This window comes from Arvicanthis niloticus, chromosome 10 (assembly GCF_011762505.2).
Source record: "Arvicanthis niloticus isolate mArvNil1 chromosome 10, mArvNil1.pat.X, whole genome shotgun sequence".
In the NCBI taxonomy this organism is placed as follows: Eukaryota; Metazoa; Chordata; class Mammalia; order Rodentia; family Muridae; genus Arvicanthis; species Arvicanthis niloticus.
In genome coordinates, this window is record NC_047667.1 from 50,859,815 (window position 1) to 50,981,385 (window position 121,571).

The window sequence follows — 121,571 nt, forward strand, 5'->3', positions numbered from 1 at the left end:
GTTATTTTTCACCACCCCCCAGGTGTGGGAGTCAATCCCAGAGGACTTTTACCTTTGAAAATCTGGCAAATGGATGTGACTCATCTTGCTGAGTTTGGAACATTGAGATATGTTCATGTTTCGGTGGATACTTGCTCTGGCATTATTCATGCAACTCCTTTGAGTGGAGAAAAGGCACGCCATGTCATAAATCATTGCTTAGAGGCCTGGGCTGCGTGGGGGAAGCCACAGCAGCTTAAAACTGATAATGGCCCAGCATATACAGCTCAGCAATTTATGAGCTTCTGTAAACAGATGGATATATATCTTAAACATGGATTGCCCTATAATCCCCAAGGGCAAGGCATTGTGGAACGCGCACATCGCACCCTTAAAGAAAGTCTGCAAAAACAGAAAGGGGGAATTGGCTATGGCCGCACCCCAAAAGAAAGATTATCCCTTGCCTTATTTACTTTAAATTTTTTGCAACTAGATGTGGACGGCCGCTCGGCAGCGGAGCATCATGCCACCTGGAAGCCTGTAGCTCAAGGCCTTGTTAAATGGGAGGATGTGCTTACAGGCCTATGGTGTGGCCCGGATCCAGTGTTGGCCTGGTCCCGAGGCTCTGTTTGCATTTTTCCGAAGGACCGTGAAGATCCAGTGTAGGTACCAGAACGTTTGGTCTGCCGGTGCAATGTTGCTGATTCTCCTGCTTCTGCTGCCTCTGGTGAATCCTGTGATGACGGAATTGCGATGGGGGATCCCATCAGCATTCCCGATGCCGATGCCCATAAGGCATGATGCTCAAGTATTTATATTAATGTATAATCAAACAGCTGCCACATTAATAAGTAGATACCCTTTGGCAGTTGGCTCATTTGGGATGTGAATGGAAAATGACAGACCTTTGCATTATAATAATATGTCCAGAGATGCCAATTTATCTATACAATTATCTCAGTGATTGCTAGGAAATTGGTCAAGGAGGTTTGATTCCCTCATGCAGGAGTTTCGCGTGTCCATCACCATGGTGAATTCGACCAGAATGGATCTATCATTGGCAGATGGCTTGATCCTGCAAGCAGTTCAACATCTGAAAGAGTATGCGGAGATAGGAGTGTTAGCAGTTGCCCTAGTGGGTGTCTGTCTGCTCTGCTTGTTTTGTCTCTGTCGTATGGCTAGATCTCAAAGACGAGGGAGAGCCTTGGTGGTGCATGCCTTTCAAGCCATTGAGGCTGGTGTCTCACCTCAAGCTTGGCTGACGGCTTTGAAGCAGTAACTCTCTATAACCCCTTATATTCAGGATTGGACAGCCCTTGTACCCCTGGAGACTTGTGATCTCATTGCAATGGGATGGGTGTCCTACCTGTTTGTGTAGACCTCAGCTCTTGCACCTGGTGGGTTTGACCCATTGCACCCAGTAGAGTGAGTGTTCTAGTCTTAGCCTCTTGCTTTCGATCGTGAGCTCCTACGGAATGGAGCCTGCTTGATCAAGCAATGCTTGCTTTTGCAGTAAATAAAAAAGGGGGAGACGTGGAAAGCTTCTGCTGCACCCTAAAGATGGTGCCTACTGCCTTAGCCCTCTTGGGGGAAAAAGTCCTTATTTGGTGAGGTGGTTGCACTTGCCGGTAGCCTGATCTCTCGTCATGAGTGTGAACCTATGGTGGAGCAAAACGTAGTATGGGCTGATGGGCAGTCCACTGGAGGCTACTTAAGCTGCACTCACGGGAGGCACGGGGGGGGGGGCACACCCCTTGATCTTGTAACTGAAAGGCAATTCCTGAGTAAAACTGTCGCTGGAAGGAACTGGTGTGCTAGTCTTTCTTCCCTGCTGGTCAGGGTGGTCGGGGCGGCACACAAAATGACCCCCCAGTCCTCACTTCTATGTTGTATCTCTATGTCATTTATCATCTATATTAATATTTATATATCTATCCCTCTCTGGGTCCATTTGGGTGAATTGAATTGTAGTTGGGCAGGCATATATTCTCATATAAGAAAAGCAGGTGATAACTCATCAATAATAAAAGCAGATATAAAATGATGAATACTGTATAATTCCATTGGTAACAACATTTGGCAGTTTTCCTTTATGCTTTTTCTGTAATTTTTAACACTTTGCAATGATCATATACTATATTAACAAAAAGAGTAAAAAGAAAACATATATATATATTTTCTTTTTAACCATAACTTGACATTCTGTGGGAAGTTTTCCTATTAGCTAGCAAATCTAACCTTCCTGAGGAATTAACTCTCTCTAGTTTGATGGATAACAGACAGTGCATGTGAAAACGCAGGTTTAACATAAAATTGCCAAAGCTGGATCTACTTCTCCAGTTTGCTTTCCTGCCCCTAGAGCTACCATGTTTGTCTCTAGGCTTCCTCCAAGAGCCAGGTACCTCTAAGCCTTAATGGATGCAGATTGTTCTTGGCATCTGGATCTTAGCTCTGTGGCCATTGTCTCGAGGGAGTCTACTTCAGGTAGAGTTCCTGACACATCATTTCATTGGATTATGTCCTTTTTTCTCCTGCATCTATTGATGTAATTTTTGTTTGATGTCAATGTGTGTTCTCTTTCACAACAAAACTATCATCCATATGAAAATGTGCTCATTATGGCATCCCTAAAGATTGCACACCACCAAGAACCTCAAGAGTGACTTCATTATTTCTGGTATATCTGAATGGATCAGCATCCATGTGATTCAGAAAGAAAGACAAGAAGAAGTTCTTCATTGTGTCTATCTGGTATCACCAAGCTACAGAATGATTGCTAATATCTATTTGACCACTCCTAAATACTTGCGAAATCTGAAAGCTATTATAGAAAAGGGTCCCTGAGCTTTGGAAACATACTACAATTTGGAGAGATGAGAAAACAAAAGAAATATATAACAACATTAAGTTATATATAAATTATATCATTAGCTTAAACATAATTATTTCATGTTTTAAAATAATTATGTTTAGACCATAGTAATAATATTTTATCCTAAGTATATTATATTTCAAAGGTAATTAGATCATATTAATATGACAATATTAATTAACTTGTATTGGAACTTGAATTACATCATGCTTTAAACACAGTTTAAAACAACATAAATTATCTATGCATCATATCCACATAAGCAAATGATACAATCTCCTAACAATATTTTTTCTCATTCCTATTCTTTTTTGTCATTCCCTTCCTTTTTAAAATTAATTTATAGGCTGGCGAGATGGTTCAGTAATTAAGAGCAATCCAATCTTCCAGAGTTCCTGATTTCAATTTCCAGTAACCACATGGTGTCTCACAACCATCTGTAATAGGATCTGATGCCCTCTTCTGGTGTGTCTGAAGACAGGGATTGTGTGTTCACATACATAAAATAAATAAAACTTTTTTAAAAAGCAAGAACAAAACCAACTTATAAAAAAACAAATGTATTCATCTTTTAAACTTTATTTATACATACTTTACTTATACATTTTTTATTCTTGGAGGTCCTTTTTCTTTCCCAGGACCTCTACCTATCTCTCTCTCTCTCTCTCTCTCTCTCTCTCTCTCTCTCTCTCTCTCTCTCTCTCTGTGAGTGAGACTTTCTCACCTCTTCCTCCGTGATCCATAGAACCACAGATGTTAGGCACAGAGTAAGGGACTATGGAGGAGGGATGGATCTCCTTAAGAAGGGAAACAGAACAGATATTTATGGAAGGGCATAGGAGGGGCTGGAAAGGGAAGTTCAAGCAATGAGGGGGAGTAGAAAAAGGGAAGGAATACGAAGACAGACAGTCAAAACTATTGGCCATTTGGAGAGTTGTATGGAAACCTAATACAGCAGAAACTTTTATATATACATATATGAAGGTGATTTAAATGAAGTCATCAAATAACTGGAGAGACAGATTGTCAACTAGACATTTCTTGTCACCAACTAAAGCTTCCAGGATAGGGAATGCAATATATCTAATCAAGCTGTTGGCCAAGGAGGTCCTATGGGAATCCACAAACAACGCAGGCTATTGACAAGGCTATTGTCTTCACAAACTGACCCATTTGTTGAAGACAAAACCTACGCAGCCCATTGAACATGAAAAAGTTGAGCTGGTGTCTACTTAGAGCATTCACTCCTTTGGACTAGTTAGCGCTCGTGGTACTGGAAACTACCGTCTAGGAAATAGGTAAACAGCAACCCAGTTACAAGCCCTTTGATCTACAATGGTGATATGCCTGTAAGATGCACTTATGAAATACTGACACGAAGCTTGTGGGAGTAACCAATCAACGGGTGATTTAATTTAAGGCCCACTCAGTGAGATGGAACTATACCCGACATTGCTTGGGTGTCCAAGAACATGAGACTAGATAAGCCATGGCGTGTGTGTGTGTGTGTGTGTGTGTGTGTGTGTGTGTGTGTAGTAGCGTGGACTAAATGCTATTGTTCTGCTGAAGGAGCATAACAATAAAATGACTCCTGATGAGAATCTGTTATACTCTTGCTCGGCCATCAACAGAGAGACTTTCTCCTGCAGTAGATGGGAACATATACAAAGACCCACAGACAGACAATAGGCAGAGAGTGAAGAGACCACTCATCCCTGAGTGGGATATCTCCATCAAATCCCTTCCCTCAGGACTCAGGGAACTCTACAGAAGAGGAGGCTGAAAGAGTCTAAGGGCCAGAGGGGATGGAGGAAACCAAGGAAACAAGACCTTCTAAATACAGCATAACCCACAGACATATGAACTCACAGAGACTGGTAGCATGCACAGGGCCTGTACAGGTCTGCACTAGACGGGACCTAGAGCTGAGAAAAGATATGGACACATGCTCCACCCCTAACTCAAAAGCTCTCTCCACCTGATAACCACATGCAAATGAAAAAAAGTTTTCTTCAAAGGGGTCGGGGGTGGGGGGAATGAACCACTCTTAAGGGTAGTCTTGCTTAAGGATACTGCTTGTCCAGCAAAAAGATGCCCAACAAAAAGAACTAAAAGACTTCTTGGAAGGTTCTTTGCCTCATAATGTTGTGTCAGGACTTGTGTTTTTAAACCTTACAGATCCTTTGCATATACATTATGGCTTCAGTTTTTGTGTTTTTATGGGATTCCTGTGTGTGTGTATGTGTGTGTGTATGTGTGTGTGTGTCTATATGTGCTTCTTGTGCTTTTTCTTTGGCTCTTTTTCCTTCCACTTGTTTGGTTTTGCTTCATCTTATTTTATTTTATTATTATTCCTTAGCTTCCTATCTGCTTTCTGAGAAGAGACAGAAAGGGTACAGATCTGGATGGGAAGGGAAGGAGGGAGGAGCTGGGAGGAATCAGGGGAAGGGGAGGAGTCAGGCTGGGGAAGAGTCGAGCAGGGGGAGGAGTCAGAGCAGGGGGAGGAGACAGGAGTTGGGAGGCCAACCATAATTAGATTATATTTCATGACAATAATCTAATTTTCAACAAAAGAAAACATTTTTAAAAGAAAGCTGAGTCGCCAGGGGAGCAAGCCATTCAGCAGTAGTCATCAGTGGACTCTGCTTCAGTGTCTGCCTTGCTTTCCTTCTGTAGGAGCAGAAACCCCTCTAGGACAACAGTGAAATATAACAGTTATTAACTCTAGTTGCTATCTTATGCAGTAGATCTCTTCCGCTTCTTCTATACAGCTGGGGTTTCATATCCTTACACCAACATCTTCCTAACCCCTGCTCCAGTCCCCCAGTTGCCATTATTTTCCTCTCTGCTTCTATGAGTTCAACATTTTTTACGCCGTTTGCTTATTTGTCACAGGGTTGGGACTCAAACTCGGGGCCTTGTATACATTAGAGAATTCTCTACCATACAGCTGTAGTATGGATTATATCAATAAAATGTCATGTGTGCTTTGTGCTTGTTGAGTGCAGATGCCTGGAGCAAGGAGGCACGATCATCAAAGACTTGATTTTGTTTATTTCAACTGTCCTCCAAAACTCCCTGTGATTAGTCAGGCTGGCTCCTTGGCTCTGTTACAGAGAGGAAAAAAACACATAAATAACTAAGAACATTAAAAACATTGTGCTCTTGGGAACAATCCCCTTTGAAAAACCTCAGTTTTGTACATCCCATAACATTACAATGCTTTTAGTGGGAACAAGGGGACAGTGGAGACACCACTGTGCTTGGCCAGAATTCTGTTAAAATTTGTTTTACTATACTGGAGAGTATGCCCAGGACCTTACTTATGCTAGGCAAAACCCTGGTACTCAACTGTGTTCCCAGTTCCTATTTCATTATACGAGATTCATTTGTATGCTTTTATGCTTTCATGTATTTTCCTAATAACTGAGTTTGGTCTTTACCAACACACACACACACACACACAGAGGCATGCTCACACACATGCACACATGCACACAAAGGGAAAGGAAGGAGAAAGAGAGGGAGCGAGAAAGAATTTTGTGGGTTTTTTGTTTTTGCTTTTTTATTGTTTTTGTTTTATAATATTCTGCAGCTGGGCTTGAAGCACAATCTAAGCTCCTTTAAACTTCGGTTACAAAGGGCAGTGAATTCTGAATGAATTTCAGGTGCCTTCGTGTCGACAAAAGAGACTTGTAAGTAAATTTCTAATTTAAGGGCTCTGGTCTATGATCTGGTCTATAAATGAGTTTTCTTTAGCCTGAATGAACATTTATAGCATTCCAAGCTACCCAAAATACGAAAATGTTAACACAACTGGGCAGATCAGTCACTGGCCAAGGGACCAGCTTTGATCAGACATCTTAGGAAGGCAGGTTCATCCTGTGCCTTCCTAAAAGACACGAGGAATAATCATCTTATTAATGAGATATTGTCCCTTTTCTTTGCAGAACTTTCACCCTCTAGTACAGTTGCTACAGACCCACCATGAGTTTCTACTGGGGCTGCCTGCTTTCTTTCTGAGTACTGGCTCAGAAATCGTGTTTTCCCTTTCTTCTTTCTATTTTCTAAGCATGCCTTCCTTAACACATGGACTTCAAAAAAAATACACATGGACTTCACACTTTCTCTAACCCCACCATGTGGCTGCCTGTCTTCCATGTGGCTGCCCTACATGTCTGCCTAACTGGAGCAATATGCCTTCTCTCCCTCCACCTCTTCCTCCTCTTCTTCCTCTTCCTCCTCTTCCTCCTCTTCTTCATCCTCTTCCTTTCCCCTTTCTCCCCCTCTACCTTCCATTCACTCTCTCCCTTCAGGAAGCTACTGACTTATAATTTCCTGCCTTGGGGAGTTTTTCTTTTAAACTCTAAAGAAACTGTGACTGAGCTAAAAAACAAAACAAACAAAGCCGGTTACACATCCCTGCGCCCACAGGGATGAGGAGTGGGATCAGGGATGGAAGGATTGCTAGGGCCAGCTTCAGTGAAAATAGATGTCTTAAGGCGGTAGGGCAGAAAGTGATACGGCGGCTGCCCAACACCTTCCTTGGGCCCCTGCATACATAGGAACACACGCCAACGTGAACACATGTATGCGCGTGCATACATTCACACACACAAAGAAAAAGAACACTCTCTAATGGAGATGATTTAGTCAGTAAAGGGCTTGTTGTGCAAGCATCAGAAGCCAAGTTAGGCTTTTCCCATAACCACATAAAAAGGCAGCACAGAGCTATACCTGCAATCCTAGCACCAGAGTGGTAGAGACCGAAGGATCTGTAGAGTTTGTGGAGTTTGTGGCTAGTCTGTGTAGCTGACTGAGTGAGCTCCAGGTTCAGTGAGGCATGAGAGTTTCTGTCTCAAAAACTAGAGTGCATAAGCAATGGAACAAGACACCTGTGGCCCGAGCGATCACATCTTTCCTCAAATTTAAGAATTTCCTCAACTGTCCACTTTTCCAATAAGCTTCTGTTCCAGTCCATGACCTCCATGAGAAGCCAGACTGATGACGCTCATGTCTTGATGCTGTCCCGTGACTCTTTCTTCATTCCTTTACATTTATTTTTTTCTTTCCCTCTAACCTAGAAACTTAGTATCTTGGTACTCAGTCTGGCTCACAGGCCTGGCCCCAGAAGGACTGACACAGATCTCTACAGGTCAAGGTTCAAGAAGAAATCAGAGTCAAGGCCTAAAGCGCAGGCAGCCACAGACAGACCACAGCACCGGGTTCCAGGGCATGAAACTAAAGCTTTGCACAGGGGTCACTGTTGCTGTATTGGTGATGCTGTACCAGGTGTTAGTCTTCTGAAACAGCTGAGGAGCCCAAGGCTGGAGTGTTGTAAATAATGATTAATATAAATATATGCAGTAAACTAATACATCAGCTGTTTTTATTTATCCTAGCTAACTCCCCAGAGAGACCAAGATTTATTTCCAGCTTTAGTACAATGCCTGGGCATTTTTATCTACTGTAATCCTCTAGGTTAATCTGGCTACCTCATGGTCAAAATTCCCATAATGCTTGCATCTAGGGCCTTCCTTGCTCTCGCTGAACTCTCCTGATGTCTCCTCTCTTTCCCCACGGCTAAATTTGTCTTAGTTTTCTCTCTTTCCACCTCCTCTGACTGGCAGAAGTCCTGCTGTATTCTCTCTTGTGCCCAGCCATTGGGTGATCAGCTTTTATTGACAAGGCAGAGAATAAACAAACAGTAAGCATTATTTATACAAACTTGAGACAGGAGATTCTGGACATAAGCCTTACAATTCCATGTCCCATTGAAACAAGATATGAGGGCAGAGAAATCAGCATTTGAATGACACAAGGACAATATTTACACAGCACACAAAAACATTATGCCTACAGTGTGGGTATGTGCAGAGCTCACTGGTTTGGGGGTGTAGGCCATGGGATAGATCTCCTTGGCAGCTGATCTGCCCCCTAAAGCATGGATAGAGACAGAACAATCTGGATTCTGGATCCCAGGGTGTGAACTTATTTATTGTGTTTGGAGGTATTGGCGCAAGAGGACCAAACTCAGAGCTGGAGTCTAGAACAGAGACATGCACTCTTCTATGGTAGTCCTGGTGTCTAGGACATAGGCTAACTCCCTGTGTTAGGCTGCATTGGTGCCTAGAGCACTGGCTCTTGCAGAGCTATACGGGCTGTGTTCTGGATATAGGACATCTGTCTACAGTGATGGTTAGAGAATATGTCCTAGGCACACAAAGTTCCAGAGCATGTGTGTATGTGTAAAGGCACAGTGAGCCCAGGGATTGGGAACCAGCTATCTCTGTGTGGTGGTTTAACTGGTATCTTGAGAAGATACTATTAACAGACAGCTGGGCTGGGGCCTCAAAGTGAGAACTAGACTACAATGGCTCTGGCATCTGAGGTGAGGACACTTGCAGAGCAGCTTCAACATGGAGGTCCAGGCCACACAGGGCCTTGTGGGAAGTAGCAGCCTTGGTACCAGTCCAGGGATGGTGCAAGCATCTGTTCCTTGGAAGGGGTGTATAAAGCTGTGTCTTCTTTTCCAGAGCTTTGCAGAAGGAATCATGGTTACCTCAGTGGAAAACAACAATACCAATGTCTTTTTTAGACAATGGGGCCACCGAAAGGACAGTGAGGCCACCGGGGGCACAGAGACCCATGGCGGATGATGAACACCTCTGCCTTTCTTCTCATTTCCATGTGCCCCCCACCACCCCAGACATCATCTATCATTTCCTCTGTGTATGTAACCGCTGGTGTTTTGTTCCACTGTGATACTGAGGATTTTTACATGAGCCTTTGTGTCCTCCCAGGAGCTGGCATATTGGTGGATCGCTATCTGTACTGGGAGGATGATGTCACAATGCACAAAGACTAGAATTTTATGCTCCACCATCTTTCCTCTCTAGGAAATTTTCTGCATTTCTAATACTGCCATTTAATATTATCTACATTTTTCAGTAGAAAATGGCCACATTTGCAGTAGGAATCTATTGTTATACAAAGCATCCTCCCTCATGACTGAGATGAAGCAATGAGTGCAAGCTAGCACTGCCCACAACACATTCAGTGCTCTACAAGGTATTATTCTAACCACTGAGTGTTTATAATTGCCCTAACATTCCCATGCTTGGGGACTGTCATTCTTCTTCATTCACATGGCTGAGGAGACCAAGTTACAACCAAGTCAGTAACTTACTCACCTCATACAGTTGGCCATCAGGGAAGTAAGGTAGTCTGGCTTTAAGGTATGGACACTAAAGTGTGTCACACAACCTCAGAGCTCCCCATTCTTTCTTTCCGTCGGCTTCCCTTATTTCTCTGTGGCCATTCTTCATGACCACCTCTTTAGACAGCCTTTCTACCTTAACTGTATCTCTGGATCTTTGCCTTGGTTCTAAGTCCCAGGGTGGGAAAGCAGCTTCACCCATTCTGCAGGTTCACACATTTTTAATTTCTGTTTACCTTTTGAGTTTTTCCCAGATCCTATCATTTCTTCCAATTTTGAACCTATCCTTGAGATGTCTGTGCAGAGACATCCCAGAGAGAGTGGGAAAAAAAATTAATGGCCAACACTATTAACTAGAATTCTAGAAGGGTAAATTGTGAGGTGCTTTTCCTTTCCCAACTTGATACGAAACATTTAGCTTTTTTTATTTTACCCCGCCTGGAAAAGGGGCCATGATGAGTGATATTTTTGGAGCACCAACTCTGTATCTGCTATTATTTCAAGCCCCCTCCTTGAATCAATCTATGTAATTTCACAAAACTCTGTGAGGTAAGATCCATTAGTATCACCCTTATTAGAGGTTGAGAAAGTAGTGTAATGGAATAAGAATAGGTCTTGAGAAGTTTAGATGTAGGGACCAAATCCTAACTATTACACTAACAGAATGTCACATGCTCCATGAGAAGAGAAATACTAACTTTTCTCATTTCTATGAAGGCAGTGTTTGCTTATCTAGCCCGTTCTCGCCTAGAACTCAGAACCCTCCTCTATTCATCTCTTGACTTCTGGGATTATAGGCAGGTGCCACCATGCCTTTCAATTCTTCCTCTCTTGACATGAGAGACAGAGTTCTCAGATAGCCCACGCCTGTTCCATATGTCACTTCAAAACCATTTCCAGCAATAGTCCCCAAGTGTCAGAAACTCTCCCTGGATTTTCCCTTTCCTACCTGCTTAGGGTTTTTTTTTTTTTTTTTTTTTTTTTTTTGCTTCTATTTTTTGCTCTGTCCCCTCAGAAGTCTACTGGAATCTTAAACATTCTCTGGCATCTCCCATTAACTGGAATTTACACTGGAAATCTGTGCCTAGTACAAAGCAAGCCTTCCAAACCTTACGACCTTAGATTGGAACTCATGTCATAATCAAAGGAAACCTGACCCCTGGGTGCATGGGTCCTGTTCCTGCCTTGCTTAGTCTGGGATGTCCAGGCATGATTCACACCTGCGCCTGTCTCCAGACAGTCTCCTGTGGAAGGATTGACCTGCTGCCCCCCTGGCAACAACTCCCTTGAAGCTGCCAACTCTGCTTCTGCACTATCAACATTCTAACTTTAGGGGAAAAGCCGTGATAAATTTCTGGAAAGGGAATAGGAAGTTGTTTTGTGAGGCAGCCTGACACCAAGGGGAGGCAGCCTGACACCAAGGGGAAGCAGCCTGACACAAAGGGGAGGCAGCCTGACACCAAGGGGAGGCAGCCTGACACCAAGGGGAGGCAGCCTGACACCAAAGGGAAGCAGCCTGACACAAAGGGGAGGCAGCCTGACACCAAGGGGAGGCAGCCTGACACCAAGGGGAGGCAGCCTGACACCAAGGGGAGGCAGCCTGACACCAAGGGGAGGCAGCCTGAAAGTATAAGAAGTGTGGTTTGGCCAGAGGGAAGAAAGCCAGAGGAGTCAGAGGAGAGGACATGGTAAGTTCATTTTTCTCTGTATGAAGTAGAGGGGTTCAAGTGGCTTGTGGCTGAAACAGACAGAAGAAAGGTTTAGCAAGCAAGGAAGAGCAGTAGCTGTGGGGCATTCATTATGTTGAATAGCCTTGATAGAGTCTGAAGGCATTATTTTCTCTCGTTTTGAAATGGGGTCTTATTACCTTGACTCATTAAACTTATTATCCTCTTGCCTCAGCTTCCAGGGTAGCCAAGGCTTGTAGGTGCACACCATCATGCTCAGTTTGCAAGCATGTTTAAAAGCTGGCTGATCGTTTTGATTCTCCCAACATTCTTATAAATTTGGATAATTTCCATTTTACAAATAGAACCGTGTGGCTTACAGAGGGCAGGCGTGTGGGCAATGGCTACAGGCTCGCTAAGACTTGACGATGTTGAGTGCCATTCTCTGGCTACACCGCGGCTGCTTTTCTACTGGAACTTGCAGGAACTCCTTGGAGTAGCCTTGGCAAGAATGTAGCCTCTTTGCTAAGTCTGCCTTTCTCTCTGGGATAAACGGAAGGCTAAGAAAGAGCCTTGAGGCATGTCTACAATGGAACAGCTTCCGATTCTCAGTCTTCCTAACCCCTTCTCTGAATATTGGGAGTTTTCTAGGACCAATCTAGAATATCCACATGGTTCTGATCTGAATTTCTGTCTTTAGTGTTGCTAACCCAGTTTCCCATATGCAAATAGAATGTAGCAATAATATTCTTATACAACATCATAATAAAGATTAAGTAAGTTTGCACTGAAGAGCGTTTATACAGGAAGCTGGTGTGTAAATAATCAGCAAATTCTAGCTACTGTTTTAGAGAAAGAGAAAACTTCAGAGGTATAGTGAGGTTGAGGATTGTGGGCATATCCTAAAATAACCAGATATTTTGAACTTGGTACAGTGACTCTGAATGAAACATGCATAGGTGTGGGGGGGGGGCACTGCCATGCGTATTTTCAGTGTGCTAGGGGCGCCTCACATAGTCTCAGAATCCGAGATCTTCTTGTCTGCACTTAAGGAGGTAGCAGATCGGGATTCATTTTTAGACATCTTTGTACAACACTGAGGAAGAAAGCCATGTCTGCTTCATGATTTTACCCCCTCTCCCTCTCTACTGCAACACACCTTTCTAATACTTAAAGGGAAGAGATCACCCCACACCAGTGGTGTGTGTGTGTGTGTGTGTGTGTGTGTGTGTGTGTGGTAAAATAGAGACACAAGGATGACATTTGAGCCTGCACTATTTCAATCTCTATAGCAGAGAATGGGATTACTTGTGCCTTTTAGCGTGTCATTCTTCTAAATCGGTTGACGTTGACGTAAGTGAATGAGCCATCAATTTCTTCCTTCTATTCTTTTTGGCATTCTCTTCTGTTTCAATGGTGGCATGGATAGTGGCATTGTTCGGGGTTCTGATGAAAGCTACAATTCCTGTCCCTAGATGAAAATACAAATGTCCACATAAACTGACCTTTATAGACAATGATAAGAAGGTTACTGGACTTCCTGGTGGGTTCCAAAAGACACTTAAGATTTTCCCTTCTTTGTGTTATACTCAGGTGCTCCTCAGTTCTACCTTGAAAGTAGGTTGGGACTCTGCAATAAAGTCTTAAGGACCCAGTCCTGAGATTGATTGTAATAATTCATAGACAGAGTTCTTCCTCCCCAAGCACATTTGGCTCAGGGTTCACAAACCTCAGTCTGTCTGTGTGAGATCTGCTTCATATTTAGATAGTGGCTTCAAGTAGGACCCAAGAGAATAAAGTTATGGTGTATCTTGTGGGGCATTTTCAACCAGCCCACAGGGAATGGGTCCTGCTTAGGGATTTACAGTTACATTATGCTGAGGTCTGTCAAGGCTTTAGCAGGCCAAGGAGTAGCTAAGGATCACTTCATGTAAATTTTTAACCATGTAGGCTCCGCCTTCCAGTTTCTACTGTTCCTTCTATTTTATCAGCTCCATGTTCGAGGCTGGTAATCAGCTCTTAGAATATGCATCTTTAAAGTTCTGTACGGAGAAGAAAGTACAAGTCACCAAAAAACAAAACCAAACCAAAAAATCACACACACACACACAAACCCTTTTGACTTTTGACACAGGAAGCAGTGCTGAGCAAAGCCCCCGGGGAGGCTGATTTTATGATGACAGCACTACCTTATCTAATGCCTCTACTGGAAAAGCAAATCAGATGCTTTACAATGTCAAATGCAAAGAAAATTTAGGGTTGCAACTCAGCTAAGAACTTGTAGGGTTTTTTTTTTTTAATTAAGCATGTGTTTTATGTTAATGCTACTGTTCCTTTTAACATAATGGTATGACTAGTCTAACTTAAATATGTGCTTGGATTTCTGAGTGATCAGCTCGTGGGACTCATCTTATGTTTACTTGAAATCTACTTGACTTAGAGAAAAGCTGTTTTCTGTGTTATTTTTTGGAGTGACTGCTAGGATCTTGCCCCTCTACCACCACCATCCAGAAACTCCAGGGCACTAGAATTGGAACTGTTACAATGTTGCAATGCCTTGTGATATGTGCCTTGGCCAGATGACGGATCATCCCTGACAACGCTCTCATCTTCCTTCCCTTCTCCATTCTCATTGACTCCAGCACATCAGTTTTTCTTTGACTTTCATCAGGACCACGATTAACAAGCTCTGCCTTTTGTAGTCCAGGCTTCTTGTCCTTACTCAGCAACAACACTGCTAGGTGCATCTTTTCATTGGTCTGCTCTGCTCAAGGCCCTGAAGGTGGCTTCCTTGATGGCTGGCATTTGATACAAGACCTGTCCGAAAGCTACATTTTCAATTACTCTCTAGAGCCCTTTTTTCAGTGTCAGCCAGACCACATCATACTTCTTTTAAAGTTGCCCACTGACTTCTTCCCACACTTAGATCTCATTTCTTGCTTTGCCTCCAAGAGCCTTGCTTTATCTTTCCACTACTTTCCAGTCACAGTCATCTGCCCTTTACACCATCTGTTTCAGCTCATTTCTTTCTTTACGTTGTTTGGCACTTCACTTGTTCCTGTGTTAAAGGCTTCTGTGTTTTTCTCCCTGCTTCCCACTTGAAAGTTTTTCCTGGTCATTTTGCTGTTGGATTGTTGAAGGAAATGTCACCTTCCTGCAGAGGGCTGCACTGAAGTCCCTGTCTGACATAACTCACCCATCAGTCGTCAGCACTCCTGCCCTGCCTTTTCATATCTGTTCAGTGCTATGATACATGTCCATTCTATGGGGATAGAAACTGAGTCTAGTTTCTTGATTTTAACTCTTCTCCCTGGAAATGTGCCTGGGCTATTTTAGGTACTTAGTCATTGTTGAAATAACCAATGGGAAAGTCCCCAGAGAGAATAACTAGGGAGTGGTTGTTTGGTATGCAGAAGGAAGTGGCCTTGATAGCAAAGTTCCTTTGAGGAGAAAATTACGGACTCACGGAGTTGGGCTGACACACATGGGTACTCTTGGTGTAAAAACACAGGGAACATACAATGCACTTTGGAAATTATAACATCTCTTATTATAATTGCATTGTTATGTTGTCAAAAAGATGTGGGTAGCTGAGAAGTAGCAGGAGGAGAGAATCGTCAAGCAGGAGGGAGCCATGTTTTGCAGGGTCTTATGAGTACATCTCAAAGAGTTTGAATGTGTTGCTTAGAGACAAGGAACCTCCTGGCAGTGGTAGTGCAGGCCTTTAATCCCAGCACTTGGGAGGCAGAGGCAGGTGGATTTCTGTGTTCGAGGCCAGCCTGGTGTACAGAGTGAGACAAGGAACCATTGAAGGCTTTTAAGTAGTAGAGCAACATGACCTTATGTTATAAATTCCATTCTTAGCTGGGGATATATCTCACTAGCAGAACATTCGCTTAGCATTCACAAGGTCCTGTGTTTGATCCCAGCACCATAAGAAAGAAAGGAAAAAGAAAAAAAAGAGTAAAAGAATTGTTTTGATTGCATTTTAGAGAATTAGCAATAGGTAATCTTCAGGATAAGAGGCTAATCAGAAGCTGATTTCTCAGCTCCAGAAAAGAAATAATAACATTTAAGCCAGCCCTGTAACAATTCAAGTGAAAATTTGGAGAGTGTCCAGGTTTCTCACCAGACGGTAAAGCCATCAGGATGTGATGACAGGTTGTTGTAAAGCGTTCAGAGAAGGTAAAGATTCTTGGTCCCTCCTTCCTGCTCCTACTTGATGAAGGAGTTCAGGTCACCATGGTGATGTGGGTGAAGGGGCTCAGGTCAATGTTATTGTTTGATTACAAGAATTTACATTGGTTGTATGAACCTCCTTAAGTGCCAGAGCCTTTTGGAGTCACACAGAAACCAGAAAGTTACATTGAAATTTGCTTTTCTTTCAAAGAGTGGTTGCTATTTCATGTCCTCTAGAACTCTTGAGGCATACCACCTATGGAACATCCCTGCATGTACCCATGTCTCCCCTTATTCCTGCATCCCATCTGCAAGGAGTTAACGCATTTAACACATTTCCACCTTTCATGTAGGCATCATGTGGTCATTATTATTTCAGCACTCATCCATCTATTTGTTGATAGGATAGTTGTCAGTCAGTAAGTATTTGCTTCACCATGGCCAGTGATTCAGACTCACTGTGTACAGCTGTGTATAGCTCTTGCCCTTGAGCATCCACACTAGTGTGTCACCTTAAATGAAAATGAGGACATGCTGGCTCCAAGGTGTGGTTGAGGAGGAGGTTTCCTTTTATTTTTTTTTTTATGGTAGATATGTGGGAGAATACAGCCAGATGAATTTGAAAGGAACCAGATTGAACTAGGCCATGGGAGAAGAGGTTGGGGGATCAAGAGAAGAAAAGAAGAGAAGAGGAGAGGAGAGGAGAGGAGAGGAGAGGAGAGGAGAGGAGAGGAGAGGAGAGGGGAGGAGAGGGGAGGGGAGGGGGGAAGGGAGAGAAGAAAGCAAAGAGGACTAGAGCAAGCAAAGAAAGGAGGAGGAGGAGGAAGAGGAGAGAGAGAGAGAAAGAGAGAGAGAGAGAGAGAGAGAGAGAGAGAGAGAGAGAGAGAGAGAGAGAGAGAGAGAACACCAAGAACATAAAGCTGAAATGTCAGATTTGTGTAGAAACCAGAAGCTGGGGAAGAAGGTCTGATGAAAAGAGCTGAGAGGAGCCATAGGCACTTTGGAATGCTAACAGGCACCACAGTTAGCCATTTGTTTCAGATGTTGCCATAGTTTCTTTGGGATGAGACAATGTGCCTGGTCCTGTGTCTACTCAGTATTCGCACTGGGAGCCTTATGTTCTAGAGCAAGGCCAGGAATGGAGATGCTGATCGAGACCTTTGCAAACAGTTGGCCATAAGGTCTAGCAAAAGGAGAAAATAGAAGCATGGAAGCCAGAAGGCACCAAGGACAGAGTTGAGGGAGAGTCAAAGGAACACTCCGAAAAATTGCTCGAGACATTCGAGAAATAGCACACTGAACAAAAATGAATTGGTCTGCAGCAAATCCTGCTGTACAGAGTTCAAGCAAGATAAAGAGGGAAAGCTGTTGTTTAGTTGGGTGATTTGCAAGTTCACGATAAAATTCAAAAGAGCAGTTTGATAAGTAGGTGGAAACTGTGGGCTGGAAAACAAAGAGGGGGCAAGGGAGCTGAGAACCTTAGCTACAGAGGAAGCAGAGAAAGCCAAGAGGAACTGGACAGGCAGACAAAGGTCAAGAAGGCGCATCGCCTCTGCTCTGAACTACAGAGCTGTGGTCCCCTCTCTGTGGTCAGCTCTGAATGCCACCTGCAAGCCATGGTACTCCTACATGCTGATACCTCTTTCTATAAATAGGAGGCTAAAGGGCAAAGGTTCTCGTCTCTCTCTCTCTCTCTCTCTCTCTCTCTCTCTCTCTCTCTCTCTCTCTCTTTCTCTCTCTCTCTTTCTGCTCCCTCCTTTTACTCCACAGCCAGGGGCAGATATAAGATAGCCGGGTGCTTATACAAAATTGATGCAGTCACAAGATGTTATTCAAATGACCTGGTCTCAGACTCTTTTCCAGGCACTTCCAGTTTGAAGCAGGCTTCCAGACAGCATTAAAGATTAACAGCGTACATGGCTGCTTTTCCTGAGAGGCATTTCCTCTTGTTTCAACACTTGTTTAGTCAGATATATACAGAGTGCTTAACTCTTTATCAACCTAGATCCAATACTATCCCTAAAGCTGTGCTGTGGAGCACAGTCAGTTATAAAAGGCCACACCACCCAAAGGGCATGTTGAAAGAAAATTATTACTAAGTAAGACTTTAAAATACTATCACCCTTCATACCAATGTATAAAGTTATGTCACCTACCATTAAGTCAAGGGGCAACCTTACTGTTGGCACATAGGTTTGACTTTGAGGTCCAGTAAGGAGAAGATCCACCTGAGCATGGTGGTTTAATCCCAGCACTTGGGAGATGGAGACAGGAGGCTGAGGAACTGGTTATATAACAAATTTAAAGTTAGTCTATACTACCTGAGAACTACCACAAAAGAATGCATGGATCTATGAGCCTTTTGGAGTCTGATCATTCCAAATAAACAACTTCTTCACTGTTCCCAAAGTTCATGAGCCTTGTGAGACTAAGAATCGATGCATGGACCTGATATGCACTTGCCTAACCAACCTGGGCAAATCACTTAAACTCAATGATGGGAAGTGATGGCCATCGAATTGTTGACTAGACCATCCTCTGAGATGCCTGAGAAATACTGAATTGATTTGGTTGTAAACCTCGCTTCTCTGACAGGACTGTATTAGCCCAGGAAGATGAATCTTGGTATTCAGTGATTCTGAAGAACAGATGTATCGTGTTGAAACAGGGTGTACAGATATGCTCCTTTTTTTTTTTTTGGATGTTATGACTTGATTAGAGCACCTACCATTTTTTTTCAAACCATGCATTGCTTCAAACCAATCTTCTTCCCCACCCACCCTGCCACCCACACACACACACACACTGGTACAAAAGAGAATTAGCTAGGGAAATCTTAATTTAAACAAACTCTTGCTTAAAAGTTTATACAAATAAACAGACAACTCATAATAGGAAGTACCTCTATTGGGGATTGTGTTTAAACAAAAGCTTATTTAAAAGTTTAGGTAAGTTAATACAGAAAACAATGAATCGAGGTAAGCATGATGATAAAAAATACAATTAGAAGCTTCATTAACTCACTCTCTTCCTACCCTTTTTTAGGCACACCCCAGGGACCCCCAAATGCTTAGGAATGCCATTAGTGAGGCAAGCCGCTTTCCCAAGGGCACAGGTACAACTGCAATGGGTTGCAATTTTAAATCAAAACTGTCATGCTCCTCAGAGTGGAGACCCAGCCCAGTGTCAAAGCCAACGAGGGGTCTCTGCAACAGGCTACATTGCCGTGTTCATCAGTAACAAGGTTCCCCCACATCTCCAAATTTTTGGAAAACTGTGTAACTTCCCTTCCCCATTTAAGTGGTGAGATAAGGATTTTCTTCATAAATTTTAAAGTTATAATTGGATTTCCAGAATATTATAAACCTAACTCTTTAAAAAGCTGTTATGTTCTTTAAGTTGAACAAAGGTAACTAAATATTAGAGTGAGCTGGTAACACAAACCATAAGCAACGCTTAAGAACAAGAACATTTCTACTATTCATTTTCTTTCCTTAAATGCTGAGTCCATTCTATACTTCCTCTACAAAATTTTAACATCATATATATGTAAGTATATGCACATATATACATATACATGTACACACACCAATATACATATACACATATACATACATATTCATATACATATTGTTTTTCGAGACATAGTTTCTCTGCTGCCCTAGATCTTACTCTGTAGACTAGGCTGGCTTTGAACTCACAGAAATCCATCTGAGTGCTAGGATCAAAGGTGTACGCCATCACCACCTAGATAATCTAATGTGTTTTTAAACATAAGGTGGTCTTTCTTGCTTATTTATAAAAATAAATAATAAATACAAATAAAAATATCTTTAATTATCTGGAACCATAAATCTCTGCAGGTTAATTTTTTAAATGTCATCAGCATGACAATTAATGTTAGTACACAATTAAGCTATAAGAAATATACTACAGATTTTGGGTTGGAGAAATAATTATATAGAATTCAGTTGAGTAATGTTCTAGTTTGTGAGAACACTATATATACTTACATAAAAAAATCCAGAATTCAGAAACTCCAAAGTAGAAGGTTTCAACCTTTAAAAACCAACCACCACTGTCTAGAAGACTGGCTTTGATTTGAGTTGTGCATATCATGGTATCTGGTCAGGCTGTGGTCAGCAGTGTATGTCACTCTTCAGTGTACCATGCATCATCTGTTACAGAAGTGTGCTCTGTGGCAATTCAGAATTTCTATACAGTAATGGTTTTAGGTAGTTATTTCTCTGAAGGAGTAGAAACACTACATTTAAATACAAAGCCACTGTTTTTATCTTAGTGATAACATAAGAGTTGCTTTGGGCAGATATTAGAAGCCCAGCTCACCTTGGTATGCCTCACACTGCATCTTCAAATGCAATGCAGTATGAATTTGAAATCTTAGAGATTTTTGAAGGTAAAAATATCAAGTAGATAGCTTGTATGTCAAATTTTGCAGCTGTCATTTGTAAGATGTCATTTAGATGGTACAAGTTCTGTATTACTTTGTGCAATAAGAACTCAGACAAGATGATCGTTTCTAGAACTTACCTGTTGAGAGCACGTTTAAAGCCAATAGGTTTGCTAGGATCTTCACAGCCTTGTTAGGACAGGACTCAGGAGAGCCATGAGAAATCAGAAGGAAGTAGGTTTCTAACACCCTCCTGATGGGAATCAGAATTACCCCAATAATCATCATCAACCGAATTTCTACTGCTTCATTGGTTGTTTGTAGATATCAAAAGGAAGTTTTCTGTTTTTGTTTCAGGCCGCCTGCCCAAAAGGTTCTTGGAAGCCAAGACTCTGGAGTGTTGTCCTGGGAGTGGCTCAGCTCATCTGGTTCAGTGCTTTGATCTCTGGTAAATCCTAGGTTAACTTTCCACCTGATCCTGAGTAATTAGAGATCCCAGGGCCAAGTAGGAGAAATTCAGGGCAGCAGTGAGCCATGGGAAATTGTTCACACCCAGAGTCCTGAAAGAAAAACACCCCTGACACCATCATACTGCTCCACAAGGCTTCTGGAAACACAAGCTGATACATCCAGGATCAACATCATCACTAGGAAAGGCAGACATGGGCCTCCACATTCTCAGCGACTTGCGAGAAGATTTGTGTTTCTTTAAACATAATTTTGGAGGCCAGAAAGATGACTCAACCATTAAGAGCACTTGCTGGTTTTCCAGAAGACCCAGGTTTAGTTCCCAGCACCTATATCAAGTGGTTTACAACCTCTGGTAACTCCAGTTCTCAGGAACATGATATTCTCCTCCTTCAGCCAATATCTATACACAAGTAGTGCACATAAACACACATGGGCACATACCACACACACACACACACACACACACACACACACACACACTAAATCTCTTTGAAAAATAAAAGTAATATTTTTTAAAGTCAAAGTAAATGATTTGATATATGATATTAATAGATTCATCACAGGAAGCTTTTGGATAGCAAGCCTGAAACAAAAAAGAAAATTTTAGTAGATAAAACAATAATGCAATACTACCTATGTTAAAATAAATCTTTTTCTTCTTTCTTTCTTTCTTTCTTTCTTTCTTTCTTTCTTTCTTTCTTTCCTCCTTTCTTCTTTTCTTTTTAGATAGGTCCTACTATGTAGACCAGGCTGGTCTCAAACTTGTGACCTTTCTGCTTCAGCCTCCGAAGTACTAAGGTTACAGCTGTATACATTATACCTACTTGCCTCCAGAGGAAAGCCTCAAGGCAAAAACAATACCACAGAGGAGCTGGTGAGGAATGTGGAAATATGGCGAGTCCTCAAGGGGTCGCTGGAGGGGAGAGTCAAATAGAAACAGAACTCTGTAAACAGGAAAGGAGTTGTTTCCAAGCCTGATTGCTGGCATTCTCCATCTCTTCTAGAGAACTGGCCTCTCTGCCCTGGGACCTCCCTCTGGCTCCCATAACAACCTCTGTATCAGAGAGAACACATTTTATTTATCTCATTTGATATCAGAAGAAGACTCCATTTTAATGCCTGAATAAGTAGATTTGAAAGAGATGATTTATTGAGGAGAAACAGCTAAGAGATGTAAAGTGTGTGGCAGCAAATTGGGAGATGTTTTTCATCCTAGCCCTGCCAAAGCCCTCCAGCGTCTCACTAATTCGGCAGGCTGTTTGGGGTCAAACACTGTGATTCATGATGAGGGGTAAGGACCCACAGCTGGATTCAGAGTGGTGGCTATGGGTCACATCATAGAAACATTACACCACGGGGCAATAAGAAAGGTGGAAGCCTACAGGGAGAAAGGTAAAGTTTACCTGAAGCCAAAAAAGAAAAGCTGAAGAGGTGAAATTTACCAGGGTTGAAGGGGAGGATCACCAACATAGTAGAAAGGTCACAAAGGTAAGGCAAGGATGTTGCCAGGCATGGTGGTGCATGCTTGTGATTCCAGTACTTGAGAGGTGGAGGCAGAGTTCCAGGCCAGCCCCAGCTATGCTGTAAGATCCTGGTGAAACATATACACAAAGAAGTAGGTGTTCTATCAGGAAGAAAGGAAACGTGGTGAGCCCTGAGACCACAGGAGGCTCCAGAGCACAAGAAGGCATCTCATTTCCCATGGCCCATGGCAGGGCCTCCAGCACCCTTTTATGTGATGTTTTATTTGAGCTTTTAGACAAACAACTTTTGTATTTCCTTTGTTTTTTTTAAAATAGGAGTAAACTGGATGACCTCTAAGGTCCGCTCTGTTTCAGGGATGTTGGGATCCCAAATCTTTTAACATCCAGAATCTTTTTTTTTAAAGATTTATTTATTGTATGTGTATGAGTACACTATCACTGTCTTTAGACACAACAAAAGAAGGCATCAGACCCATTACAGAAGGCTGTGAGTCACCATGTGGTTGCTGGGAATTGAACTCAGGACCTCTGGAAGGGCAGTCAGTCCTCTTAACCGTTGAGCCATTTCTCCATCATCCAGAATCTTTTAGAAGAGAGTGCTTTCTTGTTCTGGCTTGGTATTCACTTTTAAGTGAAAAATAGAAAGCACCGAAAACACTCTTTTTCCCCTAAAATAAAACCAGGCAGAAAATGACCTTGTTCTTGGCATTTGTTCATCTTCTTTGCAGGAATAAGTTTAGGATCAGACTCCGCCCAGTGAGTGATACTAACCTAGTTCTCATTTCCATCCCCTAGAGCTTGTAAATCAAAAGGAAGTGGCCGCGTGGACCTACAACTACAGCACGAGGGCATACTCATGGAATAACTCACGGGCATTCTGCAGGAGGCACTTCACAGACTTAGTGGCCATCCAGAATAAGAATGAAATCACTCACCTCAATGATGTCATCCCATTCTTCAACTCTTACTACTGGATTGGTATCCGAAAGATCAACAATAAGTGGACCTGGGTGGGAACCAATAAGACTCTCACGGAGGAGGCTGAGAACTGGGCCGACAATGAGCCCAACAACAAGAGGAACAACCAGGACTGTGTGGAGATCTACATCAAGAGTGATTCGGCCCCTGGCAAGTGGAATGATGAACCCTGTTTTAAACGAAAGCGGGCCCTGTGCTACACAGGTAAGACCTCCCCTGAGCTGACACGGTCTCTTAAAAACATGCCTTTCCTGATTGAGGAGTGTAACCACTAAGTCAGAAACATGGGATCTCAAAGTCAGACACGAGAAAGTGCGAAACTACTCAGTCTTACTGAGCGCCTTGATCATCCTCCTTATTACTGATGGCACGGTGCTCAGGAAAGGTTACTTTCTTAAGGCCTTGAGACTTTCAAAAACTTACAAGATAGAAAATACATTGAAAATTACTGACATAGTGGTGCTATCTCTGTACCTGGCAACAAGAAACAATTTTCCAAAACGCTGGCATGATCCATCCCAATAAACCATAATTCTAGACAGTGACTGACATTTTGCACCTTAAGATTGTAAAGAAGTTTCCTGTGGGAAAGGCATGTCATGTAGAAAGGAATATTGAAACAAGATATCAAGCTTACTTGCTGACACCACCAAATATGTTTTCTAACCATCTTGGAATAAAAATTGCCATCAGGGCATGGATACTTTTGGTTAGAAAACTGTATCCCATTTTGCTATACATGGAAGAGTTCCTCTGTCCACACATCTATTTGTGACTGCATTTTTAGCTCTTTCTTCACACAGATGTGCCCTTGTTTGGAAACACTAAATATGTCATCCAACAGGAGCCTTAGAGCACTTTTATGATGATCTCAGGACTGGAATCCAGTCTTCTAAATTTTACGCTTAGAACTTTTCAGCACCATGATGCATTAACATAAGAAGGTACAAATTGAGAGGAAATTCATCACATGCCTAAGAGACACCATTGTAACAAATACCTACTAGTCCTGAATACCAGTTGCATCCAGGGTCACTTTATATAATTCCGTTTGTGTCTCTTGTTTATTTAGTGTTAGTCACACTATCAGCTGGGCCCTTCCATTGCTCTTATCCTTGTGATGCCCTCCACGGGACATAGGCTGACCTCTACATGGCTCCTGAGAGGTTGGCATCTGTGTCTCGTTTCCTGTGAACGCCTGTGATTCTGACCTTTCTATATCCATGCAGCCTCCTGCCAGGACATGTCCTGCAGCAACCAAGGAGACTGCATCGAGACCATTGGGAGCTACACCTGCTCCTGCTACCCCGGCTTCTATGGGCTGGAGTGTGAATACGGTGAGGCTGGAACTTGGGTGGTGTTACTCCAGAGTAATATTGGTCTTATGTGAGAGATGATGCCAGAAAGTAAATTGTGATGGACTCTCTCTAGCCAGTAAAGACAAAGGCCCCAATGCTGTCTGACAGCCCGTCCTGTACAACTGTCTCAAAACATTTGGGATAAAATCACTTTATTCTTGAAGAGAACATTCATGATACTTCAGGAGGTAAAAGAGAAACAGGAAGACAGGAAGCCTTAGGGCTGGAGAGATGGCTCAGCAGCTAAGAGCACTGGCTGCTCTTCCAGAGTACCCAGGTTCGATTCCCAGCACCCACATGGCAGCTCACGCCTGCCCATAAGGCCCGTTCCAGGAGACAGGACACCTTCACACAGACATATATGCAGGCAAAACACCAGTGAACACAAAATAAAAATAAACATTGAAAAAATTTTTAAATGAAAGCCTTAAAGTTAGATTTACCTATTCAAATACAGAACGTTGAGTGAATTGAACCATCAAAAAAAAAAGTGATGATTTTTCTAAGATGCTGACAATACAAAGGTACTAGATTACGATGGAGGGCTGGGGTTAGGAACCCAAAAAGAGAGTAAGGAGAGTCACGGCTCACTGTAAATATAGCGGAATGGGTCTACAATAAGATAAAGAACCAACACTTTGCTCTTTACAGTCAAGGAGTGTGGAAAATTCGACATCCCGCAGCATGTTCTCATGAACTGCAGCCATCCTCTGGGGGACTTCTCCTTCAACTCACAGTGCACCTTCAGCTGTGCTGAGGGCTATGAGCTGAGTGGACCCAGCGAGCTGCAATGTCTGGCTTCTGGAATCTGGACAAATAACCCCCCTCAGTGTAAAGGTACTTCGATTTTCCTTTGTCCATCCATACTAAATAACTAGAACCTGGGAGGTCATTAATGGAGAAGGTGGGCTTTCCATTAAAAACTTGAGAAATAGGGGCTGAAAAGATGCCTACATGGTTAAGAGCCCTGGTTGCTCTTCCAGAGGATCCAGGTTCAATTCCCAGCACCCACTTGGTGATTCACAGCCATTTGTAACTCCAGCTCCAGGGAATCCACTGCCCTCTTTTGTCCTCTGCATGTGTCACACAGTCATGTAGTATACTGACATTCATGTGGGCAAAACGCCCATAAGATCTTTTAAAATAAGTTAAAAATTAAACTTGAGAAATAATAAGGATGGAAATTAGATGGACATTCAAGTTTCCACGGTTATTAGTCAAGCAGATTAACCTGAATTTTTATTTTTACAATGCTTCTCCTACCTGCATAGAGTTGGTAGGGTTTTTTTTGTTTTTTGTTTTTGTTTTGTTTTTTTGTTTTTTTTGTTTTTTGTCTTTCTTTTTTTATCCCTTGGAGAAAACATTGCAAAGGAACTTCTTTCCTTTTGGTGCTTGTAAAGCATGGGCGTTTGGATCTCTGAACAGCCACTGGGTTCTACTTAACCAACTAAGAATAACCTTAACTGACACTTTGATAAAGTATAAATGCCACAGAATCCTAATGCATCCAAAGGCTGAATAAAACTTGTCCTAGAGTGAACATCACAGCTCTGTGCCTATTCTTGGCCTCCTCATGCTCATCCCTGAGCCGTCCTGAAGGAGGAAGCCTGGCTAGAAAACTGCCCTGCAGGAACATTCCAGCCCAGGTCCAGCTGTAGCTCTATTGTGAAGAGAGGAACTCCCTTAATTTGGCCAGAGATGGAACAACAGAATACCTGGGGTGGGAATAGTTCCAGCTCCAGAGTGTAAATGCAAGTGTGGGGACATTGGAATATATAAGATCCTCGCTCACCCCCAACTTAGATGTAGCATAGATGAAACTTGGCCATCTGGGAGAGAAGCCATACTGAATGATCAAATTTGACTTTTCCTTCCATCAGCTTCTGAGCTAGTGTGTATAGATCTGAAATGGTGAAATAGTACCAGACTGTGGAAAAGCAAAGAGCTTATTTTGCTAAAATCAAAAGAAAAATAATAATCAATAGAAATATAATCAATAGAAAAATCTACTCTTTCCCTATCTCCTCCTCCCCAGTTTCAGAATGGTGTCATTCATACATCTCATATAAGGGGACAAATACTTCAATCCACAGACCATCAGGGACAGACTTATAATACATCATTCAGATGTTTTATATAAGAAGGAAATGCTTCAGTGCATAGATACTAAATGACCTTCTGGGTCAGACTTGTAAGACGCGAAGCATAAAGAGTGTCAAGAGCTTGGAGGACTCTACAAGGCTCAGGTCACTCTGAGGTCTGGTAATCCGAGTCTGGATATCTTCCTAGCTCCATCTAATTTCCATAGGCGAGCCATGGTGTTCTCTGTCCAAGTGGCTTCTGTCCATCCGGATTGTTTTTACATTTCTTTCTCATTGGTTTTTCTGTTCAGTGGTGCAATGTCGGAGCCTGGAAGCCCCTCTTCATGGAAGCATGGACTGTATGCACCCATTTGCTGCCTTTGCCTATGACTCCAGCTGTAAATTTGAGTGCCAGCCTGGATATCGAGTGAGGGGCTCCAACGTACTCCATTGCAGTGGCTCTGGTCAGTGGAGTGAACCATTGCCAACCTGTGAGGGTAAGATTACTTTCCACAGCTTTCCATATAACCTAGGAGGAGTCCTGCCATGGTAGAATGATCAGGGATTCTTAATGTCAAGGCCACCGTCTCTAGGACTGAATTTGTTCAGCCTCTGGATGTCATTAGATTTCTCATCTGCAAAATGGGGCTAAGAATTGTCAGGTGCATTCAAGAATTAAGCACAGGAAATACACACAGTGAAATAGCAAGTATGCACAGGATGTGGTGTCACATGGATGTAATCTCAGCACTTGAGAGCCCAAGACAGTAGGATTTTGGCAAATTAAATGTCAGCCTGGATGATTGCACCATGAGTTGGAGGCTAGCTTGGGCTAAATAATGATACCCTGTCTAAAACATAAACTAAAATAAAGTAAAGAGAAGGAACAGCAAGTGTAAAACACAGAGGATAGACTTGGGCACTTGCTTATTTCAGGTTCTGCCTATTTCAGTCACATCCCTTTCCTGTCCCATTGGCTCTGCCTCTGCTTATATGTGAGAAGGAGTTAAAGCAGTTAAAGCAGTAGCTATAGTGATGATGGGAGATCTGGGGTCAAAAGCTCTTCAAAGGAATGAAAGAACCTGTGTTGGATAGCTGTGTGGCTGTCCCAGGTGATTGTATAATACATGGAGACTGTGTGGTAGAAGCTTAATCCCTTCATCTTATAGGGCAGGGATGAGGGACAAAGTAGAAATTGAAGCCTGGATTTGTAAACTCCCAGACCTGGATTTGCAAGCCAGGCTCAACTATCATTAGCCATGAGGCTTCTGGGAGAAGCTGGGGCAATGGTTCAGTGGGTAAAGTACTTGCTGTTCAAGAGTGAGTACCTGAGTTTGTGATTCAGAATCAGCATAAAAGCCAGGTGTGGTGGCATGTGTCTATAACCTCAGCATCTGAGCAGGCAAACTAGAGACAGGAAGACCCCGTGAATTCACTGGCCAGCCAGTCTAGCCGAAACAACAAACCCCATGCTCAATAAAAGACTCTATCTCAGAAACAAGGTGAAGGGTGATAAAGACTCCTGACATCAACCTGTAGCCTCTACACCAACACACACAGGCAGTTGAAAACACACACACACACACACACACACACACACACACAAGCACAGGCACATACACATGTCAACACATAGACTTTGGGAGATCATGTGAATTTCTGATTCTCATTTTTCTTGGCTATAAAGAAAAAGAAGAGACTAGAGGACATTTGACCCTTGTGTGCTCTGATCGTGGAAAAACTAGAGCTCAAAGTGGAAGGGTGGTATCTATCTATGCTCTGCAAATCCACAGACTTCTAGAGATGTAATGCCTGCACAGAAGGGTGCCAGGAAACTAGACTTGATCAGGTCATTCAGAGTATAGCTGTGTGCAGGAACTCACTTTGAGCTGCGCTAACTTGGCAAACAATGTCTAATTAGCATCCTGTATTCTAGGGACACAGCCCACATGGAATCAACACACAGCACTAGGTCATACATAGGTCACAGCATGTACAACAAGCCATGCCACTTCATCTGCTTCCTCATAAGCCCACTTTTTCTGTATCTGTTCTTTTAGAATCCAGTAAACATTTAATGAGCACCCAGAATGTGCCCAGAGCACTGGGCTCCAGGATACAGTTCTGAATGGCTACTCCAGCATCAAAGAGATTGTTGTAACAGGGAAGAATTGCATTAGTACATAAACAGCACAGTGTAGGGTCTGGGAGAGCCGACACAAGGAGTCACTACCCCTCAGTTAGGGTGGACAGAATGCCTTCTGAAGGAAAATAACGTCAAAACTGAGATCCGAAGAGAGGCAGACAAAGGGGGACACGGGAAGGATAGTTTTTCTTTTTTGACAAAGAAAGATTTGAGGTTTTGATTATGTGGGTGGTGTGAGCAAGAAAACAGTAGCATCTTCCAGGAAACCCTTTAAAAAAAAAAAAAAAAAGACTTAGTAGCTGCCATTTTCCCTTCAGCCATTGCATGTGAACCACCGAAGAGCCCCAGCCATGGGACAGTGGACTGCGTCCCATCTACAGGAGCCTTTGAGTACAACAGCAGCTGTAATTTTCACTGTACAGAGGGATTTGTGCTGAAGGGAAATGATGTCATTCAGTGTGCTGACTCGGGGCAGTGGACAGCCCCAGCCCCAGTCTGTGAAGGTACTGTGACACCGAATCATTCCTCCACCATTCCTCGGTGCCTCTCAGGCACTATGGGCACCTGACTCTACCATTCACGTATCTGTCAGACATTCATTCACAGTGACCCTGGGATATGCTAGGCTCTTTGTGCTTGGTGCCAAGGATCAAACAGTGGGCAAAGCAAGTTTCAAGTATAGTGTTCGAGACAACACAGTTAGGGTGAGAGAAGCTTTGGCTCATGTGTCAGGAGCAGGTTGAGGAGATTGTCGCTGAGGAAAAGGATGATGGATGTGGAACAGCATGAGATGGTAGAAGAGGAATGGACAAGGTGTACTTCTCTAGGGTTTTTGTCAACAAGCTTTTAGGCTCTCTGGGTTCTGTGACTTCTATTAAAATGAGACTCTAGTAAGAACTTTACCTACTGTGTCACCAATAGTTGAGCGTCAATGTATTTTAATGTCACTGACTCTGTCATCAACTCTATAAACATAAAGAAAGCCGTGGTAAAAGTTACTTTGTAAATCCTAAATCTGGGGTCTTATGTGACAACATGAACCTCTTTGTGCTTTCAGTGTTTTGCTCTAAAGTAGAAACCAAAGCACAAGGAGGCCGCTGGGATTGTCTTATTTTACAAAGGATAGCTGTTCAGAACCAAATTCCAGAAGTACGTGGCAGCATCTTCTGTCACCATTTACTGGTACTCTTTAACAACTGTGTGAATCCCTGAATCTTTGTGTACCCTCATTTTGAAATGAGCTGTTGGTTCTCCAGAGCTTTACAAGCACTTGAAGAGACATGTGTATATTCAGCTTCAGAGTAGCTTTATTCAAATAATAAAATGTGGAAGAAAGTGAACATCAGCAGATAGATGGATAAAGAAAATCTGGCATTCATGTATACTAGAGGACTATTCAACTTTTGAAAAGGAATTCCAGCCAGACAGTGGTGGCACACGCCTTTAATCCCAGCACCTGGGAGGCAGAGTCAGGCAGATTTCTGAGTTCGAGGCCAGCCTGGTCTTCAGAGTGAGTTCCAGAACAGCCAGGGCTATACAGAGAAACCCTGTCTCAAAAAAAAAAAAAAAAAAAAAAAAAGAAAGAAAGAAAGAAAGAAAGAAAGAAAGAAAGAAAGAAAAGGAATTCCGACATATGCTCCAATATAGATTGACTATAAAAATAATGATGATCCAAAAATCAAGTAATCTATGATTTTACCTACATATCTTTAAAGCATTAATTCATAACGTATAGTGGTAAAAGAGTGACAATGATTAAATGTGCTAGTGTGTATTGTCTAGAAGACAAGCTAAGCCCTGAGACATTCTTAAATGATCCAGAACAGATAGTTGGGTGTTTTCTTAAGCATCTGGAATCAAAGCCTCAATAACTCCTTTTATAGTCCTTACTAGTGTTTCTGTACCGAGAGCCAAGGTCTACAGCTGCTGCCCAGCCTTGAAGCAAGCTCTGCTGTCTGACAGTGCCTCTGAAGATGCTTCTGGGCTGGTAGCCAAAGTTTATTGAGCAGTTCCTGTAATCTCAGACAGTTTGATGCCAATATGTAGTGAAAGCTATTATTCATATTTTAAAGATGAAAAAAATATGAAATAAGTGTGTTTTCTCCATATAGGACTATCTTTTATTTAAGGATTATAAATATAGTGAGAAGGACCAGATAGGACAATGGGAATGAAAATGACCACTGTACAATGATATGTGGGTGTGTGTATATACGTGTGTGTATGTATACATAAAATATCATATATGTGGGTGTGTGTATATACGTGTGTGTGTATACATAAAATACCATATATGTGGGTGTGTGTATATACGTGTGTGTATGTATACACGTGTGTGTGTGTATACATAAAATATCATATATGTGGGTGTGTGTATATACGTGTGTGTGTGTATACACGTGTGTGTGTGTATACACGTGTGTGTGTGTATACACGTGTGTGTGTGTATATACGTGTGTGTGTATATACGTGTGTGTGTGTATACGTGTGTGTGTGTATATACGTGTGTGTGTATACACGTGTGTGTGTGTATACACGTGTGTGTGTGTATACACGTGTGTGTGTATACACGTGTGTGTGTATACACGTGTGTGTGTGTATACACGTGTGTGTGTATACACGTGTGTGTGTGTGTATATACGTGTGTGTATACACGTGTGTGTGTGTATACACGTGTGTGTGTGTATATACGTGTGTGTATACACGTGTGTGTGTGTATACACGTGTGTGTGTGTATACACGTGTGTGTGTGTATACACGTGTGTGTGTGTATACATAAAATATCATAACGAGACCCATCATTTTGTATGCTAACATTTGTTTTACAAAAAGAAACCACAGTTTGATCAGGATCATAATTTTTATTCTGCTTTTCCATTGAACATTATATAGAGACACATGTCCAAAATTTTTTGCAAATAAAATTTATAAAATTTAAGAACCATGACTATTCCTTTCATGAATCCATAATTTATTTTCAGCTCCATTTATGGTTGTTTTGCTCTTACAATGTCCTGACAAAAATCTCTGGGTTGATTTTTGTTACGTATCTCGATTTTATGCTTTTCAGGGATTCTTGAGTCTGAGGTATAATATAGCTTAAAATTTATTTGTGTACATTCCACACTGTTCTACCCTGGCTCAGCCAACACTGGGCCGAACATTTTTTCTTGCAAAACCCATCAAGTATCATTGACTTTAAATGTCAACTCATTTAACTTCCAAGTTAAACAAGCCCAAGTTGTGAATCTTTAAGGACAATAATTAGTGACTGAGTCATCCAAAAGATAAAGTAATCTATGATCCTATTTGATTCTATCTATGATGTTTTAAAATAAAGTCATTGAGACAGAGAGTTGAATGGAGGAGGAGAGGGAAAGAGGAATTAATGTTAGTGAGAATGGAATTCAGCCTGAGACCATGAAGAGTCCCAGTGATGAGGCCTAGTGAAGACTGTGTGAAGATACAGATGCAAAGGACTCTGAACTAGACACAAGCAGGGCTGAGGTCAAGGTCAACAACATGTGACTGTTTTCTAACTCCCTGCCTTCCTTACCCCTTAGCGTTGAAATGTCAAGAGTTTCCAGTGCCAAGTAAAGCCCAGATGAGCTGCTCGGACCCCTTCGGTAGCTTTAAGTACCAGTCAGTCTGCAACTTTTCCTGTGAGGAAGGCTCACTCTTGGTGGGAGCAAGTGTGCTAAGATGCCTGGCTACTGGACACTGGAGCGGGTCTCCTCCCGAATGTCGAGGTGAGAATGGATTCTCCCCTATTTTCCTAGCAGTAAGTTGGAGGCAGTATTCTTAAAGGCTGGATCTGAGGAGGTAACTAGGTAGGGTGTACCCTGAAGCTAGCTGAGAAATTAGTCAGTGCTGTCTGTCACTAACTCCTTCCTCCTCTACCCCAAGGACCCCAGATACAAATGTTATTAGAGAGTAAGCAAATACCGTGAATGTCAGAATATTTGGCAATGGTAACAAAGCGGTGATCTTTCCACTGTCTTAATCAGAGTCTACATCAGGACTGGCAGGCTCCTATCACAAGTGGTACTCACTATGCACAGTATCCAGAAAGAGGACAGGAAAGAAAAATTAACTCTGAGTGTTTGCTCCAAGACTGATCTGACACTTTTTTTCTTAGGGGCCATGGCATGTCCTAGAGGAAAGAGAAAGGTAGAATTACAGAATCTAGGAGTAAGCATTCTCTGTGGGACACTGGAGAAACATACTTAGCCTAGAGTGGGGAGCATTGGGGAGAATACATGCCATAAACTAGAGGATAAAGCATTCTCAGAAGAATGTAAAGCAAGGTGTAGCCTCATTAGGACAATCTATATCTGTGTTAGACTCAGTGTTAAGAAGCCACTGTGTGCTGTGAGCACCATAGCATCCTGTGTGAGGCAGAGCTGTTCTAGTTGCCTGACTTCAGTGTACCCAATTCTTTAATCAGATTTATGACAAACACTTTTAACAAAACAAGATTTTTATTTATGAAACCTACAGATAGATAAGAAAGCAGAGACATTAAAATATCCTCTTAAATATCAACCACCCAAAACAAATATTTCTAGCGTTCTAGGATGAAGTGTTTCTGATATGTTCTCATGCAATATTTTTGTAATAGTATTTTTATTGTATATATTCAATTTTAACAAAACACTTGATATGTGCAATGTGAAATATTTCTGTATTATTTAACTTTGTATAGGGCTTTCAAATATCTGAGTAAAAGCAAGCAGGTCATGTTTTTCATAAAGAGAAAACCACTTGCTATTACAGGTCACACAAGTGTATACACACACACACACATACACACACCCCATTGTAAAGCCAACAATACACGTATGAATTACTAATTAATTAATTAACAGCATAATAGGATATCCTTCTTGCCATGCATCAGAACCTAAGTCAAGTTCTGGAATTGGGGTTGGGAATGAAGAACTGGGTCTGGATAGAAGAAGGTGGGGCTTTGGGCTTGTCCCTTGCTCTTATCCTCACTACACTGAAGTCTATACAGCTTTGAAGAAGAGCTCTGAATTCCTTAGCAGGGTTATCAGAGGGATCAGACCCTTCCAGGAAGGCTACTCATTGCCCCACAGTCCTGCCTGTGGGTGTTCACAGCCAGAGGGTTGCCACTCACCCCAGCTTCCTGTGACCTCCCAGTTCCCTTCTGCTTTTAGCCTTTTGTTTACTCTGAGGGAACTTTCTCCTCTTCTTACTGGGTGTGCATCAAGTGAAATACCCACATGTGGTTGAGGCAGGAAGGTACCAGGAGGCCTGAAATCCACAAGCTATTGTGACACTTCCGAGGGAGAGAGCGTTATCAGATAATTTCTCTTGTCACTGTCCCCACAGCCCTCTACACTCATCCTTGCAAAGTCACAAGAGAGCTGGAAATGATTCCACCATGACTTCACTAAACCAAAGACCCACACCCTTTCCCCTTTGCATTTCCAGCTTACAGCCCTCCCCATCACACACACACACACACACACACTGAACACAGGAAGACTTTGCAAGTGGCAGACAGTATCTCAGTCTCTGTATAAGTTGATTAGAATGAGAGGTGTATTGCCAGTGAGGGCATGAAGTGAAGGGACAAGAAAGCACCTTAAAACATCAAGCTGTTGAGTTAGCTGACCTAGGACTGCTGTCCCACTTTCTCTGATTTAAAGCCGTATACTGCATAACCAAGACAAGGAGCAGAACCCCGCGACCTTGTTTACATTAGTCCTCCCCTTCCAATTCATCTGGGCTTCATTGCTCTGTGAATCGAGAGAGGTCCATCATGACAGCTACTGACATTGGCACTGAGAATCTGTCTACTTCTTATCTGACTAAGTCATTTTAAGATATCGACATTGAGAGAGGTTAAGTGACTTGCCCAAAGTCTCTAAGCATCGGCACCAATCCAAGCCAGTCTCCAAACACCTCACACTTGTGCATACATATGCTGCCAAACGACTGTGAGACCTGACTTCATTTTTACTGGCAGTTGACCTTGGCGTGTCATCTATGCCTGGTGCTGGAGGTTGAGCCTTTTGGGAAGGGGTGGAAGCTAGCATTTACAGATCCACTGTATTCTCTTTTACATTTAATCTTTGAGTGTGACTTAAGTGACTTGCTATATAGCTAAAAAGTACTATAAGGCAAGGTTACAGATTTCATACATTGAAAATAAAGCAGCTAAGGCTGCAAAGGGGTCACCCTGCATAGTGTAAGCTAGGGCACAGACCCAGATTCTCTCACTACTCACTGAAGAAGGGAAAATTCACCCCCATTTTCACCTCTAAGTTCTTGGCATTGTTTTCTGGAAACATCATTAGGTTTGTTTCTCAAGAAGACATCAAGGGAGCAACTTTCCCTGGGGTCTAAGAGCATCCAACACAAGCACACTACTATCTCTCCAAGTCCCTTTTAGAATCGCTTCTGAAACCCTATGTGGGTGAGATCTCAGAATGTCATTCAACTAACTGTAGGCTGTAGCTGTCACCCAGCTCCCTGCTCCCTGACGTCTTAAAGAGAAAAAGGCCAGAAATGCAAAAAGAGAAAATGACCACCTTTAGTTAAATGCAGAGAAAGTCAGATAGCAGTCACACACACACACACACACACACACACAGAGAGAGAGAGAGAGAGAGAGAGAGAGAGAGAGAGAGAGAGAGAGAGAGAGGAGTTTCAAAATGCCAAGTTCTAACATAAGCTCCCCCTCGCCCTCTGTCCTCCGCACGGCAGCTGTCTCCTGTACCCCTTTGCTCAGCCCTGAGAACGGATCCATGACCTGTATCCAGCCTCTTGGGTATTCTGCCTACAAATCCACGTGCCAGTTCATGTGTGATGAAGGATTTTATCTATCTGGACCAGAAAGATTGGATTGTTCTCCATCTGGACACTGGACGGGCATCCCTCCCACATGTGAAGGTGGGTGCCACGTGGGTCTGTCCTTTCTTGTGACTTCTCAGATAGCATCAGAGAGGAAAGAGTCACCAGAGATGAAGATGTGCCCGAGTAAACAACAGGCGTGAAGATCTAGACCAACAGTCTCTTTCTTTCTGAATAACCTTTTAAAAGAATTGAGTAAAGCACTCCACACTTGACAATGCTTTCACGTCAGCATAGGACATGAGATCAGCTTTCTAGAATAACAAGGGAGGTCAGCATTAACCCCATCCTACAGATGAGAAGGAAACACAGGATCCAGGGTGAGATGGTCCGAGGGCATCACCATTTGCAATGATACTCAGCCATGCGCTGAAGCACTTAGCTTCTTCTAAGCAGTCTCACTCTTTTCTCCCACACTCTCCATCCACCCATCCCTACACCAACCTTTACCCACCCCGCTAAGTCTCAGAGTAGTAGCTTATCTGGGAATGGGTGTTATCTAACCTTCCCAGGCTCTCTCTCACTTTTCTTTCTACTTCTTTATGGGCTTCACACTCAATGAGAGCAGAAGCTGTGCCTCCTCCATTGTGTGTGTGTGTGTGTGTGCGTGTATGCATATGCATTCATATGTGTGTATAATATATTTGTGCACATGGATGCATGTGTGTATAATATATGTGCATGCCTGTGTAGTTTATGTATATGCATGCCTGCATACCTTTGTATAATATGTGTGCATGCCTGTATAGTGTGTATGTGTGTGTGCGTGTGTGTGTGTGTTTGTGTGTGTGTGTGTGTGTGTGTGTTCAGGAGTTGCATGCATGTGGTTGCAAAAATATGATGTTAGGAGTCTTCCATCACTGCTTCTGATCTTACCTTTAAGACACATGGTCTCTCATTGAACCCAGCACTCACACCAGTTAGCTATGCTGACTAGCCAGCAAACTCCAGGTATCTACCCATCTAAATACCCACAGTGCTGGGATTACAGATGTGTGTGACCATGTCTGTCTTTTTACACGGGACCCAGAGATCTGATCTAGGTTCTTGTGCTTGCCTGGCAGGTACTTTACCCCCAGAACCATCTCCTCAATCCCTCCTCGATTTTTATGTAGCCTGCAATAGTGAATAGAACCCAAATGAGTGTGTAACAAGCACCAGTTGAACTGAAGCTAATTGGTTTCTGATAAGACTCACTCAGTTCAACATGCTGACAGTGTGAACTGGTGGCACTCTCAAAAACAGGGTGGGCCTCCCGTCTGTAGCTTCCTGGTAGCTCCTTGCAGGCACAATGTATCGCGTATGCTACAAATATATAGGATGTTCTAAAACAGAAGCGCACTGTGTTAGTTATAGTTCTTGTTTGGTTTCATAGGGGTCGCTGTTCCTCGTTATCGCTCAGTGAAGTCAGAGTAAGAATGAGAGCAGTAATTCACATAGATTTTTGTATTCAGTTTACACAAACCACTCTAAAGAAGCTACTGTTATCTCCTTCTGAAAGATGAAGAAAATGGGGCACTAAGAGAATGAGTAGCTGCCAATAGGCACATTGCAAGATGGGCAGAATGGCTGAATACAGGGTGTTTCCAGCAAACCACACTGCCACCTAGTGGCAGGGCTTCTAAATCCTGGATCCAAGCACAGACGGGTAGATTCTGAAACAGGCCTTAGACTGGTGATCAGATGAGAGACTATGCCTTTAAAAATGTATTAAAATTGTGAGAAAGGCAGATAAACTATTATTCATTCATCCCTACATTGATATCCCAAGATGCTATACTAAAGGGCACAACACTACCACCTGCTGTCAAAAAGACATACTACAAGCCTCAAGCAGCCCAGGCCATGTGAGGAGAGTTCATACCTGTGTTTGCTGCTTGTTTCTTTATCTCTCAGCCTTTATTTCATTTATCCTAGTAACATATTCATTCTCTATATTATCCAGGCTCTCCAGAAGGGCAAAAAATCAAATTTCATTTATATATTCCATTAAACTTTTAAATCTTTTATGTAGCCAATTTGGTTGCTAAACCTGTGATCTCCCAGGTCACTTCCCTTTCCTCCCTCCCAGTCTCCTTTTCTCCTCAGGAGGAAGCATGTGCCTCCTCCTCCCTGTGAGCCCAGAATCCACCCAGGAACAGCACCTCTCAGACATGGTCCTCAGTACTGTCAAGCTTCTAACCCTAATTTTAAAGATATTTATATCTCTGCTCTTGCTTCGTTAACTACATTTATATGGTACATTTAGGGAAGTAATGCCTTCTCATTTTCCAACCAATCTTTAACATTTCGATCCCCATCTCTGCCTAGGTACCCTGGTTATCATACAATATTTTTTCAGAAGGGACCCAGCTTCCCATCTCACGGTGCAGAAGGGTTTCCATTTGATGTGAGAGGGCTGTGTTTTTACAAGTGTTTCCATCGTGGTAATAGCACTGATTCTCTGAGCCCCTTGGGACTTGGTATCTGCCTATGTTGTCCTGTCTCCTCTTGCCCTTACCCCTCAGAGGACATGAAATCTTCCCCCATCAGCCTAGCAATGACATAGACATGTCTAATTTTCATGGTGCTGTCTGTGAGCTGGGTTGCTGTGTCCCTCCTGTCCTCCTCACCTGTAGACCACGTCCCTGACACATACCATTGCTGTCCTCATCATTGACAAGGTTCCTCACTCACTGTTCCTCTGGAGATCATGTCTGGCCACTGAATTCAGCCCCTGACACCCTGCTTAATCTTCTTAGGAAACAGAGACCTCCAGATCCATCCTTCTGCTTTGCCCACTTCTCCAAATCCAGGTTCTGAAATACTGTGAACACATGCCCCAGAACCCTGGGACATCTCTATTTTCCTTCATTGCTTTGATTGTTTTAATGGATTAATGCAAGGATCTGTAAAACATCCTCGCACAGCCTGTTACTACAGACACCTGAGCCGATATCCCAGTTTTCGTGAGGCAGCTTATAAAAGTTAAAGGGTCTTAAGAATCAAAGTGGCTAAGCAAAATGAACTTGATATTACCTTTGGAATGACATTGGATTTGAATAAGCAACAGCCACTCGGTTATTAATACTTACTGATACATGGTATTCATATGTCAGATAATCTAATGATGAAAAAATATAAATCTAAGCAACATCTGTATCTTCAACCATTTACTGGAATGATTTAAGGGAAAATTGTCATGAGCCAATTAGAAACTCATTTGTTCAGCTCTCTGACATGTGCTTGCTGAATGCCATCTCCACCCCGCTGAGATCCCTAAAATGGGAATCATGTTAGATAAAGTGAGTGGTAGAGGGTTCTAGAAGCTTTACATACAGCAGGTTACATGCAGTAAGTTAGTGGAGATGCAGTGTGTGACATGATAGTGTATGAGTTCCAACAATAAGTCGATGAACTAAGGGAAAGCCATTCAGCCTGTGGTGACTGCCAACAGCATCAGAGAGGGTATGCTGGGTTTGCATCCTGGAGAAATGGGTGGGATTTAGTAATCAGAAATGGAAAGAAACAGGGCATTGTGAGCCAAGAGTCAGAGACAAATACAAAATCAGCTTAAAATGCCCAAGATACAGTCAGTAGACAATAACTGTTTGTCAACTATTGAATGAATAAACTTCGTGAAATACAGAGTGTCTGAGAGAGCATTAATATTGGGACTTTCTCTTTGATACTCCAGCCATCAAGTGTCCAGGACTCTTTGCCCCAGAGCAAGGCAGCCTGGATTGTTCTCATGGTCATGGAGAATTCGGTGTTGGCTCTATCTGTCACTTCTCCTGCAATGAGGACTTTGAGTTACTGGGGTCTAAAAATGTGGAATGCACAGTTTCTGGAAGATGGTCGGCACCTCCACCAACCTGCAAAGGTAATGACATGCCAGGGAAGTTGTGCTTGGAGATATTTTTCCACGATGATAACACAAAGGCTCCTTTATGTGGCAAGTACATATTACAGTATTAATGCAGTCAACACAGTTGTAGGTTTTAAGATCTTCGAAGATGTGATGACATTTCTGTTCAGGAATAAAAGATGCCCTTATTTTCATGAAGAAAAAAATTTCATGTCTTTTAAGCCTATTTATCTCAAAGATCTCTATTGAACAGAGAGGTACTTTGTACATCATTGTTGAGAAGGCTGGGTGGCAGTTATGGGCCCAACTGCTTCAAACAAGGAATCAAGACGCAGAGAGATGCATCTCATCACATTGCAGTTTTGTGGCCAAGGAGGGACATCGCTTCTATTTCATCTTTCATGTTGACCTAGGTCCACAGAATAATACATCTCCCAAAAAAGCAGGGGGAGTACCAGCATTTGGTATGGCTTCCTGTTGAGTTGCTAGATCTCTGGGGCAGCTCTCCTGCTGACACCTTTTAAAGGCTATTAGAAATATGGACTCTGCCTGCTTCTTCTTATAGCCAGGACAATGTTTTTTTGTGGGCACTTTTTAATACTATTTTTTATTTGCGTGTGTGTGGTGTGTGCACACATGTGTGAGCAGGTTTGAGTGTCTGTATGCATACATACAGAGGCCAGAGGAAGCCAGCAGGTGTCTTCCCCTGTTACTCACTCCCCACCTTATTTTCTGAGACAAGGTCTGTCTCTGAGCCGGAAGCTCACCTTTTTGGCTAGGATGATTGGCCATCCAGTTCCCAGGCTCTAGCTGTCTCTGCCTGCTAACACTGGAGTTTTAGGTACACACTTGATTATCCTTGGCTTCTATGTGTATGCTGTGCATTGAGCTGAGGTCCTCTTGCTTTCAAAACAAGTGCTATCACCCAGCAAGACATCTCTCCAGCCTTTAAATAATTTTCCTCATCTCATTTTCCATACCTGAGATTAGCAGATTTTTGCAGCTTTCTTGTATAAATTGATAGAGATATCTTGTTTCAGGAGAAGTGAGTGGCAGATATTTTATGACAGTATTAATTCAGATATGATCCTTTTGCCTACAAACATACAAATACTTTAAAATATTTTTTCTCATGACAGGTGTAACATCACTTCCTATCCCAGCGGTCCAATGCCCCGCCCTAACGACTCCTGGGCAGGGCACAATGTCCTGCCAACACCACCTGAGAAGCTTCGGTCCAAACACCACTTGTTACTTTGGGTGTAAAACTGGATTTACACTCAGAGGAGCCAACTCGCTCCGCTGCAGGGCTTCAGGACAATGGACAGCAGTGACCCCCACGTGCACAGGTAAGTAGGAACAAGGAATTCTGGAGTTATCTTCCTGCTAGTTCTTGAGTTAGTCATTGTATGTATTTTCCTGTTTAAATTCCACCCAGCCCTGACAACCACTGCAAGGACCCAGTCCTGCCTGAAATCCACAACAATCCCAAGCCAAAGAAATGTGCAGCAATTGCTTCAACTTTGCCCTGTCCCAAACCCCTGCCAAGTACCATGGTACTTATGTCTACATATATCAGAGCTAAAAGTGTGCGAATGTCAAACCAGCTTATTGAATTGTGAAGTCTAAACTTCGATGTTATTAACTAGGTGACAGTATAAGTCTGCAGTGTTTTCATCATGATTGTATCTAAGATGTTAGCCCTGAGTGATATGTCTTAAGGATTTACCACACTATTCACAGATCATGGAGTCCCCAGTCTTCTTTGTCTTGATATCTCCCAAAAAGCACAGCATTGGGCTTTACAAATCTCATGACTGTTCTATCACACTTAATTTGAATTAAATCAGATTTCCTAAGCTTCATTTGCTATTCACCACTTACAGAGAGTAATCTAAAGTCATCTTTAAAAAATTGTTTAAAGAGAATCATGGTCTCTCCTTCTTCCAAACTTCTAGTGTCCAGCTGTAGGGAACGCTAAATAAGTATTTTGTTAATCACATGCTGGAATGGGCAGTTACTCACAACACGTCAATAGTAACACATAGATATAGATTCAATAGTGTTTTTTAAGGACAGATTTTGTAAAGAGACTTTTTAGAGGCAAGACCAGTGTATTTGTTGATACTTTTATATGATGTCATGGGCCATCCTTGTTTTCTGGCTAGTATTTCAGTGGATGCTTTGGTGAGGTATCATTTTAAGAGCTGCTGTGTGTGACTCTTGGGTGTGGCTGACCTCCATCATGACACTTCACATCTACTCCATCAATTGACAATCCCAGTTGAGTTCAAAGCAAATCTCTATCCTCCCGGTGGCAAATCTGTTTCTCACGCATTCTTTATTCTCCCTCACAGCTGTCAAATGCTCAGAATTGCACATGGACACAGCAGTAGCTGTGAACTGTTCCAATCCCTGGGGAAACTTTAGCTATGGATCAACCTGCACCTTCCAGTGCCCAGAGGGGCAGTCACTGAATGGCTCTGTGAGGGCAACCTGCCGAGAGGACGGCCACTGGTCAGATGCCATGCCAACCTGCCAAGGTACAGTTTTTAAACACAGACTAGAACACCAGCTTGATTCAGAAAACAGACTCCCTGTTTCTTTCCCCGCACATTTCTCATGGTAGAATTTCTTCCCTTTGCTGGCTCCCCGTGTTTGATGAGTGTTTTACAATGAGCCGCAGGGGATCCCTTGACTTCAGACAGAGCCCTAGGGATGAAGCTGCTGCCATGTGGATCCCTGTCATTCTTTATCATTGTTTAGACTCATGATACTAATTGTCCCTCTTCTTATAACCTCTGCTTAACACACATTGACACTTCTTTTACACAGGGTCCTAGTTTGTTATCTCTGACCGTTATATACCATCTACCTCTGAAAACACCTCGATTCTTAATTATACTCCACCCGTTCACTCCTCACTTCTCAGCCCCATCTCTCCTCACTCTCTTTAGCTGTTAAGACTATTTCTGTTATATATCCACATCTTTGACTGAGAAAGAGAAATTACCCAAACATTTATTTCATTTACACATATACCATGCACAGGCTTTTTGGATCTGCTAATGAATTCTTTTCTGGGGATCTTTACCTTGTCTACTTTAGAAAGCACAAGTTTTGACCTAAATTAATCCAAGTAAGTCTTAGGATGCAATCAGGCCCTGCTTCCTGTTCTGCTGCAGTGGATTTCGGACTTCAAGATCTTTCCTGCCAGTTCTTGCCATTGGTGGGGCCTTTGGGAATCCTGCTCACAGCCCTACCCCAGCCCTTGGGATGCCTCAGGAAGGATGTAATCTGTGCACACTACACTCACACCTTGCACGTGTGTTTATTCTGTTAGCAGGGACACTGACGATCCAGGAAGCCCTGACTTACTTGGGTGGTGCTGTGGCTTCTACAACAGTCCTGGCAGTGGGCGGGACACTCCTGGCTCTGCTAAGAAAGCGTCTCAGAAAGAAAAGTAAGTAAATACAAAGGACCCTTCTTTTTTGCTCATGATTTTGGAATGAAGTGATAAAGTCAGTAGTTTCTGTTTAGACACAGTTTGTTAAAGAAAAAAAAACCTGAAATCTGTGATCTTGAGCCCTGACTGTCCATCAGAATCACCTGTAGGAATTTATGAAAATACAGAAATTCTGGATGTTTCTGTGTGTATATGTATGTATGTGTTGTATGTGTGTATGTGTGCGTTGTGTGTATGTGTGTATATGTGTGTTGTATGTGTGTATATGTGTGTACATTTCTCAAGCTTGATTTTGCATTTAAGGGACCTGGCCAAGCTGGGAAGGTTAAATAGAGTTCTAGCAGACAGAATTGCACAAGAAACACGAGAGAGAGAGAGAGAGAGAGAGAGAGAGAGAGAGAGAGAGAGAGAGAGAGCCGAGAGTGTCTGAACCCACCAGACTCAGACCAGTCGGGAGGAGAAGCTGAGGCATAAGAAGCCGTTGCTTCAGTTGACTCCTGAAAACATACCTAATAATTCTCTCCTGCAAACATGTGGGGCTTGTAAAGCTTTAAACACAAAAATGACCAAACAGAGGAAGCCTCTACCAAGGAAATTTCACCAATTTTCTGCTGTCAGAAAGAGACCTTAGACTGGAGATGAAAAAAAAAAAAAAAAAAAAAAAAAAAAAAAAAAAAAAAAAAAAAAAAAAAAAGGAATGCCTGGTTCTTCATACTTCCAAACAACCTTTTCAATCTACTGTGACCTGTAGCCTGCCCAGGGGCTTTCTGGATTCACAAACATTTCTTTATAAACTAATGAGGCTCTCACTGTCCTTCCTTGTAGAAAGTAAGTAGGGCACTGAGAACCAGCTGATGCTCAAACCCAGATAACTGGATGGGGAGAGGCTGTGCTAAATTATCCCAGCCCTCCCATTCCACTGAGGTGTTCCAGTACCTAATCTCAATTGCTCACGGCTCACAATGTCCTGTGCTCTCTTCTTATCGATCTTCACACAAAGCCACCACTGCACGGAGCACGTTTCTTCAACACTCCTGTGCGCAATCTCCTAATGATAGCAACTGGTGATTTCTGGCTAAAGGGAGAGATGTGCCAAATAGTTATGAAGAATCCCTCAATAAAAGTTCCCTCACTCAACAAGCTCAAGAAGAAGGCAGAAGGGAGGGTTCTTCAGAACTAGGCCTTAATCTCCATAGTCACGTTATTTCCTCCTGCTTCCCCCTCCCCGTCTACTGACCCTGCAAACCACTGCCAAGTTGTTTCTTCAGTTCTCAGACAAATTCAAGGTTATAAAAACTGCCCATTGTTAGCCGCCCATTGTTCTCAAACTCTGCCAATAAATAAATCTATGAGTCGTGGGAGGGTGGCATCTCCTAGGTACATCCCAATTTAATTTCTGGTGCTGAAATAGTCTATTGTCAAGTTATAGGCAGTGCTGTAGCCATGGCTAAAGATTTAGCTATCAGAGTCTGTTGTTTAGATTAAGACAGGAGACTCCTGATCACCTACGTTACAATAAGGAGGGGGAATGAGAGCGTCCATTGTAGTGTTGTTATGAGCTGATATATAAAGCTAGCATGCCAGGTGAGGATTAAGGGACTAAAAATTCAGATGCAGCAATAGAGAGCTCTCACAGCCCAAGGCTGGAGGCCTCAGAGAGAGGAGGTCAAGGTAGTTGGTGGTTTTGTTTTGTAGAAAAAGATTCTTCTAGCTTTCCTCAATCATCTCTGACAAGGGTGACCTTTCACCTCACTCTTTTTTTTTTTTTTTATTCTCTTTATTTCAGTGGATGGAAAACGCCCCTTGAGACCTTACAGGTAAGCTGGAAATGTTCTGCGCAAGAACAAATTTCGCCAGTCTGTCTTTCTAACTTGCTATGTCAGAGGGATCATGTGTGACGCTTCCTGCTCTCTGTAATACATCTCCTGCTATGCCTTTCCTGTCCTGAGAAAAAAGCATGCGGTAATAATATGTCAGCTGAATATAGTGTTTTAAAAATCAACACACAGGGATTTTCAGGCACCCAAGCCACCCAGACCCCCCACCCCTGCTCTTCACTGAGTCTTTCTGAGAGCTTGCGTGCTTGCTTGCTGTGTGTGCACACTTCATTACCTCAACTGGTTAAAAACAATCAATGGAGACCCTCATTGTAGTATAAAAAAGAAATAAAGTGGCAAGTGATTTATAGTAGAAACAACGTGCTAAAGCCCGGGTGCTACACTAGTAAATGTTTGGAGACCATTGAAAGTTTGTAAATCTCCACGACTCAGCAAAATACCATGGATTAGTGTGATTCACAGAGCAATGACATCTTAAAAAATGAAAAACCCACTTAGTATTTCTATGTGAGGCATTGAAGTTCCAGGCAAGCAGCCTTCAAGCCTGAAGTGTGCTATTCAAAGGGATCTAGGACAATCCTTTTGTATCTTGTGTTTTGGGATCTGTAACGTTCCTGACCTCTGTCCACTACATGTCAGTCCTTATCTTCAGCATGAAAATCCAAAAACCATCCCTAGGGGGCAGTACTGTCATTCTGTCAAAACCCTCCCTTAAGCATTGGTTATCAAGGCTCAGAACTTTGTGACTCTGTCTTCTTATCAAGAAGAGGCTGCAGCCCCTTATAAGCTAGATCTGATTTTCTGCACAGAAAACAATAGTGTGGGCAGGGCTATGGACATGGCTTGCTGGTAGAACACTCGACCAGCATGCATTGGGGCTCTGGGTTCCATTCCTAATATTGTGAAAAAGTGTGAGTGTAAAGTGCAAACCAAATTACCCAGAGTTCTGAGTGCCACCTCGAAACTTGCTTTCCTGTTTGCTTTTGTTATTAAAATAGACAGAATTTCAGGATAGGGGGCAATCTGTTGTTCTAAAGATACCGTGAGCTGGCTGTTGGGAGGACTAGCTTTTACTTCATGGCAGATCATCTTTGTGTTTCTGTTTCTCAGCTACCTAGGAACATATGGAGTCTTCACTAACGCTGCATATGACCCAACCCCTTAAGGTGAGTTCTCTATGAGGATAGTTTTGAAGAAAATAGAACAGGAGGTGAAAAGGCAAGAATATCAATCTTGAATTTTCTTTATATCATATGTATTGAATTTTAGGCATGTATTAAAATGTTAAGCCATGATAAAACCATATTGGCAACAAGTATGTGTGACCGAGTAGGGTCAATGGGATTTACCCCGGGATTAGGATTTCCATTCCTGCCCAGATAAAGGTTCTAGCAGTATATAACCTGTTCCAGGATGTGTGAGATCCCATTGTTGGCAACCAAGTAATGTTGACAGAGTGGGGTTGCCTCAAAATCCCCTGTCCTACTGGAACAGAAATCATCTGAAGCCATCTTTTCAAACAGTACCGTGAAAAGCCCCCTTTCCTGCTGGTAGACAGTGTAGAACCTGCAAAGAGGCAACTGTCTCAGACATCAGGGGGTGAGCACGGTGAAAATTTTTTTTATCTTTTAAGGAAGGGGTCGTTAAATGAGTTTCTTTCTTTTTCAGAGACCTGGCCTCCCGATGTCTCATCCAATCTCTCAGGATTCCGAATGCACATGTCAAGTTTCCCGTCAGACTTGATTTTAACTTCACCTCATTTGCTGGGGTTCTCTGTAAATCATCGGACAGGAACCAAGGGAAAGAACTATGTACTCTCCCACCTCTCCATCCACCTCTTCCTGCTCTGCCCCCCCCCCTCCAGCTCAGTCACAGAAGCAGGAGCAAATGTTTCTGCTGTGGTCTGTGGTTTGTTGCTGTTTTGATGTTACTGAAAACAGGAGTTAGTCCAAGGCACTGGAGCATGTGCCTCCACAGGTGACCAGGCTCTGGAAAACCGAAGGTCTGTCTGCTTTCTCTTGGGATTGAGGAGTAGTTTAAGGAACACCTGCTTTAAGATCTCCTGGGTCTTCCATGTTTCATATCTATGAGGTTGTTTACACCTCTGCTGCTGAGACTTTCACAGAAACTTCAAGATGGTACTAGGGGACACAGAAGATCAGGAATAGAGCCAGGATGCCACATCTGACTGCCGACTTTCCCTCCACCAAAGCACCCAAAGCCCATTGTTTGAATGTAAAATCCAACTCCCCCAAATGTCAAGCTCTTTGTGGTTTGTTCAATAAGGTCTGTGTATTTCACTTTGTCTACCACCAATGTGGTCACAATTACAATCTTCCAAATGACAGCTGGACCTTCTAGTGAGCCCACAAATATATGTTGTATGTCCCCTGTCCACAGAGAAAAAAAATCAGAGGAGCAGAAAAGGTCCTCTTTGCATTACTGTTCTGCAGGAAAGAACACATACTGTTTTATATGTAATTTAATTCACATATTTAATAAATAAGTCACTGAAAATTACGAATGGCTTGTCTGCGATTGATGCAAACATTAAGGAGTCAAACACTGCAGTTGCTTTGCTGAGCTGTAATGAAATCCAGTGATCGGTTTGTAGCCTGTGTACACGTAGGCAGATGAGCAGACTTCAGCAGTAAAGCTGTCCTTAGGAAAGTTGCAGTGACTGGGGGAAAAGAAAAGACTTGCTTTTAGAGACTTGCTGTTTTGAACAGATCATAATCTAGCTATGGATACAAGGGAATCTTGAAAAACTATCAAAAGGAGTATATATTCTGAACAGATTAAGTTCATAAAACAGAAAAGTCTATTTGAACCCAGAATCAGAAACAATGGATGAAATCCTGACTTTAAAGAACAGAAAGGCAGAGCAAGAAGGAAATGTATGTGAACATTCTTTTTAATGTAGTTATGTATGCACACGTCTGCTGATTAACTACTTTTCGGTACAGGGTCTCGCTGCATAGCTTAGGCTGATCTCAGGCCTCAAACTCACATTCTCCTGCTTCAGCCCCTTGTGCCCTGGGATTACAGGCATGTGCCATCATGCCTGACTGGAGAAGGGGCATTCTAAACTGACTGAATAACACAAGCAAAGGAAAAGAAGCAGGAGTTGGGGGAGGGGCAGGCTGCTGACGAACCTGGATGCACCAGATTACAATTTCCTGGATGCACTGGAAGCATAAAGCAGGAACAGAAACAGAGTTCTGGAGAACTCAGGACAAGTCATCCTGCTGATTCAAATATAATTCTCAGCTTCTTCACCACCAGAAAAATAAAATCTAAAACAACATGCATCGGATCCTTCAAAACATGGACCCATGATACAGGAGAACAAGCTTATAAATTGTAGCTGCCAAGACACTGGGGGGGGGGGGAGGGGAGGCAATCCAATTTCCAACAGTTTGTCCCCTGCCAATAATCAGATCCAGGAAAATTAGAATTGCTGTCCTTATTGTACAGATGTCAAAAGTACTCTGGAAATGTAGTTGGCCCCAGACCACACAGCTACTATCTCAAATGAGTTTTCTAAACTTTATTCTGTACTGCATGCACTTAAGCTGGTGACAAACCCTTACCAGGTGGTCTGTCCTAAGCAATTCAGAATGCTAACCTGTTGGTGGACTTGTCCTGAAGCTGTTTTCTGTTCCTAGTTAACGGGCAGTGCCATTTTCCTGGGATCCGTGGATGGGTGTTGGGTCTTACTGAGGTTTGCAGAAATCGACTGGCAAGCTTAAACTTTGACCCCCACTCCCTCACTCCCCAACCCCCTGCAGGTTAAGTGGGATTGCTTCTCCCACCTCCGGTGCAGTGGGGGAAATGCTGCTTTGTGATGGGGCGGAGACCCTTGGACACAGCTCCTGAACCACAACCTCCAGCAGGCTTGCCCTTCCTTTCCCTCTAAATTCCTTGTCTGGCATTCTCTCTAATAAATGCCTCTGACCACAGGGGGGAGTGACCTCAACAAACCCCTGCCTACACTAGGCACAGAGGGGAAGGGAGGTAGGGTGAGACAGCCACCACAGGGGACAGGGACACTCACTGTACCCTGCAGCTTCTTAGTCCTCCAGGGAGCCAGGACAACGAGCAGCAAGGACAGAGCACGGAGCACTGTCGGTGGCGGCAGCGCGCGGCAGGACAAGGGCCATGCTCCTAGTCTGCCCGCGCTTCTTCCTCCTGGTGGCTCTGGGTACCCACTGGTTGGGCTGGGGCAGCCACCAGGCAGAGGCTGCGCGGCTAAGGCAGTTCTATGTGGCTGCTCAGGGGATCCTCTGGAACTACCATCCTGAGCCCACAGATCCAAGGTAAACTGGGGATCTGAAAATCTGGGGGTGAAATCCAGGTGGGCTTCTCCAAGAAGAAAATCCATTATAATTGCAAGGTTTAAAATTCGGGGGTGGGGGTGGGGTGGAGAGGAGAAGGGAGAGAAAAAAAGAGAGACACAGACAGAGACACAGAATAATGTGTGAGTGCTAATTTTGCCTCTACTGACACACTTTATCATTATGAGACGTGGAAATTTCGATGTGAATGGTTAGCTGTGGCTTTCTTTCCAGGTGCACCCCCTAATCTGTTTTCACCCGCGTTTGTTAGTTTAGTGTATTGATGGGTTGGAAGGGCACACCTCCACAACCCTCTTAGCTCTACCTGCACATTCGGTTCCAGCCTTTTAACAGTCTGCTTAAAAAAAAAAAAAAAAAAAAAAAAAAAATGGAACTTCTAGTTATATAATATTTATTCCTGGTAGACATAGGTTCATCTTCTAAAGAAAAAGATGTCACCATGTACTTCGTTATAATAAGAACATAATTTAGTGACTCTTGCCCTAACTTTGTTGCCTTCCTATAAACGATTTTCAACATCGGTTCACCGGGGAAAACACGCTTGTATTTTCACTTTTCCTAGACTTATTCCTGGCTACCTAATGTGGCTTCATGTTTTCTCTAACTTTGGGTTACTTCCTGGAATATGGCTTAGCCTGGGTATCCCGGTCGGCCCTGAATATTACCCATGTCAGTGACCATGTAAGGTGGCCATTCAAAGGCATGTGTAACTAAGAGGAGGCTTAAATAATATCATACCTACCTGTGAGTTGCAGAGGATAGTTTGTTAATTGGAAGGTTAAGTGCAAAGCTTCCTGCGGTTACCGAAATCGTACGGTATACTCAGCACGCATCCACCAGAGTTTTTATTTTAAATGGTAAGCCCGGCCTTCCAATTGACTCATTTTTTCCCTTTTAGTTGGCATCAAAGTTTAAGCGATTGTGAAAGATGTGTTCCTCTTTTACAATTGCAAAACCAAAGCAATCAGCCAAAAAAAAAAAAAAAAAAAAAAAAAAAAGTAATATCTTGAAAGTAATGTGTAATGTTTTAGAACAAATGAATAATCAGCCTTTGAGTTTGCTGTTACCGGAACTGGGTTATTTGGGAAGTCATGGCATTCGGTCTTGGTATCATGCTAATAAGAAATATCACATTGAAATGATTTTAAAGATTGCATTTTCAGAGTGATAATCTAAGGTACTCCCGTACTCTTAGGAAACTGCCATTAACTGAAACCCCAAAGAAAATACATTATTCCCAGCACCAATTTTCCTGCTTAGGGGTAGAACACAGACTTGGCGACTGTGCTCAGCCTGGGGTAGGGCACAGGTAGGTGTAAGTTAGGACACAAGGTTAGAGATGAACAAATTCAGATCAAACGTACAACATGAGGACCCTAGCTAACAATATTGCATTCTGTGGGCAGGTCTTCCCCTGGTAAGGAAAGAAAAATGGGTATATTACTGGTAGGGAAATCTGCTAGAGGAAGCTCTTCCTCCAGAGTCTCCATCACTCCTGTGAAATATGTAGGTATCAAGAAGCTTGACCCTGTTGACTCTAGAAACAGAGAATGGAATGGACGCCTCCTGGGTCTGGCTAAAGCTGGGGAAATGGTTTAAGCGTCCTGGATCTCGGCTGTGATGAGCTGTGATGTTTAGCCTCTGTGTCTTCTTAGGAAACGCCTTAGTCTTTCCAATGGGGGTTTTTGGTTTGTTTCCAATATGAATCCCAGAGTCTTACCTTATTGCTGTCTCTGTTCTCCCAACTAGAAGCAGGCTCCACCAAATGGACACCAATTTACCACATCTTCTAGTTATTCAAAAACATATAATGAAAGTGGAAAATGTTTCTAAATTATACCTGATTCATTGGTTGAAAACAGTTCACCGATATACTTACTTCTCAGTGACTTCTATTTTTAATTTACACCTGGAGTTAGAGTTTGTCTTCCTTTATAGAAAAAGGTTGATTCTGAAGAGCAGCATCAGAGAAGCATCAGGCTTGTGTTCACGGAAGCATGAATATTGGGGCGGACTATCTTTAAAAAGACCAATGATTATCTCGTTGATTTCACTTGTGATCCAAATTTATAAAACCCTGGGCTTTGGAAATATAATAAAATACTATCACTCTGCTCTTATACAAAATTAGTCACATAGACACCTCTGTTTCTGGAATGGGAATAGATATCACATATGACTTTCAAGTTCATTTCTGTACTTTATTTCCAGTTTGAATTCTATACCTTCTTTCAAGAAAATTGTCTACAGAGAGTATGAGCCACATTTTAAGAAAGAGAAACCACGATCTAGCAACTCAGGTAAGCCTGGAAAAATATTTTTTTAATTATTATTATATTGGAGTTTGAACCTACAGTCTAATGAATGTTAAGGGAAAAGAAAAAACCTGTACAGTGATCTGTACTGTACTGATCTATACCCCTGGTCTCCATCTAAACTTTTATTCTGAGACAAGGTCTCTGGAGAAGACTGTGAATTGTGATTTTTTTCGTCTCAGCTTCCCAACTAGCTGGATTTATAGGCCTGTGCCTCCAGACACAGCCTGTATTTTTATTTTAAATATAATTTTTCATGGAAAATATTGTGTTCTTTATACTTAAAATGTCTCCATTATGAATTGGCCAGATGGCTCAGTGGCTAAAGGTAATTGTTGCCAAGCCTGAAGCCCTGAGTTCCATCCCCAGGCCCCACAGGATAGAAGAAAAGAACTTAATCTCTCAAATTGGCCTCTGACTTCCACACATACACCATGATGCATGCACACAAACACACCCTAAAATAAATAACTAAATACTCATTTAGTTATCTTCTGTTATAGGATGTATTATGGTTTTTTAATCAAACACTAGCAGTATATGTATGCCCAGACCCAGTGAGAATGTGGGGCTCCTTCAAATTATTGAGAATTTCATAGACGGTAAAATCTAAACCAAACTGGGATTCTTCTGAGCATGGGGTAGTGTGGAATTGAACAGGTCACATGTTACATAGCCGGTCGTGTCTTTAGCCTTGGTCAAAAAAAGCCACACAAAAAGTTTTAGTGTTTCACTTGGTGTTTACTCATCTAGCAAACCACAGGCGAGCGAGCACCTTCTGCTAGCTTGACGTTGAATTAGGCACTGTGAGCACAAGAGTAGACAAAGTAAACTTAGACTTTCCTGGGGCTTGTAATCTAGTTGGCTAGGCACAGGCGTGTCCTAACAGAATGAATCTCTTACAGTTTCTATCCAGCTTCCTGTACCCATTCAAAGGAACAACATGTGTGATCCTTTGCTTTTCTAATAGCTATGGCATTTGAAGAAAACCTCTCTTTTTTTTTTCCTTTTGTGCTTCCTTAATCAAAGACTAAATTATTGAGGGCTCTGAGAGCTTAACTATATAAACGTATTTCACAGGAATGACAGAGGCCGTCTCCAGGGAGAGCATCTTCCAGTTGAGTCCTTTGCCATTAGTTTGCTCACCTTCCCCCAGCCTGGTAATGACGTTATCTTTCCTAGGCTCATCTTCTGCCCGCCCGCTCCATCTCCTGCTCTGCCCTGTATCCACTGGTCTCTTTTACTCTTATCTTTTTTAAATCTAGTCTTTTCCTTCAGAAAAAAAAATCAGCAATAGAATAACATTCAGGTAAATCTTCATCTAGAAAAGTGAAATTATCTTTCTGTTTCTTTACCACTTCTTCTCAATGTCACCACTCTTCTCTTTTTCTCCAAGGCTCCAAAGTCAACCACAACTGTGGCTTTTACATCTACCTTCCCAGGAGCCGTATCCTTTAGGACATAGCTTGGATTCCTACCCTAGTGTATGTAACTTAAGGACCTTTTCTCCCATCTGTATCCTCCCTGAATTTGCTCTTGCCTTTTTGAGATGCTGTGAAGTTTAATGAATACACAGTACTTATAATACGCTCACACGTGACAAAAGCTTAACAGAAGTAATCTACACGATTGTTATTGCTACTATTCCAGTTATGAATTAGAGCTCCATTAGCACATGCATATCGTAATATTGTTGATATGTCAACACAGCAATATTTTTGCTCGTTTTATATTCTTGTGCATTATAATCATTATAATTTGTATATTTATTCACTTTTAAATAAGACAGTTAGGTATTCTGTTAATGACCTCAACCTAAGAATACCACACTTGAGGCTACAGAGGTGAGTTCTGACTCTCAGTCATCTGCCAGCTGGAAAGACCAGTGAGAGTGGGCCGTGTTAGCACAGTGTTGAAGAAGAGCAATACAGAAGATTCTCCAGTTCAGCGGTGAGGAGAGAGAGAAAGCGGCTACTGAAAAGCCAATAAAGATGCATTTTAGAGCAAAAGGTGGAGAACATGAAGGTTTAGATCAAAGGTTCTCAACCTCTGGGTTGAAACATGTTGGAGGTTGAATGACCATTTCACAGGAGTTGCCAAAGACCATCGGAAAACACAAATGTTTACATTATGATTCATAACAGTAACAAAATTACAGTTATGAAGTCTCAATGAGAATAATTTTATGGCTGGGGGTCACCACAACATGCCGAGCTACATTAAAAGGTGGAAGCTTTGTCTTGAGGGAAGTAGAGAGACACTAAGATCATTTAAATAGGAGAGAGACAGACTCAAATTTGCACTTTAGGTACCGGTTTCAACATTGCTGTATGAGTGTGAGTCAAGTACAGTGCCACACATGTAGGGAAATGCCATCATAAATGCCATTGTTCCCCATGCTAACTAAAAATTAATTAAAAGTTTTGTTCTCTCCAAATCTGGAAGCTGGATTAGAGAATAGCAAGGGCAGAGAAAATGGCAATGTGGCTTTGGTGCCCATCCAGGAAACAAGACAGCGGGGAAGCTGGGTGGAGAAAATTAAATGGATTCCAAAGATACTTAGGAGCTAAAATCAACTAAACAGGTAGTTAATTGGATGAAGACAAGAGAAGGGGATTATAACTGACATCAAAGTTTCTGGACTGAGTAGTAGAATGTAGAATGTACTGTGTACACTGTAGAATGTGCCATTCAATAAGAAAGAAAACTGAAGAAAAGAAGGATGCTTGTTTGGGAAGATAATGAGGTCAGACTTGGAGTCTGGGGTGTCTGTAGAATGTCTACCTAGTGCTAGCAAAGGAACAGGTAGGCATAGAAGTTTTGCTTTTAGGTGGGAGAACTGAGCTAGACTGATACAAATATTCAGGAGACATCATGACCAGGTTACAAATGAAGCTCTGGTGGGCGGGAGGAGGACAAGCTCACCCAAGGAAAATATAATGAGAGGAGGAGACTATAGACAGAGCTCAAAGGAGCAACAGAGTCCAAGGAACATGCCAAGAAAGCAATGGTCACCAAAAAGCTTAAGAAAGTCTTCCTAGAGAGGGCTGAGGAGAGCTGGAGGCTGAGATTCCCTGGAAACAGAGTCAAATGGCACCAGGAGGAATTAGTACTCATACAGAGGGTGATAAAGCCTGCTTTCTGCTGTAGTGGTGGGGTGAGAAATGATGACAGGGCTCTGGGGAGTGATCGGCAGGTGAAGAAATGGAAGCAGACAGAAAGAAAAATTCCTCCTGAAATGTGGGTCCCACTGGGAAGAAGACAGGGAAGTTCTGGAGACCAATGAGAGGTTCAAGAATATTTGGGAGCAGCACAGGAACCTAATGTTTATTAATTCAGTAGAAAAGCTACCTGGGGTTGGGGATAACTGATGGATCTGGATACAGAAGAAGCAGGAAGTGCTAGCATTAAAAGCTGTTCCTGGTTCAGCCTTAAGTAGATGCTGCCCATGCTGGGAGTCCCAGGGTTGGGTATTAAGGTCATATTACAGCTCAGAGTGGAGCATGTTCAATAGGTTCATAAGAACCATGTAACTTGTAAGTAAATGGGAACATATTCACTAGGCCAAGAGGAGAAGGCAAGTATTTAAAGCTAAATGCTCTGTGGCTTTTGCCAGGTTTAACCAAATACTGATGTCATTGCTAAACAATGTATTGTGCTGGGTGCACAGTGACAGAAAAGGCCATGGCCAGGCTGGAGACTTTTGAACTGACAGAAGGCGGTGCCGGTAGTTTTTCGAGAGGGAGACCACTGTGACAGACATCCTGTCAGATGTCTCTTGTAGTGAGCTCCTGAGACACAGCCTTGTTAGTCAGAAGTAGGCCTTGAAGGTTAGTAAGAACAGCCTGGATTGTGCTTAAGACCTTTCGCTTTAAACGTTAGCTTCCTGTCAGAGCCTGTGCGTTGCAGAACATATTTAATGTGGACAAACTGGGGGATTAAAACATCCCTTTTTATGCAGTCCCTTCTTAAACTCCCAAGGATGCAGAGCTGTTGAGAAAGAAAAGCCTTGGTGGATCTGGCTGAGGTCTGATTGAATGCTAGTTAGCACCCCCTAGATCTAGCCTTGTGTTGTTTTACCTTCACTGTGTTTCCTTTCCCAAATACTTGGGGTGTGGTTCTAGCAGAGTTTGAACAAGTCATGGTTCTTCAGCCCCACAGTAGCAGGAACCCAGACTTAGTTTAGTAAATTGAAAGCAGAGGAAGTTGTTTGGGGGATAGTCTAAAGGTGATATCTGAATGATGTTTGTGGAGACCTAGACAGTTGGAGAGGCCAGATCCAGTTTCAGGAATTCAACTTGGGCTTCAAAATTTTGAATCTCCACATTTTTCTAATGGAGGTTATGAAAGTCTTGTCCCCAAATGAGCTTTAATGGTTTACTGTGGCTGTCTTATGTGATATAACGCTTTGTTCAGCTGAGAGCAGAGGATTCAGCTAGCTCGTCTACTGCGGTCTTTCCAATTCTTCAACTGAATGAGACTGGCTACATGCGATACAGCTTTCTCAAGCCCTAAGGTACATCACTCCTTCCCCTAACCTTCCTTCTCTCTCATCAAACCATCAGTGGGAAGAGCTTCGACTACATAGCTGGGATAGGAGGAAACCCTCAGCCTCGGGTCTGCTACATGCACTAAGGTATTTGAGTCACAGTTAGGAAAACATCCTTTAGTTGGGCCCTAATTATAAAGAAGCAGGAAGAGAGTTGAATAAACACCCCAAGCTGTCAAAATGCCCATTGAAGTAAGAGGTCTTACTGGGTCAAATAACTTAGGAAGGTTTTTCTTGGCATTTGGCATTTGTAGCCATGTGATAACAACAAACAAATAACCATGCAAGAGAGGCAGGACAACAAAATACCGTGACAGTGCTGCCGGTAAATACTGGACTGTGGGCGGCCTGGACAGGTTGAGCTTCCATGGTAAGCCAGATGAAAGGTAACATTCAGAAGACAGGGTCAGCCAATGAAGCAGAGAATTCCAGAAGTCAAAAGAGGAACCCATCTGGACTATTCCAGGAAGGCAAGAGTCTTAACCTGCCCCCAAAGAATTAAGGAAAGATTTTTCTTGGACACTCCAAGACCTAGATTCTAGTCTCAGCAATACCAGGGAGCCACTGACCTATCCTGGGCAAGCTAATCCCCAGTCTCCATCCTTTTCTCCACACACATAGCCAGCTTTGTTAACCTTCTCTAAACTGAGACATGAAGAATGTGGCCTCCACGATCCTGTCCAGAGTCAGAAAAACAAACAAAAAAGATCCTGGCATAAAAGCAATATAAATTTCAAGATGGATGAATCCATAAAAGGAACAGGACAAGAGTGGCCAGGAAGATAGGAGCAGAGAAGGCACGGCCAGGATGACAGTGGCTAGAAAGATAGGAGCAGGCAAGGCAGGAACAGGATGGCAGTGGGTAGAAAGATAAGCAGAGAATGAAGAGGCAGGACCAGAGTAGAGAGATGGGAGCAGACCACGGAAGGCACAACCTCTGTTGAGCTGTGACAAATTACAACACATTTAGTGCTTTGGGAAAAAAATGAATCAGCCAGATGTCCTGACACATGTCTACGATTCCTGCATTGGGAAATCAGAACAATAAGATCATGAGTATGACAAGGCCTGCTTGGGCTACATGACAAGACCTTGCCTCAGAACATGAGGGGTTTTTTCTTCTGCTAACAGTTACAGTTCTCGATGTGCAGGATCAGAGTAGGCTTCACTGGGTTTAAATAGAGGTGTTGGCAGAGCTCCGTCCCTGAGAAGTCACTCTCTTGCCTTTTCATTAATTAGAGCTGCCTGTGTGTGATGTGTTTTCCCCTTCTGCCCTTTTCACAGTTAGCATCTTCTAATTTCCTTCTTAAGCTTCTCTTGTGACCCTTTAGTGTGTATCCTTGTGACTACATAAGACTTACTTGGTGACCCAGGACAATCTCAGCCTCCCACAATTAACCATTAATTTAATCCTGTGTACAGTCTTTTTTACCATGCAAGGCACACACACACACACACACACACACACACACACACACACACACCCCACACACACTGAACAGAATCAGCACATGGTATCTTCATCCTACAGTGTGTCACCATCTACCCAGCTCTCAGACAGACCCTTGTTGGCACTGTAACACCTTGATGACCCCCACCCCCTATTCCATAGCCAATACATTCTAAAACTCAGAGGTTTTTGTCTCCAGCATATTTATCTGGCATTTTCTTTGCTGAAGAACCCACTCTACCCCTCATCTAGACAATGTCTCTTTCAGAGCCTTTTACCAGTTTTTACCCCAGATTCTCTCCAGGTCATTTGTAAGAAACAGACAGCACCTAAAAATCAAAATCTGGGGGGGGGAGAGAGAGAGAGAGAGAGAGAGAGAGAGAGAGAGAGAGAGAGAGAGAGAGAGAGAGAGAGAGAGAGAGCAAACTTAAAAGGAAAGCAACAGAAAAGTTAAAGAACCAAAAACATGCTGGAGAGATGGCTCAGCAGTTAAGAGCACTGACTGCTTTTCCAGAGGTCCTAAGTTCAATTCCTAGCAACCATATGGTGGCTCACAACCATCTGTAATGGGATCTGATGCCCTCTTCTGGTGTGTCTGAAGAAAGCAACAGTGTAATCAAATGAAATAAATAATAAATAAATCTTTTAAAAGGAGACTTTATAAAAGTAAAAGAACCAAAAAAAACATATTAACAGTCTGGTTCATGCTGTATCCTGCATCCTGCTGAAAAACTGAAAAACAGTCTCACTATTATTAGATGAAGAACAGAATTCCAAATGTTCTATCCAGCCCTGAGTGATTGGGCACAAAATGATGATGTCTTTGGTGTTTCTCTCAATGCGTTTCTCTCTTACCTACTAAGGACTTCAGTGGCCATCGATTGCCCTTTCTCAGTAGGCCGAATTTTCTGGCGTCTCAGAACCTTTTCACTTGCTGATCTCACGTGCCCAATTCCGTGTTCCTTGGTCTTTGCTCTTCATAGAAAGCATCACTTTCTCAGGAAAGTGTTTGGCAGTCCTGACCCACTCCCCGTTCACAAGCCTGGAATAGACTTCCCTATACAGCCTGGATGGCAGCAGTTTTTCCCACCAGCTAGAGCTGCCTGTGTTTATTGATGCACAGCCCCTCCATCTTTATTCTCTGAGTGGCATCTTCTTTGGTGTTGTTCCAGTTTATAATTAAATACCTGTGTTATTGTTAGAATGTTTCTCTTCATATTTCTCATCTTGCCTCATCTACCTCTCATCTATGTGTCAACCACAGGCTGGCATTTTGGCATCTAAGACAGTATGAGTACTTAGTATCTGATGGTTGGATGGATGGATGGATGGATTCTGTGTAAAGAGGTGGCTTAAAACTCGGTACCTAGAGTCTGGTAGATTTAAGTTTAAATCATAGCTTTGCCTTTTGTTGTTTGTGTGGTTTAGGATCTGGGGAAAACTATTTCTCAGCCCTTGTAGTTGCTATGGGATAAGGCCAAGGGTTTGCCTGTCAATTCTTATATGATAAGCCATAATGGAGTTGATGGGATAACAAAGATGCAAAGATCAGAAGATGGTCAAGTCAAGTCCAAGAGAAGCAAGCCAACATCAGGACCAGGAGGAGTGACAACAATCATCTTGGGGCCTTTCTATATGTTTCTCTTGCTTAGCAGCTGTGTCTTTCATGATCTTGAATATAAACAATTTTAAACATATTCTTCCTTAGGACTTCTTGGACCTACTTTATATGCTGAAGTTGGCGACGTCATTAAAGTTCACTTTAAAAACAAAGCAGAAAAACCACTAAGTATCCATCCTCAAGGAATTAAATACAGTAAATTTTCAGAAGGTAAGATGAACTTATTATCCCTCTGACAGGAGAAAAGGTAGATCACTTTAACATCACTGCTAAATATTCAGACTGGTATTGTTAACCATACCCTCTTAGAGAAAATTCTTTTCCTGAAAATTGTAATTACAAAGATCGAACCTGCTTTCAGTTTCAGAGATGAAAACGAATGGTTTTAGAATCATCTAAACACTGGGATTTTTGTTAGGCTCCTGTTCCTTGTAAGGAGGGTAGGAATATTACCTCATGTCACCGAATCACTTGATTCCGTATGCTGATCTTAAAAAGGAGATAACAATACATTCTAGGATGGTTTAAGGCAGAAGTGAATCCATGTTTCTACAGTAAGACAAGCAAGACTCATCATCAGGCAGATAAATGTGGGGCACATGGATTCTGCTTGAACTCCGTGGCTACTATGCTTCTCTTCCCTGCTTCTGCAACTCCTAATAGTCATAAACAAACCCCAATGGTAAGGCAGGGCAAGCAAACATTTTTTTTTTAAGCCAGCTACTAAATAAATTAATACCGTCAGCTTTGCAAGCAATAAGATTTATGCTGTCCCAGATAAAGGTTTCAGTTGAGGCATTACCTTCATTCCATTTGCTGGCGAGCCTATTTGTGGAGCATTTTTCTTGACTGTAATTGATATGGGAGGGTCTAGCTCGCTGTGTATGGTGCTATTCCTGGGCAGTAAACCTGGGCTGTGTAAAGAAAGGCAGCTGAGCAAGCCAGGGCAACAGATTCGTGAACAGAGTTCTGAGTGATCTCTGCTCTGGCTTCTGCCTCCAGTTGGCTTCCCTCCATAATGGATGCTAGCCTAGGTAAACTGCCCTCTCCAAGTTGCTTTTAGACAGTGCTTTATCATAGCAACAGAGAAAAAAAATCGAGACAAGTGGCAAGTTCCTGGATGAGATGAGGTGCTTCTATGTTCCCCAGATTCATGCAGTGATGAGCCTACATATTGGGTTTCTAAACAAGAGTTCAGCAATGCAGAGAAGGATAGGAGAACAACCTGGTCAGATAGTCCCTTTTAAGCTCCGCCCCCAGCGTGGGAGGAGGTAAGGGTTGTGGACTCTGCCCCTCAGCTCAGCTGTTTGTGGAGGGAATGGACTTTGCAACATCACTCATCCTCCTTCGATGTTTATTTGATCCTTTATTACTCAGTCAGCAAGCACTGGTGAGACGAAATTATCGAGAATGCACCCACACATCTGTTCTAGCAAATGTATCACAGCATTGCACATGCGTGCCTGTAGTCCTATAAGTTCAAAGTAACATGGGAAATACAGATATGTGGGGGGTGGGGGGAACCTTCCCTAGGAAACAAGATGTAATCTTAGTACACAATTTCCCTCATGTAGAAAGAAGTCTAGAATATTTCGCCCCTCTGTGTTAAAATACAATATCTCCCCATCTGTGTCCAGCAATCACCGTCACCTACTGTCTACCTCTATAGTTTGACCTATTTTTGTGAGGATAAACTAGCTACATGGTGAGCCAGCTCTGTGAGAGTCCGAATTCTTTCCCCCAGGAATAAATGTTCACTAGGCAGACAATGTGGGGCAGAGATACGAGGCATAAGTTTGAGAATCCATGGTTGCAAATGGGTTGAAAATGGATTCCCCTGTTTGACAGAACACACAAAACTGGCTTGTGGAAATACAATTCCTTTCTAATGGCATTTTAAGCTTTGTATCGACTCTGGGAAGACAGCTCAGCAGGCATTAAGTGTTTATTCACCAAGAATGATGACAGGAGTTCAAACTTCCAGAACCCCCATAAAAAGCATCCATAACATTCAGTGCTTGGGGATGGGGATTAATATGGGGAATGGAGACAGAAGACCTGTAAGGCTTGCTAGTCACCAGCTGAGCTTCACCAAGAATCTTTGTCTCAAGGGACTAAGGGCGAGAGTGCTCAGGTCATTGGGTGTTCTCTGGCTTCCGCCCATTCATGGGCAAGTGTACCTGCTCATGTGTGTATTCAACACACACGTGCACACGCACGCGCGCACACACACACACACTTGCACATACGCACGCATGCATGCACGTACATGAACACACACACACACCACTCACACACATAAGCTACTTCAAAACCCAAATTTTCTATCACTAAAATAATTTTAATCAAAATGAAATTAATTTAATTTCCAAAAAGTCTATAAATAGCATGCATTGCACTAAAGTTAAAGCCATGAAAGCTTTCTGTGGTCCAAATTTTCAAATTTTGAGTGATTATTTTGAGAAAGCCTGTTTCATGATAAGTCTTAATATTGTTATTGTTCTTTCTTCTATCTCTCTGTCTTTCTCCCTCTCCTTCCCTCTATGTCTCTGTGTGTCTCTGTCTCTCTGTGTGTATGTATGTGTGTATCTATGTATGTGTTTGTGTGTGTATCTGTGTGTGTGTGTGTGTGTGTGTGTGTGTGTGTGTGCGCACTCTGAAGATCAGACCCAGAATCTCAAAAATGCTAGGTAAATACTATCCCACTGAACTCCACTCCCAGACCCTAGATATTATTCTTTCATTTGATTTATATTCTTGTATTTGTAGAGGTGCTTTGTACTGTACTACAGAATTACTTTTAGAATTAGATAAAATGCATTAAATTATATTTAATGTTAAAATTCTATTACATTTAGCCACCTGCTAGTAAGCTAGAGTCCTAAGTTTTGAAGATCCAATAGTGATTATATTGAGCATCTAAGTGCTAAAAATTCTGTATATGAAGTTAGCCCTCTAGAAATTTTCATAGCATTCAAATTCTTAACACAGTTTATTTATTTTTTACCAAGTATGAAACAAATTGTAATGATTAAAATAAGAATTCTCATAAAGCACAAAAGCTGTGTTTTTCATTAAAAAAAAAAAACCCTCATGTGTCTATGCAGTGGAGTCAAATTCATTTTACAAAACAAGTGTTAATTTTCCCATTGTCTAATTTATAGTTTCTAAATGAATGTTCTGATTCTTTGCATGCACAGAGGCATTCACTGTGTTTAATAAACGGGAGGAAAAATTCACACGAAAGTAATAACAAGGGGAGATTTAACGAATGAGCGGCCTAAAGGGTAACAGAACTTTACGGAACTTTGCTTTTCCCAGAAGCTTGCATGCACCACTTGACATTTAAAAACATACTGGAGGCCTCTTTGAAAATAATTCATACATCATGACAGGGGTAAGCTCGTTATAAAGTTGACTGGACTGAGCAAGAAAGAACTGAACAGAGCTGAGTAAATACAAGACGAGGAACTCTCATGTAAGACGTTTACTCTGCCACAGGATGGACGAGGACTGTGTGTCCTATCACAACCCGTCCTACCCATTTCTCTTCTTTTCAATTTAGAATTTTAACTTGATTTGGATTACAAAGTCAAAATAAGATTTATAAAAAAAAAAAAAAAAAAAAACAAGCAAACAAAAAAAACAAAAAACAAAAACCCCCACACTTCACAAATGCTTCCTCTAAACAGCTATTTCTATTTTGTTTTATATTATGTAGGTTACAGAATGAGAAATATAACACTTGTGTTTTATTCTAGAGGTAAAATGATGTGCATTAAAAAGAATAAAAATACTGATAAATTATCCTCTTTTTAGTGGTAATTCCGTCTGTACTAACAGGATGCAGTTCATGTACAAATCCATATTGTTGGCTATTTATTTCCTGGTGCCCATGATTCACCTTTTAAACAATTAAAATTACCATTCAAGTATACAAAATGCTATCTTACATTAAAATGAAAATGAAAGTTTTTCTTTTGGACATCTATTTGTGTTGCCATAGCAGCATTTTCAGTACCTGCACGCGTGTCACAGAATCCTGTTCATATGGGTTTTAAAACTGACTGAGGGTTAAGCTTGAGTGTGAGCCAGTAAACTTGATCACAAAAATAAATTTGGTGACACTAGGAAAATCAGTCAGACACCTAGAAGGCAATTCTTACACAGGTTCTTCTTTAGGATTGGCAGCGTAGCCTGTTCTGATTATAGCCTCTGCATAGAATAGCCATGGGGAAAAAAACAGAGGTCAAAGCCATCACAACTACAGTGCCATCATGTGCTTTCTCCTTTGCATCTGCACCTGGCGCAGAGCCCAGGATGCTCGGGGGAGTGGTGAGAGTCTTGGCAATCATTGTTGAACTAAACTGAAGGACTGAGGACTCATGAGAAACAAGAACATTGTATTATCTTCCCTTTGCTCAGAAATGTATTAATTGTGTCAGTGAGTATAAGCAGTTATATTGTCTTATTACCAATTTTCCTCACCTTAAAATAGCTACATTACTGATATAGATTCCAGGTTTGTGTTTTATAAATTTCATAAATTTTATAAATTTATAAATTGGAAACCTGGTTCTTGATGAGACCATATCGGGGTGGGGACTTTGGGAGGAACTCACATCATGGAGTCACAACCTTCATGACAGGTTTTGTACCCTTAGAAATGGAACTTCAGGTGGAGCTCTTTCAGCCTCTGTGTGCCTCCTGAGAACAAGATGGAATGAGATCCCTCTGTACCAAGGAGGCCATCATGAGAGCATCACTATGTTGAAACCCATGTCTAGCCTTAAGATAAATGAAGAATGGCTATGCTTAGATGCCACCCAAGCTAGTGAGACTCTATTACAGAAACCTAGGACCAGTCCAATCTAGTCTTTCTCAGAAGTGTTAGAATACAAGAGCACTAAGATATTTTTCATCTAAACATAGGATCAGATCTGTAATGCCCACACTCGAGAAGCTGAGATGGAAAGGCTGGGATTTACAAGACAGCTTGGGATATGGAGAAAGACCCAGAAAAACCCTGTGTCAGGAACCCAAACAGATCAGACTGTCTGTCTGTCTGTCTGTCTGTCTGTCTTTCTCTCTCCTCTCTCCTCTCTCTCTCTCTCTCTCTCTCTCTCTCTCTCTCCCTCCCTCCCTCCCTCCCTCCTCCCTCCTTTTCTCCCTCCCTCTGTGTGTGTATGTGTGTATGTGATAGTCCTCATAACCCATAAAAATGTGTCTCTAAAAAAGAAATTATTTTATCTTAATTTAAGATAAAGGGCTTTAAAGGAATATTAAGAGCCCTTTCCAAGTTCACAGGAGTACAACCCAAAAGTTTTGATTCTGATGTCAAGGTTCATATGCCTTCTCCCTCGACCTAGCAGGAAAAGGTATCATGATTCATACAATCTAACAAATATTTAATCCTAAATTGTGATAGGAATTGTCTCAATGTGTAAAATGCTTATTACCAAGTGTGAGTTCAGGAGTTTGGATCCCCAGCAGGGGATATGGATGTCACAGCCCTCCTGTAATCCCAGGGCTTAGGAGATAGAGACAGGGATCCTTGGATCCAGCTGACTAACTAGACTACTGAATCAGCAATCTCCGGTTTCAATATATAAGGTGGAGTCCATTGAGGAAGATACCTCATGTCAACGTCAGCCCCTACATGCACATGAACACACATGCAATCATACACACACAACTACATATCACATATACATATATGAAAACAATCAAATAATTTTTTAAAAGACCATCATCACCATGTAGCATAGAAGTCAGAGAAGGAGTGAGCTGTATTTAGTCAGACATCTAAAAGATAAGCAGGCATCTTATCAGACAACCTCTTACCCCACAAAGAAGGCCAGTTTCTGCTTTTGAGGAACCTGTAAAGACAAGCGGAAGACGCTACTTCCCACTGTCGGAATCCCCTGTGGGGTTGCAGCAGCTAGAACAGTGGAAGCTTCAGTTGAGGAAACAGCATGTCTTAACCCATGAGACTATGGAGGAAGAGTCACTTAGTAAAGGCCTCACACACGCCTCAGGTAGGGCAGCTCAAGGAACCGCATGCCTACCAGTGGTTGCACAAAGCCGGAACTGGGAGGGTGACCCACCTTATCAGTCCTGTTGGTGTTTGCTTCAGAACCTTCAGAGATAAAGCTCCCTGTTTGTCCTTTGAGACTCTTCCTCAGAGACTTCTCTATTGAGAGTTTACATTATAACTCACAGAAAGTTACTTAAGCTTTTCTCATTCCTTGGCCCCTGATTGTTGTTAACATTCAAATCCTATTTATTACTGGAGTGGGAGTTTACTTGATAGTAAATATTAGTTACTAGTGTTAAACCTTTTATGGTGGGATAGGTGTAATACACTCGATTGTTGATCTTTACACTAGAACAAGAGTCATAGTCTCAGGTGTCTATGATAGTGAGGTGAGTAGTTAGATGAAAAATTATTGTAATGGACACTAGTGAGCAGAAACTAAACAAATAAACTACCCACAGCCAAGACTCCAGATCAACCAGATTTTGTGCTAGAATTTAGCTATGTCACCAGATTGATGAGATTTGCATGTTGATTGTTTTTTAAAGAGCAATCCGTGATGTAAGGTTCTAAATAATACATCCAGCTTTTCTTATGATGGCATTTAATTTGTTTTCATATCGTGTAATCCTAACAGATTTTAGCTATGAGTTGGTGGCCTTACAGCAAACATGGATTGGGCACATATTCCACGCTTCCCATGTGCTCTGGAAGATACCAGAGATGCTGGGCATACATGGCCTAACCCTTTCCCTTAAGGAGTCCGCACTCCAGCAATCAAAATGTGCAGAATGATCATTGTAGCCCAGTAGAAAAGAGTATACCACGGATATTTAATTATGAATCATGATAAGTACCATAAAATCAAATCTATGTAACACAATCAGAGATGAGGGAAGAAGTAACTGGCATTTGCGTTGGCTTCAGAAATGTGAGCAGCATTTGTCTAAAGAATGAAATGGAGCACGAACACGCTAAACAGAAGGACCTGTATCTGCAGAGAACCTGAGTAAGATAGCAGTGAGCATGTCCAGCGCACAGGCAGGGGGCGTGGGTGGTGGGTACATAGTAAGTGGCAAGAATAACATACGATGAGGTCAGAGAGAAGCTGGGGTCCACCCGTCATACGTGGCATTCTGGTCAATGTTAGAGATTTTGTGAAATAAGCACATCCAGATACAATTTCTCAACTCTTCCACTGTGTGGCTTCCATGCTTAGAACCCTACACAGCGCATCAATATGCAGCTCGGCAGCAACCAAGCTCCCCACCAGAGTTGACCAAACAAGGTGCCTCGTTTCCCACTCATGCCTGGAGAACACAGATTCATGCCGATGCCGTCAAAACTCACGCCATGTCTTGAATGCACAGAGTTTACGAAGATGGTTTTAGGTTAAGGAGGTTGACAGTGCTGAGATATTAACATTTAGGGGACTGTTTTTGAGTCCTTCCATTATGTGCCATGAAGTAGAGACAAGTACAAGCATGATCAGGAGTGAGATGGAAGATTAAAAAATACCTGAATGTAACCAGAAATGAAAAGAATACCAGGTGATATTCAGAATACATTACATGGTGTGAGGAAATTATTAGAGAATATTAATGCATTTAAAAAACCTCTTTAAGTTTAAAATATATTGAAGATGAGCAGAACACTCAAGAACTGTGATATAATGTCGTGTTAACACGTGTAGTTGGGTCTCAAAAGTAATGGGGACAGAAAAAGAGCTTGAAGAGAAAAAACAGCTTAAAACTTTTCAGATGTGGTAGAGACTACAGACCTACAGATGAAGAAAGGTCTGACAAGACCTCACTCAGCCCCCAATATCACAGGCCCAAGGTATTGGTTACTCTACATATCTGATGGAAAGGCCCTACTGCTAAAGATACAACTTATTTATGTTATTGAACGTGGAGAAGTTGAGCTGGTCCGTATCTAGACTAGCATTCACCCCTACTGACTAGCATTCATGAATCTGGAAGGTACCCTGAACACTACCAGAGGAGAAACAACTATCAATTTTACCCAGCCACAAACTCTGCAACCAACAGCAGAGAATGGTCTGCCTGTAACATATACTGGTACCAAATGTTATGGTAGTAACCAACCACTTCCTGATTAGAGGTGGCCAGAAACCGGAGGCTAGATGGATCATGGACCCTGGTGATAGCTGCTATTATTCTACTAAAAGAACAATAAAACGACTCCCTTTGACATTCTGCTGTAACCATAGATCAGTGCTTTGTTCATTCATTATCAGAGAAGCTTCTTCTTACGGTAGATGGGAACTAGTGCAGAGACCCACAACTAGATGACATGCAGAGAGGGAGAGTGCACAGGTTCAAAGAAGACGAATTACCAGCACTGAGGTGGGAAAATGAACACAAGATCCCACCCTCCATCAGAAAGCTATTTGTGGTTGGTACCTGCTAGGGAAGGGAAATTTATTTTTCTCCAATAGTGTGACACTGGGTATATGAATTCCACTCTAAAGCAGGCTCCATGCCAGGACTAGTGGGTTGGTGCAACATGGACTTCATGTTTTGGAGTGGGTTTTTGTTGTTGTTTTGGGTATTCTCTCTCTCTCTCTCTCTCTCTCTCTCTCTCTCTCTCTCTCTCTCTCTCTTCTGTGTGTGTGTGTGTGTGAGTGTGCTCTTTGGTTTTGATTATTTTTGTTTTGTTGACTTTTCTTTTTATTAGATTTGTTTTGTTTTGCTTTGTTTTTCATTTTTTTTTCCTGGTTGTTTTTCAGAGGGGGGAGGGAAGGGAGAGAGAGAGATCATGAAGCTGGCTGGGTAGGGAAGTAGATAATATGAAAAAAAAATTAATTAAAAGAAAAAGAATTGGCAACTCTGAGAAGTGGGAACAGGAAGAAAACTGCACCAGAGCATAACATGAGCAGTGACCAAAAACTAATGATAAAACAAAACTATTCAAAGCAGTCAGAAAAAGAGACACCAAATATGGGGGTGGGACAAAATTAAGAAACTGTAGCAGACCTCTCGCTCTGCTCTGGAGTCAGTGCAAGTCACGTGACAGGGAGGGGCATCCTTAACATGCTGTGGTAGGTTGTACGTGAATTATAGGAATTGAGGAAACCAAGCTATTTCTGACCCGCAGGCTTTTTTCCTACTGGTTAGACTCCGTAGTACTGGAAGGTTCTATGCATACGACTAGGGAAAGGACACAATCACCAGTCTTACCCAGCTACGAACCCTGGCAGCTACAATAATAGCTTGTGAGGGATCGTCTTAATTGATGATTGATGTGAGAGGCCCAGCCCATTGTGGGTGGAGCCATCCCTGGACTGGTAGTCCTGGTTGCTATAAGAAAGCAAGCTGAGCAAACCATGGAGAGCAAGCCAGTAAGCAGCACCCTTCATGTTTTCTGCATAAAACTCCACCTTCAGGTTCCTGCCTTGTTTGAGTTTCGGCTCTGATTTCCTCAGCAAGTTGCTTATGGTGTTTTATAACAGCAATTGAAACCCTAATACGACCCCTACCAAACGCAAAGGGATACATAATGTATCATCTCATGTATATGACATTATATAAAAACAAAGTTTTAGTGAAAGAAAGCAAACAATTTCTTCGGCAGGGGCAGGAGAGGGCATTGATTACAGGAAACATAAGGATACATTGAGCAAAGGAGCCATTCTTTACGCTCACTATGACGAGCTATAATGACTATACACACTGGTTAAAACTCAGCAAGTATTATATTTAAATTTGATGAACTTTATCATATATCAATAAAATGCAATGAAAAGTGAGAGACAGAGAAGAACAGAGAGAAAGAGAGAGGAAGAGAACAGAGAGAGAGAGGTGTGTGGGAGAGAGAGAGAGAGAGAGAGAGAGAGAGAGAGAGAGAGAAACAATGCTAGAAAGACCAAGCATTTCTCTTTTCAAAAGTGCAATCACTCCATGAAGAAAAAGTTCCCACTGGCTCTTTGGCCATAAGATGAAACACTTCAGGATTGTTTCCCTATACTCTGATGGCCTCACCTTCTGCCAAACAAAGTTAACTTCAACCCAAAGAGGAACCTTGGCATCAACTGATGATAGAGAAGGCTTCACTTAATTGAATGAAGAATGCCTCTGGCAAAGAGGAAGCCAGTCCCTCTTGATTGCCTAGGACCCTGACCTCTCCCCTTCCTGCTCTCGCTTGCTCCATCTCTACCACGGCTCAACCCTCCAAACTCCTTTTAATCTAGGTTCTTCTTCAAAAACGGAAGACTGATTTCTACATTGCCCCTCTGCTGCTGGAGGGAGCACCTGGTATGCATAGGTTTTCAACGGGTCTTTGCATAATGAATCGAGGCACCTTCACCCTGGGACAGACCAGCTTCATATGCCTAAAGAGTAGGCTATGTGCAGTAGCTGGATGCTGAAACCGTGGCGGTGGGTAAGCTCCAGCAAGCTCCAGTGGCAAGGTGCAACTAAGAGACAAAAACCCAAAAACAAAACAAAACAAAACAAAAAAACAAAACAAACAAACAAACAAAAAAAAAAACAGGGCTGAGGATTATTGCCCTGGGAAAGAAGACATTATATATTTTTTTTCAGAACCAAACAAAACAGCATGAAAACAGCACACACATCCCATGCCAAGAGTAAGCTAGCATGACTTGAAGAACTCTGAAGGAAACATGCTGATTCTTGTATTATGAGGTGGTTTATTGATGAAATGTGATTTGAGTCTCTGATTACATATAAACAGTTGTTCTGATAACCTGAAAACTAACTTAGTCAGCCTTAACTAATCTTTGTTAGTAACAATTATTCCTAAGGGCATTGTGAACTATAAATATGGGGATAGAGGTTGGTGTATGGGGTATATATTACCTCTGACTATAAAAGTTGCTATGAAAGGCAGGTGATCTGCAGAGAGCAAGTTCAACCTGCTCTCCTCACACTGGAGAGTGGTGGAAAACTCTGGATGTCTTTGTGGCTGTCACTTCTCCAGGGGCTTCTTACCTGGACCACACATTCCCTGTTGAGAGGATGGATGATGTCGTGGCTCCTGGAGAAGAATACACCTATGTATGGGTCATCAGTGAGGACAGCGGGCCCACACCCGATGACCCACCATGCCTTACCCACATCTACTACTCCTATGAAAACCTGACCCAGGATTTCAACTCAGGCCTGATTGGGCCTCTGCTTATCTGCAAGAAAGGTAAAAACAATACCAGCAGATTCAACTATGGCAAAGATACTGGGCTGGCTGGGAGATTATACTGGGCCGAAGCTTGGGGAACCTTGGTACCTTCCTGTAGGCGAGGCAGGAGAAGAGACCAGATCCTGGCTTATGGAAAGTGGCACTTGGTATTGACTTTTCCCACTTCTTCCAAAACCTCCCTTCATCTTAGTCACGGCAACTCCCTTCAGGTTTATTCTGACATCGTGCCAGCATACCTGTATGACCAGTAATGCTGGCCTCAAAGCCAGGTCTACTCTTTTTTTTATTATTATTATTATTTATATCTACCATTTTTTTGGATATTTTATTTACATTTCAGATGCCATCCCCTTTCCCCATTTCCCCTCCCTAGAAAACCCCTATCCCATGCCCCCTTTTCCTTTTTGCTTTTATACAATTTTTTAAAATGTTAATCAAAGGCTTTATAAGTTTGGTAATGCTCAATCAGAAGTGTAACCCAATACCCAACCTAGATATATCAACTATCTTTGACTGGTAGAGACATGTGAACATCTGCCTCCATGCCCTCCCCTCTCTTTCTCTCTCTTTCTCTCTCTCATCACCTAGCTTCTCCTCTCCATCATCTTCTCCTCTCCTTACTCCATCTCTTCCTCTCGGTACTCCTTCCCCCTTAGCTCCTCCTACATATCACCCTTCCTGTTAAAATAAAACTTTTCTCTCAAAATATAATTAGAGCATAATTATGCCTATTTGTACCAGTGAGGTACAAGATAGTCCTAACACCCAGTCCATCATCTTGTAGCCAGGTCTATTCATTCTGAAGGGTACAACACCCTAGTCACTGAGAGAGTTCCTGGAAATGACATTGGCTGGTACAACCAACATAGCTGAAATTCGTGTTGGTGATTTGGTTCATAAACATGTGTAACTCCAGCTTTCTTTTATGTTGTTATTTGGTTGAAGGTGGGTTGGCTGGCTGGTTGGTTGGTTGGTTGGTTGGGTGGTTGGTTAGCTGGTTGGTTGGTTAGTTAGCTGGTTGGTTGGCTGGTTAGTTAGTTGGTTGGTATTTTATTTTTATTTTTTTTAGTAGAAAGGGCCTTGAACTCATAGTGATATTTCTCCCCCAGCTTCCCTAGTGGTGGATCACAGGTGTGAGTCATCACCCCCAGCTCAGCTTGATTTCTTAAAAAACAAATTGGTGTAAAAAACAATTTGGATGTAGTCCACAGATTTTGGGAGTGTTGACATTTGCCCACCTATGCAGATCTGTGTCTGTGAGACTTGGGATTTGAGGTCGTTAGAGAATGGATGGACAACAATCTAATGCTCTGGACAATTTTGCTTCCGTTTCAGTGTACTTTTTACATGAATGAAGCAAAGCAGTAATCCAAGGAAGGATGTTTGAGTTCAGAAAAACATGTAAATAAATTCTAGAAAGCTCATACTAAAAAGTGACAGAGAAGCCCTTTCTCAGAATGTTCTCAGGACAAACCAATTTGAACACAATGGCCTGGCCTGGCATGAACTATATATAGATTATATCTGGGAAAGCATGAAAGAAAGGCAGAAGGCCATATTCAGATTTGGAATGCACTGACCAGATTGGGTTCTATAGCTATGTTCTGACATCCAACAGGAACAGCATGTTTTATAAATTAGATATAAATGTTTGTCACAGGAAACATAAAATCATGTCCAAGAACAATCCAGGTAACCAAATGCACCTGAGGTAAAAGGCCCTCTGCCTTTTTTTTCCAGGAGATTCTCTCACAGTTCCCCAAGGCATTGTTCACCATGGGTCATCCTTTTGACTGTGCCCCAATAGTCAGGAATTCCATTAGCTATGCTTCTTAGAAATACACTTGACTTTCTTCTTTCTTCCTTCTATTCCAAGAGACTTCAACTCATCTTTCATTAAAAGAACCAAAGAATCACAACAAACTGTGCCATGGAGACGATGTCATTTATACCGATATGCAGATCATATACCCAGCTCTCTTATTCATTATACAAAAATATTTTTAAATTTCTGACATGTAAAAGATACTGTGATTACACTGGGGAAAAAACTGTTAATCTTATAAAGGGCATTTTCATTTTATCCCTATTTTTACTCATATAAAAATGGATTCATCTTGATACAAACATTTCTCTAGTCTCATGTCCCACCTAATGAGGAAGCTTCACTCAACACAGGGTATGTGTTCTGGTCTAGGAGACTGAAAGAAATGGGGTTTTTCATTGATGATGTTAGATTTTGACTTTTTGAGGTAGGTAAACTTTTAATATTCCAGAATGGATTTGAACTCCCTATGTAGCCCAGCTGTGCTAGAACTCATAATCCTCCTGTCTCAGCTTCCTGGGTACTGGATTATAGGAATACATCATAAGAGCTGACTGGGAATGTATGATTCAAATTTATATCAACATTACTTGTTTCTAGCCTCAAATTTAGATGAATGGGAACACAGAAAGTACTCTTCAATCTGGAACACAATAGAAGCCTGTCTTTTCTTTCTCAGGCACCCTGACTGAGGATGGGACTCAGAAGATGTTTGACAAGCAACATGTGCTTCTGTTTGCTGTGTTTGATGAAAGCAAGAGCTGGAGCCAGTCACCATCCCTAATGTACACAGTCAATGGCTTTGTGAATAGGACGATGCCAGGTAATACAAAAGCCATGCAGCATTCAGCAATGACAGTGTCCCATTTGTCCTACATTGGTCCTGTTTTTTTCTTTAAGGTAGAAGATACCGTGTTCACTGGTTTCCAGTGCCTAGTGGTGAAGTATCACAATCTCGTGCAATGATTCAGTGATTTTCATGATTTTATCATCATTTTTTTCTTACCCAAGAAGTACAATAGATAAATCAGAAGATAACAAGGAACCATATTTAATACAGCCTTGTTAGGTGTAGTGTTCTGAGTGTATCACTGTCTACTCAAGTACAGAGTCTAATAAGAATGGTCAACAGAAAGAATAAAATGAAGATACTTGCAGTAAAGATGAACAGGAGTATGCTCCACCATACAAATGTAATTGTAGCTGTTCCAAATTCTATTGATGAACAATGTCCAGTGTATTGTAGAAGGTTTTCTCATAGAATTTTGTAAGACAGTAAAATCATACCATCTGGGGTGTGTGTGTGTGTGTGTGTGTGTGTGTGTGTGTGTGAATGTCTTCTACTGTACTTGCCAATTTTGTATTGCTATAACAAAATACTTGGTGCTGGCTACTACATAAAGAAAAGATGCTTTAAAAGAATTCAGTTTTAGAAGCAGAAAGATCTAGACCGACAGCTCATTAGCTCAGCCTTTGATAAGGGACCACTTGTCTGTGCATTAGTAGGTCAAAGAAGCAAAAAGGGAAATGGCTACGTGTAAAAGAGGCTAAGAACTTAGATGGGGCTTGCTTTATAATAACTTTAGAATACTCACATTCATAAAAGAGAAGCTCAAAGCACACATTGCACCTCACACAATAATAGTGGGAGACTTCAACACCCCACTCTCAGCAATGGACAAATCATGGAAACACAAACTAAACAGAGACACATTGAAACTAACAAAAAGTATGGACCAAATGGATTTAACAGATATCTATAGAACATTTTATCCTAAAACAAAAGAATATACCTTCTTCTCAGCACCTCATGGTACCTTCTCTAAAATTTATCATGTAATCAGTCACAAAACAGGCCTCAACAGATACAAGAAGATTTAAATAATCCCATGCATCCTATCAGATTACCATGGACTATGGTTGGTCTTCAATAACAACACAAACAACAGAAAGCCCACATATACATGGAAACTGAACAACACCCTACTCAATGATTACTTGGTCAAGGAAGAAATAAAGAAAGAAATTAAAGACTTTTTAGAATTTAATGAAAATGAAGGTACAACATACTCAAACTTATGGGGCACAATGAAAGCAGTGCTAAGAGGAAAACTCAGCTCTGAGTGCCTCCAAAAAGAAACTGGAGAGAGCATAAACTACCAACTTAACAGCACACCAGAAAGCTCTAGAACAAAAAGAAGCAAATGCTCCCAAGAGGAGTAGTCAGCAGGAAATAATCCAAGTCAGGGCTGAAATCAACCAAGTAGAAACAAAAAGAACTATACAAAGAATCAACAAAAACAGGCGATGGTTCTTTGAGAAAATTAACAAGCTAGATAAACCCTTAGCCAGACTAACCAGAGGGCACAGAGACAGTATCCAAATCAACAAAATCAGAACTGAAAAGGGTGATAAAACAATAGAAACAGAGGAAATTCAAAAAAATCATCTGATCCTACTACAAAAGCCTATATTCAACAAAACTGGAAAATCTGGATGAAATGGACAATTTTCTAGACAGATACTAAATACCAAAGTTAAATCAGGATCAGATAAGCCATCTAAACAGTCCCATAAACCCTAAAGAAACAGCAGCAGTTATTAAAAGTCTCCCAACCATAAAAAGCCCAGGACCAGATGGGTTTAGTGCAGAATTCTATCAGACATTCATAGAAGACCTAATACCAATACTCTTCAAACTATTCCACAAAATAGAAACAGAAGGAACACTACCCAATTCATTCTGTGAAGCCACAGTTACGGTGTATTCTCCCTTGGAGATGGAACGGTTTCTGTCTAATCAGGAACTTGTCACAATTTCATTTCATAGAGGACTTCATAAGAGATTTTTTTCCTATTTCTATCATATTTAATGTTCCAAATAGATTTTTAAAACTGAAAAAAAAATAACTTTATAATAACTCGCTCTCGTGAGAATTAGCAAAGGTCCCATGAGAACTAAGTACATTAATCCCTTCCAGGAACAACACCTCCAGTGACCTAACCACCTTCCACTAGGCTCTTTGTTTCTAGCTTCTACTACCTGAAATTCATCACACAGGGCTTTTGGTATATGCACCTTTGAGGAGACACATTGTAACCAGAGTAACCACCTACACCACTTCTCTGTCTTTCTAGTAGAACAGACTTAGAATGAAAGAGTCAATTCTAGTGGAAAGACAGAGATGGAGTGGTATAAATGGTTGTTATGGTTACAGTATGTCTTCTAAAGAGGGAAAGCCTAGGTTTACTCTTTTTTTTTTTTCTCATGGTGATTGAGAAACTGTTTATTTCTCTGTGGGAGATTCTAAGCTTGACTTTTATCTCAGATTAACATTTCAAATTTACAATCACCAGATACAAGATGATGGGCTAAGAACTGGTCCCTTAATGTCGGTGTGTGTGTAAACACAGACACAGATATATACCATAATATAAATGTATAGATATTTCTCATAATTAACATATAGTATTTATTTATGTTCAATTTACAAAAAATGAAGATATTTCTCTATTAAAAAAATTCTAGGGGCTGGTGAGATGGTGCAGCAGGTAAGGGTGCTTTTCTCCAGGTCTGATGATCTGAGTTGGATCTCTAAGATTCTCATGGTGGAAAGAGAGAACCAACTTTCACAGGTCGTCCTCTGACCGACACACATGAATCATGGCACTTGTGTCCATTTCCCTACACAAAATGAATAAATAACTGTGAACAAAAGAAATAATTCTAAACTTCATCATGTATCAATATCACCGATGGCTTCTCTTACATAAAAACCAACATTGTCAAGAGTCAGAGTCTGATATTGCTTTCAATTTTTAATTTTATTTCACTTATTTCATTTCATCTTCTGCCTGGCTCATGCAGCTCTGAGTATTGATTCTGAGTTCCAATACTAGGCTCCTGCAAACTTGAGACTACACTAACTGACCTCTACCTTGGAAGATGTGAATTTGTATCTCATTCCTTTCCCTGCCTCTGTGTGGTCCTTAACCATCCAGGAGTCTCAATATGCTGTTCCCAGAAATGGAATCAACAATCCCACTGTCTGTGTCCTAACAGGGAGAATAATCCATGCAAATATATAAAAGCTGAAATAGTGGACTGCATTGCAAAAAAAAAAAAAAAATAGAAACTTGATTGGAACAGAGAGTTTATAAATTTGTACTTGAGAAAAAAACAGTAGCTTCAAATAAGTGCAAAAGAGCAAGAGAAAGGAGGGAAATCCTTAGTAGACATAATACTTATGCTGAGAAAACCTCCAGTCTTCTAGAAAACTTACACTGAATAGACATGGCAATACTACTGCAATACTACTGTATATGTGTTCATTGCTGGGCTCAGTGTAGGCTGTTCCTGAATGGGATAAAAGCACCCATGGGAACACATACCTTCTAGTTATCTCCCAGCTTCCTGTTAGCAAGGCTTTCACAAAAGACAAGTGCCTCTCTGGATAAGAAGCTAAATCCCAGACCATCCTCTTCTATCTAGTAATTATAGATCTGGTAGCAGCCAAGACTGGACTCTCTCCCAGAGCAAGTATTTTCTCAATCATTGTGGCAACAAAGAAAGCAAAACTGGGCTTTCTCCTTGGTTTTCTTCCTCGGTTGTTAACGATCTGTACACAAAAACTCTCAGTGTCCACTTACGATGAGGACACCAGTAACAACCGAGTAATCCATTGTTACTAACATAATTTCTAAGAGGGTAAAGACATGATAGGAAATTCTTCAGCACATCCACACTTCCTTCCACTTTGACAGAGCTTGACGTCTCTTTGCAGAAGAGAATTAGGTCCTGACACTCAGGCCTATTGGAGGTACTGAGAACTTCTTCCAAGTGAGGCCAGATGGATGTGAACAGTCACTCCATTTTCCCCAGGACTTTATTGGTTCATACACTGGGAGCCCTGTGTCCTGAGAGACCTCTCATCCTGGACAAACCGGGATGGTTCATCACATAGTCAGCTGCTCCTCAGCCTTTGCCTCTCAGCTGTCCCTGCAGCTCTGAAGGAATGGTCCCCATTCTGAACTCTACTTTGTGCTACTACTTCGTCCATGAGTAGTGACTCCTTGTTTCCCATCTCTCTGTGTTTGGATGTTGTCTCTCCCTCCAGATGTAACAGTCTGTGCCCATGATCATGTCAGCTGGCATTTGATTGGGATGAGCTCGGCGCCAGAATTGTTTTCTATTCACTTCAACGGCCAAGTCCTAGAGCAGAACCAACATAAATTGTCCACTGTCACTCTGGTCAGTGCGACATCTAAGACTGCAAACATGACCATGAGCCCAGAAGGAAAATGGATTGTTTCTTCTCTCATCCCAAAGCATTATCAAGGCAAGAAACCTTTCTTGTTATGGTTAAAATTAATTAGGAGTTTCTACCCCACCTTGGATCATTTAGTTCCCAGGTAAAAGACACAAAACCTTTATATTTATAATAAGCCTTAATAGCACTAGAGCTGGGCAGATATCAACCCCGTAAGCTATTTTGTCTATTTCCACATCAATAACCCTGGGATATGACTAGCCACGTTCTGCCGGGGCTGCTCCTGCTGCTCTTACTCCAACTGACCAGACCTCATGGCCTGTTCTCATAACTCATCTATCCCATGTTATCTTTTTCTCCCTCCTCCCTCCCTGCTCTCTTCCTTGATATCTCTGCCTCAGACCCCAAGCCTGGCAACCAAAGCCCTGCTAACCTCTCTTCTGCCCAGCTACAGGCTGTAGGTATATTTATTCAACCAATAGTTTTAATAGGTGCAAGGTTACATAGCATCCCTTGATGAGGACCTCCTTGTCCCTTGGGCAACCAGAGCTGGTATTTAGCATTACAACACATAGCAACAGACCAACCCTCAACACTCCCAACAGTCTTGTGTTGAGTGAGCACCATTGCTTCCCAGGTTACTAACTTATTTCTTCTCTTTTAACCTTTGAGTTGACCCCACCTAGACACGGGCATCCTGGTTCCTAAGACACCATTAGACACTTTGCTCTAAGTCTTAAAACCCACTAATTGGGATGAAGGGGGTATTAAGGATTGACAAAGACCTTTCAAAATAAAGCAACAGCTTAAGGTCTCCACTTCCATAGAGGAGGAAGAAAACTAATGCCTCTGTGAATGCATTGTTAGTTGTCTTTCATGTGTAGCCAAAGGAAAGGACCTAGAAACTACATTGATGAAGGTAAATATGCACAAATTTATAGAAGTGCAGAGCTACCAAGACTGACCAGGTCAAACATGATATATAATATAGTCCTGTGCAATGAGATGGGCACAAGATCCTTGCACAGAAAAGAACTCAATCAATGTGTGTTGAATGGACCACAAATGATACATTGTTTTATTGAGATAGAATTTTCCCCACTGTATGCCAAGGTGTCCTAAAACTCACCATAAGTTCTTAGCTGGCTTTGAAATCATGACAACCCTCCTGTCTTAGCCTTCCAAATGTGAAAATTGTAGGCACAGACATGAGCCACCATACCAGCTAGAAATGGGCTTCAGAGAGCATCAGTGAATCCTGGGGGCTAGCAGTGGGGAAGTACCCAGCAGTTGTCATGTGGTACCATGTAAATGAAACATCTAACTGTCATATCACACATTTTTTATTTTAGACTATTGAGAGGAGCATTCATGTTGCTAGAGATGAAAATCTAAGCAAATATGATACCACAGGAAACCATTGATCACAACCAGGTGTGTGACACTCAAGGAATAAATACTGTATGAGAACATTTTGTTTTCATACTGAGCAACCAAAACTGTGAGGAAGTGATGACCCAGATGGACTATCACTCTCATGTAGTTACTAATAGAAATAAAACTAAAATAAAACTAAAAATAATCACACTGACTGTACACTTTGAGAGTCGCCGTTTAACAAAGGGACAAATAACAAGAAAAACAAACAAAATTAAAGTGATTTCTTGTTTTATATGTACACGTGGAGCCCACACTTCATCACAGAGCCACACCCCAGCTCTAGGCCCAGGGTTTTAAGTTTGTTGTTGCTGCAGCTGAAACACAGAGAACCTCCTCAACCTTTCCCCCGATTCTACCTCTCCTCCTGCTTTCTACTCCCGCCTTCCTCCTGTGACCCATTAAACCCGTCCAGACTCGAATAGCTGAAGACAGTCTGAGTGTCGCTCTTTGCTGTGACCATTTGTCTCCGTGAATTAACTTTTTTTTTCAACACACATTTTGATGAACGATTGTTTCTCTCAAATTTCTACTCCTGTATTTATGTTCTAATCCAGCTGGGATGCAGGCTTACATTGACATTAAAAACTGCCCAAAGAAAACGAGGAGCCCCAAGACACTCACTCGAGAGCAGAGGCGGCACATGAGGAGGTGGGAATATTTCATTGCTGCAGAGGAGGTCATTTGGAACTATGCACCTGTGATACCCGCGAATATGGACAAGTGAGTCGGGGTTCAGACCACCACGCAAAGGTCAAAGACATGGCCCAAAGGGTCCTTGGTGTGTGGGTCTGAAATATGATGTCATGAGTGGCCAGCTCTCAAGGGACATATGCATCGCTTTCCACCTAGGCATTCTTATCCTCAGAGTCATTTAATTACCCCTAAGCCCCATGGGAATGTGACGTGATAATAGTGACAGAACAATGGCAGCTAGAACCTGTTGGATGCTTGCTGCTGCTAACCCTTGTAGTAAGTGTTTGCTAAGGATTTCACATCAGTTCTATAACGTGGTACTATTCTTGTGTTCTCATATCTGAGGGAAGGTGGCAGAAAACAAAAGACAATTGGAAGCTCTAGTAGCTCTCCATATGACATTTCTAGTAAGGAAAATGAGAGTGAACTTTTACCGGGATGCTATTCTGTACCTATCATACCAGCAGGCTCATACCCCACCATCTGTGTCGAGGTTGTGGAAAGAGAAGGCTATCACACATTGTGGTGCCCCAGTGTGCTGCTAAAGCCATTCTGTGGGATAACTTGACAAAATGTGTTAGAGTGGTAAACACATAGACGCTTTAGCCCAGGCATTGTGATCTTGGAATTTAATGGTATAAAAGCATTCTTGTTCACAGGTTAGAAGGTTGTATGGAAAGGGTGCTCACTGCTGCGGTGTCACTAGTGATAAAAGATTAGAATTAACTCCAAAGGTCCTTCAATTGGAAAAGAGTATCAAGTTGTAGCATATTCACACAATGAAATGAGTCCAATGAAATAAAATATAAATAAATAAAGAAGGGTACAGACGTGCCCTGTCCCAGTAGCTGGTTCTCATCCACTTATCCAGTGGCAGAGGAGATGACTTCTGATTGTTACATGGAGGACATCAGGATGCAAACTACAATAAGAACGTTCCCAAAAGTAGCATTTTAGCTAACTCCAAAGCAGCACTTGCACGTACAAGGGTTTCCCCATCGTGCATCGCACTGGACTCACTGCTTGAAGTAATCTGACTTTTGTTTCATTATTTCATTTCACTTTAAGAAAATACAGATCTCTGCACTTGGATAATTTCTCCAACCAAATTGGAAAACATTACAAGAAAGTTATTTACAGGCAATATGAAGACGAGACCTTCACCAAACGCACCGACAATCCTGGTATCAAACAAAGTGGGATCTTGGGCCCTGTTATTAGAGCCCAGGTCAGGGACACACTCAAGGTAAGTAACAGAAATATAAAAGCAGGGAAAAACTTAAACAGAGAAAGATAGATCAAGGAACTGGCAGCTTTAATATTTTTAAATGTATTCATATAATTTTAAAGCCAAACATAGCTTTTGGTTTTATTTAGTATTTCCTTCATTTATATCCTACTTAATAATACAAATACTTAATAAAATATCTGGGATATATAATCAAAGTAGAAAAGAATAAAAAGTATAGCATCAGTATCATTGGCAGAGTAAAGAATACCAAAGCCTGTGTGGCCACAAGTAAGTATAGTGAAACACACACATACATCCCCAACGTTGTCTGCAAAGTTTGTCCTAACTCTGATAGCAAAGTAAATAGGCCTGAGACAGATGTACACGCTGGTGAATGCAGCAGGGTTCGCCTGGGGTAGAGAGCCAGGAGAACTTTCTTGCCCTGAGTTTTCAAGTAAGTGTCCTTGACAAAAGTCCCACAACTGTCACAATATAGAAGACTTGAGTGACTTGGGAAAATGGCATTGGTCTTTGTCAGTGTGAACATCTGAGTTGGCACAGTGGAGAAAAGCTAATTCTTCACTACAGTTTAAGTGTGTGGTTCTAATGACTGGTCTCCAGTTACAGCTGCTTTTATACTCACACAAGACCCTCCGGCTAGCAAGATGGCTCAGTGCATAAAACCCTTAATACCCGAGTCCATTACCCAGAGTCTATGATGGGAAGAGAGAATCAACTCCCACAGGTTGTCTTCTGACACACACACACACACACACACACACACACACACACACACACACACACACAAAGTGTAACAATTTCTTTAAAGCCTGAAGTCTTCTTCAAATAATTACCTTGCCTATTATATCATATCACAGAGCTAGGTAGGGACCCAGACAATTGAAGGTTATAATGATTGGCAAGATCCTAGGATGTAGGGTCTTGATAATTGAGGATGATTCGAAGGCTTTGGCAGCAATCCAAGAAGATAAGGTTAACGTTGTCTATTGGAGTTTAACAGGCTAATTAGGACTTCTAGGAAAATCATACCCAAGACAAAACCTATTTTGTTCATTTGAAAATAGACAAAGGTGCCCTTCCCTCTATCTGCTCCCTCATTTTTGGCTCCACTGAGGTGCATTAGATTTCAGTGTAAGCATGTTCTATCTCGAACTCAGGATCTGGCTCCTGGGGCCATTCAGGAAGTTAACTTCACTAACAATGACCTCAGGGAGCCTGGTAAGCAGAACGACATCATGGTCTAGAGGAGAAAGGGCATAGATGCGGTGCAGTCTTAAAGAAGAAGGGAAGGGTACGGGGACTAGTTGTGAGAGGGTGAGCTGCTATGAGGGATCCTTCCTGTCCGGTAAGGAGTAAGGCTGCCGCCAGAATAAACAGAACTGATTTTAACACTGCTTGCCTGCACATCTGTATGTGCACACCTGCCCATACATGCACACACAAGAAGCTGCCCTCTTCTTGTCAAAAATGGTTCTCACAAGTGACCTTAAACACGGAAATAATAACTTAACTTTAACTTTGTAGATCGTGTTTAAAAATATGGCCAGCCGACCCTACAGCATTTACCCTCATGGGGTGACCTTCTCTCCTTACGAAGACGGAGTCAATTCTTCCTCCACCTCAGGTGGGAACCTTTCACTTCTTGGAGACTACTTATCTCCGAGAGGCTTCCAGTTTTCTCTTGTCCTATTTGCTCAGTGGTTATGACAAATGCAGTCAGTAATACAGAAGGGGTATCCCTCCTTTCTGAGTGCCATTGGCGCCATCTAGTGGAGAGATATTGAACAGCCACATGCTATCCGTAGTCAAGAGTTTTAATACAAAAAGAATATTTCTTTCTTCATATTAATTACTCTAAATAAAAGCTAAGGTGGGTATTTATTATAATGAAATATTTTTTCTAAAAATTAAGAACATACATTTTCTTCCAGGCAATCACACCATGATCAAACCAGTTCAACCAGGGGAAACCTTCACTTACAAATGGAACATTCTAGAGTTTGATGAACCCACGGAAAACGATGCCCAGTGCCTAACAAGACCATACTACAGTGATGTGGACGTTACAAGGGACATTGCCTCTGGGCTAATAGGGTTACTTCTAATTTGTAAGAGCAGGTCCCTGGACCAGAGAGGCGTACAGGTAGTTTATCCATAAGGTAAACTAAAAAAAGAGAAAGAAAGAGAGAGAGGGGGAAGGAGGGAGGGAGGAAGAGAGAGAGAGAGAGAGAGAGAGAGAGAGAGAGAGAGAGAGAGAGAGAGAGAGAGAGAGAGAGAGAGAGAGAGAGAGAGGAGGAGGAATGTTTTCTTGCTGGCACAGATTAGGTTTCACTACTGAATAGGTGGGTTTCCCTTCTAAAATACAGCAATCATTAGTCTTCTTTGGCAACAGTGTGGGGCTATGTATCATCACGATCATCTTGTGTGTTGTCACTGTTTCTCTGCCTCGCTTCCTCTGGACTCTGACTGAAGAAAGGACATCACGCTGGATTATATTTTTAGATTCGGACCTGTTGACTGTGTGATGAAGAAGCCATTTAGGGTCCTTTAATCTTTTCCTCTGGTCAAATACTAACAATATCCCTCCTAGAAATGTGTTGACAGGGTGACTTAGGAGCTCAGTGTGAACTTGGTACCAATCTCTGCTGTTTTCAGAAGCAAGAGACAGGAGAGAGCCATAGTTTTAGTGAAGTTTGGGCCAAAAGTCCTTCTTCGGTGAAACTAAGTTATAGTAAAGAAAGTGACCAAAGAGACGGGGTTTCTGGGTTTGTTTTTATTTTGACACATGGTCTCAAACTCACTATATAATCCAGGATAACCTTAGACTTAAAAAAAAAAAACTTCTTTCCTTCCTTTCCTTTTCTTTTTAAACTTTAGTTTTATTTTATCTTACGTGTATGAGTGTCTTGCCTGCATGTGTGTCTGCATACAGTGTGCATACCTGGTGCCCATATAGGACAGAAGGTGTTAGATCCCCTGTAACTATGGTTACAGATGGTTGTGAGCTGGCAGTTGGAAGATGGGAATTGAACCATCAGTGCCCTAGGAGATCTGCCAGCACTCTTAGCCATTTGAGCCCCACCCCTTTGTTTTATTTTTTTTTTTTAATTTTTGTTGGTGGTGTCTGTTTGTTTGTTTTGAGACAGGTTTCTCTTGTAATTCAGACAGCCCTCAAATTGGTTATTTAGCTGAGGATAACCTTGAACTTTGGTGCCTCCTGAGTCCCAGGGTTAAAGACAAATGCTACCATACTTGGTTTACTGTGGCACTGGGGATCAAACCCCGTTCTTTGTGCATGCCAAGCAGATACTTTAGCAACTGAACTACATCCTCAGCAGTCTGAGTTTATCTTCATTGACAATTACTAATCTCATATTATCCACCATTAGGCTAATTCCTATTAGGCTAAGTAATAGTGGAAGAAGTCTTATCCGAAGGCATGCAAAATAGGCAGATGTCTAGAAATATCAGGACATTTGCAGGATTCTGATTTATTGAAGAAGTAAACAACACAGGGAAGGAAGGGCATGGGCTTTCCTGTTGCAGTGTTCTGGCCATCCCTCCCTTTCATCCATTTAGAACACAGTCAGTCAGTCATCTTGATAAGTTTGCAATTACAGATGTACACTGACTTGCAGGTGCTATACTGACGCAGAATTTTCCCCTGGGTATTTTGACTGAATTCTCTGACTCTATATCTTCACATATTAGCTTTATCCCTGATGAGTGTTTGGCAAATAATGGCCTCATAGGTGCCTGATACGTGGCGCCTCTGGACCCCACAACAATGGAGAAATAGGCAGCCAACCGGAGCTGTGATCATTGCCCTTTCCCCTGCAGAGGGTGGCAGACATCGAGCAGCAGGTCGTGTTTGCCCTGTTTGATGAGAACAGAAGCTGGTACATCGAGGACAACATCAACAAGTTCTGTGAGAACCCTGATGAGGTGAAGCGTGATGACCCCAAGTTTTACGAATCAAACATCATGAGCAGTAAGTCAGACTCCTGTTTCCATCAATCTTTTCCATTTTGGTGGTCACAGTATGTATGTAACCAAAGGCAAAAATGTGATGTTGGGTATCATCCTCTCTAATGCAACTTCTCCTCCCCTCACTCACAGCTCAAGGACTTATTGTCAGGACAAGACTGCAGCCAAAGCCTGTAGTCTGTTAGGAAAAGGTCCAAAGCCTGGTGATCCTTTAAGTCAGGATGGCGTCCTGCTTCCGAAGTGTGTTGAGGGGGGTGGTATGTGATGTAATATGTGTGTGGCGGGGGTATGGTTATGTGTGTGTTATTGTGGTATGTGATTGTGTGTGTGGTTGACTGTGGTGTGTGATGTGTGCATGTTGTGTGATTATGGTATGTGTGTGATTGTGTGTGGTGTGTGTGTATGTGTGTGTGGTTGTTCTTGGTGTCTGTGTGTGTTTAGTGCTGTGTGTGATATATATTTATGTGTGTGTGTGTGTATGTGTGGTGTATGTGTGTGATTGTGTGGCCTGTGTATGTGTGTTTAACTGTACATGCTATAAACAATGAAGAAGGCCTGGGGAAAAGTCATTGAGGGCTTTGGTCAGTGGTACCTGAGGATTTTAGCCGTGTTCATAGTGAATACCCTCTAGCTGATGCCAGGACAGAAATGAGATGTTTTTAAAGAATGCTGCATTGTGAAATCAGAGTCGAGCCAAGTGACTCCAGGAGCCAAGCATCTCGGAAAGGCCACATGTGCAGAGGTAGAAGGGAAAGTGAGTCATGAGGAGTTGATAACGGAGGGCATAATTCTGACACTTTCCATGATTCCAAAGTTCATTGTCATGAGAAATCTGAGGTGAATTTTACTGTGGTGTCTGCAAGCAAATCTCAACCCCCGCCCGCAACCAGTAGTGCTCCACCCCACTGTTCCTCAAAGTTAAAAGCTTCCTCCATAGCATTCTCCGACAGATAGTCACCTCCCTGTGGTGGCTTTCCTGTGGTCTATGCATGGAGCGCCAGGACTGACATTCAGTTTTCTTCACATAATTTCTTATCAACAATGGATAGCTCTAGACCAGGGCTGCCCACCAAAAATCACATGTGAGCCACTTGCATAAAGTTTTCTGAGAAAATTGAAAAATAAAGAGAAATAGATAAAATTAATAAGAGTAATGTTTTACTCAGCTCAGTATATTCCAGATACTACCTTTTTGTTGTTGTTGTTTGAGACAGGGTCTCACTATGTAGAAAGATTGTAATTTTTAAATATAATCAAAAAATGAGATTTGTTTTATTACTGTCTTTGCAGTAGAATATGTATTTATTTGATCCTTAAAGCTCATGTCAGTGGAGTCCACCTACAGTTTAGTAGTCACTTATAGCCAGTGTCCATCACATTAGCCCATTAAGAAAAGCATCTGGAATGACGTAGAAACTAGTAACATACACCTTCAGCTATTCTATACAAATCTGGTACATAGTCACTTAAAATCTTTATTTTAGTACCAAGCATCATACTAGGACTGTGGTCACAGTGATGACCTGTGTGTATAGATGGTGCCCTTAAATAAATAATATCTTAATTGGTTCACCATATTCAGTACATGTGGAAATTAAAATATTATCTAAATTGGTTCACCATATTCAGTACATGTGGAAATTAAAATATTATCTAAATTGGTCTTCCTTTATAGAAAATTAAAATATATGAACGCAATACTTGAATGGAAACTGTTAGGCCAACTGTAGGTTGCAGACAATAGGTCTCAACAACAAGTTCCTAAGTGAGCTTCTTTTTGTGATATTCATTTTACTCATAACTACTATGTCAAGAAGATAGAGTTCTCATACATAGACTTGTCTTCCCAGAAGATACATCTTGGACAATATAAATCAATTATAAGAATATATTTATGGCACAGCACAAAGTAACATTTTACATCTGCTTGGTGAATGAGTGACCAAATCAACAGGCATGAAAGGCTTGGTCTTCACCCTGACGTCTCTCACTCAGCTAACTCGGGAGCATCAGCCATCACTTGCGAAGCTGAATGTGGCCTATGACCTACTCACACATTATTAGATCTCATAAAGTTCATCTTTAATAACCAAATTGATGCAGCCAGATGAACATAGGGACCTGAGGATAATTATAATTACATTCGGGTCCTTTTGTTGTAAAAGCCTGGCATTTGACAGCTTTTCCTCTTTCAGCTATCAATGGCTACGTGCCTGAGAGCATATCCACTCTAGGATTCTGTTTTGATGACACTGTCCAGTGGCACTTCTGCAGTGTGGGAACTCATGACGATATTTTGACCGTCCACTTCACTGGGCACTCATTCATCTGTGGGAGGAGGCACGAGGACACCTTGACCCTGTTCCCCATGCATGGTGAATCCGTGACTGTCACGATGGATAACGTTGGTGAGTAAGAGTGCGACTACTTGGAGAGAGAGCTCGTGGGATCTCAAGTGGAAAAGGTCTACTGAGCTCTCCAAATCGTCACCATTCCTGGTGTGTCTCCAGGACCCCTGCAGGCTTACCTTACACTGCTTTTTGTGGTCTGTAGTTGGGAAATTAATTTGCACATCCCTAGAACAACTGAGCAGTAAAGACATACCACGGCAGAATAAACGTAACCGTGAAGAAGCAGCATAAAGATATTAGCCATGAAAACAACCTTTTATGTCATTCATTAAGTCTTGCCCACCTTTGATGAAGCTCTAGCATAGAATTTGCTAACTAAGGTATACTAAGTGTCTAGTGAGCCCAAGGACACACCTATGCACACTTCCCTGGAGCTATTTGTTTGTTTAGATTTATTTATGTTATGTATGTGAGTGCACTGTCGCTGTCTTCAGACACACCAGAAGAGGGCATCAGATCCCATTAAAGATGGTTGTGAGCCACCATGTGGTTGCTGGGAAATTGAACCCAAGTCCTCTGTAAGAAGAGTCAATGCTCTTAACTGCTGAGCCATCTTTCCAGTCTACCCCCCTACCCTCACCAGAGCTGTTTTTACAAACATGGCAACCATGCCTAGCTTTTTAAAAAACAGAACAAACAAACCAACAACAACAACAAAAACATGAATTCTGGGCATGAAACTTAGGTCCTTGTGGCAGTTAAACCATCTCCCCAGACCCACTTTTCAATTCTTAGCAGAGACCATCCCACCCTCTGGTGAACAATCATTAGATAAGCCTTGGAGGCTGTCTCAGAGACCTCAATGGCATATAAGATCCAAGTTCAAACTATTCTCTGCCACTCAGTATTTCTGCAACTTTAGATAGGTTACTCACCCTCACTAAGGCTTAAGTCACTGATCTGAAAAGCGGGACAGTGCTTTACAGACTTGCATCGGCTCCTAGCTGTAAGGCATACCAAGTGCTTAACACTCAATACACAATTCTCACTGGAGATGTCCCAGGTCATCTTTAGTGTGTCAGTAATTCACTTTCAATATGACTCAAACTAACTCTGTCCCCATATTTGTCATTTCCTAAAAATACCTAAATATCCTTTTTTGTGAAAAGACAACCTCATCATCATCTCTCAAACAATGATTTTCAAGGTCCATTTTATCATCTACCCCTGCCCTCTTTTTTTGGAATATTCTAAAACAGTGACTCTTGAACAATCCAAACTGCAGGTCTACTTTTCTCCTTAATCTCTACAGATCATAAATACCCTAGCTTATATGTACCCTGACATTGTAGTTAGCTGCCCAAACAAAGTCAAGTTACATTTTTTTTAAATTCCTAAATACATTATTCCTGGTTTTTTCTTTCTATGTCACCATTCATAGGCTAGCCTGGTCCATAGCTTGCATGTGGCTACCTCTGGTTAAAATTCACTAGAAATTTTTTCCCCAAAAGATCCTCCTGTTTTTGTAACTTTTCCTGAGATTTCAGCCTTCTTTCTCTTCTCTGTCTCTTATGAAGGAACTTGGATGTTGACCACCATGAATTCCAATCCAAAACGCAAAAACCTAAGACTGAAATTCAGGGATGTTAAGTGTATCCCGAATTATGATGACGAAAACTCACATGAGATTTATGAACCTCTTGCACCTACATCCATGACAACTCGGAAAATTCATGACTCCTCAGAAGATGACTTTGGCACAGACGACGGAGATTATGATTACCAGTCATTACTGGCATCAGCACTAGGAATTAGGTCATTCACAAACTCATCCATGAATCTGGGAGAAGATGACTACAATCTCACTGCTCTTGCTCTAGAGAACAGCTCTGAGTTCGTATCTCCAAGCACAGACAGAGTTGTTGACTCAAAATCTTCAAGAAACTTTAGCATGGCTGGTACCGTCCTTGGAAACCTCACTGGCTTAGATGAGAACTCCATCCCCAACCCTTCTACAGAACATCGTTCCAACTCATATCATGAAAATGATAAGGAAAATCCACAGTCAAACATCACAGTGGTATACCTACTTCCTCTTGATCCAAAAGGATCAGGGAGTCGAGAACAGTCTAAACCTAAAACAATCAAGACAGGAAGACCCCACAGGATGAAGCACAGGTTCTCCTGGATGAAAGCGCCAGCTGGTAAAACTGGAAGGCATTCAAACCCAAAGAACACTTATTACAGAGTGAAGTCTGAGGAGGACATTCCTAATGACTTCTTACTCTTAAAACAAAAGATCGCATCCAAATTTCTGAACAGTCAATGGCATGTAGCTTCTGAAAAGGGTAGTTATGAAATAATACCAGCAAATGGTGAAGACACAGATGTTGAAAAGCTGACAAACAGTCCTCAAAATCAGAATACCTCAATACCTTGGGGAGATAGCACCTCCCACACAAACACAACAGGAAAGCCAAATGTCCTCCAAACATTTTCTGGAGTTAGACGTAAATCATCCCAAGTAAGACAGGAGGAAAAAAACAGTGGCTTTAAGAAAAGACAGTTGTACATCAGGACCCGGAAGAAGAAGAACAGGAAGCTTGCACTACACAGTCCTCTATCTCCAAGGGGCTTTTACCCTCTGAGAGGAGATGACTATCTCCCATTTTCAGACAGGAGACTACTTAATCACTCGCTGTTACTCCACAAGTCCAATGAAACAGCTCTTTCCACAGACCTGAATCAGACCTCTCCTTCAGCGAGTATTGACAGGTCACTTCGGGACTATAATCAGAACCCCTCAAATGACACTGAGCAGAAGAGCTCTTCTTTAAATCTCTATCAGTCAGTGCCCCCAGAGGAACAGACTCCAATATTTCCTGCCCAAGATCCTGGTCAAACACACACTCCCACAGATCCTACCTACAGATCCTCTCCTCCAGAGCACAACCAGGGGCTTGATTATGACCTAAGCCATGAACTTTACCCTGATGACATTGGTCAAATATCTTTCTTTCCGAACCAAAAGTCACCTCTTTCTTCAGGTGATGGCCAAGCAATCCCTTCCTCAGACTTAAGCCTCTTTACCACCTCTCCAGAGTTGGACCAGACGATTATTTACCCAGACCTTGGTCAGGTGCCTCTTTCTCCAGATGACAACCAGAAGACCTCCTCCCCAGACCTTGGTCAGGTGCTTCTTTCTCCAGATGACAACCAGAAGACCACCTCCCCAGACCTTGGTCAGGTGCCCCTTTCTCCAGATGACAACCAGAAGACCTCCTCCCCAGACCTTGGTCAGGTGCTTCTTTCTCCAGATGACAACCAGAAGACCTCCTCCCCAGACCTTGGTCAGGTGCCCCTTTCTCCTGACAACCAGAAAACCTCCTCCCCAAACCTGGGCCATGTGTCCTTTTCTCCAGATGACAACCAGAAGACTTTCTCAGACCTGGGTCAGGTGTCTCTTTCTCCAGATGACAACCAAAAGACTTCCCCAGACCTTGGTCAGGTACCCCTTTCCCTGGATGACAACCAGGAGGCCTCTTCCCCAGATCTGGGTCAGGTGCCATTTTTTCCTGATGACAACCAAAAGACTTACTTCCTAGACCTGGGTCAAGCACCTCTCTCCTCAGACCAAAACCAGGAGACCTCCTTCACAGACCTTAGCCTACTGACTCTCTCTCCAGAATTTGGTCAGACAGTCCTTTCCCCAGACTTGGATCAGATGCCCCTCTCCTCAGACAACAGTCAACTGACCCTTTCCCCAGACCTCAGCCTCTTGACCCTCTCACCAGATTTTAATGAGATAATCCTATCCCCAGACCTTGGTCAGGTGACCCTCTCTCCAGACCTCATCCAGACAAACCCTCCTCTTAATCACAAACACAAACCATCCTCTGCAGACTCCAGTCAAGCATCCTACCCTCCAGATTCTGGTGAGTCTTCACCCCTTCCAGAACTGAATCAGACTCTTCTGCATCCAGATCTCACTCACACACCACCTCCTTTACCATCTCCCACACTGAATGACACTTCTTTGTCAAAGAACTTTAACCCTCTCGTTGTAGTAGGTCTCAGTAGAGTTGATGGAGACGACGTTGAAATTATTCCAAGTAAGGAGCTAGAGAGCATAGATGAAGATTATGCTGAGGATGACTATGTGGCCTATAATGACCCCTATATAACAGACACCAGGACAGATATCAACTCCTCCAGAAATCCTGATACTATTGCAGCATGGTACCTCCGAGGCCATGGTGGAAACAAAAAATTCTACTATATTGCTGCTGAAGAAATATCCTGGGATTATTCAAAATTTGCACAAAGGTTTGGCTAGTTTTCTCTTTACCTTCTTATTCTTTGTCTCCACTGCTATGAAAGTCACCTACAACATTTCTTCGGGGACGATTTTGAACAAACTATACTTTATGTAGTCTGAGTCTTCAGTGATATTTTTTTTGTCATTTCTAATATTAGCTTCTATGCTTTAGATGACACCCAGGCAAAACAAGAACCATTACTGTGGAAGTCTGTAGTATGCCATCTGTCCATTTACATTTTGTACCTGTATCTTGAGAGTCTTATCATGAAAATCCTTGCTCAGACCAGTGTCTAAAAACTTGGGGATAATTATTCTTTAGCCATATCAAAACTCAGAATGGCCACTCTAAAAGTAAAAGACACTTATTCATCTAATTGTTATACATAGTGTAGAAACACTATAGGACTATTATAGGAATTTACTGTGGAGACTATAGTAACACTATGTATGTTCAATAAATGAGATTTGGCATAGCCCAAAAGATCCTAGGAAGTCTTACCTAAGAAAATATATATTTGAGCAGGGAATTAAAATATATGTAGTCACCTGTGTTTTCATTTACATATATTTACTAGCTTATAAATAAAATGTTTATTAAATATTCTATGCTACTAAGCAGATTATTCTTAAGTTCTTTTCATTTTTTATTTTTATTTCATATGAATGTATGAGTACTTGCATGTATGTATATAAGCCATGTGTGTGTTGCACCCTCAAATGCCAGAATATCCATTATCTTATATTATCTTATATTATATCATATATTAATATATATTAATAACTAGAACTGTAATTACAAGTGGTTGTAAGTGTCCCAAAGTAGGTGCTGGGAACCAAACCTGGGTGCTGGTAATGACTGAACTATCTCTTGCAAATTCTTCCAACAATCTTTAATTTCTTCTTTTAAATAAATATTATTGCTGTCGTCTTAGTGAAATGGACCATGAAGACACAGACCCCACTCCAAAGGACACTACATACAAGAAAGTCATTTTCAGAAAATACCTTGATAGTACTTTCACAAGTCGTGATCCTGGGGCAGAATATGAGGAGCACCTTGGCATTCTTGGTCCTGTTATCCGTGCTGAAGTGGATGATGTGATTCAAGTAAGTCATCATTTGAACCCTCTAGATCTACAGGGGACTTGCCACAAGCACCAAAAGTTGCTAAGGTGAAGGCAACAGAACTATAGGTGATTGGCTTCCCAGAATTAACAAATAATTGCACTCTTCCCCCATAAAGACTGCTTGGCTATTTGACAATTTTTGAGCTACAGAAAAGATCTGTTACTTTTTAACAGCAAAAATGATTTAATCTGGAAGATATAGCACTGAGATTTCTAGCTGAAGCCAGCCTGTCTTGAACTAACATGGAAAATGAGTCAACAGTATTCCATGGCTGAGGTGGGGACAGCAGTAGCATTGATTTATAAAAATGTCCCTGTACTTTCTTAGGAGAAAAGATAGTGAAATGAAAAGAAACTAGAAAACAGAGTAAAGATGTCTCTCTACCCTAAATGAGTGAGCCAGTTTCTTAAGTATCTTACCAGACTTAGTCATTGAGTGCTTTCAAAATCCTGTATCCAGTTCCCAGACAATAGCTTACTTTTATGGGGTATCTGTACAACCAGAATTCAAATTAGAAGTCTTTATTAAGCAGACAGGCGACTGCCTGGAGAGAAACACTTTCACAAAGCAGCCCCACAGAATGCATATTATAGGGAGTTTTTAAAGATAAAGAGCATAGAAAAACTACATCCTGGTTGTCAGTTGCAGAAGGAAGCAAGCAAGCAGTTTAACAGAAGCCAAGAATATGCAGTTAGCTGGGGCCCCTTATTCCTGAGTTTCTAGAACAGTGTTGGGTGTTTTCCCACAGTACTTTTCAGGGCAGGGGTTAGAACCAAAGATGGCTTCAGCTGAGGCAAGATGGAAAAACCTTTACCCTGTTATATCATAATTCCCCCATCCTTCCTCACCTTTCACATATCAAACAATAAACAAAATAATAATAACAATAAACAAAAAACACATGAAAAAATGCTGTGAATCTAAAGTAAACCATTCTGTGTCCAAAAACATAACCTTTTATTGGTATATTTGCCAAACTGTCAATGACTATTTGCTCTTTTTCAAAAGACACAGAGGGTCGGGAAATGGCTCAGTGGGTAAAGAGTAACCACTTAGCATGTGATATGCAAGCCCCTATCCTTGAACTCCAACACATCAAGACCAATTAATCGTAAAAGACAGTGGAAATCTGTTTTAGTCAGCTTTCTGTTGCTGTGGTAAAACACCTGAGGTAAAAACCCAATGAGGAAAAACTTCTTTAAGCCTATGATTTTATCCATGGTTGCTTGACTCCTTTGCTTTGGGTTCTCCATTGAGGCTGGACAAGATGGCTGCTCACCTCATGGTGGCTAGGACTTAAAGAGAAAGAAAGGGAAGTGCCAGTATCCTGGGATCTCTTCAAGGCATGCTCCAAGTACCCTATCTTCCTTCCATTAAGCACTTGGCCGCACATCCAAAGGTTTTACCTCCCAAAGCATCACAGGCTGGCAACTAAGCCATCATCAACACATGGTTTTGGGGTCACAAAACAATAATAAGATATAAGTCTCTTAATGGCTCTACACATTCCCTGAAGACATAAGCTTTCTGTTGAGTAATTGGTCACTAGAAGTGTCACTAGACGTCACAAAGGAAAGCAACCGGATTTATCCATGAGCCTAGTGACTCTATACATAGTCTCAGCTGTCACCAGGGGTCTTAGTCCATCTCTGCATTTCCCAACTTAGCCACACCCAGGCTTTCTCTGAAGACATCTTTCTGCTCTTCTGGGAACCTGAAATGACCCTCTTCTGATTTGTTCATTCTGCAAGGGCCGATCCCATTTTTCCTGAGAACCTTTCCCTGATTCTTCCAAATTCTCCCAAACATTCAGCTGGCAGCTGTGTTCCAAGGCAGTCCCCTCCCAAACCCATGCACACTCCGTGTAGCACCTGTTATATCCAGATTCGTGCTTTGGGTTCACTCATGTCTGTCTCTCATTACCAGCAATCTAAAAGCTTATTAGGATCAAGAACCATGCCTTATTCGGGTTCAAATCTCAATTGTGGGTATGTTAGATCTTTGTTGCTGTGACAAAACATACAGGGGAAACAATTTAAGAGGAAAAATTTCTTTTGGCTTATGGGTTTAGTGCCTTCAGTTTATAGTTACCTGCCCTCCGTCTCTGTGTGTGCCCCAGAGAGCCTCTTTCTTCACCTAGGTCCAACCTCCTGGTTTTCACCACTTTCCAATAATATGATTGAATTATGAATCTGCCATCTTATTTATCGGTTGGTCAGACTCCATCATGGTATAATCATCATTCTGAAGTCCCACAACCAAACAAGCTCTCAACACATGAGTCTGGAACAGACACTTTGAACCATTAGAGAAGTAACTTATGATAGCTTAGCTTGAGCCTAAGAACACATTTTGTTGTTTCTAGGGTAAGTTGCTCAGTTTCTAATTCATGTGATCATTGGTAAAAATAGATCAAGTAATATGCGTAAGTTAATTTGCAACTATAGGCACTCAGTATACCCTAGCTCTGATATCATAACTACCTGTCACAGCCTGTAGCGCTGTGGTTTTAGTTTTGTGTTCTTGGTATGTTAATACATTTGTGGGTCACTCTTTTTTTTTTTCCTCTAGGTTCGATTTAAAAATTTAGCATCCAGACCATATTCTCTTCATGCCCATGGACTTTCCTATGAAAAGTCCTCAGAGGGAGAGTCTTACGAAGATGACTCTCCTGAATGGTTTCAGGAAGATGATGCTGTCCAGCCCAATAGCAGTTACACATATGTATGGCATGCCACCGAGCGCTCGGGGCCAGAGAACCCTGGCTCTGCCTGCCGGGCTTGGGCCTATTATTCTGCTGTGAATGTGGTAAGTTTCAGGTTCTGATCTTCTCTCATCATATAGCCATGGTCCATCATTTCCTATTAGAAGTCTCTCCTGTGAGCCGGGCAGTGAGGGTACATGCCTTTAATCTCAGCATTCAGGAAGCAGAGACAGGAGGTTCTGAGTTTGAGGCCAGCCTGATCTACAGAGTGAGTAGCCAGGGCTACACAGAGAAGCCTTGTCTTAAAACCTACCCCCCTCAACACACACACCAAAAAGCCTCTCCTGCTCTTTTGGTGTGTGTGTTGAGGGGGGGGTAAGTATTAAGAAAGTACTGCCATCCACAATATGGCTGCTATAGCCAGCGGTTCTCTATACAGCTCTTCAGAAATGGCACAGAGAAAAGCGTTGATACAATGGATGTCATGGGGATTACATAAATGAGGTGTGCTCATTAACATTTTTAAAGTAATTTAGTCTTAAGCAAGGCTTTGGAGAACTGCAGGAGTTCTGGAGGGGACAAGAGAAGGACCAAGCCAACGGTGTGGCACAGATCACATGCTGGGTTCGGGAGTTTAAGGAGCAAAGTTTTTCCTGCTCCAGTTAAGCCAGGGGAGACTCAATTTGTTACTTAATGAATACCCTTTGCTAATAAAGGACTTTTTGTATTTTGATAATAAGTCAATTCTATTCTGAGTTAAATAAGGACACAGGGAGGAGGCTGTGGTGTTCCCAGAGGAATAATCCGGGCACATTCCACCCCAAACAGCTCCCACAGAAAGGTAGGAATAACTAGTTTCTCTAGACAAACTGTGCTGGCCATGGCAAGCTATGCCAACTTCCCTGTCCTCCTAGCTGGCCTTCGGTACCTAGGAAAGCCAGAAGAAAGCCAGCATCCATGCAGTGCCTTCTGCACACTCAGCTGCCTCTTTTCCCTAGAGCATAAGACACAGAGGTCTTTGCACAGTGAGACACCCAGACAAGAGGTGGCTGAGGACTCTTTATCCAGGTTCACAGCCAGACCTAGGGGCTCCTCTATACTCAGCAAACATCCTCCACTGAACAACACCCACCCCCACGAGTCTGCGGGTGCTCTGCTAGACTTAGATGCAAATACCCATTCTTGTCACTACAGGGGCACTAGGAAAGCAATTTATCCTTGCATAACGCATAACCACAGTTTCTAAAATTAAAATAAGATAAAAAGGTGTGCATGGAGGCCAAGATCTGTGATTCCAGCCACTCAGGAGGCTATGAGAAAAATCAAGGACGGTGTGAGAAATTTAGTGAGATCCGATCCTGAAAAACTAAAGAGGCTTGGGATGGAAATCAGTTCCATCCCCAGTTCCAAAATAAAGAGAGAGAGAAAGAAGGAGGGCGAGGGAGGGGGAGAAATTAGTAAACACGTGTTCAATGAATGGATTTATATTTGCCATTTAGTATCGTTGGAATTAAATAAGGTACTTCAGACAAGGCCTTTAAGGCAGTATAGTTGCTCAATAAATGGTATCCATTTGGTTGTCAACATTATTATTTTTACTCAGATAAAGGATAACTACCCAGGCTTATTCACTACTGATCCTCAAATTTGGAGCCTCTAAAATAAGATTTTTTTTTTGTTCTGTGAGAGCTGTGATTTTTGGAAGAGAAAGAAAAATCCAGGTGAAAGGAAAGCGTTTGCAGTTTGCTCTTCTTTTCCTCCAGGAGAGAGACATCCACTCAGGCTTGATCGGCCCCCTTCTGATCTGCCGGAAAGGAACACTTCACAGGGAGAGCAACCTGCCTCTGGACATGAGAGAGTTTGTCTTACTCTTCATGACCTTTGATGAGAAGAAGAGCTGGTACTATGAAAAATCCAAAGGGTCATGGAGAATTGAATCTCCAGAAGCAAAAAGTTCCCACGAGTTTCACGGTATTTTTCCTCTGGCTTTGATCTACTCTCTGATTAAATTGCACCAGATTGTGGTGGTTCCTGCCCTTAAGCCTTCACAAGATGGATCTTAGGTGTTCCTGAGGAGTCAGGAGCATCAGTGAGGCCTGGCTCCTCAGCATCCTAAAGACAGGATTCCGCTGGTAGGATCACCCTGCTAAAGATCATTGAGAGAGTGCAGGATAGCACACATGGGCTACTGCCAGATAAACCAACAAGATAATGGGCACTGTGCCCCAGATAGCCATATACGTTGGAGTGAGCATCACTCTTTATGACAATAATGACTTTGTTTTTTGTTCTCTAAAAAAGTGAGTATTCACCCTAAGTCATGATCACATTTGTGTCTCTTCTGAAAACAGGGTGGCTCTTGGAGGCCCATCTCTCTGAAGTTGCAGGCAGCACCTATGCCAGGCAGCCTGAGAATTTAAGGAACTAGGAAGTTAAGCAGCCTGATGACAGGACACTGGCAAGAGAGCCTGCACTTAGGAGGTCACACTGGAGAAAGTATCTCTGTTCAGAAGTCCTTTGATCAGTCAATCCCTCTCCCACTTCTGATCTGCCTGTGGTCTGCAAATTGGCAGATTAATTACAAAACAGTTTTAAAGAAAGGCTGAATGAAGGGCTGACAATGACAACAGCTAGAAATCAGAATTAAATAAAGACAGGAGTATGCCAGGACAGCTCACCAAAGAACACTTGCTTCCAAACCCGAGAACCACTCCCTCAAACCCGAGAACCACTCTCTCAAACCTGACAACCACTCCCTTAAATCCAAGGACTACTCCCTCAAACCTGCATGATGGGAGGAAAAACCAGATTCCCACAAGGTGGCCTCTAAATGTAAATTTCACCACATACAAATCATAGCCATTTGGTCACATGCACACACACACACACACACACACACACACACACACACACACACGAACATGCACACACACATACATGCACACACATGTACACATAAATCTAAAAGTAAATGAAAGTGAGGCCTATTTTCATAGTTTGAAAATGGAGGTGCTTGTCCTGAAATTTCTGATTACTAAGGACTTGTACTTCAGGTAATGAGTCTGTCAGAATATTGGGAAAGAAAAAACTTGCACGTGCCTAAAACCTCAACACTCTGGAGGCTGAGGTAGGAGGATTGAAAGTCAGAGACAGACAAACCTGAGCTCCCCTGGGAGACCTGTCTCAAGGAATGTATGCATGCATACATACATACATATATATATACATACATACCACGGGTCAAGATGTTTTTATAACATGCTATTAGATGCCACTTCTAGCCAGCCATTAAGGCTAGGTAGCCCTGTATCAGTAGCACACTCAAGACAGACTTCTATATTTGGCCCTACTTCGAGAAGTTCAATAATGTCACCTGTAAAAATACTTTGAGATACAAGCAGGCAAGCAATGATTCGTTGTTAAAATCCCACCCATGAAGGATAAAATCTGCTTTTCATGAAAACATATAAAGATTTTAAAAATTCAAATGTCAAAAAATTCTGTTAAATAGAATATAGTTGATTCAGACAACTTTGGATTACAAATAGTGTCCCTTGATCCTCCCCTCCCCTCCCCTCCCCTCCCCTCCCCTCCCCTCCCTTCCCCTCCCTTCCCCTCCCCTTCCTCCCCTCTAAGCCTCTCAGCCTTGTAGCTTGCTCACATGAGCAGAAAGTGCGCCCTATAGAAGTCCTCTCAGCCTAGAAAGAAAGTGCAGGTTGCAGAGTCAGACAGGCTTGTCTCTCAGCCATGCCCTTTGTTAAAGGAGCACCCTCCAAGAAACACTTTCTGATTTTCTCGAAAATTCAAATACATTTAGTACAGTTCGATACTAAATAATGATTCATAATTTGTGGACACTATGTAATCCCAACCTATAGTATTTATCAGGCTATGTGACAAACAGACATTCTGGAGTCCCCAGCCCCTGCCTGGCTTTTGTAGCATGTGCTCAGGAGATACATGAAATAGTGAATAACTAAGCAAATCCTACCATTCAGCTCCTTCTATCTAATGTTCATTGAGTACTTCTATTTAAAGTCCTCACTCCCATACCCTGGTGCAGCTATCCAACAATGCCAACACAATTATCACCTCGATGCCCTTCACTCTTACGACATCTAATTGTTTAACAGAAACTGAAGCATGGGGATGAGGGCTGGAGCCCAGGTATGTAGCTAGGCGTTCCCATACTTTGTATGATTTCACAAGTGCCAAAAACATTTCAACTCCTTTCCTTTCAAAAGTTTTCTTGACTGGTTTCCAAAATCCTACAGCAATCCCTTGAAGAAGAGAATTCTCCCCTTGCTTATGTTCCAGTTAAATGTTTGGTAGCAACAAAATTTATCATTAACCTCTTTGTGTTACATTTTTAAGGTGATTAAGATTGTATCAGGTGCTTTAAACACACACAAACACACACACAGCACATATAGACACACAGAGAGACATACACCACACACACACACCACATACAGACACACAGAGAGACATACATCACACACAGACATAGACCACACACACATACACATACCATATCATACCAGACACACACAGACATACACCACACACACACATACCACATATACACAGACACACATAGACATACACCACACACACACACACAACACACATACACAGAGACACAAACACACACACACACATACACACACACACACACACACACACACACACACACACACACACACACACAGGCACACAGGTGTAGTATGCCCAAGAATAAATCATGAGGGCCTTGAACTCAAGGTCACCTTGGGCTAAAGAGTGAGTTCCAGGCTGGCCTGAGGTATATATACCAAGACCCCATCTGAAAACAAAACAAGACAAAACAAAGCAAAACAAAACTAAATCCACCTATTTCACTAAAGGAGTGTAGATACAAGCTGGCAGTCTTAGACTCTAACCTGAGAGGTAGGTAGAGGAGCTGTCTCTACAAGGAGAGAGTGACACACTGAATCTGTCATTTACCCTCACCCTAAGGTTTTTATCTGCTCGTTCTCATTTTTCTACAGCAAAGAAACATTCATACTATCCATGTGAAGGAAAAATGGACAAAGCCTTAAGCAGGAGGGGGGACAAAATCTAGGGAAAAGAGAGACAAAAATTGTTTTGAAATGGAGCTGATTGATACTTTCGTAGGTGTCTGTGAGGTAACCAAAGGATTTGAAAGTTCTAATTTAGCCTCTTATTGGTTCTCTGGAACTGCCAAGGACTCTTTCTATATCTGGGTAGGCCTCGGAATGCTCGGCAGTGAGGAAGATGGGTGGCGAGTGGGGGAGCCTGCCTGACTCCTCCTTGTGTATACAAGTTTTTAATTGATTACAACGATCTTTCCTTTCAGCAATTAATGGGATGATCTACAACCTGCCCGGCCTGAGGATGTACGAACAAGAGTGGGTGAGGCTACACCTGCTGAACATGGGAGGCTCCCAAGATATTCACGTGGTTCACTTTCATGGCCAGACCCTGCTGGATAATAGGACCAAACAGCACCAATTAGGGGTCTGGCCCCTTCTGCCTGGTAAAGATCTGAGCGATGGAAGAGGTCCCTGCTAAGGAATAGAAAGATGGGGCACCTGTAATTGGCTCTCTTTCTCTCCTTGTACATCTACTATTTAAGGAATCAGAAGAGAAGATCCGGATCCAAAGGCAAAGCTCTGTTTCTATGCTGTATACAGAGCACAAGACAGATCTCCTATGAGCTGTGTGTAGGCACCTGGCAGTACAGATTTGCAAGCCCACTTGGTTCTACAGAGATTCTGTGTCCCATGCAGTTTCTCCTGGGCCTCTGTGTGTCATAAGAATTAGACTTAAGTACACGACAACATAAGACACCAAGGCACAGGAAAAGAGAAACAGTTGCTGTTCAGAGGTTGATGAGAAACTTAAATTGAGCTCTTCTGGATTCTTGAAATCCACTTCTGAAATCTTTCTGAGGAAGTGACTCTGGGAATCATAATCTTGAACAGAACAGATCCATGACTCTGTTTGGAGGGCTAGATCTTTTTTTTTTTTTTTTTTTTTTTTTTTTTTTGGTTTTTCGAGACAGGGTTTCTCTGTGTAGCCCTGGCTGTCCTGGAACTCACTCTGGCCTCGAACTCAGAAATCCACCTGCCTCTGCCTCCCAAGTGCTGGGATTAAAGGCGTGCGCCACCACCGCCCTGCAGGCTAGATCTTTTTAATGACTCAAAGAGCTAACAGGATATCCTTTTAATGACCGGAAGAGCTGTCGGGGGTATAGAGAGCTTTTCATGTGAAAGTGGGAGGGTTAGTGTAGATCTAAACAACCTACAGTCATCGGAGAAGATTTTTGTTGTGTCCCTGAGTTGTTTCCAGGGAGATCTGCTAGTGAAAGGAGTTATGAGGGTGAGATGCCACTGAAGACCCAGGACACTATCTATGATGCACATCTGCTGAGACTTTACTCTCAGAGACCTTGGATAAGAGTAGGCCTTGAGCAAGAGAATCGGGGTTCTGCATCTCTTCCAAGGTCCGAGGAACTAGTGAAAGGCCATCTCTTTGCAGGAGTTAGGGTGAGGAAGTCACTGTGTAAATTGGTCTCATATGTGGACATGGAAAAAGTCACTGTGTGAATTGGTCTCATATGTGGACATGGGGGAAGTCATTATGTGAATTGGTCTTACATGTGAAAATGGGGTTCAGATGGGTTGGTTTTTTAAGAAGATGGAGAAATGGCTTCTTGTTTAATTCTCCCATGCCGCTCTCTAAGAAATCTAGAAAATGGTGTTTTGCTTAACAGGATGGACCATATTTTCACCAGAAAAGAACATGAGAAATCTTGTTCACTGTGTTTAACATGGATAGCCATCCGCTGTTAAGTTTTATTCACAATCAGGGATGCGGTCCTAAATTTTAGTCAACAGAATCTAAGCATAGGATCAATTGGCGGAGTAGACATTAAGGGTCAGATAAATAAGCAGCCGTTTCAGAAACCTTTTCACTTTTTCTGAAACAATTTATATACAATTTATCCAAGTATTTACACTTTTAAGAGTATTTGAAACCGTAAGGAAAGGATATTTTTATTCCTTACATATTAACAAAGAAACAGAAAGAAAGAAAGAAAACACATCTAATAGCCGTAAAGTTGAGTCATTTTGAAACTGTATATTTAAATTGTATATGGGCTAACTTTTAACAATACATTTAGATAAATAAAAAATTCCTTTTTAAAGGGAGCTGGTAGATTTTTTTAATGTCTGAGTGATTTACTTTTTAGCGTTTTTTCTTATTTGTCTGATGGTTTATTTGCTCAAAATGTCTCCTGTGTCCCCGTGCAGTAACAGATGGCCTTGAATCCTGATCCTTCTGCCTCCTCCTTATGAACACTTTGATTTACAGCATACACTGAGGTGCCCAGTTTATAGGGTTCTTGGTCAAAGTCCGGACTTTGTGAATTCTAGGCAAGCATTCTCCTGACAATGTACCTCCCCACCCTTGCTTTGGTGATTTGTGGGTTCTGGTGCTGTAGCTGTTGTTAGATTCATTTTCATCTGTAACAGCCTCAAGAGAAATGCATCTCTTTTAATTGAAGTCTCCTCTGTAGCTTTGGGATACAGGGACTTACTTGTTAACCACTGAGTTTGTAATTTTGTCCTTCATTCTCTATTTTAGGTTCATTTAAAACTCTTGAAATGAAGCCATCCAAGCCTGGCTGGTGGCTCCTAGACACAGAGGTTGGAGAAAACCAGGTAGCCGGCATGCAAACGCCATTTCTCATCATAGACAAAGGTATCACTCCCTTGGTATTTACTGGTGAGGGAATGCCTCATACTAGACTGTTTCCAACTCCCAGATTGCAAATAATCTGATTCTCACCATTCTGCTGTGAAAATGTCAAAACAGGCTTTTTTCTTCTGGCCATTAAAAATATAACAATTATCTCTACAACTCTAACAAATAGGTCAAATATCCCATGACCGGGGAACCAATAGAAAGTGTTCTTCCTCATAGTTGGTGATCCATGGGAAAATATACATTAGAAAATCTCTAAATTTCTAGAGTAGAGCAGAAAGAGTAATCAGAATTCTGCAGTAACTAGTAGTAATCTATCAATTCATTATTAATTCTTGCCAGGCATCTGTTGTCTACGAAATACGGTGCTCACACCCTGGTATTTCTTTCCTTGAGCAAGATTTAAATAACATTGTACTCTCCGGGTCAATGGCCAAGAGTTCAGTCTTATGAGTAATAGCACTTACTGTAAATAATTTGCTTTAAAATCCAACCAGATGGACATCAACATAAACATTTATATTTTTTAAAGACTCCAGTTGTTTCTGCTGTGGTAGTTACTATTCTGATAAACACCAGTCTTGCAGAGTGTTTATCTCTTTCTAATCCGGGCATATTAAAGTCATTACCATGGATGGTAAACAAAAATAATTGCTAGCCATAGAGGTTTTTACCTGTTATATGTATTTTCTAAGCAAAAAAAAAAAAAAAAGTATTTATTTTTGTTTTTGTTTTTCCATAGAGTGTAAGATGCCAATGGGACTAAGCACTGGTGTCATCTCTGATTCACAGATCAAGGCTTCAGAATATCTGAGTGAGTAGGGACATCATAGCCTGTTACTGGCCATGCCTACTGTGGCAGTATGCAACTCATACAAAAGCTATACACGACAGCCATCTATGGGCCAGTTCCTGTCTCCAGGCTCTCATCTGCATAGCTGAATGAAACAACCCCATTTATGGTGCTCCTCTGGTAGAGGAAGAAGAAATATCTTGGGGGCAAAAATCTTATGCATACATTTATCATTTCCACTTCTTGTGATGTGTATTGTTCCCAAAGGGCCTTTTCTAGGAAAAATCAAGAACTCAATTTGTTGATACCTCTACCTACGAAGCCCAGTAGTTCTACAGGGAATTGCCAGGGAGTAAATAGCTTAATCTTATGACCTTGTAATCATTTCCCAAACTCCACTTATCTTGCCTACATTGGCTCACACACATAACTTCCAGCCAGATTCACAAGACTCCATCCTCCAAGGAAGATGGTTCCAATGTTTATGTTAGCCATTCATCTAGTCAAGAAACATGATCAAAGCCGGGCGGTGGTGGCACACGCCTTTAATCCCAGCACTTGGGAGGCAGAGGCAGGCGGATTTCTGAGTTCAAGGCCAGCCTGGTCTACAGAGTGAGTTCCAGGACAGCCAGGACTACACAGAGAAACCCTGTCTCGAAAAACCAAAAAAAAAAAAAAAAAAAGAAAGAAAGAAAGAAAGAAAGAAAGAAAGAAAGATGATCAAAATATCTCTTAATTTTTTTTCATTCTGCCTCAAATCCCTTTCTGAGATCTAGAGACTGTATTCAAAAGAATAATGAGGCCTCCATGTATTCCTCCCAAGTCTTCCTGTTTGGCAGGCATATTCAGCAGTAGCCATATCAACATAACTGAGAAAACACAAACATGACCTACGTGCAAGAAAGGGTGGATGATGATTTGCAACTGACTAAACATGGCCTGAAGCCAAAGTTTCGTCATTGAGGACTGGCTTGGCAGCCAATGTTCATGTCACCTGCCTGGTTTCCTAACTATAGCATAAACCCTCCAAAGATCCAGTTCTCTGCTAGACTAAACTTATTTGGTAGTTTCCATTGGGAGGGTAAAAAGAGTACTTCAAGCTGAGGCAGAAAGACAAGGAACTTTAGTCCTGCCTGGGCTATATAACAAGACTTTCTTTCAAAAATAAATTAATTCAAAAATTCTTTTTTCTTCTTCTTCTTTTGAATTTAGCTTATTGGGAGCCCAGATTAGCACGATTAAACAATGGTGGTTCATACAATGCTTGGAGTATAGAAAAAACTGCATTAGATTTCCCCATTAAACCTTGGATCCAGGTATGTCTAACTAACCTGATAATATTGATTGCCATTATGACAACACCCGTGGTGGGTTTAGTTGTTTCTTGAAATGGCAATTAAGGAAACAGCCACGGGTAGGTGTAGTTACTGTTCTCAGCAGTTGCTTTCTCATAATAGACCCTGAGCGGTGGGTCAAGTAATTGTCTTTATTTTTTTTATTGGATATTTTATTTATTTACATTTCAGGTGTTATCCCCTTTCCCAATGCCCCCTCAAGCTCTCTAACTCATCCCCTCTCTTCCTGCTTCTATAAGAGTGTGTCCCACCCACTCCCACCTTGAATCCCCCTACACTGGAGCATCCAGCCTTCACGGGACCAAAGGCCTCCTCTCCCATGGATGCCTGACAAGGCCATCCTACCCTACCTATACAGCTGGAGCCATGGGTCCTTCCATGTGTGTTCCCAGGCTAGCAGTTTAGACCCTGGGAGCTCTGGTTGGTTGCCCCAACAAAGATGTCCACTGCTTCCCCCAAAGTGAAGCACAGCTAGTCGGTCCCCACACTGAGTACTTAGCTCAACTGTGGGTTGTACCAAACCATTTTTATGAACTTGCTAAGACCTTGGGCATTGTCCTATGCTAAAGAAAGCTGATTGTATCTTGAGTTATGGTAAGGTGTGACTCACTAACAAGGATGGTTCTGTTTACTGGCTTGGCTGTATTGCAGGTGGACATGCAGAAGGAAGTTGTAGTCACCGGGATACAAACCCAAGGTGCTAAACACTACCTAAAGTCTTGCTTTACCACGGAGTTCCAAGTGGCTTACAGCTCTGACCAAGCCAACTGGCAGATCTTCAGAGGGAACAGCACGAAGAGCGTAATGGTTTGAGCACATTTCTAGCTAAATCTTAAGGCTCACCCTGGGCTTTCCATAGCAGTAACCTTTCAAATTATTTTTCAGGGAATTAGAAAAGTGAATGGTTTTCTAAGGGTCTTAGAAAGTAAAAATGATATTATTATGATGGATCTCTAAAATAAAAGGATACATGGAGCTACTAAAACTTCAAATCTCCACAGAACCTAAAAGGAGAAAACACATTTACGCAAGCACCATTTCAAAACAGATTGGCAGATAGTATACAGCACAGTGTCCACCCTTGTTCAACACAGAACCTGTGCTAGAAACTGCCTGCAAAGGGTTTTGATTTATTATCATATTTTTCTTTGTTCTTTATCTCATGTACCTTGATTTATAGTGATTGTGGTCACCCAGTGATGCTCTGAGGCACTGTGCTTCTCAGGCTGCCTTAGAGGACATGCCAGAGGACTGACAGACGCCTGTCCAGTACTCCATGAGCCCAGACAAGATTCCTAGATCATTCCTCATTCCCAGGCTCCTCCCCAAAGAAAAATATCCAGACTCAGAGAGCCTGTCTGCCACGATTACACCAACCACCTTGAGTCTGTTTCTGTTGGCACTTTATGTAAATTACTTTACCTTGTGCTACTTTTTCTTTACTATCTTGGCTATTTATAATAATGACATATTTGTAGTGTAGCTTAGATAAAACCACTAAAACTCTTAAATTCTGGTGCTTATAAACTAGTAAGGGGAGAGAAAAGGTGATAGCAGTCAAAATCATACCTTAAAGATTTTCACATTCATATTTATGTGGGACTTCAGCATGTAGTTTGGTGGTTTTGTAGTTTGATTGTCTTGGACTTTAATGCCACCATAATAGAAGACATATAGAATGAGTCAAGAAGCATTCTCTTCTGTGTTCCTTATGAGTTCTCTGAAGTCCATGAGAAGACTTTCATTTGGCAGAAATCACCCATAAACCTATTGAGACCTGAAAAGCTCTTTGTGGGAAATTTTAAATTCAATTTCTTTCATTAACAGTTTAGAGGTTATTTGAATAGTCTACTCCATATTAGGTGATTTATGGTACTTTGTGTGGCATTTAAAATATGAATTTCCCTTTTCTTTTAAGTTGTTGGTCACGTGTGTAGAGAGTCTAGTATTAGTTGTCCTCCGATATCCTTGTGACATCTGCAGGGTCTGTAGCAACATTGCTTATTGAATCTCTGATATCATAATTTTTCTCTTCTTTTACTTTTATATCAGGCCTGCTGTAAATGTGACAATTTGTTTTTCAATCTTTTCCAAGTGCCAATTCCTTTATTAATTTCCTTCTACTGTTTAATTGTACTCAGTCTTACAGATTCCTATGCTTCGCTTCTGTTTTAACTGGACATTTTATGATACTTCTCTGTGAGGGAAAGGGAGGTGGGGCACAGCCTGGTGATTGCCAGGAAGGGAGGTCAGAGTCCAGGCCCTCACTGAGCACCTTAGGAGACATTGCTTCCCTTGGCTGCTGGGTAGATATAGAGTCCCACACTGGTTTCTCCTGACACAGCTGAGGGCTCCTTAGTGGGGAAAGTCTGAAGCTCCTAGGATGGTTCTTGAACCACTCTAGTCCCAGGAGCCTCGAAGTCCAACCCTCCATTATAGCCGTTGCTTCTATGCTTGGCTTGTGTCTGGGTGTTTATTTGTTTTTCTGTGATAGTTGGATGGTTTGCAGGAGTTATCTAATGAGATTTCTGTCTTCTTCACCAATAAGCCTAGAACACATAAAGTAAGCAAAAAGCCCCCCAGGGGGCAGCACCATGTTATCTTTGGTTTCTGAGAAGCTTGAATAGTCTGTTTTCTTCATGCCATCTTTCCATCTTGTTTTTGCCTATTTTATGCATAGTCCGGGATTTCTACACAGCAGGAAGAACAGGAGAGAGAACATCAGCAATCACCTCCTCGAAGTAGAAGTATCCTCAATTCGTTTTTCAAACCAAATTAAACTGATCCTGTTTCCATAAAAGAACCTTACAAAACTTGTTAGATGGGGCTTAAAAAAAAATACTGTCAGTTTTTAGAGAATTGTTATTAATGGTTTCCTCTCTCCCTCTAGTATTTTTCTGGCAATTCAGATGCCTCTACAATAAAAGAGAATCGACTTGACCCACCTATTGTGGCTAGATACATCAGGATACATCCAACAAAATCCTATAACAGACCCACCCTTCGGTTGGAGCTGCGGGGCTGTGAGGTGAATGGTAAGGGACAAGAAGCACTACCTTCTCATGGACACTCCACGGCTCAGGATTCAGGTGGTGTGGGAGACCAGAATTCTTAGATACCCTCAAGGCCTTAGGCACCAGAAGAATCTTTGCAAGACAAGTTCCAATCGGGAATATTTTCAGTGTGATCTAAATGGAGACAGAGCCTGTAGTTCCAGTAGTCAGAGAGGTGGGGTGGGGGCAGCTCCTCACTCCTCACGATGTGTCATAGAAACTGTCTTGTCAGCACATTTTCAGTGAGAGCCACCTGACTCTCAAAGTCCCCCAGGCCACTCAGACTTTAATGGAGGAGCTGTGCCACTGTCATATTGTTTGGTGATCAGTGAGCATTTTTTGAATCTGAACCTGGCTTTGAATTTCTGGTGCCATGAGTGTGCTCTGTATTCTGTTTTGGATCCTACGTAAGTACTCAAGTCATCTCAAGCTTCTGGTTTTTTTTTTTTTTTTCAGGAGATGAAATTTGTCTTTGATCTAATAAATCTAGGTCATAATCAACAGTCATAACAACCCACTGACTAGTCTCTGATTTTTAGGCAAAGTTTTCCAGTATTGTTTTAATAATTTATTTTTTTATTTTTATGCACGTTGATGTTTTGGCTGCATATGTGTCTGTGTGAAGGTGTTGGATCCTGGAGTTACAGTAAGCTGCCATTCATGTGCTAGGAATTGAACTCAGATCCTCTGGAAGAGCACTCAATGCTCTTAATTGCTATCTGTCCAGACAAACTTTCCAGTATTTCTTAATTTTCAGGCACATATAGAAAATATTATCACTGTCTAGGCATTCTGGGGTAAAAGACAAAAACAATGGCCGAGGGCTCGGCTCACCCAGGCCTCAGCTGACCACTAAAGACTGGAGTAGGTGAAGGGATGTAGAATCACATGCTGTGTTATACCCTGGGAAGCTTCCTGATCTTCCCCTGAGGTAGGAGAGGAAGGTCCAACTCACGTGAAGAAAGTCCCTGAACTTTGGAGTCAGTTTCTGACCAAAGCATGTCATGCTGTCTTGACATTTGTGAGAGCCATGGATATGGACATTTGCCAGTATCTAGATATCAGCAGTGTAGAAAACCGCCCACACAGGATGCAAATTTTGTATAGGCAGGATTACTCCATGAAACAAATCTGTAAGTCATGGGGGTTTTCCCTCCATAATTACAGTGTCAGTGGTAGCTTCGGTCAATCATGTAGTCTAACAAACCTAAAATGTGAGGTTCAGTTCTGTTAATTAACTAAAAATGTTCCTTTTCTACATAAAGAGCATGAATTTTTCTCTTCACTTTTTGTAACTTACATAGCAAGCAGCACGTGTTTCTTTAAGGATTTTTTTTTTTTTTTGACATAAAGAAAGCAAGCTATTGCTTCAAGAAAATGCCATCTTTTTTTGTGTTTTCCCCCCAAGGAAAAACCAAGTAGCACTAAGATAGTCAGCTGCCTTCACTCATTAGCTATGTTTCCTACACTAATAGTTTATCTTTGCTTGCCTAGAATGCTCAAGATTATGCCCAAACAAAATTCTAAAGAGTATATGTGTTCAAAATGTTGAAAGGGAAAACAGAAAATGGTGGCTACCAAAGTCCCACTACATCGCCACAACTTCTGCTGGAAGAAATTCTCCTTTAAGTACAGCCGTGCATTGCTTACCTGCAGGAATTCATTCTTAGAAATGCATCTTTAGGCTATTTTGTTTGTTACTGTGCAAATATCATAGACTGTGTTTACACAGTACCAGCCAGTCACTCATTGTGGTCTCGATACAGTTAAGAGACAGAGCAAGTGAGCATAACATGACAGTTTCACAGTAAGCTAATTTCTCGCAAGTAGAAGGCACACGTTCAAAAATAATGATTAGTTAATACACAAAGCAGTTGTGTTGTGGTTTACTATTGAATGTTTTGAATTATACATAATTGCGTGCACTGTACTTCTACAAATGTGTATATGGACACCATCACAAGCACAGAGGCTATATTTTACTTATGACAACTGTGATGTCACAACACCTCCATAGCCTAATGGGACCACTTGTATTTGTGTAGTCTTTTATTAACTGAAATGTCATTGTGTGCCACAGAGTGGTACATATTGTTCAGAACCACAATCTATCTCAAAGCAAAGACTTGAGATTCCATGGCTGTCTAAAGAAGGGAGAACCTGAACTTAAGATACTGTGTTGGATGGGATACTGGCTGTAAGTTCAATTTCCTGTTCTGACAGTCTTGTGTTGAGCAAACTCTCGTGTCTTGCTGTACTCTGTGTCCACTTCTGTCAAACAGATGTACGAGCATTGAATAATATATTAGTAGCACCAGAATGGTATTTGCACTTGAATTGAACTAATGTTCTTCATTATGCTGTTTTCTGGAAATGATTTTTTTTTGCCTTTGTGTTGCAAAATGCAGCTCAGGGGCCATTAATGCTGTACAATTAATCATATTACTTCCTCTTGACAGGATGTTCCACACCACTGGGCCTGGAAGATGGAAGGATTCAAAACCAGCAAATTACTGCATCTTCATTTAAGAAGTCATGGTGGGGAGACTACTGGGAGCCTTCCCTTGCCCGCCTGAATGCCCAGGGCCGTGTGAATGCCTGGCAAGCCAAGGTGACCTCAACCATATAAATGGAGTTTTCTCACTTTCCAGAAACAAACAGTGACCACCACCACAGGGGATGGGGGGTGGTGTGGTGGTGGCTGGGAACCAGAGTGTGAGCCCCTGAAGTCCCAGGTCTGAGAATCTAGGATGATTTGCAGAATCAACAGCTTTCAGCTCTAACCACGACTCAGAGAAAAGTCATACCTCTTCCCTGTAATTCTTGGTAGCTTTAACTTTAGACAGGAAGGGACAACAGCTTGCAAAAAACTACATAATAATTATTGTAGGCCAGTAGTTCTCAACTTTCGCAATGTTGTAACTCTTTAGTACAGCTCCTCATGTTGTGGTGACCCCCGCCCCCAAGCATAAAATTATTTCTGTCACTACTTCATAACTATATTTTTGCCTGTCAAGAATCATAATGTAAATGTCTGATATGCAGGATATCTGGCATGCAAGTGAAAGGACCATTTAACCCCCAAAGGGGTCTTGACCCACAGGTTGAGATGACCCACCATTTTAGGCTCATTTTTCTGTAGATTCTCTGCATGGCAACAAGTAAGTCCACATGTAAGTGAATGAAGACAGTCATTACTTAGCAGTCTTGGTTGAGAACTTTAACATTAATAATGAACAAATAATTATGGTTTATAATATATCTCTTTTTCACAATTTGCCACTTTAAAAACTTTCATTTCCTTTCTTTATGAACTTTGTGACATTCTTCAGGACAGTTGGAGGCAACACAGTTATAAAACCAGGAGTATAAATCAGTGATCCAAGTTAAACAAACACCTTCCAGAAAGTTCCTTTGATATTGCTCCACTAAATATTTCATGTTATTTGATTTGAGGATAACTATTAATAACTAACTTATTTTTATTTTATTCTTCACCTGATAGTGGGATCACAATACCACGATAACTTTATGATCCTGACAAGACAATACAAATTCATTACTTAGTCTCTTCCCATCTCCCTCCCTTAAGATATATATTGATATATATGTAAATATATAAGTAGTATATAATACATACATATTTATATATGTTAATACAACCCAATTCCTAGACTCTGAAGAACTCTTGGTTCTAATCTCAGAGTAGGCCACTAGAAAGAAAATTAAAGTGTGGCACATGAGCCCCACATGGTGTCTTAGAAGCCAATCTCTGGGCTCTGAAACTCATTCTAGCCTATTGTGGACTCACAGAATGCTGGACTGGCAGTAGTTTATAATGAAGCATCTCTCCAAATCTCTCTGTCTGTGTCTAAATGCACAACAGATTAAATCATCTCAACTTAATGTCGAGGCAAGATCTTGGCTAGAATTCCATCCATAGCTAAAACTCAGGTTGGTCCCCTACATGAAGCAGCCCAAACATTTCATCTTGCAGTTTTGCAGAAGAAAACTGATACTTGTAGAAACTAAAACAATTAAAATAGTTACATTACATACTTACATAAAAAGAGAAATAATAAATAAAAGTACCGTATAGTTATTCCCCAGACATCCCTTTAGACCTGTACATGGTAAATCTTGTCACCCTACACTCTATTCTACAATATTTAAAAGAAATCCTTTCTATATAGTTAGCTTTAATCATTGGGATTGTAATTAAGGCCCCTCCATATAAATGTTAACTGTGGTTTTTTAATAATGTCATTTTTAATCTAAATTTCTCAGTCAGAAATTTCTGTTTGATCTAACCTTTTCTTAGCACAGAATGTCTTTAAATGATATTTAGAGAGGCTGAAAATCAAAGCCAGACACATGCAGGTATGCATAGCCAATCTGTCCATGGCTGAGTGTCTCTTACCTGATATGTACAAAACCCTTCACCTGTATCTTGTATCATTGATACAACCCAGATTTTAAGTCACTCTAAGATGACACACGGAGGATCTCACAAAGTTAACAAAGTTTTAATCCTTTAATTCAATCAATTTGCCTCTGAAAAGCTATATCATGTAAATATATAGATAGATAATCATATACACACATATATGTCCACATGAATATGAATGACGTTGAGGAAATAGCATTTGTTTCATATATAATTGCATGATACATCTCCCAAAGTTAGAAATTCATTCCAGACTCCTCCAGACACTAGTCCTGAACTCTCTTCAGGAACATGTCACTGAACTTGAGGAGACCGTTTGTGAGGCTAGTCTGTGACACACCTCAAGCAGATACTCAATTCTTTCTCAGTCATTCCTCAAACAATTTTTAGCCTTTAAACAAACCTGCTTAAGAAAACACTTCCAAATAATTTGGAAATGTATTATTTTTGTTTAAATTAAAATTCATTTATCAGTAAGTATCCAGCAGCTACTTATTAAACGCCAACTGTGCCAGGCAGTGGTGCCACACGCCTTTAATCCCAGCACTTGGGAGGCAGAGGCAGGTGGATTTCTGAGTTCAAGGCCAGCCTGGTCTACAGAGTGAGTTCTCGGACAGCCAGGAAACCCTGTCTCAAAAAAACCAAATAATAACAATAATAATAATAATAATAATAATAATAATAATAATAATAATAATAAAATAAACGCCAACTGTGTACCTTGTATTGCTATGAATACTAGGGAAAAAAACCTAATAAGCCCTCACCCTGGAGCAGCAAAAGACCTAAACTAGCAAATAATAACTGTATATGATATGGAATGCATCAGTTAAAATTAAGTATTTTCAAGTTGGTATACAAAGCAATAGGTTTCTTTGTGGCATTTTGTCATTATACTTCATTCTTAATCATTTATTTCCCTTCAGCATTGCCTTCCCTAGTCAGGCATGCTCTATTACTCTCTTTAATCCCCCCTCTCAGTCATGATCCATAACAACAAATAAGAAATCACAGGGAAGTCTTCTAAAAGACAGCGACTCATAAGGCAGGAGACGGGGAAAGCTTTACGATTTTTCTAAACATCCTGTTCTTTTTTTTTTTTTCTTTTTTTTTTTTTGGTTTTTCGAGACAGGGTTTCTCTGTTGTCCTGGAACTCACTCTGTAGACCAGGCTAGCCTCGAACTCAGAAATCCGCCTGCCTCTGCCTCCCGAGTGCTGGGATTAAAGGCGTGCGCCACCACTGCCCGGCTAAACATCCTGTTCTTAACCAAAAGGAAGGATTAACATTTTCATTTCAGTGCTTCGCTTTGTTGTTTTTCGTAGGCAAACAACAACAAGCAGTGGTTACAAGTCGATCTGCTCAAAATCAAGAAGGTAACAGCCATCGTAACACAGGGCTGTAAGTCTCTATCCTCTGAGATGTATGTGAAGAGCTACACCATCCAGTACAGTGACCAGGGTGTGACGTGGAAATCTTACCGGCAGAAATCCTCCATGGTGGACAAGGTACGGGATGCTGTGTTGGCAAAGGTTTTGAAAACTGTCTGGAAACTGTTTCCTGATGAGAAATAACAGGATCTTGCGTTTACCAGTACTGATTATCTAACTACTCCCCCAAGTCTTCTCAACCCCACTCCCGCGCCCCTTCTATAGGTGGCTAGTCTCAGCAGAGGGACCATTTGTATCACTTTTCTGACTCACCCACCTGTGAGACAGGGAGGACATAATACCAGGGGATGCTGTGAGGCTTTTGCTATCTCTGACTTAGAATGACGGTAAAGCTATCCAGAAAAGCTTTCACTAAAATGAAAAAAAAAAAAAAAAAAAAAAAAAAAAAAAAACCTTGCTGCAGATAGACTTGCTGCTTGTAACAAGTCAGATACCCAGTACCACAAGCCTCTGTATGCCACATTTCTACTAAACAGGAAACGTTTGGGAAGGCTACCCTTCTTGTGAAATCAACTGCTCCATTACATTCTTAAGTCCCTCTACCTTCTAGAGGCAGAGCCAGGGAAATGTGCTTAGGAACTGGGCTAAAACTAGTAGGAAAAACAACACCGGGAGGGGACTGAGCTTTACTGAATTCTAACCAAGTGCTCGCTCAGCACAGAACCTGTTCGCACCCCTTTCTCGTCTTTTAATATCCCGGCAGTGGGTTTTATCTTGTTATAGCAGGTTTTCCTCACACCAGGGAACCTGCTGTCAAAAAGACTCTGCTGTGTACGTACATCTCAGGGAACTTCCTGAGAGTGAGTGAAAACAAAAAACAAACACCAGCAAACACTCGAGGGGAGAAGCACATAACCAAACGGAACAATAAAGAAAACCGCAGGGTCACATTTACACTGAATGTCAATAACAGCAAGTTACTTATTGGCATCTGCTACATGATGCTCACCAGACATTTGCTGTGTGTTTGCACACACTTTCAAATCTGTGCAGCATGTGTGAGGTAGAGCTTTTACTCTCACTCCGAGGACAAGGCAGTGGAGGGCAGAGGAACACGATGACTTCTTCAAGGCCGCAGAGCGACTAAGAGGCTAAAGAAGAAGTAGGCTTGCAAACACTCGTGTCTGCTTTATTTATTTTTCCTAATTTGACACATCTGATTGAGAAATGGGCGCCTTTAAGGGAACATCAAGCTGGCTTGTGATTTCCCAGTATCCTGAGAACAGTTACAGAAAAAAATCAAAGATGACTGACTTTGGCATACGAAGGTAAATTAAGAGTAAAACAGGAATTCTCCTGATGCCAATGCTGACCTCATTTTCATCGTGTTTTCCTTTCAGATTTTTGAAGGAAATAGCAATACCAAAGGGCATGTGAAGAACTTTTTCAACCCACCCATTATTTCCAGATTTATCCGCATCATTCCTAAAACATGGAACCAAAGTATTGCACTGCGTCTGGAGCTCTTTGGCTGTGACATTCATTAGAATTAAATCCAAGAAAAACAAACAAACAAACAAAAGCTGAAGAAACTCCTTCAGGCCTAAACCATTCAGAGTAGGCAATATAGTATGGATATTTTAAGTGTTGACAAATGTTCTGCTGTTTTTTTTCCTAATAGAGAATAATGAGGAGCTTTTACAATGTTCCTTCGTCGCTCCCATTAAGTGAGATGGCGGCTATTATTTCTTCACTGATTTGAATATAAATGGAAAAATATTAAGACTAGGCAAGAATATGACTTTCACTCTGATTAAAGATCCTATATAATGTAATAGTTATATAATGAAATGATATGATTCATTGTGGCTCTTTCAAATCCTGTAGACATTAACAAAATAGCTATTACTTTTGGAAACTTTTCATGGACCTAGAAAAACCTTTATTTCTATATTTTTCTTTTAAAAGCAAACTGTAATTTGTAAAACAGGGGAAACAAAAGTAGCTGAGGTTTTTTTTTTCTTATGTAATAGAAAAAAAAATATCTTGTAATTGAGTGAGAACTTAAAATACCCAGTGTTGGTCTGGCTCAGTGGGCAAAAGTGCTTGCTGCCAAAACAAAACAAGAGCAGCAACACAAAACAAAAACAAAACAAACCTGGATGGCCTGAGTTCAAGTCCTGGAGCCCACAGTGAGAGGAGAGAACATATTCCAGAGAGCTGTCCTCTGGTGTCTGCATTCGGCTGTGGCACATGTGTGTGCCCACGCCCATCTACAAGCACTAACAGCAAATAAAAGATTTTTGAAGCTTGTCTTTCTGTGTCATCTCGAGTGTTCTGATTCCCCACGAGGAAAGAAACAGTTGAGTATGTTTCTCATGGTCCCGTTGGACTTGTGAGTCTGTCTTGTCTGGGGTGAAGAGCACATATCAATATCCCTGTGTACCAGCTATCAGACATTAAAAAGAAAATGTCAATGATGACCTTGGGAGGCCTGGTCATGTGCCTTGGCTTGATGGAAAAGCTGGCATGGTGTGGCATACTGTTTCAAAACCTGGGTTCACCTAAGGGAAGGTGCTTACCTGTAAAGGAGAATATGGGACTGTTGGCGCAAAGCTTTGCCCAGTTCTTGTTCCAGGCCAAACTGGCAAGTGGATGAAGAGCTCTTTCTGTGTCTTTTCTTTCTGTCTCTCCTCACCCAGCAGCTTCTTCTGTTAGCATACTTTTCTCTGAAAATTTGGAATTTCATGGTGTTGCATCACTTGCCAGTCTATGGAGCCTTTCGACATCCATGAAGTCACTTTGGATGGACGCTTTATACACACAGGATCCTCGTCCAAATAGAAAGCTGAAACCATCTGGTTTTGTGAAATAAGCCTCCCCAATGTTTAAGTAAGAATTGTGTGAAATATACCTGATATAAGATAGATAATGTTAATATGATTTTACAGTGTGTACATATATCAAAACAAGCTTATAGACCATAAATATAATTTTTAGGTTAAAATTTTAATTGCAAAACCATCAAACTTATTCTCTTTCCTGGTGCTGTAGGTTCATTGGGTTCAGATGGACAGTCTGATTGCTGGCTTCATTTGGTGTCACCCACAGAGTTATGGTAAAGTCATGGTCTCAGCTGCATTTCTAAGGGGATTTATATGAATGTAGAGGTATGTGGGTTGGGGGTCCTTTCTACCTCTTGATATTGTCTCAGTTCCAACCCACACTACCTGGCTTCTGCATGTGGTCTTCTAACTCAGTTTCCAGTGAGTAGGTCTCTCTAGGTAAATGCTCAAATGCTAGGCCCACAGCAGAAGTAGAGCCCCATTTCTGCCATATTCTATTGGTTGAAGCAAGTGAATAGGGGAGGCCAGACTCAGTGCAGGAGAAAACTATATGTGATGTGCACACAGAACCACTGTTGACTGGGAGTTTCTAAACTCTCAGTTGGTGCATCCTCCCGAGAACCTTGCAAATATGCATGAGAGCTTTCAACATCCACTGAGGAGTGACTTTCTAGAGGTATTTATGTTTCCATTGTTACTTTCATTTCGTGATTCATGCTACTATGTACCAAAATGTCTCTAAGATTTTTATTGTGTTAACAACTGAGAATCTGAAGTTAAAAAAAAAAAAAAAAAACTCTGCCTTTTCCAAGTCTGGTCTTGTGAATACACAATTGATTCAAGGGGCTCTGGGCTTAGGTTACTGCTCAGCCATTATCCACTTGACACTTTTAATTTAAGGATAGAGAATCTACTATTTTTATTTTTTAATAAGCCACCTAATTTATAAATTAGCTTTATAAAGCTAGTTCTTGGTATCTCTTCTATAGAATTAGATGGATTCCCATTTCTCTCTCTCTCTCTCTTTCTCTCTCTCTCTCCTCACTATATAGCTCTGGCTTCTCCTTGGAACTCATTAGACCAAGCTGGTACACCCAAGACTCTAAGGAAAAAGTGAATCAGAACTCTTTTTTTGTTTGTTTTGTTTTGTTTTGTTTTGTTTTTCGAGACAGGGTTTCTCTGTATAGCCTTGGCTGTCCTGGAACTCACTCTGTAGACCAGGCTGGCCTCAAACTCAGAAATCCTCCTGTCTCTGCCTCCCAAGTGCTGAGATTAAAGGTGTGCACCACCACTACCCAGCAGCCGTGAATTAGAACTCTTACTTGTTACTGTCAGAGGTAAAACCAGACAAGTAGATAATCATAGAATAAAATGGAAATTAAATGTGTGTAAGTCACACCCCCTAGAGAGGTACATATAAGTGTTAATTAATAACTCAAAATTAATCTGAAAAAAACGAGTATCAACAAAAATGTTTGGGTTATAAGTGACTTTGAAGCAAAACACAGTTCCACATTTTGTCCATCCCTTTGAAGTTGTTGATACTGCAGCTTTGGCTACCTGGTATCTCCACCCCTGGACAATGCACTGTTTGTTATCTCCTAACTGGTTCCTATGGAAAGAAGTTGAGTGACTCACAGAGGAATTAGGAATTGCAAAGAGAAACCAACAATTAAAATTCTAGACATTATTAGTCATTCTAACTGAAAGCTGGGAAAGAATGGCTGAGAGCATCCCACATATAAAAAGTCCTCAGGAAATGCGGAATTGCTTCTTCAGAGGAATTTCAAGGACTGAAGAAATACCTGCTACTTTTCATAACAAAATTGAACAAGGATCATCTTTTGTGATAAGGACCAGTATAACAGTCTCAAGGGAAAATGTTTGTCATATGTGGGAAATTCTGGTTGATAGATAAGACAATCACAGGGCATAGCTGAACAGTAGCAAGACCTTCAGGTGTTCATATAAAGGCTTTGTCTCTGGTCATCATTTAAATCACCTTCAAGTCATTTGCACTTTTATTATTTTACTTTAAAGAAAAGCTTCTCCTCGGTGTCTTAGGAATGATGTGCAGTAAGTTCAGACCTTTGCTTGTTCTTCATTGTCATGGAACTTGGTAATGGTCTCTGTTCTATGTAGGCCCAGGCTTTTCCAATTGTACCTTAATTCCTGAAATTCTGACTCTGAGACTTACTATTTATGAATAAATGTCACAACCTTTGGCTGGTTCTCTGACTAGCTCATAACTTAATTAACCCGTTTACTCTATATTATGAGTGCCACATGGCTGGTTGCCTCTTCTCAGTTTCATCCATCTTCTCAGAGTTGGGTTGGGGGAGGAATCTCTTCCCTTGCCTGACTCTATCCCAGAGTTCCTCTCTCCCAACCAGAACTCTCACCTCTTATTTCTGGCCTCAGCTAATAGGCCATCAGCCTATTATTGACAGATGATACTTCCATACGGTACATAAGAGAGTCTTTCTACAGGTCTACTTATTTTCAGCTCCTTGCCTTAAGTACTGCTCCATCATTGAGAGACTATGACCACCACTAGCCAGGCTTTGCTGATGTGTTTGTTTGTAACAGACTTGTGATATCATCTGGCTCATATAGTACTCTCTTTGTCTGTACACCAAGTTGGTCTCAAACATGCCTGTCTCCAACACGCATTGCTTTCTATTGCTGCTCTGTCTTCTGCCTCTTTTTTCTCAGGAATTGGCATTCAGCTGCACATATAGAGTTCCAGGACCTTCACAAAGGTTAAACTTTAATTACTGAGGCTAACCTAATGACTGAATGCCATACCTGAACTTTAAAAAAATAGGTTTAAATGACCAGATTATGGTTTTTGCCTCAGGAGTAGGTACAGTTAACATTTGTTTATATACTGGGCCCCTAGGACTTCTTATAAAAGATTCAGAAAATTTATCCACATAGAAAATTGGAAATTTTAAATGGAATTGTCTTAGTTGGTGTTCTATGGCTTTGAATAGATGCTGTAGCCATGGCAATTCTTATAAAAAGAAAGCATTAATTGGAGCTGCCTTACTTTCAGAGGTGTAGTCCATCGTTGTCATGGCAGGAAGTATGGCATCATGCAGGCAGGTATGGTGCTAAAGAAGTAGATAAGAGTTCTACATCTGGACTAACAAGCAGCAGGAAGAGAGAAACACTGGTCCTGGCTTGAGCATTTGAAACTTCAAAGCCCACCCCAATGACACACTTCCTCCAAATAGTACACACCCACTGATAATGCCACTCCCTGGTCACCAAGTTTTCAAATCTATGAGCCTATGTGGGCATTGCCTATTCAAACTACAATAGGAATTAAGGGAAAAGTTTCTCTCAAAACACATAAACACACACACACACACACACACACACACAAACCCAAAACTGGTTGTTGACAGGGGAAATAAGCCAGGTGGTGGTGGTGCACACCTTTAATCCCTGCATTCAAGGGAGAAGAGGTAGGAAGATCTCTGAGTTCAAGGCCAGCCTGATCTAAAGAGGGAATTGCAAGACAAGTCAGGGCTACATGGAGAAAGGTAGAGGTAAAAAAGGCCAGAGGTAAAGAGAGAGAGAGAAATTTAACTAAAACAAATTAGAAAAATAGTCAGAATGATAGATAACTTTGTGAAAAAGACTACAGTTTTTTGCAATACATCAAATAGGCTAGACCATTATACACTATTGGCTGGTGGTGATCCTATGTTCTGATATTTGTGGCTATTATAAAGATGCTCCCTATCCCTGAGCAGCCAGCATGCTAAATCAAAATTAAATTGGGAAGCCAACACTCTCAACTAAAAGTAAAATTCCAAAAGATTGTTTGGGGGGTGGAGCTCAATGGCGCTTACCAAGTCTATAGGAGTCCCTAGGTTCAATCTCCAAGACAATAATAGTAAGAACAATCCCTAAAGCCAGCACACTTTATGTATGTGAGTGAACGGTTATGTTTATCTCATATCTTGTCCCAGAAGATTCAAAGTGATTGGGTTGAGATGAATGCTTAGTGGGTAAAATGCTAGCCATTAGATCCTGGTGACCTGAGTTCAGACTCCCAACATCTCTGTAAAATCAGGTAACGTGTACTGGTCAGGGGGAGTGGGTCTAGCCATAATGGTAGCTCCAGGTTCAGTGAGAGACTGTCCACAAGAATAAGGCAGAGGGTGATAAAAAAAAAAAAAAAAAGACACCAGACTTTGATCTCTGTACACACAGGCGAGGTTACCTCCTCTACATGTGTAAACATACAAATGAGTGTGCCCCTGTACATGTGCACACACACAGGTGAGGGTGCCCCTTCTACATGGACACACACAGGCAAGTGTACTCTTGAGCATGCACACATAGATGGGTGAGCATACACGTGCACACACAGGTGAGTATACCCCCATACATGTGCACACACAGGTGAGTGTACCCCCATACATGTGCACATACACAGGTATATGAACCCCCTGTGCTTGTGCACACATACAGGCAACTGTACTCTCATACTCATGCACACAAACATAGGCAAGTGTACCCCATACAGGTACACACATAC

General features: G+C 41.7%; 2 protein-coding genes and 1 long non-coding RNA gene across 6 annotated transcripts; 2 read left to right on the forward strand and 1 right to left on the reverse strand.

Annotated features, from left to right (window-relative positions):
- Window positions 1-11,523: 11,523 nt before the first annotated feature.
- On the forward strand, window positions 11,524-47,230 carry Selp (selectin P). 2 transcript variants are annotated; one of them, XM_076941508.1, is made up of 16 exons: window positions 11,524-11,758; window positions 20,685-20,775; window positions 23,078-23,464; window positions 24,490-24,597; window positions 25,270-25,455; window positions 27,011-27,196; window positions 29,163-29,348; window positions 32,409-32,594; window positions 35,581-35,766; window positions 39,404-39,589; window positions 40,714-40,923; window positions 41,932-42,117; window positions 42,921-43,037; window positions 44,827-44,857; window positions 45,989-46,044; window positions 46,547-47,230. In XM_076941508.1, the coding sequence occupies exons 1-15, from the start codon at window positions 11,756-11,758 to the stop codon at window positions 46,041-46,043; spliced, it is 2,304 nt and encodes a 767-aa protein (XP_076797623.1). In that variant the 5' UTR covers window positions 11,524-11,755; the 3' UTR covers window position 46,044; window positions 46,547-47,230. The 2 variants fall into 2 exon arrangements, with proteins under 2 accessions (XP_076797623.1, XP_034369270.1); XM_034513379.2 differs by having other exon boundaries at window positions 11,537-11,758; window positions 42,918-43,037.
- A 115-nt stretch (window positions 47,231-47,345) lies between these two features.
- Window positions 47,346-50,211, reverse strand: LOC143443712 (uncharacterized). Its single transcript, XR_013112918.1, has 2 exons — window positions 49,979-50,211; window positions 47,346-47,558 (listed from the first exon to the last, which is right to left on the reverse strand). It is a non-coding gene; the product is annotated as an uncharacterized LOC143443712 (long non-coding RNA).
- On the forward strand, window positions 48,737-116,483 carry F5 (coagulation factor V). 3 transcript variants are annotated; one of them, XM_076941507.1, is made up of 26 exons: window positions 48,739-49,197; window positions 51,448-51,536; window positions 59,259-59,381; window positions 70,174-70,386; window positions 72,894-73,037; window positions 77,332-77,553; window positions 79,479-79,644; window positions 80,686-80,863; window positions 82,394-82,493; window positions 82,801-83,012; window positions 84,710-84,860; window positions 87,052-87,264; window positions 88,785-91,142; window positions 91,275-91,533; window positions 92,461-92,635; window positions 95,228-95,464; window positions 97,124-97,331; window positions 100,720-100,899; window positions 103,014-103,130; window positions 103,876-103,947; window positions 105,139-105,242; window positions 105,933-106,088; window positions 108,172-108,316; window positions 110,794-110,945; window positions 114,105-114,287; window positions 115,571-116,483. In XM_076941507.1, the coding sequence occupies exons 1-26, from the start codon at window positions 49,040-49,042 to the stop codon at window positions 115,715-115,717; spliced, it is 6,462 nt and encodes a 2,153-aa protein (XP_076797622.1). In that variant the 5' UTR covers window positions 48,739-49,039; the 3' UTR covers window positions 115,718-116,483. The 3 variants fall into 3 exon arrangements, with proteins under 3 accessions (XP_076797621.1, XP_076797622.1, XP_034369380.1); XM_076941506.1 differs by having other exon boundaries at window positions 48,737-49,197; window positions 88,785-91,533; window positions 105,933-106,082; XM_034513489.2 differs by having other exon boundaries at window positions 88,785-91,533.
- Window positions 116,484-121,571: the final 5,088 nt, after the last annotated feature.

Coding starts and splice junctions, on each gene's coding strand:
- Selp (XM_034513379.2), top strand. Junction 20,776..23,077: donor GTTCAGTGCTTTGATCTCTG/GTAAATCCTAGG, acceptor TCCATCCCCTAG/AGCTTGTAAATCAAAAGGAA. Junction 24,598..25,269: donor TGGGCTGGAGTGTGAATACG/GTGAGGCTGGAA, acceptor TGCTCTTTACAG/TCAAGGAGTGTGGAAAATTC.
- F5 (XM_034513489.2), top strand. CDS start 49,040: ATGCTCCTAGTCTGCCCGCGCTTCTTCCTCCTGGTGGCTCTGGGTACC. Junction 77,554..79,478: donor CATCCCAAAGCATTATCAAG/GCAAGAAACCTT, acceptor GTTCTAATCCAG/CTGGGATGCAGGCTTACATT. Junction 95,465..97,123: donor ATTATTCTGCTGTGAATGTG/GTAAGTTTCAGG, acceptor CTTTTCCTCCAG/GAGAGAGACATCCACTCAGG.